At 33.9% G+C, this 124120-nt stretch overlaps 13 protein-coding genes across 15 annotated transcripts; 10 read left to right on the plus strand and 3 right to left on the minus strand.

Moving 5' to 3' along the window:
• The first annotated feature begins 10262 nt into the window (after positions 1 to 10262).
• LOC145629417 (uncharacterized) lies at positions 10263 to 15570 on the plus strand. Of its 2 annotated transcripts, none has more exons than XM_081682013.1 (4): positions 10263 to 10702; positions 13948 to 14397; positions 14477 to 14783; positions 14885 to 15570. In XM_081682013.1, the coding sequence occupies exons 1-4, from the start codon at positions 10298 to 10300 to the stop codon at positions 15016 to 15018; spliced, it is 1296 nt and encodes a 431-aa protein (XP_081538139.1). In that variant the 5' UTR covers positions 10263 to 10297; the 3' UTR covers positions 15019 to 15570. The 2 variants fall into 2 exon arrangements, with proteins under 2 accessions (XP_081538139.1, XP_081538140.1); XM_081682014.1 differs by lacking the exon at positions 10263 to 10702 and adding an exon at positions 11733 to 12434.
• Positions 15571 to 20809: 5239 nt separating this feature from the next.
• LOC145627397 (uncharacterized) lies at positions 20810 to 25154 on the plus strand. The gene is made up of 4 exons (XM_081679790.1): positions 20810 to 21345; positions 23334 to 23783; positions 24083 to 24401; positions 24535 to 25154. Exons 1-4 carry the CDS (start codon positions 20923 to 20925, stop codon positions 24666 to 24668), a joined length of 1326 nt encoding a protein of 441 aa, XP_081535916.1. The 5' UTR covers positions 20810 to 20922; the 3' UTR covers positions 24669 to 25154.
• Positions 25155 to 26218: 1064 nt separating this feature from the next.
• On the plus strand, positions 26219 to 29308 carry LOC145627398 (uncharacterized). Its single transcript, XM_081679791.1, has 4 exons — positions 26219 to 26677; positions 27032 to 27218; positions 27312 to 27428; positions 28590 to 29308. The coding sequence occupies exons 2-4, from the start codon at positions 27069 to 27071 to the stop codon at positions 29088 to 29090; spliced, it is 768 nt and encodes a 255-aa protein (XP_081535917.1). The 5' UTR covers positions 26219 to 26677; positions 27032 to 27068; the 3' UTR covers positions 29091 to 29308.
• A 7309-nt stretch (positions 29309 to 36617) lies between these two features.
• LOC145627399 (dihydroxy-acid dehydratase, chloroplastic-like) lies at positions 36618 to 42947 on the plus strand. The gene is made up of 15 exons (XM_081679792.1): positions 36618 to 36772; positions 37408 to 37971; positions 38531 to 38602; positions 38696 to 38743; positions 39118 to 39272; positions 39344 to 39538; positions 39613 to 39724; positions 39869 to 39938; positions 40043 to 40101; positions 40209 to 40332; positions 40494 to 40564; positions 40697 to 40798; positions 42132 to 42212; positions 42363 to 42521; positions 42606 to 42947. The coding sequence occupies exons 2-15, from the start codon at positions 37426 to 37428 to the stop codon at positions 42654 to 42656; spliced, it is 1845 nt and encodes a 614-aa protein (XP_081535918.1). The 5' UTR covers positions 36618 to 36772; positions 37408 to 37425; the 3' UTR covers positions 42657 to 42947.
• A 3580-nt stretch (positions 42948 to 46527) lies between these two features.
• On the minus strand, positions 46528 to 49806 carry LOC145627400 (GDSL esterase/lipase At4g26790-like). Its single transcript, XM_081679793.1, has 3 exons — positions 48649 to 49806; positions 47971 to 48460; positions 46528 to 47111 (listed from the first exon to the last, which is right to left on the minus strand). The coding sequence occupies exons 1-3, from the start codon at positions 49012 to 49014 to the stop codon at positions 46918 to 46920; spliced, it is 1050 nt and encodes a 349-aa protein (XP_081535919.1). The 5' UTR covers positions 49015 to 49806; the 3' UTR covers positions 46528 to 46917.
• Positions 49807 to 50375: 569 nt separating this feature from the next.
• On the plus strand, positions 50376 to 52708 carry LOC145627401 (photosystem I chlorophyll a/b-binding protein 5, chloroplastic-like). Its single transcript, XM_081679794.1, has 6 exons — positions 50376 to 50637; positions 51161 to 51293; positions 51530 to 51642; positions 51734 to 51835; positions 52205 to 52293; positions 52445 to 52708. The coding sequence occupies exons 1-6, from the start codon at positions 50432 to 50434 to the stop codon at positions 52582 to 52584; spliced, it is 783 nt and encodes a 260-aa protein (XP_081535920.1). The 5' UTR covers positions 50376 to 50431; the 3' UTR covers positions 52585 to 52708.
• A 584-nt stretch (positions 52709 to 53292) lies between these two features.
• On the plus strand, positions 53293 to 55833 carry LOC145629418 (chloroplast stem-loop binding protein of 41 kDa a, chloroplastic-like). The gene is made up of 6 exons (XM_081682015.1): positions 53293 to 53842; positions 54098 to 54219; positions 54380 to 54482; positions 54573 to 54711; positions 55038 to 55315; positions 55411 to 55833. Exons 1-6 carry the CDS (start codon positions 53414 to 53416, stop codon positions 55588 to 55590), a joined length of 1251 nt encoding a protein of 416 aa, XP_081538141.1. The 5' UTR covers positions 53293 to 53413; the 3' UTR covers positions 55591 to 55833.
• A 1362-nt stretch (positions 55834 to 57195) lies between these two features.
• Positions 57196 to 59156, plus strand: LOC145627402 (mitochondrial pyruvate carrier 3-like). The gene is made up of 5 exons (XM_081679795.1): positions 57196 to 57412; positions 57745 to 57843; positions 58082 to 58134; positions 58334 to 58407; positions 58757 to 59156. The coding sequence occupies exons 1-5, from the start codon at positions 57358 to 57360 to the stop codon at positions 58800 to 58802; spliced, it is 327 nt and encodes a 108-aa protein (XP_081535921.1). The 5' UTR covers positions 57196 to 57357; the 3' UTR covers positions 58803 to 59156.
• A 1629-nt stretch (positions 59157 to 60785) lies between these two features.
• LOC145627403 (EH domain-containing protein 1-like) lies at positions 60786 to 65715 on the plus strand. The gene is made up of 10 exons (XM_081679796.1): positions 60786 to 60994; positions 63210 to 63323; positions 63470 to 63572; positions 63674 to 63723; positions 63865 to 63993; positions 64081 to 64332; positions 64466 to 64545; positions 64720 to 64846; positions 65095 to 65238; positions 65347 to 65715. The coding sequence occupies exons 1-10, from the start codon at positions 60821 to 60823 to the stop codon at positions 65530 to 65532; spliced, it is 1359 nt and encodes a 452-aa protein (XP_081535922.1). The 5' UTR covers positions 60786 to 60820; the 3' UTR covers positions 65533 to 65715.
• A 134-nt stretch (positions 65716 to 65849) lies between these two features.
• On the minus strand, positions 65850 to 95307 carry LOC145629419 (nuclear pore complex protein NUP214-like). The gene is made up of 17 exons (XM_081682016.1): positions 94951 to 95307; positions 94650 to 94858; positions 92343 to 92508; positions 91091 to 91228; positions 88966 to 89090; positions 86503 to 86615; positions 84516 to 84649; positions 84060 to 84225; positions 82096 to 82975; positions 81114 to 81266; positions 78531 to 78588; positions 77998 to 78131; positions 73168 to 73292; positions 69510 to 69858; positions 68253 to 68427; positions 66282 to 68054; positions 65850 to 66203 (listed from the first exon to the last, which is right to left on the minus strand). The coding sequence occupies exons 1-17, from the start codon at positions 95168 to 95170 to the stop codon at positions 66091 to 66093; spliced, it is 5031 nt and encodes a 1676-aa protein (XP_081538142.1). The 5' UTR covers positions 95171 to 95307; the 3' UTR covers positions 65850 to 66090.
• A 1785-nt stretch (positions 95308 to 97092) lies between these two features.
• On the plus strand, positions 97093 to 102422 carry LOC145627404 (grpE protein homolog 2, mitochondrial-like). Of its 2 annotated transcripts, none has more exons than XM_081679797.1 (6): positions 97093 to 97331; positions 99988 to 100183; positions 100268 to 100464; positions 100559 to 100726; positions 101120 to 101248; positions 102004 to 102422. In XM_081679797.1, exons 1-6 carry the CDS (start codon positions 97176 to 97178, stop codon positions 102088 to 102090), a joined length of 933 nt encoding a protein of 310 aa, XP_081535923.1. In that variant the 5' UTR covers positions 97093 to 97175; the 3' UTR covers positions 102091 to 102422. The 2 variants fall into 2 exon arrangements, with proteins under 2 accessions (XP_081535923.1, XP_081535924.1); XM_081679798.1 differs by having other exon boundaries at positions 99988 to 100132.
• Positions 102423 to 104664: 2242 nt separating this feature from the next.
• Positions 104665 to 107733, minus strand: LOC145627405 (uncharacterized). The gene is made up of 3 exons (XM_081679799.1): positions 107250 to 107733; positions 105624 to 105788; positions 104665 to 105062 (listed from the first exon to the last, which is right to left on the minus strand). Exons 1-3 carry the CDS (start codon positions 107625 to 107627, stop codon positions 104943 to 104945), a joined length of 663 nt encoding a protein of 220 aa, XP_081535925.1. The 5' UTR covers positions 107628 to 107733; the 3' UTR covers positions 104665 to 104942.
• Positions 107734 to 108524: 791 nt separating this feature from the next.
• Positions 108525 to 114956, plus strand: LOC145629421 (trigger factor-like protein TIG, Chloroplastic). Its single transcript, XM_081682018.1, has 13 exons — positions 108525 to 108929; positions 109286 to 109369; positions 110375 to 110503; positions 110708 to 110796; positions 111147 to 111330; positions 112049 to 112139; positions 112587 to 112741; positions 112981 to 113073; positions 113161 to 113253; positions 113422 to 113502; positions 114111 to 114260; positions 114439 to 114534; positions 114631 to 114956. The coding sequence occupies exons 1-13, from the start codon at positions 108618 to 108620 to the stop codon at positions 114706 to 114708; spliced, it is 1635 nt and encodes a 544-aa protein (XP_081538144.1). The 5' UTR covers positions 108525 to 108617; the 3' UTR covers positions 114709 to 114956.
• The last annotated feature ends 9164 nt before the right edge of the window (positions 114957 to 124120 follow it).

Here is a 124120-nt window from a genome sequence, read left to right on the forward strand (position 1 = left end):
GATTTTCACGAGCAGCCACAGCATATTTGAAAAATACATGTATTTGTAAATGCATGTATTTTATACTAGCTACATGTTTTAGCAAAAATCTTTTACTTTTAGGGCCTGTTTACATTAGGTGAACTGAACTGATTGGAGCGGAATTAAACTGAACTGAAATGAATATTTTATGAAAGAGGAAATTAGGAACTAAACTGAAATGAACTGAATTAAGCTGAAATGAATAGACCGTTAGTCATTTAGGGCCTGTTCATATTTACTGAACTGAACTGAGCTGAACTGAACTGAACTGAACTGAACTGATTGGAGCTGAACTGAACTGAACTGAACTGATTGGAGCTGAACTGAACTGAACTGAACTGAACTGAACTGATTGGAGCTGATCTAAACTGAACTGAACTGAACTAAGCTGAAATGAATATTTTATGAGAGAGGGAAATTAAGAGCTGAACTGAACTGAACTGATTGAAGCTGAACTGAACTGAACTAATTGGAGCTGAACTGAACTGAACTGAACTGAAAATAAGTAAATATGAACAGGCCCTTAGACTTTTTTCTTTGCCCCCGTGCTCACACTTCAGCAATTATATACGATTTCCTTATGAAGTTACATACAAACCGTGTCCTCACAAGGTAAATGCATGGGCAATTATATACAGAGTAACACTCAGCATTGGCTACGATTTCCATATAAAGTTACATACAAACTAACTTGCATTATTATAGTATTATTACCACCTATTAAATATGTTGTTAAGACATTTCAATAGCCTTGCTTTTTAAACAATTAATTTGAATGTGAATAACATGTAAATAAGAATAACTTAAATTTAACCCGTCACAAAATCTATATTGTTAGAGAAAATCTATTTATTTGTAACTACCAAGGGGCAAAAGATCCAAAAACAAAACCTTATGTAAGCAATGCATTGTGATACTCAAGTAATTAAAGTAAGGGCACTAATAACGTGTTTTGGTGTTTTTATGCAATGTATTCTGAGTTTGTGATACACATACACATAACCACTTGATAATGTACATGTCTAGGTTGTGAGAATTTATAGGTTTTCTAAGTTGTAAATATATGTATTGAAGATGGAAAAAAGAAATTAACTAGGTGGTGAATTTGTTATGGTCTTAGTTGATATATCAATTCAACATGCTAGTGATATTCATTGTTCATGGAGAATTTGGAGGGGCATGTCGAAATACAAAATATGAAGTATCTTGGAGAGGTTTTAATTCTTTGAATTGGAGAGGGGAAAAACAGGAAAAGAAATGTAAGAATATGTTCTTTCTTATCTAAGGAAGAATATCAGTATTTTCAATTATACTTTCATGCTTTATAACACTTGACATATACATTTAAAATGTGTTATGTTAATATGATGTATCAAAATCATGGTTTGATTCCAAAAAGATACAAGTACATTGTTATTATGTTACTAGTAAACAATAGGGTTACATACATAATTTTATTTATTTATTAAAAAAAAAAAAAAAAACAGAGTTACATACTTGTTTGAACGGTTAATTATAAATGGGCATGTTCGGCAAAATATAGCTATGAAGGTAGCTGTTAGTTGTGAAGGTAGATGTTAGCTGTGTAGGTAGCTGTTGGTTGTGTAGGTAGCTTTTAACTGTCAACAAGTTGTAGCTGTGTAGGTAGCTGTATGAGTGTTCGGTAAAATAACGGTTGACTAGTTGTTACATATAAAAATCAATATTTTGTATTTAAACTACAAATTATATTTTCAACAGCTACCTCTCCTCAAAGCTACACCTACTTTCAAAAACTAATATTTTTAACTTTTCATAAAAGCTACCTTCACCACAAAAAATACCTACTTTTCAAAAATCAATATTTTGTATTTAAATTACTAATATATTGTTATAAACAATAGGATTTGTTTTCTTGAACATATTTTTTTATCCAACTTTCCTCAACTTATATACTTAAAGAATATACATACTTCGTACCTTTTTTTTTTTTTTTGATGGGAACTACATTGAATACCAAATTATTAATTTTAATATTTTCTTTTAAAAAAATATTAATTTTATATACAAAATAAGTTGAAAATCAAAGAATCATCTTTCTTTTCTTTCTTTCTTTTTTTTTTTTTTATTTATTTTTTATTTTTTTTTTTATTTTTAATATAAATTTTTACCTCCCACATGTAATTCCTTCTTATGATCAAAACAGTTTATAGCAATGACGAACCTAATAATGAAATTCATCAACTAGGCGAAGGACACACAAATTATTAAGTAATGAGCAAACTTGTCATTCAAAAACTTATTTTACTTTTATTAATTTCAACAAATAAAAACTATTAAAATAAATGTGTTTTCGTTATAAATGGTGCTTTCGTTATAAAATTAATTTCAACAGGCCCTCAGAGCATCAAGAATGGTGCTTTCTTTATAAATAAAACACACAATATTATATAATCCTTGACAATTGAATTCGCTTAAATAAAATTAAATCAATAAAAGTGGTCCAACCCAAACTTAGTTGCTCACATCTTGATTTGTGACCAAAGTAGGTTTAAATGTTTAATTAGGAAGACAAAGGAAGTTGGCAGAAACTTTGCTTAATAACTTTCCAATGTGTTACTCCTACTACTCTACAACTCTTAAGAAATTTGAAAGAGTTTTTTTTTTTTTTTTTTTTTTTTTAATTATTATTATTATTATTTACTTAGAGAGCTACAAGAACGGAGTTAGAATCGATCCCAGATTTTCCTAGAAAAATGAAAGCTCTAACAACTTGAGCTATCCCCTCACTCTCAAAGAAATAAAGAATTAAAAGCACATACTTGTATCATTGTATGTTTTTTTAGGATAGTCTTCTCTAAAAAATATACCATAACTTATTAGAAAAAAAAAAAAAAAAAAAAAAAGAACATGTACTATCTATGTACGGATCGATATCTTGATGAGCTTGCATAAAACGACCCAAAGAAGCAACGTAGTCTGTTGCTTTATTAACCTCTCTTGAAATATGACACTTGTATCATTGTATGTCGTACCTTGTATATGGTTAGAAACTTAAGGGCCTGTTCTCATACGATTATTTTCAGTTCAGTTCAGCTCAGTTCATTTTAGTTCAATTCAGCTCTTAATTTCCTTTTCTTATAAACTATTCATTTCAGTTTAGTTCAGCTGATTTCAATCTATTAGAACAGGCCCTTAGGGTATGTTCTAATTTATTAAAATGAGCTGAACTGAACTGAACTGAATAGAAATAAAATAAATTGTTTATGAGAGAAGGAAATTAGGAACCGAAATAAACTAAACTGAAATGAATCGAACAGAAATCTATACCTAGTATTTAAAAACTCTAACCACAAATTCATACTAAGCCACATGTCACCAATCACTCATATGCCACATGTCACCTCCCTTAATATTTCAATAGAGTAAAATAAATAATGTTTTAAGTCTTTATGCATTCCAAGACTTGCAAATTTAAGTAATAAGAAAATGAAGAGTTTCATTTCTACCATGATAAACTAAAGTTAAACTTATTACATAGACAATAAAATAATATTTTCATCTCCTAAACTTAAAATATAACTTAAATCAATAAGTTATTTCATACCACGCAATATCTATGTATATATATACCTAACTAAAATCCAAAACAACATCGACACATATAACACAAATATATATGCAATACATTTCAACAAAAATAACCAGCCCGTGCATCGAACGAGCTAAAATACTAGTTAAATAGAAAGAAACTACCCATAGAAGTTAGAACTATAGATATATTTACCCAAAAATTATCAGAAATTCATATTTCCATGAATTACACATATAAATAAATAGAGGGAGATGGAAAACGAGTGGATTGCACATCTAGCCAACTTTGACCTGCATATTGATAAAGTTGTTTTTTTAATTTTAAAATTAAATAATGTTATTTGGTTGGTTGAGCGAATGATGTATAGTTTTGAGAGGCTTCTGCCTCCCAAAAACTCCAATCTGGATGCCAAAGCTACACGCCTCCCAATACCGGCCTTTTATTTATTTACTCGTATTTTATTTTATTTGTCATTCAACTTTCAAATTTGGCTTTGGTTAATTATTCTTATTAGGCAATTTTTTATTATTTTTTATAAGTAAATCTTTCCCAATGTATTTCAAGCTTAATTTCCTTTATTTTTTACTCTATCCGTCCTTTTATTATATACCTATTTCTCATTTTACACGGGAATTAAGAAAGTTAAATATTCTTTAAAATTAATAATTTTTGGTGTTTAGAGAGCCACAAGGGCGGGGGTGAGAATCGTTCCCAAGATCTCTTGAAACCGAGAGAAAAGCTCTAACTAGTTGAGATATTTCTCACTCTCTTAAAATTAATAATCGAGATTACAAATATGCATATGGGGTTAGAGAGAGACACAGAAAAAAAAAATAAAAAAAAGTGATTAAGAATTAGGAGAGAGAAAGTATTGAAAACTAATGCTAAAGTACAAAAAAGAGAAAGGATGATAAATCTTCAAAAAAAAAATAAAGTACACTCTATAAATAAAAATATGAACTTAATTTTGATGATCCAAAAAAGAAATACATGCATATAATAAAAGGACGGAGGGAGTACGTAACTTCTTATTCAATGCTGTATTTTTTAGTCGAACTTCTAAATTAGTATTGTATACATGTATTCGTTCAAAAAATATTGTATACATGTATTCATCGTTTAGTAATTATTGTATACGTCAATAGTCGTACAAGACTTGTACTGGTTCAGCTTAATTTCAGTTCAGTTCAGCTCTAATCAGTTCAGTTCAGTTTAGTTCCTAATTTCCTTCTCTCATAAACAATTTTTTTTCAGCTCAGCTCAGTTCAGTTCAATTCAATTCACCTCCAATTAGTTCAGTTCAGTTATGTTATTTTCAATAAATAAAAACATACCCAAAATTTGCATCTCATAGCCTTGAAGTTGTGCGATCAAATCTCACTAGATTCACTTTGGGGTGGGGATTCTCTTATTCCTCCCCCTGACCCCCCACTTTTAAAGTACCTAACCCGCTAATTCAGGCTGGGAGGATTTGTAAGAGGTTTTAGCCTAGTAAGACCCTTCTCCTTACCAACAATATACGAAGTATATATATATTTAGATAAGATGGACTTTGTTTTCCTTACAGTTAGCGTTTATTTTTTTCAAGAGTAAATTCCAAATATTGCATTTAAGTTAACTTGATCTGAGAAATTAAGTAAAGATAAGTTAGGTTCAAGTGTTCAACCGTTCAAAGTAAAACTTATGGAGTAGTACTATATAAGGTGAAATGAATGCACTCGACTTATTGGGCTTATGGCTTGGTGAACATCAAACTAACATCTATCTTAATTAGTCTTATAAGATGAAACAAGTTAAAGTTGGCTTGATTAACTATCATTTGAATACTGAATTATAGTAGTAGGGATGATTGAAGGGGGAAAAAAAAATCTCATAAGAGTAGCGGCTGGAGTGTAAATTTTATTTAAAATGCTTTCGATTCATCCCCTAATAAAACTGTCATGATTTTTGACTCATTGAAAAATAGCAAAATAGACTATGCATGTAAATTTGCGCTTAAAACACAAGACAACACAAAATAAAAATTAAGAGCTTATCTGTATCTTCGTATAACATTATTTTGTCAAAATTTCATGAAATTAGATAAGGTCATAATTCAATTCAACATTCATTTGTCACAATTCCATGAAATTATGATTCTAGATTTTATTATCTTTCAAGAAAATAGCTTACATCATACTATCAAGTGTAGGATTTAAGTATTATACAATATTAGTTAAACTTGTTTACCAAAGTTGATGGGCATATATGTATAATTTAAAATTGATTGCTCAAAGTCAAAGGTTGATGAAACTTGATCTGACTTGCACTCTTGTAGCGATCTTGGCCAAATTGGACCATATAGAAGAACTGCCTTTGTTGATGAGAAGATGGAGGACACAAATGGAAACATTTTTTTAATTTTTGGTCTTATTAAAGTAGAAACTTTATTAGTTCGGTCCATAAATTTGATTAGGATTAAGTCTAATCATTAATAGTCTCATTTGTCCTCATTCTCAAATAATGTCCAATCATAAAGGAAGAAAAGCAACACACTCACCACCTCTACATTACTTATTCATTCATACATTAAATAGTAATTAGATATATTATATACATTCAATTATTCACAAGTTATTATTCATAGGTGTTGGATGATAAGATAGGACTACTACTCTACTAGGAATGAGTTTTATCAAGGACGATTTATTTTTTTATTTTTTTTAACACAGCAAAATCAAACTATTATTATAAACTACATCAAAACACTTAAATAAGCTAAACTAGCTCTTACAAACCAACATAAGCAATAACAAAAACTTCTTGTTTGAATGATCTCAGTTGCTTGAAACCAAATTCATTTCTCTTGGATCATACTTCTGAAGAGTCGTCGTAAAAACTAGTAGAGCAGTTGAGCGAAGGACGGAGTAATTTTTGTTTCTAGGCAACGATTTGATGACATGCTATAAACCCCCAAAACTTTGCATTAGGGGTATTTAGTGCGATTTATCAGTATTCATATAATAAAAATGTACAACATGCATATATGAAAGTTGAAGTCTGATCACAATTCTTTTTCTTACTAGGTAAAATTTCCGATTATTAAAATTCAATGGTAATCCTAACTTGTCTAAGAAAGCGTAGTAAAATGAAAGTTCACTTAAAACTAATTAAGTAAAATGAAAGTTCACTTAAAACTAATTAATTTAAGTACACTTAATGTTGATCGGATAATAGAGAAGAAAGTGTAGAATATGCTTCATGCATATGCATTAATGGATAATGTGGATCACATGATCCTCTCATTTTTGTGATTATTTCTATCACATGATTTTGCAGTTTTTGTTTACTCTTTTAAAAAAATTTATTCTAAACTTTATTTTATGTGTTAGATTGAGGAGAATGCTGATTTAGTTGCCCACTTGGATAAGGCTAGATAAGGTCATAAGGGATGTTTCTTTATTGTTTTTTGTTTGTTACGTTCTTACATATAAGTTTATTATTATATTCAATGGAGAAATAAAAATTAAAGAGCTTAGATAACAAATAAATAAAATAGTACTTCGTATAACTAAATTCATTTGTCGATACTTAACATCTCTCTTATCTTTGATAATTAGGTATGTTACATACATGGTATATACTTTATAAATTGGTTGAATATGAAAAAGAAATTATAGGTTGAAACATCATCACCATATGACTCCTCAAACATTACACATGAATGAAGTATAGATACTATTGAATTATTGATATTGATTCAATGATGAATAACTCTAATACGAGTTTACAAATTGAAATGTTATTTCAAAAATGTAAGCCCAATTGGTATTTACTAATATTTTTTTCCCCTTGATATTCCGTATAAAGTAAATTAAGATCTTGAGCTATTATTGGTAGATCAAAGGAGAGACAAACCAAAATTTTGAAAATGATACGTGTAAGGTTGATGTGACAAGTTGTTTAGAGCACGAAGTCGGATAATGTTGATTGTCTCAAGAAAGGGTCATTTAAACTAATGTTAGAATGTCATTAATGAGGAAGGCGAAGAAAATTAATAAGTGTATTTATGTTATGTAATCCCAACATATATCAATCAACAAATAAATGAGTAATTTGTTTCATATCCATGAATTCTCAACAACTAATTTTCAATCTATATCCGCTCTCAAATCCAAAAACTCTCCTATCCAAGTCTCATACGCAAATAAAGCTTTTAGGCCTATCAATTTAATAATCAGAGTAGAAATCGTAGAATGATGAAGGATTAAAATCTTGAAGGCTCCATACTTTTTTAAAAAATTTTGTTTGTGTAGAGATTTTTTTTTTTTTTTTTTTTTTGGACAAAGTGTAGAGAATGTTGCTAAGGAAACTAATGTAGGTGAAATTTGATTAGTGGAATCTTTCAACACTTTAAGCAACTAAATAAGCCGAAATCTACAAGTTCAACAATCAATATATTGCTCAAATGCTCAATCTATATAACGACACTTTTTGGTTTTTTTGGGCTTTACAATTCAATTGGCATTGCTGAATTCATCTGAATCTGATGGGCCTCTGTAGTTAGTCTGGTGGACTTTTTGTTTTTTTGGACTTATTGGGCTTGCCTTTTATAAGGTCATTATAAGGCTTAATGGGCCTGGGTATTATTACAGGTCTCAAGAGTTAGAACTATAAAATCATGGCCCCGAACCTTAATCCAGTTTAGTACAATTGCACAACTAATAAACTGTTCATATTTACTGAACTGAGCTGAACTGAACTGATTGGAGCTGAACTGAACTGAACTGATTGGAACTGAACTGAATTGAACTGAACAGAACTAAGCTGAAATGAATATTTTATGAGAGAGGGAAATTAAGAGCTGAACTGAACTGAACTGATTGGAGCTGAACTGAACTGAACTGATTGAAGCTGAACTGAACTGAACTGAACTGAAAATAAGTAAATATGAACAGGCCCTAAGTATTTTTCAAAGTATATTATATTTTTATTATTATTATTTATTTTTTTATTATTATTTTTTTTTTAACTTAACACAACTAAAGATTGAAAAATGATTGTTAACAATTTTATTTTACTTGAGAGGTATATTAAGGTTATCAAAATACATTAGACTTAAATTGCTCATCTCCAAAAATTGTCTAAAAATCCGTAATTTGCAAATTTAGGCAACTAAAAAAAAACAGAGGAATATATTAATAATCTCCTTTACATAGTATCAATTAGCTCTGATTAGATCTAAACAAAGATACATAAGTTTTGATAAATGAAATCTCGGTAAGAAAAATATAATGGCAGGACTCGTAGTACATGCATTATCTTCCTTAGTACCTTGTATTAGTTGTAAGTTGTAAATTATAATGCCATCCTTTGGAGAAGTCTTGTATAGCTTCGTACTTTTTCAATCTCATTTTTCACAACTCGATTGTACTTAGAAAAGGGCATTCAACTTTCACATAAAATGCTTGCTTGAATGTGTTGAAACTGTACTTTCCAAGTTTCCTACAATTATTATCGTTTCTCAAAATGAATTCATACACATCACGTTTCCAATTTTCCTTGAAATCTAGCTAACAGAAAAGGACATCCATTCTTATAAAATACTTGTGACAAAATTCACATTTGCTTCATTCTTTTCACACTCTTTAAACTTTCAACACCTTTTAGTCAAATATTATAACACTACTTCATCAAACAAATTCTAATACAACTTTTACATTCACAATTAAAAACCAAATTATACAATGTTTTACAAGGGGTCGAAACTAAACATACAACGAACAATTATATTTCCATACGAAAGAAATCATACAATAATGAACTAGCATTAGACAAGGTGATAAACTTTCAAATATTACTGAGATAAAGAGACCTTTAGATTCTAATGGTTTATCCCCAAAATAGTTTTTTTTTTTTTGTATGCTCTATTTCATCTTTAAAAATATGATGACTAGGAAGAAGATAATTAAATATATAAAACAACAAAAACCATGTGATTAGGCCTTGTATATATTGACCAAGCTTACCTTAAAACTTAATATGGCCAATACATACAATAAACTTGACTTTTCTAACAACTTTAACCTTTTTGTCTAATAAGGTTCTCACCCACCAAGGCATAAATGCCTATAAATAGTCATTAAATGAAGATTAAGATTTCAAAGTACATTTACATATTGTACTTGTACACTCACCATCAAGCGCTAACGTAGGTATCATAAGAGATTTCCTTAGAATAACAATCGATGTTAGCTTACAAACATCCTTGTTTGTACGTATAAGTTCGTTCTTAAAATCAAAGTATTCAATTATTATGTATAAATCTATTTTAAAAATTAATCGTAAAAAATTCATACGCAAAACATAGTGAAATAATTGGATCATATCGTGACAACTAAAACAACTTTGATTATTGATAGGGGAACAACTAACTAGTACCAATTACAAAATCTATTATAAGTAGTTTAGAATTTCTAATTAAACTATAGAGTAGTCGGCACTAACTAAAAGACAACCAAACAAGAACATAAAATCTAATTGCCAAATACACCAAAACTTTTGTGATCCACAATAAAACAAAGGGACCCATTTGTCGTATTAGTGGTCAAGATTTAATTTCACACTATCTATATTTCCCTTCTTTTCAATCATTGTTCTTATTAATCAACTTATCAAATATAAAAACACTTATCAAATTTTTATTTCCTACAAAATAAAAAAATGGCAGAAGATGAAGTTTTAATTTCCAAACACCAAAATAAATCATATAATCGTAGCTTATCTCATGCTAACGATGAATTATGTACTGTACGTTCTTATTTACGTTACATGTGCGTAGACCAATCAACTATATACAATATTATTCTTTCATGGACCGATTTCATCATATTTACTATCATTGTTCCTGCATTTTCCCATTTTTACTTGGGTTGTAAAGCTTGTGATGCTAAGCATCATCGGCCTTACGACGGTATCGTGCAGCTCTCGCTATCTAGCATCGCGACGTTGTCGTTTTTATGCTTGTCTAAGTTTGTGAGGAAGTTTGGTGTTCGGAGGTTCTTGTTCTTTGATAAGCTTGTTCATGAGAGCAACTCCGTTAGGAGTCACTATACTTCACAACTTGACGTATGTTTCTAATTCCTTTTATTTATTATTGCTTGGTTGCTTTTAGATGTTTTATTTAATTATGATTATTACTTTGAAATTAAATAGAGTTTTTATTTGACATTATTATTATTACTCGTCTTTTATTAGAGTGAGTTGATTGGTGGAGTTTATTAATTTAAAATTTATAAAATTATCAACTTTTTAACACGTTAAATTATCTGTTAGTTTTGCGCGGATATATATACGAGTTTCTAATTTGAGTGAAATTGGATTGTGTAAGGTGATCTTGTATTCTTGAACTTTAGTAGTACTATAATATAACAACATTACAAGTATGGTTTTGGTCTACATTTGTTAGATTGTGTTAGGTGAGGCTTGATTGTTGATTTAGGTGAATATTGTTGCTAGATTTGGTCCTTGCTACCTTATTGTTATTTGTTAATTGTTATGACTTTTGAGACCAATGATAAGGAGAAACATCATGAATTACGAAATTTATTAGAATTAGGATAAAAAATGAATTTTTTTTTTTTACTAATTAAGTTGATAAGAAATACGACGTACGTATTTTTAACTTATCCAAATGATCAATAGATGCTATATATAAAAAACTCATTAACTCATATGTAAAAATGAACAAATTAAAAAGGTTATAAGCACTAATCTCTCACGAAAATATCAACTAATTCTTATCTTCAATAGTTCATTTCATTAGTTAACTCCAATCAATCAATTTCATCTATGTTTTTTTAAGAAGAATTAAAGTATTTAAGTAATATTTTCCACTAAATGATTTATACTTTGAGGAAGACATTCATCTTTACCACCTATATTGTTTAAATAATGATATTTTTTTTATTGTATTTTTAGAATCTCGCATTACTTTCTACTTCCAGGTTATGACAACTATACCGATCACAATAGTATAAAAATAATACTTCCAACATTTTTCTATACTTTGCGGTTTACAACCGTATATATATCTATCTAAGAAATGGATGATCCATGTCCGTGGAAAGGATCTCGTCCTCATAAGAACAAGTTTCCCATGACCCTATATTTTGCTTTCAATTTACAAAGTATCTCATTCCAACACAACATGTGGCATCTATTGCGGATGAGATTGACAAAATTATGATTTCTTTATTAAATGATGAAAATGACAACATGCTAATGTGTTACATTAGAGTAATAGACCTACCTATATAAAACAAAACAAAAAAATAGCACAACTTATCACAACTTTATTCAATCTTCCCATCATATAAATTGTTTTCCAAACCCAAAAAACAGTACATAAAAATTGCAAGAAACCCAAAAAAAGAAAAAAAAAAAAACCCCAGAAAAAATGGAGGAAGAAGATTTAATACCCAGAAATGAGAAAAAGACTTATATTCGAGTATTATCTCATGCACAAGATGAATTGCAAAGTTATCGAATTTATCTACGTTGGATGTGCGTGGACCAATCAGATTGGTTGAATAGTATCATATCATGGTCTGTATTTTTGATATTTGCAATCATAGTCCCTGCATTTTCGTATTTTTACCTCACATGTCCTTCGTGTGATGACAAGCATAGACAACCATACGACGCCGTTGTGCAGCTCTCATTGTCAAGCATTGCAACGCTGTCGTTTTTGTGTCTTTCTCATTTTGTGAGGAAGTTTGGTGTCAGGAGGTTCTTGTTCTTTGATAAGCTTTACAATGACAGTGATTCTGTTAGGCATCATTATACTACCCAGCTCAATGTATGTTTCTAATTTTGGAGGGTTTTTTTTTTTTTATTAATTTTTGTTTGTGTTTTAGTATTTTTGATGATTTTTGAGGTGGGGTTTGATCATTGAATTACATGATTTGATGGGTGATTTTGGTTTTTTGGGTTAATTTTGGTGTTTTAATGGGATAATGATGTAGACGAGATTTGATCAGAGTTCGACATCCCAGGACTTTGACCAAATAACTAAGCTTTTGTGGTTTTTTTTGGGGTTTATTGATTTTGATTGAATTGGGTGATTTGTAGTTGAGTTCAAAGTTTTATGGTGTTTTAATCTTTTAAATTTGATGGGCTTTGAGTGGTAATTAATTGTTAATCTGGGTCAAATTTATTGCTTCATTTGATTCCTTGCTCTAGTTTTAATGGTTAATCTAGGTGAAATTTATTGCTTCATTTTTCTGTTTTGTGGCCTTGTGGATATTGTTCTTATTCTGAGTTTATGAGAAAGTCAGAGAATGGACCAATTGGCAATTGTTTAAGGAGTATATTGTTGCTGTAGTTTGGATTTTGCACATTACAAATTAATTAGAGTACATAGAAAGATATGCTTAAGTAAGTTTTACTCCTTGGATGAGATGTATTCTTCATAATAAATCAAAGATCTTTTATGTGAATGAGGAGTTTGGTATTAAGGAGGGACCAAGATTTTTGTTGTTGTCGTAGTGGCCGTAGTCGTGGTTGTCTTAGGTGACACTCCTGTAGTTTAAACCAAAGAAGATCCAAGTTTGATACTTGGAGGGTTTGGAAACCTCTTGTCATATATGCTTTGGAGGAAAAAGTTTAGCTGGAACGGGGTCAACTGTTAGTTTAACAATATGCTTGACATAAGAAAACAAATAAGGAGTACATCTTAACAAAACAGCAATCTACATACCTTTGATGGCCTAATATTTTGAGTAGCTATTTTTATTACTACAGGCATTTCATGCTAAATGCCTTGGATTGGGTATGACATTATTGAGTACTATAGTGGCATGTTTAGCTGACCACTAGATCATTGTGTTGCTTTTTGGCCTGGCTGTGTACCAAAGGAGATAGACCTAATGAGCGATGCATCATTGATGTTTGGAGACGATAGTTGTGTAATGCTCAACCTATTACTGCTTATCCTAGCATAACCATAAGACTTCTTTACATGTCCTACCATACCATAGATACGACTAGGAAGTTGGCATTTTGCACAATGGCGGCGGATTATTGCAGAAACCAGGAGTCATATCTTTTGCACCTTTCCAGGGCTCCAGCTACATGAATCCATGTGGCTGGAATGCCTAAATCATTTGGCCATTAAAACCCTGATCAATCAATTACGACTTTGTACTTCATGAACTAGGCCTGGTTGAGGATCCCAACAAATATTTCCAACTAGTCAAGTGAAATTTGTTATGGTCTTCACTATTTACAAACTTTCCACTGTAATGTCAATGTGAATTGATTAATGATAGTAGTAATGATGAATTAACTTCTTTTTTTTTTGGTTTATGCAGAGATCATTGAACATCCTGTGTATATTTGTTATCCCATGTTTTGTAGCTGAATGCGCATATAAAGTCTGGTGGTATGCTACTGGGGCCTCCCGAATTCCCTTCCTGGGTAATGTCATCTTGAGTGATGTTGTAGCCTGCTCATTGGAGCTAATCTCATGGATTTATCGGACCTTAGTCTTTTTCCTGGTCTGTGTCCTCTTCCGTCTGATATGCTACCTCCAGATATTGCGGCTCAAGGATTTTGCGTCTGTTTTTGAGGTAGATTCAGATGTGGCTTCTATTCTAATAGAGCACCTGAGGATCAGGAGGCACTTGAGGATCATAAGCCATCGTTACCGTGCATTTATTTTATTTTCCTTAATATTGATCACTCTGAGCCAGCTTACTTTCCTGGTGTTGACTACCAAACCTAATGCTGATATGAGCATATACAGGGCTGGGGAACTAGCAGTATGTCTCTTTTTTAATCATCTGAATACTAGTTAATGCTCTGAAACCACTTTATTTATTAATACTACTTCTGGTGCAGCTCTGTTCTGTGACTCTATTGGCAGGGTTGATGATAATACTGAGAAGTGCTACAAAGATCACGCATAAGGCACAGGCAATCACCGCTCTATCAGCCAAGTGGCATGTCTGTGCAACGATTGACTCCTTTGTCACTTCTGAGACTGAATTGCCAGGAGCAAACCATACTAATGCAGGTCTCTTTGATCCTAGGAGCTTAGATTCAGATGACGATGATGCAGGATCTGAGGAAGATGATGTCGATACTACCAAATTTCTCCCGGCTTATGCCTACAGCACGATCTCATTCCAGAAACGACATGCTCTTGGTAAGCTTATACTTGTGTTACTTACAAACAGAAATATTTATGATTGCTTATGTAGATAGATATTGAAGCTTATATATTGCACTCTTTTATCTGTATGGCAGTAACATATTTTGAGAGAAACCGAGCTGGAATTACATTGTATGGGTTTATGCTGGATAGAACTTGGCTCCAACTTATTTTTGGTGTTGAATTATCCTTAGTACTCTTCTTGCTCAAAAAGACCATTAATTTTTGATGAAGTAATCATATTATTTAGCAATTTGGTTCATAAGATCATATCGAACCCCTGCTTAATCTCCGTGAAGTTCTCCCTTTTTGTCATTTGGAGTGATGAGCCAGGAGTTGCAGCCTTGCAGGGCTGGAGAGAGAGAGAGAGAGAAAGAGAGAGAGAGTTTAAGGTGATGTAAGACTTGTTTCGTAGTCTTGGTTCGGTCTTCCTACAAAGAGGCATCATTGCAGTATAGTGAGCTTCACCATTTTGTTCAGTAATTTGTAATGTTCTTCCTGTTGTGAATTCTAAGATCCTTTATATTTTTTATAATCTTGTAATTAACATCTCCACTTTCTGTGATATATCATATATGTTTTTTTTGATGTCTTATGTGATACTGTAATCAGTGCAATTGTATAGCAGTATGGGCGTGTGTATTCCTGTAATATGGTCCGATCCTGTGCTGTATTCGTATGACTGTAAGGTCCTGTGTTGTAATCTTATGACCGCATGGTTCTGTCTCCTGTGTTGTAATCTTAATACTGAGAAAAATATAATGGAGCGTTTGTTTCTAAATTTTTGAACTTTAGCTTTAATCTTCTCAAGTTCTTGCTACATTAATTGAGTAAATGAAGGAAAGGCGATTGCCTGAAAAAAGCTTCAGCAAACAGCAGATATGCATTCAGTTGACATACCAGCTTGTACTCTTATTATGTAATGCTGGTAACATTCGACAGAAGTGTTGTTCAGTACGTAGTACGATATTTTTCACTTTGGGCTTAGCCTGCACGGACTTGTTTTTGGACACCTAATAGAGTAGATGGACACGTACTTATAAGCAACTAAGCAAGTCATCACCACTTCTTTATTCTTATCAGATGGGGCTTTGATTGCATACCCAGCTCATTACGAGGTTAATTGTACTCCTTCCGGCCTCATGAGTCGTGACCGAGCCTCACTCCTGTACCATGCTAGGATTGTTAATATAGTCCAATATGTGTGCATAACCTTAGTCAATTGCATACTGAGTACTTACGTAGCTAAGTTACACGGGATTGGAGACTATACTAACTACCTCTGTTTCAATTTATGCGCAACATTTGAATTATTTTTTGTGGGATATAAAAAATTAATCATTGTGCATACAATAAATTGAATCAGAGGTAGTAGAAAATTTCCCATTCTCCTGAATTTTCTGCAAATTGGCAAATAGAAGTCAGAATGTTGCCAAAAACAAAAGAAGCCGTAATGTTCAGTATTAGCCCATGTGCAAAGTCCGCAATGAGCATAGATTTTGCGACACTCCAGCTTTAGTCAATTGACCATTAGTTGTCCTTGGGCCGTCAATTTAATTTTAGCCAAACTAGTGCTTAAAATATTTTTTTTGATTGACATTTTACATTGACGGATTCAATTTTTGGCTTTCTTAGCTTTACAAATTTATAGGGAGAATTTGATCTACTATGTAGACTTCCACTCCTCAGTCCTCACCATGCAATTTTCTATTTAGGCGTAGTAAAGAAGTCATAACTTAAAAATATATACTTGCTCTATTTCTTATTATTTGCGATAAGAGAATTTTTATGTCTCGAATGATGTAAATAAAATAATAAGAATTAGAGGTATTATCTCTTATGTCAACCAAATGACTTGTATATTTCATCACACCGGTCATGTACGACCATCCTTCCAGCTCGTCTTCCATGACTCTTGCAACCCTCTTTCCTGTTCCACCCCCTAACCCCATCACTTCACAATTTCACAATACAACTCTCATTCTTCCTTATAAGTTATAACCTCTAAATCTCCAAGTCATTATAACGTCAAAGAATTTGTGGCTTTATGTTGAAAAAAGATTTTAAAAAAATACAAAACAAAAACAAAGACTAAAAAAATATAATCATTGGGCCAACTATTTGACTATATGTACTTGAAGTATTCTTAATCTCTGTAACTCTTTTTGGTAACCTTTAACCCTCAAATCATTATCTTATAATGTGGCAACTTATGACGTAAAGACAACGATTATTTTTTTTATTTTCTTATTTAGCTATTTCGGTTAGGCCCTGTTCATTTCACATTAAAAAAAAAATATTTAGTAAAAATAATTTCAATTCAGTAAAAATAAGTTAAGTTTAACAAAAATAATTTCAGTTCAGTAAAATTAATTTCAGTTCAGTAAAAATAAAGTGAAGTGAACTTAATTTTGTGCAATATATTGCTGTTTAAGAATCATTATTTATCCAAAAAAAAAAAAAAAAAATAATGTCAGCAAATTGGTTACATAATCACCAATATTTTGTAGTGATTTGTTGCTTTCGTTCTCTTAAGAAAACTGACATATTATCATAAAAAAAAAAAAAAAAAGAAAAGTGACATAAATTTTATTTTATAATATAAAGAATTGACAAATTTCACTCCTATAGGCTGTAGCTAATTTGTTGTAATCACCAAAAGAATATACTCGGTAATTCATTATGATGAAACAAAGAATTTAATTAACACGAATTCTAGATTAATAAAGTATTATTCAAATATAAAGTGTATAGGTCAACTATCTCATGATTCTAAGAGCAAGTCTTGACTGGTTGATTATGAATTGATTCTTCATTATTTATAAGTTTAATAACTTCTTGGGACCTATAAATTAAATACGTCTAGTATTTGATTACTTGATGTTGATAACCTAACACAATCTTGAAGGGTACCTACAATACATGACTCGGTTTTACTAATATTAATCTGATCCAATAATTAATGTGATTAATATTGATTGATTTATGACAATAAGTTAATCAACATTAATTTGCATATTACATGAATGATTGTAAATAATGAGAATTTGAGAAAAAACGGTGGTAGAAAATTTGGTAGCAAAAAATATCACTACATGCATAATGGTACCACTGTACCATTAAGGGAGAGGGAAAAAAAACCCCAAAATGCCCTTTTATGTGCATGTGAAACGCATAGGCCCTATACGCCTAAATGCAATTTCCTAAAGGCTAAAGCCGCATAAATAATTTTCCTATAGTTAATGAGGTGATAAAGTCGAAAGTTTTTTTTTTTTTTTTTTTTTTTTTTTTTTTTTTTTTTGACAACGAAATTATCATTATCTTTTAAGTATGAAGTTGACAACTTGTAACTTTGTAAGTTTGTAACAAATAAAACTAGGACGTAATTAAATAAATACTCTATAACCTCTCCATTTATACGACATATTACTCTACCACTCTATAAATGGAGGCTCGATAAGTGTCTTCACTTCATCAAATTCAAATCAAAGAAATTGAGTACTAGCACGTATATAGGTGAAGACTTGCCAATTATCAACAAATCGGCCGCAATCACATAAAAACCTACATAAAACATAATATATAAAAGTATTTTTTATTTTTTATTTTTTTTTATTTTTTTTGTGTTTGATACTACACTTTTAACAAATTAAATGCAAATCTTAATGTCATGTCACAATACTACGATCACAAGTGTCAACATACTTAAGGGCCAGCCTTAGCTTAGAATGTTTAATTAATAATTAGCTGTTTAAAAATCAATGTGAAGGTTGCAATTTTAGGATGTGGCACAATATTGTTGGCCATATAAGCACATTTGACGGGGATTGATTGTGCCAAGACACAATATTATTCTATTGTGAAAATAACATGATCGATGTTGGACCGTTGGCTAAGCTAATTGTGTACCAATAAAGTATTGGCTTATTTGATAAGGCTCTTATAATCCTAGAGGTATGAGGTTCGAATTCTACCAAGTAAGGGTATTTGGGGGTAGAGATTCCGTTACCCTCCCCTCTACTCCTAAGTGTTCGGCTCGTAAATAGTAGACCAAAAACACCGTGAGGGTTAAGGTCTGATCAGAGTTCTCATTACACGCCATTAAAAAAAATAGTTAATTGTGTGTCATGTATATTTCTTCTGTTCCTAAAAGTTCATTTGAATAATGTTGATCGCGCCAAATTATTATATTACTCAATATTCTTTTATGAAAATAACATGATATTGGATCGAATCGTACTTCCTTTGTCTTTAAAAGTTCTTTCTATTTTCTCGTCAAGAAAAAAAAAATTAAAAAAGATGCAAGAAGGATTTGGGAAAAAAAAAATTATAAACGGAGGAAGTACATTATTATTGGCCAAATTAAAAGTTTTTTTTTGTTGCATCACCATACTTTTGTAGTTAAATTAAATTTGTACACCGAAGTTGGTAAACAATTCAAAGGGATTTGTAGTATTTACAAAATATTATTAATGGACAAAGTGCCACAAATCAATTGGTTATACAGTACTACTAAACTCACATGGGAGTAAGGGACAAGTAGCTAGTGGTATATCAATTGAGTATGGGATTAAGTATTTAATTTTCTCTAATATATGGCTAATGATTTGGTTTAAGGTTGGTATTAATCAGGGAGATAGTAGGTCTGTAGGTGCGAGATCTGATCTAATTTATATGTCAATTATTACTTGCATGATAGGTGTAATGGAATAGTAGGTACAAAATTATGTCATTAATATTTGAAGGATGTATTTGGTCGTTTGATTGTACATGAAACGTTAAATATCCCTTGATTTGCAATTTCTAATACTCTTCAGTCTTCATATATGGAGTAGCAAAAATTAGTTGGATGATTGCAAAAGCTCGTAATTTTTAAGTAAAATACTACTTATATATAAAAAATTACTTTTTTTTTTTTTGAAATAATATAAAAGTTACCTTGATATAAATAAAAGTCATTTATCCTTTATTGATAAAAATTACTCAAAAAAGTCTAAAAGTTACCTCGATATTTAGTAGGTTGTAAAGTTTAAGTAATATAGAGGGTCGAGAATAACTTATGCAATATCTAAGGTCCTAGTTAAGATTTTCAAATTTCTTTTTAGGGATGTTTTAGGTTGGTAATTGAAAGAATTTTTCTTGATAATACATGAATTATTTACGTAGATAGTGTAATGAATTTTATTCTATAAATTATTTCCTGTCAAATTTAGGAGTATCGAAGCCACAAATATTGCAACCACAAATATCTATGAAGTAATTTATAATAGCAACAAAACTTACACTCATAAACCAAGGTTGTCTAAATCATAGGAATAGCTTTCAATTTGCCACCTTAACATTGGCAAACAATACTTGTGTTCAATGTTTTCTGTCCCTATTGTAAATGTGGATGAAACTCAAAGCCAATCATGTTAATAACTTTCAAAATTTTGTTGGTAGAAATTGTAGATTTACTAGAATTTGATGTAAATTTCCTTAAAATAATTAGGTGAAGATGTAACTCCAAGTTGTTAATTCTATTATTGTAAAAAAATAATTTCGAAAATAATTTCAATTTTACGTCAATTACATGTAATGAAGTAATAAGTGTTCTAATCACAATCTAAATTTATCACTTTGATTTTTATATTTTGAGTTTGTTACAAAAGAACAATCAAAACTAACTACTCCTTATGAAACTATTCCAATTCCAATCCATTGCTAGCTTGTAATTCAGAATATCACTTACAAAAAATTTCTACCATGGACCAAAAATTAGTATCGAGTTCCATATCATGGTCCTATACATATTCCTTATGTTACACTAACATGATACTCCATATTTATACAACGTCTTTATATTCTTGTAACATATCAATCTAATATACTCGGTACTCAATAATTGGTTAGGTATTGTATTTTATAATCTTATTATATGTTATAGTACTCGTATAACCAATCAGTGTTATTAAACTTTAAACTAAATACAGATTAACTTTTCTTACATATTCACGAGTCATCTTAATGCCGAAATTACAATACCACTTATCAAACAAGTCGTTACAGTACTAAACTATCCATATAAAAACCCCCTACACCCAAATAAACATTCTTACACCCTCTTCTCTTCTTACATCTTTCTCCCCCAAAAATGGGGGATGATGCAACCCCAACACATAGCTTATTACCAACATCTCGAAATCCCAGAAAATCATTCAATCGATTACTTTCGCACGCCCATGATGAATTGCACGGCTTTCGTTCTTACCTTCGATGGATGTGCGTTGATCAATCAAATATTTACACAGCAATTTTATCATGGTCTGTTTTTCTTATATTTGCAATTCTAGTCCCTGCATTTTCCCATTTTTACCTTGCTTGCCCTTCTTGCGACGCCACGCACGACCGCCCTTACGACACGGTCGTGCAGCTTTCTCTCTCCTCCGTTGCGACGCTTTCGTTTGTTTGTCTTACACAGTATGTAAGGAAGTATGGTCTTCGAAGGTTCTTGTTCTTTGATAAGCTTGTTGATGAGAGTGATTCTGTTAGACATCATTACACTACCCAGGTCTATGTATGTATTTTTTCCCTTAATTTTGTTGATGATTAATTGGTCAATTATGGATTTTTAATGGGTTTTTGTTTGATTAGTGAATTGGGTTTTTGATTGGTTGCATTGGGTATTTAGATTAATTTTGTTGGTTGATTTTATTCTCTGTTTATGGGTTTGTTGATTTTTTGATTGAATTGGGTGATTTTGTAATTAATTTGTGGAATAAATGTTCCATTTTGGGGTATTAATTGGTTTAAATTTGATTTGTGTCATGGGTTTTTGATTAATTTGGATTTTGGTTTATATTGTATGATTGCTTGATTTCATCCTCTGTTTCTGAGTTTGTTAAATTGTCAACTGAATTGGGGTAATTTTAATTTTAAATTACAAATTTTTCTTTGATTTAATGGATTTTTTTATACATTGAATGTGATGAATGACATGAATTATGATCAATTAGTTTGTGAATTGTTTTTTTTTGTTTTGAAATGTGGTTTGATTGTGACATGGGTAGGTGTTTCTAGATTTGATCCCCTGTTCTTGTATTTTTTATTTAATTTCATTTTTATGGAGTATATTATTTTATGGTATGATTCAATTTTTAGATGTCATAATAATTGATTTGGAGACTTTATGAGCTGGTATTTTCGGTGATTATAATTAATATTTGTGTGATAATTAGGGTTCTTAAAGTCTTAATAATTCTAATTGAATTACTGTGATAAAAATGATTTCTTTCTAAATTTGGATTTTCTTGATTCATTCATTAATGCGAGTCCCTTTCCAATTTATCCTTTCTTTTTTATGAAATGTGTTCGGATTGAATTATGCTTTAGTTCTTTTGATCTTTCGCTGTCCTCGAAATCGGTCAACTTAGTGTTTATTATCGGAATGTTGGTAATCCGAAGCAGAATGATTGCCTGAAATTTACCTTACTTCTGGAATTCTGGTTTGCTGATTGCTCAGTATGTTTAAGAAGTTGATGTTGTCGCTCTACTTTGGTGATTTATATTTAAGAGCAAGTCACGTGGGTTCTTGTTAGATTCGTCTTAATTTATTTATACTTTTCAACTTGTTAGATACTCGTATCATTTTCTTAAAATATTTATTGATCAGTAATTAAAAATACTAATGGTTGAATTTATGCATTTACAAACGTGAAAATAAGGAAATACTCGGTAATTGATAACAGTCGAGCTGTGATTCTTGTGAAGCTTGTTCTTTTGGTCAATATAAGGTTGGCTACCAGCCTGTCTTCTCAATACAGTTACCTTTCCTTCTCTCTTTCTTTCTTTAGGAGAAAATATGCTTTGTGTATGCTCTTTTGCGTGTGTCATGTGTTTTGGGATGTGTCTTGTTTTTATTAACCAAAATAGTTTACTAGTTTAGTATTTTGGCTTAATATAGGTGTAAAATTATTTGATAAAGAAATAAATCTTCCTGACCATAACTTATTGTTCCTTAGAGTATTCATTCACCATGCCGTACATAAATTGATCTCCATAATTACGGGATCAGATGAGTTAATTAAAAGTAAGATTTGGGACCGACAGTGATTAGCCTTTTTTAATACTCTACATTATTCCTTAGTTAATCTTGCGACATAAAGTAATGATATAGTACTAGTATCATCATCAACTAGAAGAATCTGGAAATATTATGGATCTTGTACTAGTGGGTTTATGTGATTACTATATTAGTTGGTCTTGTTTCTTATCCACCTCATAAAGCACTGCATTAACACTTAAGAGCTGTTCAACACGACTGATTAGGCCGAAATGGGTTGGGTTCATCACGATATGATTGGCTCTAGTCAAGCATACTATAGTGCAAACAATGTTTTCCTATAAAGTAGTATGAAATAGTACATGTAATGTACTTTTGTCATTGGAAATTAGGGGTGCTTCATGCTAAGTGGTAGGCCCTAGGAATTTTAAACATTGCAATAATCATGTAATTGTTAATTGAATGGTGATAATTGATTAACTTTTCTTCTCATGCTTATGCAGGGATCATTGAAGATATTATCTGTCTTTGTTCTCCCATGCTTTTTAGCCGAATGTGCCTACAAAATCTGGTGGTATGCTTCAGGGGCCTCCCAAATTCCATTCTTGGGTAACATCATTTTAAGTGACATTGTAGCATGCTCATTGGAGTTGATATCATGGCTTTATCGGACATTAGTCTTCTTCCTGGTCTGCATTCTCTTCCGTCTGATCTGCTACCTTCAGATCCTGCGGCTCAAGGACTTTGCCAACGTGTTCCAGGAAGATTCAGATGTCATGTCTGTTTTGATGGAGCACCTTCGGATTAGGAGGCACTTGAGGATCATAAGCCATCGTTATCGTTCATTTATCTTATTGGCATTGGTTTTAATCACTTCGAGCCAATTTGCTGCCTTGCTGTACACTACCAAAAACCATTCAAATATGAGCATCTTCAGAGCTGGAGAACTTGCAGTATGTCTCTCTTGTCATATTTCCTTTGTGATACTTAACTTTTTCAAAAAAATCTGTCTGAAACTACCTCATTAATTGTGCTAAAATACGAAAAAAATACCCTGAAGTTTCAACTTTGATTTAGCTAAGCATACACTAAGTAATGGTAACATGCTGGTATGCGCGATCCTGGCTATTATGAAAATTTTCTCAGAAAGTTTTGGTCTTAAAAATGTCAATTTACTTATAGAAAATACGGAGTAATAAAAGTGTAACAACAATATCTAATGAGAGTACTTTGTTCTCTTGGAATTGTGCAGCTATGCTCCATTACTCTATTGACTGGGATTGTAATAATACTACAAAGCGCCACAAAGATAACACACAAAGCTCAAGCAATCACCTCTCTTTCCGCAAAATGGCATGTGTGCGCGACAGTTGAGTCCTTTGGTACCACCTCTGAGACTGAAACACCCGTAGCCCAGACCAGTAGTGGAGGAAGCCCAGGTTTCTTTGATTCGAGGAGCAGTCATTCAGATGACGATGAGGCAGGGGATGAGGAGGATGATGTAGATAACACCAAGTTCCTCCCTGCTTATGCCTATAGCTCAATCGGTTTCCAGAAACGACAAGCTCTAGGTAAGAGTAATAATTACTTCATTTTAACTCAGTATAATCTCGAGTTTTATCTGTCTTCTGATAGTGATTAAATTTATCAGTCTGCAGTGTTAATAATTTACATACTGATATCTTTATCTTGGTAATCTTGCAGTGACATATTTTGAGAACAACAAAGCTGGAATTACAGTTTACGGATTTATGTTAGATAGGGCTTGGCTCCAACTCATTTTTGGTATCGAGTTATCTTTAGTACTTTGGCTACTCGGAAAAACAGTTGGTATTTAACAGACAAGAACATCCTCATCATTTGCGCGTAATATTATACACAAACTTTGCTTCTCTGACCTTATACAGTCCTTGATATCCTTACAAGATCAATTTCTTCTAGAGAAAGTGAACGAGTCAAGGGAGTCAGGGAGCTAGCATAAGGGCTGATTATACAGTCTCGGTTTGGACCTCATCATGCAAATAGATACTACTACGTATTGAAGTACAGTTAGTTTCACCATTTTGTGTACTTAATGCGATGATTCTTTTACAACGTCCATATGTATGTAGATTCTATAAATATGTTCATGTACTTTAGCTTGTTCACAGCATCTACGAGTCTACGACCTGTATTTGACTATCTTCATTTGGGGAGCTTATTGGCTTGTCTTCATGGCATTTGCTTATTTTTTTTATTTATTGGTGTAATTTATTTGGGAAGAGTGGTTATTTGTATGTTGTAATATTGAGTATCAGTAATAATATAATGCATCATATTTGTTCTTTCGTTTTTGCAACTTGGAGTTTCTCTCATGCTTTTGTTTTATCATTAGAGATAATCAGAGTTGATTTAAGAAGTGTAATTTCTGTCCAAGAAGAGATGATTAAAAAAAAAAAATTGTAGGGAATGGGAAGAGAGAGGTAGACATAGAACTAAACCTCTTAATCAATCTTACATGGACAGTATGGTGACAACTAGTTTTCACATTAACTCATATAAAGATTAAAAAAAAAAATTTAAACATTATTTATGGAAATAGCACCACTTAGAAGTACTCTTTGATCCTAAGAACAATTACTCTCTTCATAACAATATTTTTTGTTACCCTATATGATTAACCCATTCCCTCAAAAAAAAAAAAAAAGTATTTTTTTTTTGGTACAAAAAAAAAAAAAAAAAGTATTGCATATATATCAAAGTAAAAAAAACCTAAAACAAGATAAACCTTCCAAATTTATAGGAAAACTTCTAAGAATAATGACTATTATTATCCTTAACGCATAAACATTATTTTTACTTTCACGGATTTTTTTAGAAAAGAGATAGAGAGACATAAATATAGGGACCCATGTGATGAGGAGACAGATAGGGAGAAACGGGAAGAAATAGGGGTACACTTGGTGTACCAAAGAATATTGTACACAAGTCTCCTATTGATTGATAAAGAATCTTTTTATTTTATGGACCATACAACTTTTCATTTAAATTTCAAACTCATTTTCTGAAAAATTTGAAATTTGAATTTCAAATAAAACCCCAACCCTTCAAATACCCATTTTAATTAGTATATAATCCAAAAAAAAAAAAGGCTCTAATATTTTTTCTCTCTCCATCATTGATAGAGAGCAAATATAATTGAAGGCCAAGATTTTTGTACTACGTTTATCTTATTTGTAAACACACTACAAGAAATAGGTCATTTTGCGACGGAAACCTTGCAACGGACTACAATTCCGTCGCAAAAAGGGTTAATTTGCGAGGGAATAAATTCCGTCGCAACTTTGCGACGGAAACAAACTTTTGCGACGGAAATTCCGTCGCAAAGTTTGCGACGGAATTTATTCCCTCGCAAAAGTTTGTTTGCGACGGAAATAATCGTCGCAAAACAATATTAAAAAAAATATATATAAAAAAACATTTTGCGACGGATTCTGCGACGGAAATTCCGTCGCAAAAAGTTTTTAAATTTTTTTAAAAAAAACTGAAGTTTCGCTGAAGGAGAGAGAAAAAGAAAACGAAGAACAGAAAGAGGAAAGCGTAGAGAGAGATAGAGGAAAGCGTAGAGAGAGAAAGAAAATCCGGCCACTTCACCGCCGCTGTCGCCACCGGAACGACCGGAATCCGGCCACTCACACCTACTAACGCCCACCCCCTCCGTTCACTCCCACTCACGCGCACTCACGCCCACCCACGCCACCCCCTCCGTTCAAGCCCACTCACGCCCCTCCGTTCGCCGGCGGTGTGCAGCCACCACACCACCCTCCTTCCGGCAGCCGGATTTCCGCCACAACACCCTCAAATCCCGGTGAGTATTCCACTATCCCCCTTTGTTTTTGTTTTCAATTTAATTTTAATGTAAACCCTAACTTTTTCTAATTATGTTTTTTAATTTAATTTGTAACTAAATTTTATTATTTAATTACTTGTGTTTAGTGTAGTGTAGTTTAATTTATATTGCAATGTTAGAATTAGTTTAATTTTTAAGATATATTGCAATGTTAGAATTAGTTTAATGTATGTTAGTTTAGTTTAAAATATATGTTAGATTAGTTTATAATGTATGTTATTTTAGTTTAAAATATATGTTAGTTAGTTTATAATGTATGTTAGTTTAGTTTAAAATATATGTTAGATTAGTTTAAAATATATGTTAGATTAGTTTAAAGCCAGACTGGATCTCAAAAGACATCCACAAGATGATGATGGATATTCCCCAAGTGGATGACGTTTACAAGAAGAGGTCAGCACAGAACAGATTGAACCGACGATCTGGCTCTATGGATAATGAAATAGAACCGACCCATTTTCAAGGTTCCATCTCTGCGGTACAACATGCAAAAAAGCTGGTAAGTTGTTGTATAAAAAATTGAATGTACGTATTTATATGTGCTTAATTACATTTGTATCTAATAATACTGTTCACTTGTTCACATTGCAAGGCGGCAAAGAATCAAGGGAAGCTTCCATCAGCACCTGATCTCTTCTTGCATACACACTTCAAGGAGGTGCCCGGGAAAGGGAAGGTTCCTGCGAACAAAAGAGCGAAGGAAATTGCGGTAATAACTAGTTTTCGCCCATTTTCAAGCCACTTGTTTCCTATATTGCCACTTATGAACTATTTCAAGCCTCGAACTCAAGTAACTATGTTAGGTAGGTGTATTATGGTCAAAAATAAGCTCATTTGATAACAAATGTGAGAAATAGGCAAGTTAGAACCAAAAACGCCCCATTTTCGCCCATTTTTTTCTAGTTTTAGGACCTAGTGAACCTATATTGCCACTTATAAACAATTTCAAGCCTCAAACTCAAGTAACTATGTTAGTTAGGTGTATTAAGGTCAAAAATAGGTTCATTAGATAACAAATGTGAGAAATAGGCAAGTTAGAACCAAAAACGCCCCATTTTCACCCAATTTTCCTAGTTTTAGGACCTAGTGAACCTATATTGCCACTTATGAACTATTTCAAGCCTCGAACTCAAGTAACTATGTTATTTAGGTGTATTATGGTCAAAAATAAGCTCATTTGATAACAAATGTGAGAAATAGGCAAGTTAGAACCAAAAACGCCCCATTTTCGCCCATTTTTTCTAGTTTTAGGACCTAGTGAACCTATATTGCCACTTATAAACAATTTCAAGCCTCAAACTCAAGTAACTATGTTAGTTAGGTGTATTAAGGTCAAAAATAGGTTCATTAGATAACAAATGTGAGAAATAGGCAAGTTAGAACCAAAAACGCCCCATTTTCACCCAATTTTCCTAGTTTTAGGACCTAGTGAACCTATATTGCCACTTATGAACTATTTCAAGCCTCGAACTCAAGTAACTATGTTATTTAGGTGTATTATGGTCAAAAATAAGCTCATTTGATAACAAATGTGAGAAATAGGCAAGTTAGAACCAAAAACGCCCCATTTTCGCCCATTTTTTCTAGTTTTAGGACCTAGTGAACCTATATTGCCACTTATAAACAATTTCAAGCCTCAAACTCAAGTAACTATGTTAGTTAGGTGTATTAAGGTCAAAAATAGGTTCATTAGATAACAAATGTGAGAAATAGACAAGTTAGAACCAAAAACGCCCCATTTTCACCCAATTTTCCTAGTTTTAGGACCTAGTGAACCTATATTGCCACTTATGAACTATATCAAGCCTCAAACTATTGGTTCTCATTCTTTATTTTTATTTCTGCATTGTATATCCTTTGTTTGTTACAGGAGGCGTACCAACACAGACAGGAGGAATCAAGAACCCAGGGTTCCCAACTGTCTGAAAATGAAATTTTCTTTGAGGCGGCTGGTGGTCGTAATAAGAAGGGTCGTGTTAGAGGTCTTGGTGTTGGTGCTGACTTGTACTACGGCACATCTAGGGGACGAGGATCGGGTTCTTCCAGCCAATACGTACCGTCGGTCATAACTCAAATGCAGGAAAACTTCCACAAGGAGTTGAATGAGAGGGTGGAAGCAATTGAGAGCCAGATCGATAGCCGTGTGGCGGAACAGCTCGATGCTCGAGTGGAGGCTCGAGTGGCAGAACGGATGGCTGAAATCGAGAGGAAGAACAAGGAGTTCTTAGAGGAGTTAGCCAGTAGATTTACAGGATTGACCACTCCTTTCACTTGTTCTACGATTCAGCCTCAGATTCGAGACCCCAGTAACGACCCGGGTGGTGGTGGTGGTGGTGGTGGTGCAGGCCAAGGACAGCCAGCTTGTGTTTAGTTAGGTGTCATTTTTCGATTTTTGTATATGGATGACATTGTAGTTTTAAAAATTATATCATGTACCGTACTTGGTAGTTACGGCTACGTGTTGTATATATTTGAATTATGTTAGGGCGTGGACTTTTTGACTGAAATTATTTTAAATGCACGTATTTTATTAAACAGGATTGCATGAATACAGGTTCCAGGAAAACAAAACAAAATACAAAAAAATTAAACAGGATTGCAGGAATACAGGTTCCAGGAAAAAAAAACAAAATACAAAAAAAAAAAAAATTAAAATTACAATAACTTTGCGACGGAATTTAATTCCGTCGCAAAATGGAGTATTTTGCGACGGAAAATAATCCGTCGCAAAAAACTTCATTTTGCGACGGAATTAAATTCCGTCGCAAAATTTGTGACGGACTATTCCGTCGCAAAAGAATCCATTTTGCGACGGAAATACATTCCGTCGCAAAATTTGTGACGGAATATTCCGTCGCAAAATGATTCCTTTTGCTACGGAATTTTCGTCGCAAATGTTGTTTTCAGCTACAACTACCTTTCCGTCGCAAAATCCGTCGCAATTCGTTTTGCGACGGATATTCCGTCACAAAAGGACTGTTTGCTACGAAAGTTCGAGCGACGCCATGCCTGTGACGGAAATCCGTCGCAAAGTCACTTTGCGACGGAATTTTGCCATTTTGCGACGAATTATTTCCGTCGCAAAACGGCCCTTTTCTTGTAGTGACAGATTTCCGAATTCTTATTTGTTGAACAAGATTTCTGTATTTCTTATATGAAGACCAAGGTTTGCCGTTGCGGTGTTGTCCCATCTTTGATGTTGCTGGTGTTTTTCTACCGTCGTGCCGGCGTGTGGTGACCCATTGCCGTTGTTTATAATTAATACGATTAATTTGATGTTAATAATTTTTTATAAAAATATGAGCTTGTTAAATTATAATATTGTTGAACTTGTATAAATTTCGTTGAATTTGTTCATATTTCTTTGACTTTATTGTTGGAATTTGGTTGAATTTATTGCCGGAATTGTAATTGGACAAACCATTTCCGTCCAGGAAAAATAATTTCAAAATCAAAACAACCTAAGGTGAGAGATAAAAAAATTAATTGAAACTGATAATCGTAAGCTGTACTTTTATCTCTCAATCATAGTAAGGTGATCTATGTTTTCTTCTTTTTTAAAAAAAAAAAAATTTGTAACTTACCCATATTTCTATATTCCCCTCCTAAAAAACGTTGTAAATTCTATAATGAATTCATACATATCACATGTACGATGTACCCCGCCCCACTTAAACTTAACTCAATTATCTAATGAATATAAACCATGTTTATGGATATGATTCTATAAATACATGAATAACTACATAAAACAATCATTTTAGTGAATGTTTGATACTTTAAATACATTAATGATTACAAACAATACTTTAGGTTAGAGTTAATCAAACATATATAGCAAGTTACACTAACTAAGGGTATGTTTCGATTTACTGAAAACAACTGAACTGAATTGAACAGAGCTGAAATGAATTGTTTATGAGAGAAGAAAATTAGAAACTGAACTAAACTGATTGGAGTTGAACTGAACTGAACTGAAATTAAATGTAAATGGCAAGATACATTAACTATAGTAATGTTTTTTTGTTTTTTAAATTAAAGTTCTATTTCAAAATTTACTACAAACACATATAACGTAAAAATAATTACAATTTGACCTCCCTACCAATAAATAATCGTTACTATTTCATATTATAATAGGTTTAAAATTAACTCAGTTCAGTTTAGTGCAGTGTAGCTCCAATCAGTTCAGTACTATTCAATTCTGTTTAGTTCAGCTCAAATTAGTTCAGTCAAGTTTAGTTCTACTCCTATATAATTTCCTTATCTCATAAAATATTCATTTAAGCTCTATTCAGTTCAGCTCATCTCCAATTAGTTTAGTTCAGCTCCAATCACTTCAGTTCAGTCCAGTTCAGTAAATTTAAACAGGCCCTTAGACACAATTTTTTAAGACATGGAAATAGAAAAATATTATCGATCACGTAGTCAAATTCGATAATATGTAGAAGAAATCATTATAGAATTTATAAACGAAAGTGATACACTTAGAAACTTTTCCATTTGGAAAGTTGTACATCTAAAAAAAAAAAGAATTCTATGTAGATTTTTGTTAATACATATTATTAAGTTATATAACCATAACAAAGTTCAATACCATTATAATCTAACTACAACAAATTTAAATACCTTTATCATCCTATTATATTTAACACCCTAAACCCTTAATCCTAAACCCTTACTACAATAATTTGCACTAATAAAAGATCATATTATATTTAACGGTATCATACAGTATTTTAACGGTGTAATGAAATTCATTTGACATCCGCACACATGGTGTCATACATAAAAATATATATTTCATTCAAAACACGTGTTATACCCAGTACATGGTTGGTTTATAGAATTATTGTTTGCTACGTGATCCAAGTTCGAATCCAATCCAAAGCTATTTTCATAATTTTTTCATGACCATTTACTTTAGGCCTAAGCGCTATAAAAATTGAAGCCTTGAAAACAAATTCCCAAGGCATGTAATTTGAACGAGACAAATGTAATAATTCATATTAATTTACATTTTTTTTTATATAAAAATAATTTAATATATCATACTCGTATTTGCGGAATCATATAGTTTTAACTTTTAAGTTTGTTTCCTTAAAAGTAGGGTGTTGTATAAGTTTACATTATATGTAGAGACTGTTCCTCGCTGGCCAATTAATTGCCACAAATTTCATCTCCTTCAAATAATGTAATTATGATACTACAAAAAACATAAAAACCCTATTAAAAAATAAATACTTCGATTTTTTTTTTTTTTTAACGAAAACCTAGGGAGGTATATTAATTACAAGTAGTAGACAAATTGTCCACGAGTACATAGGGAGTAATATCTTCTGGACAATGATTGACCCATACTTATTCAACCTCGAATGTACTCTATCTAAATGATGAGCTACGAAATTACCTTATTGCTTTACATGAGACCAAGACCAACCCACAAAATCGAAAGACAAACACACCAAGAGAATATTGTCTAGGATATTATCAAGGTCAGTAAAGAAAATAGATGCTTTTGTCTAGCCTTGAAACAATAGCTTTGCAATCTTATTCCACTAGATTTTTTGTCACATTGTAGCGTACTAGCGTTTCCCAAGCCTTTGCCCAAATTCAATTGCCATTGCCTCTGCAATATCAGGTGGCTTGTAACCACGAAGCCTCTTGGAACCCGCAAACAACACTTATCCCCTGACATTGCTAGGTGTCTTCGCCATTGTTGCTGCCGTCGCTAATCCTCAAAAAAAAAAAAAAAAAAGCTCCAATTAATCTCAACTTCAATCTTTTCCACTTTTAATTGCAACAATATAAATTCTTTTTTTCTTATTGCAATTCTATCTTTATAAAATCAAAACCATGGCACCCTATATTAATAAACATTCAATTTAATCGAAAACTTAATCGACAAAAAATTACTTACCTATGATTTTTTCTTTAACAGAATTTCTTTCCCCTTCGTATAGTTGTTATATTCAAATTGTCATGTCAATCGAAATAATTTTGGGGAAGAAGATGAATGTTGCCTGAGATATTCATAAGAATTTTGGGAAAGTTAATTCTCTATTCCACATTAATTGTTTGCTGTAGTTGCTGCCCAATGAAAATAATACCGCCACAATCTGTATAAGCGGTAAATGGGTGAAATTATTCCCGCCCAAGCTTCCCTCTTTTCCCCTCTTCTATTTTTAATTTCCCTCTTAAGCTAGCTGATTTGGCATAATTTAATTGGTGGTGTACAAAAGAATATTGTACACTTAGTGTACCTCTAGCCTTTTACGAGAGAAACCATGTGTAGTTAACAAAATATTACTCCGATACTTGTTAAAATTTGTATGACTTTCTAAAATGATGATGGTCAATATTTAGAAAATGAAATACTTCTAAGATAATGAAAATTATACCCTACATCCTAGTGTAGGATGGTCTACCTACACCCCTGATGCTACGCCGTTTTGTAGCTTGCGGGGAGTACTCACGAGCTACTTCATGCTTCAATTCTTTCCTTTTTTTTTAATTTTTTTTTTTTAATTCCTTGTTTCTTATTATTCAAGCTATGTATATAAATGATTTTAAACCCAATATTTTCTCTCTCCTCAATTGATCAATTTCCATTTTTCTACCTACATTCTCTCTGGTTAATTCATCTTCTTCATTTGATTTTATACTAATTTTGCAGTTTATTTTTCCTACGATTTTGATAATTGTTGTTGATCATCAATGGCTGATTCTTCCTCTGCTAATTTCGATCGTGATTACGAAAGTGTGTTTCCGTCTTCTAGAGTTCGATTGATTGATTCGTTTATTCATCAACAATGTGAGTAATTACAATCATAATTTTGTAATTTTTATCATCAATACATTATTGTGTTATAATGCTCTGTTTATTTCAACTTAATTTATGTATTATTATTCTTTTCGTTGCTTCAATTTTCAAATTTTGATTATGATTATGATGAACGTTTTTGGATTGTTCATACTTTGTTATGAATATTTCGCTGCTTCAATTTATTTCATTGCTCTATGTTTGAAAATTGCGTGATTTTGTTTGTATGCTTTTAATTTTTTTTTATTTTTTTGGATCATTTTTATATTTTAAATTAATCAATTATGTGTTATCATTTGTACTTCTTAATTTTTTTATGTCATATATGATTATTTGTTTTTACCATTTTTTCTTGATAATATTATGTGTCAAAATTTTCCATATTGATCATGTGCAATTTTGCTATTGAACATTGTATTTGTTAATTATTGTTCATTTTTGAAACTTGTTATGTTCATTTATAATTGTATATTAAAACTTTGTGCAGTGAGAAAAAAAAACTGATATTTCATATCTTGCTAAGGTTTTGATCTTATCTGTTTATTTAAGTGTTTGAAATTGAACATTTATATATTTTAATATGATCATTTAACTTTTATTTGGAGGCGAAGGATTTAGTGTTTAAAGGATTTAATATGATCATTTTTTGAAACTTGTTATGTTCATTTATAATTGTATATCAAAACTTTGTGCACTGGGAAAAAAAGCTGATATTTCATATCTTGCTAAAGTTTTGTTTTTCTTATCTGTTTATTTAAGTGTTTGTAATTGAAGATTTATATATTTTAATATGATCATTTAATTTGTTTTGCAGTCGAAGGATTTAAATATTCCTATAAATAAAAGTGTTGTTGGTGTTTCTGCTGCTCAAGCTCAATGTAATGTTCCTATAAATAAAGGTGGTGTTGGTGTTAAAAATGATGATCAAGTTAATCCAAGAGTACTAGTGCGTCTACAAAATCTCAAACTAGATATTTTGTTCCACCCGTAGTTCTTGGCTTTGTTCCAACTTCAACTCAGGATTGTTCAAACTTCAATCCAGAAATGTTTAAACCCCATTCCAGAAATGTTCAATCGACAAATGTTTAAGTTATTCCTCCCACGGTTCCAATAAATGATAGGTGCTCTTATTCAAAGTTCTTCAAGTGTTAAACACATAAGAATTTGTTTCTATATAGTACCTTTTTTAGTATATTGTTTTTTTAAAATTCAACATATGTAAATGATTATTTATCAATTTGAAAATGAACAAAAGTAAAGAACCAACAACCAATTTATAAAACCTAAAAATTATATATTTTTTTTCATACAAATAAAGATTAAAATGAAATATCAATTACAATAATTTTTTTAACAAATAAAATCTATAAGTCTATTTTCCTCCAAAAAAAACATCTATAAAACTATATATAAGATATGATCATATACACATTCATTAATGAACATATACACTTTCATAAATGAACATATAACATGTACTATTCCTTTGCAAACTTCTTTGCTTATCTTCTATTTAACCTATATTTAGTGTTTTTCTTCAAATAGCATCAGTTCCGCATCCTTGCTTCCTAATTTGGTCCACCTATATAAATGAACAATATATCTTACATTATTGAACATTTATCACTTTTACACTATTTGGTTTCAAATCACAAATCTAACTCTCATTAAGTTTAGTAGTGAATGTTTCTATATGCTTCATAATGTATACTCCACAGTTTGTATAATCAGCGTTGTTAAGCCATTTTATCTTCTCCAAAACAACTACATATTCTTCAATTCCATGTGCAAATTTATATCAAATGTGTAACTTTGGACATCACTACAATATAGCTAGATTGGTTGTAAGATATTAGTTTTAATGCATACAAATGAACATTATCAATATTATACATGAGCATAATGTATAAAAGAAATGAACATTCGTTATTTAGGCATATAAATATATATGTAAACTGAAATGAACCAATATTAACATATATTTTAAAATGAACATTACTTTATATGTAAATGAACATTATGAATTTCATAAATGATCAAAAGATTTGATAGAATAAATAAGTCAGTTTCTCAACTCAAATGAATGATTATTTATGCATTTCATAAATGTGCATAACGTATCATAAAAATGAACATTATTTATTTAGGCATATAAAGTCAAATATAAACTCAAATAAATTCAAATATACAAATGAACATTTATAATTCTATATATGTTCATATATTAACTCGGAATCGTAGAAATGTTAACATCTATACCATAAGACTTTTTAATATCTTTTAAAAGTTCTAGATCTACAACTTGAGACTTTTGTTCGCTGTTTTTTTTTTAAAAATTTTTCTACTCTTGTTTAAATAGGTTTTTGAAATAATACTTACGCTTCTTCAGACTATACCTTGTTGTGTTCAACGAACAGGATTCTTCTCTGAATCATCATTCTCTTTATCTCTCTACTTCGAAATATATTTTTCGGTTCTGTAAAAAAAAAAAAAAAAAACACAAAACATAGTAGATTTTAATGATTTTTGCATAAAATAGTTCTAATCAAGTTAGATTATGTTTCTGAACATGTAATTTCAAAATGAAATACGTAGTAGAAAAAATAGGTTCATACAAAAAATTTTAGTAAAATTACTTACTCTTTCTGTGAATGTTGTTGTGATTGTTGAATTTCTTCGCAAATGTAGACATTTGAAGGAATTTAGCAATATTTTGAAGCAATTTCGTAGTATTTTGAAGCAATTTCGTAGTATTTTGAAGCAATTTTGGTTCATATTTTCTGGTTTTGATGAGAGAGAAAGTCTAGAGAAATGAAGAAGAAGGTTTTAGAGAGAATGGTGGGTAGTTACAATAGGTTAGTGGATTATGGGATGTGGGTAACATGATAAACGCATCGTTTAGAGGGGGGTATAGGTATCCCTACCTACACTAGGGTCTAGTGTATACCAATTACTAAGATAATTAGCATGGACTTCCCTATAAATCGGCATTCTAGTTTGGACTATGATACTCCGTAATAATCTCAAAAGAAAAGACTTGAAAGCCCAACAACCAAAAACTGATTCCACTTTCCACTCACTTTTAAATAATTGGTTGGATTACTCAATTCCAGTACTTGTGTTAAACCCCTCTCACTCTCTCTCTCCTCGCTTCTTTACGTCCGCCATTTTTCTCACCTAAAACTTTCATTTTTTGGGTTTATCTAAGGTCAGAGTTCAACAGTATTAAGGTAATTCCGAATTTTTATTTCAATTTGATTAATTTCCTTATTATAAGTTGTACTTAGCTTCATTTCAATGTATTATACGGAGTATCCTTAATTTTTTTGGCTGAAATCATCAAAGTTTTGATTTTTAAGCAATTTCTAGCATTACCCAGGTTAGATTTTAGGATGACATTTCTGTTTTCTTTTCAATTTGGACCCAATGAAAGCCTAGTTTTCTTAATTAAAGAATTTTATTTTTTTTTTAGCAATTTTTATCATATCCTAGAATAAAATTGCTATTTAATTTGTTTGTTTTAAATTTATGATGTAACCCTTTTGACTTTAACACCCATTTAATGTTGCTTATTGCTCTTTGATTGTTGTTGTTTCATGTGTGAATTCGTTCAACCTAGAGTAAATTGTTGTTCTTGGCATATTATTACCACCTACCAAACGAGCCGTTAGTTTTAGTCCAAATTCGAGCTAAGAAATTAATGGTTAATTAATTATAGTTTTTCAGGTGGAATATTTGTAGTAGTAAATGATAACGAAGTTTTATCATTGTTGTTTTTGTAATTTGGTTCTCATTGATAAATTTCTTGCCATAATTACAGTGTTTGTACCCATGTCTTTACCTAATTTTCTCTTGTGCTATACAGCTATAATAGTCAGCAAAGATGCAAGCTGCTCTTGTCGTTCCGAATGTGGGTTCAAACTTTGCTGCTCCCTGCATTTCAAAACGATTAGCTCCGAATGCTCGTAGCTATCGGCCTTTGAAATGTGTCTCTACACTCTCAAGTCCAGCAGCCGAACCACAGACAGTTGTTACATCAGAATCCACAGGGGGGAAGCTCAACAAGTACAGCTCTCGCATTACTGAACCTAAGTCTCAAGGTGCCTCGCAAGCTGTGCTTTATGGAGTGGGGTTGTCAGAAGATGATATGAGCAAACCTCAGATTGGTATTTCATCGGTTTGGTATGAAGGTAATACTTGCAATATGCACCTGTTAGAGCTAGCAGAAGCAGTGAAAGAGGGAGTCCAAGAGGCCGGGATGATTGGCTTTAGGTTCAACACTATTGGTGTTAGTGATGCTATCTCGATGGGTACTAGAGGCATGTGTTACAGTTTGCAATCACGGGATTTGATTGCTGACAGTATTGAGACGGTTATGTCTGCTCAATGGTATGATGGAAACATCTCTATCCCTGGATGTGATAAAAATGTAAGTATTGCTTCTTGTGGTCATCAACTTGTCTATGGTGATCGAGATTAGTATCTTCCTTTCATGCTGAGTTACATTATCAAGTGTATTGTCATCTGTGGGATTTAAAACATAAGGGTTGTTATAATGGATAACCTAAAAATTTTGAATAGTGACTTACTTTGAAGTTGTAATTTGTGAATAATTCATTCGTGTGTTGATTATTTGTTTCTGTGATGCATAAAATTGAAATTAGAGCACTTGATACATATATGTTGCTCAAAATTTTATGTAAATGAGAACCGATGAATCATTTTATTTGGTAATGTGACACATGAGATAAATGTTTAATGCAAAATGTTGACTCTCATTTGAATTTAAAATTTTGAAGGTGTTCAGTATCCAATTTCTAAAATTGGGTCCCTGTATCCTGTTGTTTGCTAAATATATTATTGCTTCTTTGAGGCTGAAACAAGTACTTTGTATTTATATAAAATGCTATCTCGAGTTTGGTTAAGTATGCTGTAGCCTGTAAGTTGGGCCACTGCCTATACGTTGTTGATGATTGTGCTGTTTACAGATGCCGGGTACAATCATGGCTATGGGACGCCTTAATAGGCCAGGCATCATGGTCTATGGTGGTACGATCAAGGTCAGGATTGGAGATTGGAAACTTTGTATTGCTCATCTTTCTTTGCCACTCTGTAAAACCATATTTTATTTATTATTTAATTTTGGTTTGCAGCCTGGTCATTTTCAAGGTAATACATTGGACATTGTTAATGCGTTCCAGGTATGTAGCTAATTTTCCTTGTGACCTTCGTTTCCTTGAATTTGAATTTTATCTTCTTTAGTAAATGTGCTGGATTTTAAGGATTCCTTGTCACCTTAATGCACAACTATCATGCTGTCAATTTATCTTTCCTTGTATTTCTACTTTGAATGAATGGCAGCGTTTTGCTAGAAATGCATGCTATAACTCTTTAACTCTACTACTTAAGCAGCTCATTTGAGATTTTCATGCTGTAGTATTATTTAGAATATGTTTGGGGGACTATTATTGATGATAAATGTTTTGTGTTAAATTTGTAATTTGTTGCTGAACTAAAGCAATTACCTTTAAGTGCATATGTGCAATTTTTCATTTTTTTTGTGACTCTTCTGTAGTGTTATGGGGAATTCGTTAGCGGGTCTATTAATGATGAACAAAGAATGAATGTCATCCGTAATTCCTGTCCTGGAGCAGGAGCTTGTGGTGGTATGTATACTGCAAATACCATGGCATCAGCTATCGAGGCCATGGGAATGTCTATTCCTTACAGGTATTGTATTTACGTTATAGAGTTGAGATTTTGTTCTTTCTTGAGTTATAATTCCCCCTTCTCTTTTTAAGCTCGTCAACACCAGCTGAAGACCCTTTGAAACTAGATGAATGCCGTCTTGCTGGAAAATATCTCCTTGAACTGCTTAAAATGGACTTAAAGCCACGAGACATAATAACTGAGAAATCTCTGCGGAATGCAATGGTTGTGGTGATGGCCCTTGGTGGGTCGACCAATGCTGTCTTGCATCTAATTGCTATTGCCAGGTGAGAGATGCTGCTGTGTAATTTCTGTAGCCTGCTTGAAATTGGTGCCTAATAGGCCTCTTGTGTCTTTGTAGGTCCGTTGGTGTAGACTTAACTCTTGATGACTTTCAGAAGATAAGCGATCAGGTTCCATTCCTTGCAGACCTTAAGCCAAGTGGAAAGTATGTCATGGAAGACTTACATAAGGTACATTTGAGCTCCCTTACCTTGACCAAACTTTAAATTTTGACTTTTGTAGCCAAATGATAATTTCCTTACTTGGGCTATTAGGTGAGCTTTTGTTTTGTTTTCAGTATTGTAGCTTATACTTCTTCTGATGGATCTTTATAGGTTGGTGGCACACCTGCAGTGATTCGCTACCTTCTTGAGCTAGGATTTCTAGATGGGGACTGCATCACTGGTAATTCTTCCTGCACCCTTGGACATGCTTTTGCTTCAAGTCATTTGCTTTTGTTAATCTTTTATCTTAAAAGTCATGACCTTTTGTGTTTCTTGTTTGTCTAGTTACCGGGAAAACATTGGCAGAGAATGCCAAACTCTTCCCAGCCTTGGCTGAAGGTCAGGTATGATGCATATCTTCCATGCTAGTATTCACTATTCGTGTAAAAACTTTTATTCTTTAGTTTTTCTTATTAATAAATTTATTAATCTGTTTGTTAATATGTTTCAGCAAATAATACGGTCATTGTCAAACCCCATTAAGGAAACGGGGCATATACAGATATTGTATGGTAATCTTGCTCCAGAGGGCTCTGTAGCAAAAATTACTGGAAAGGAAGGACTATATTTTTCTGGTAATTTCCCTTCTAGCCAAGCACTTTTTGGATTATTATAAATGTCACGGCCTTCTTATTTTAGAACTATGTGAAGTTGTGAACAAACAGGGTTTTCCTAATTTTTTTCTCACCAGATCTATTAATGCAACTGAGAAACTTCTTATCATATAAACTTTCAGGTCCAGCCCTTGTTTTTGAAGGAGAGGAAGCTATGATAACTGCTATTTCAGAAGACCCTCAGAGTTTCAAGGTACTTTTTGTGCAATAGTTGGTTCATTCACAGTGACTGAACGATCGAAATATTTCATATTTTTTTTTTTTGAGGGGATCGAAATATTTCATATGTATTTGCTGCTTACTTATTAATTTAAACATTTTTCAGGGTAAAGTAGTAGTCATTAGAGGAGAAGGGCCAAAAGGTGGACCTGGCATGCCTGAAATGTTGACACCTACTAGTGCTATAATGGGTGCAGGACTGGGGAAGGTATTTTGATCTGATCTGTATGCTTGCATTGTGCCTGAAATAATGTAATCTTGATCTCACTCTTCCCAACCTCCTTAGAAGCTTTGGTTTATTAATGTTAATGTTGGCATTCTGCTAGGCATAATCTCACTGTTTATTCTTTATCCTAAACGGACTCTCACAGCCTTTGGTTACCGGCATCAGCAAGTTTTATATCACTTTATTTCTGGGTCAGCTCATCATAACTGATAGTAGTGTAACCCTTCACATATCTTGTTAGATGTATATGATTTCATCCCAGATGCTCACCTGATTAATTAACATCATTGACATATACAAAATACACATGATATGATGACATCTTTTGTAAAAGAAGGAAGAGATTTTACTTTCCAATTTCCCTTTTAAACACTCACTTCATTGAGTATTCCTTTGATGGGAAATGAGGTTGGGATTCTTGGGAATGGGAAATGATTTCCTAACTTAACTTATTTCCCATGTTTATTAGAGAGGAATGGGAAATGATAGTGGAATTGCGAATGGGAAATGAAGACCTCATTTCTCACTGTATTATTACGCAAGGAGAGGCAGGTGTTGAGGATGGGAATTGGGAGAAGAGTAAATTGGCTTCATTGCTATATTAAGGGAAGAGGAGAAGAATATGTAACGATGTATTTAAAAATTGGTGTTTATTCCCTACTTTTTCTATCAATCCACCAGACAAGAAATTGTCAATTAATTTATGAATTCCCAAATATCAATTTCCAATCCCTATCCCACTCCCACTCTCTATTCCCCAATTCCCATCCCACATACCAATTGCCCTGTCAGGGTCAGTCCAACATTCATGTAGCTTCTGTGTCTACTACGTAGTTATTTTACTTACAAAAGTATGTATTTAATCTTTTGTGGCCTTTAGTACTTGTAATTCTCTATGTATTTGATAAAGGAAAATATAAAGTATATAGCAAGCACTACTGCTACCAGTTTTGAAGGAAAAGGGATTTTCGTATAAAATGCCAAAAGCTATGTTAACCTGACTCTTTGTTTTGCCTCAAGTACCCCTATTAGATCCTTCCTCTCTGAGACCTGAGTTGACACTTATTTCCGGACAGAGAACAGAAAACATGGATTTATTTTATTTTATTTTATTTTTTAATTAATTTATTTATTTATCTGAGTGACACTTGGACAGGTTCACGGTACTCGTGTCTAACACTAATACTCAGGTTTGAGTAATGTAATCCAAAAGAACAAAAGGGTGTACTATTGTTAGTATTGTATCTATATAGTTGAAAAATCAGATTTTTTCTTGAATCAATGCTTAACATTACCATGCTTTGGATTGTTGCAGGATGTGGCTCTACTTACTGATGGAAGGTTTTCAGGAGGCTCACATGGATTTGTTATCGGTCATGTTTGCCCTGAAGCACAAGTATGCACAATTCTTCATCTTTCAGCGTTTACTCTTTCTTTTAATAATATTTTCAACTTAGGCCTTGATGGGTGTGGTTTAATAACTGCAAAGTTCTAGATAAAACAATATGGAAGGATCTTGAACTATTCTACTTTTCGGAATGTTTAGGAGGGTGGACCAATAGGTCTGGTACAGAATGGAGACATCATCACGATTGACGTAGGGAAAAAGATCATGGATGTTCAGCTGACAGACAAGGAGATGGAGGAGCGAAAGAAAAAGTGGACTGCACCTGCATACAAAGCTAACAGGGGAGTACTGTACAAGGTATCATCTTGCATTTCCTTGTACCCTTCTAACAAAGTCCACACTCATGTAATTTTGCTGACAGTTGTGTTCCTTCATTTTCAGTATATCAAGAATGTGCAGTCAGCTTCAAGGGGCTGTGTAACTGATGAGTAGCCAGATGAGAAAGCACTGATTTAATCCAAAGCGAAAACAACTCGCATTCTTGATTCTAGTGTGGGATTTTGAAAATTCCCACAGATGTTTGTAGGCTTGAGCATTTTGTTTATCGGGTGTAGTTTTAGTGCTTGTAATCTAGTCTCTTGTGCGTTTTATGAGGTCTAGTATTCGTTGAACAGAAACGCTGAGCAACTCAGCATTTTGGAGGAGAAAGGGGTTATTGATTGAAATTATGCCTATGCTAAAGTTGCTGGGCAAAAATAAATTCACCGAAGTTTTTGCATGTTTTTAAGTCCAAGTTTTTGCATGTTCTATGTCCTAGTGCGTTTCTACTTCAACTTTCACCATTAGTTGAATACTAGTATCATTTATTCTTTAGAGCAACAGGGATGTTTAATAATCAAGGGGATAAGTTTATCAAAATTTGCAACATGTCTTGGAATTACAAGAGTAATAGTGTTTCTCTAGGCTTTCACTTACACCTCTGGCTTACCACATAATAAGCTCATGTTTGAAATTAAAATTGTCACGTCATGTTCTATTCACCAAATAAGTTTAGATAAGGGTTAACAAGGGATGTAAAGGTACATTCAAGTAAAGATGACATTGGGTTGGATCAGCCCAAGGCTTGGCATGGTCCATTACATGGCACGTTACTGCCACCTTTATTTGGGAGAAACACGATAAGGTGCGACATAATTTGGCATAAAAAAATGCGCTAGAATAAATGTAATTTTGCTTAGGCACGTAAGCCTTAGCAAGGTGCGACACGATGGTGTCTTGGCTTGGGCCGTACATACACAGGCCAAACATTTAAAAAGTTCGGCCTGAAACGACATGACACAAAACTCATGGACCGGGGTTACTAACCCCAAAGCACGTGGCCCTGACACGAGGCACAATTAGACACAGTCTAGAGCTATCTTGACGTTCAAGTGAGTTCCATAACGATTAAATAAATTCAATAAGTGGTAACTCGTAAGAGAAATCAAGTGAATAAACTGCTCCTAACAAATACTCGTATCACTCTAATTTAATTGTCACACCAATCTTTGAATTTTTTTTTTTTTTTTTTTTTTTTTTTTCAATTCAACTTTTACACGACAAATTGATATCAAATTATCAACCGCCCAACACAGAAAATCCAGCAGTACGGCAATAGCATTTCAACTGTCAGCAAGTTTGGAGAGAGGTTGCGCGCAAAACCCTTGCTAAAAACACATTCTCTCTTTGCCTGCTGTTCTTCCCAATCAGCGCCGCTCCAAATTTATTCCCCAGGTTTTTTCTTCTTTAGCCTTAATTTCTCTTTAAATTTAATTATTTATTTATAGTGAATGATACACTAAGTTACAACCGTTTTCTGAGCTTGTTGATCGATAAAATCAATTATCACTATCATGTTTGCAAGATTGAATACTAAATAGCAGTGATAAGGAGCATGCACAACAAGTGTTTGATAAAAGTCCCCTTTGAATTTGCTCTGTTTTTCTGAGTTACAACCTTGTTAAATGATGCACCTATCTGTCTTAAAACTTGGAATTTGACTAAAGGTGATATCTTTTTCTTTTTCCTTCAAATTAATTGAGTATAAGTACAAATTCTGAGATGGGTTTTCCATGTTAGTGACAGCAAGCTGAAAGATGAACTGTGGGGGTTTCAAGTTATTTTATGGAATTATAATTTTGGCGTATAGAGACCTACAAAGGAGATATTGTAGGCAAGATTTAATCCGAAGTCCCCGTATTATCTCCAAAACCTTACCAACTAAGCTAACTGACATCCAAATAACGGTAGAAAATATGATTAACTATAAGCTAAACTTATGGAGGAAATTCTGACTTGGAGTACTGGGGGATAACAAAATGATTGAGGACAATTAGGGTGTTTTCGCAGAAAGTCTTGATATTTGAACATCTAGAAGTCGCTACATGATATCTTTCTGGCATTTCTTAGAATTGAATATTCAGTGTATTTTATATGTCGAGGACCTCCAATTCTAAATTCTAGTTGTTTGTTTGGTTTGATTAAAAGAACTGTGTGTTATTATGTGGTATTTCACTCATGTGCTTCTTTTTTAAGGCCCTTAATTTGGAGGGGAAAAATTTACACCATATATGATACATCCACTTTCAAGCTGACATAGAAATTCATCCATATAAGCTGTGAATGAAATGTTATCCTGAAATTGGTCCAACCTTAGTTCCTAAATTTCATTCTATATTTTGCTAGTGCATGTTATATGAATTAGTTAGTGACAAAGAAGAAGTCCTCTCTTTTCCTTCCTTACTAAGCTCTATGAGGATGGATCAAAAGGTCCTAGTCTAGCCGTCTAGGCAATTCTTACTGCTTCTTGGTTGGACTTGTGCACTTGTAAGTTGTAACAATCATCTAGTAGTCTTTTGTATATCATTGTGATGTACTCTAGAAGTATATAATTTTAGTAGATTTATCGGCACCAAAAAAATGTTTTCTATTACATACTTGAAAAGTTGAAAGCATAGAAACAGAAGTTGATAATGCTGGTGATAATTATTAACATACTTTTATTTATGCCAGGAAGATTTAAAATGCTGCCACCTCGTTTGAAGAAAAGTGTCATAGACAATCCAAAAAAGCTTGCTAATTTGATTGATCTAGTAAATCTCCCATCAACTCTGCGGGAGTTTGTTGGTCAATCGCAGATTTCTCGCTTGGGGTGCTTCATGCGAGTTTGGTCTTACATCAAGACAAATAAACTCCAGGTTACACTAAATGGTTCCTCTTTAATATTTATTTCTGATGATCTAGGGGATTTGTTTTCACAAATTTAAATGTTTGCTGTTATCAGAATATTTTAAAATCATTTATGGTTAGATCCTGTTTAGTCAGAAGATATTATTTGTAAATAATTTAACATTTACAGTGTATTGCCTCACTTTCAGCTGCTTTTTCTGTGGAAGTTTAGCCTCAAAAATTTCTGTACTTATGTGGAGCAGATTTTAGGCTTTAGGCTTTAGACCCATGGAAATTAAATCCAAGCTTCTTCATTTTTATTTTTCATGGATATTTTATTGGAGCTAGCTAGACTATGTGGTTGGAACTTGGAAGTGATAAAAAAGAAATTCATATTGCCTTCTAGATATTCAATTAATAGTTTCTGCTATACTTTCAGTCCATTTGGTACAAGGTCATAGATTGAGGTGATTTCAATGAGTCTGTGTTTTGTTTTTTGTTTTTAACTTTACTGCTTTTCATTTCCAAGTATGCAACTTTACTGCTTTTCATTTCCAAGTATGTTATTTTCTTCATTAATTCTCATTCCCTACTCTAAAGGTATTACCAAATGGTAGTGAAAATTTAGGAAGAAAAACACATGCTTGGGAGTGGAGATACAGTATCATAAACATATCAATAGGACATTCCATGGAAAAGTATGCTCAAGTAATCATTACCTCTCATTTAACTTGTACCAAATATACAATTTGTATACTTTTAGTGTGACCTTGTCTCATACTCTCATGCTTTGGAACCTCTTTCATCTTACCTTATATATTAAGGAATCTTAGATATGTTGCCTAGTTTTATTCTGTTAAATGAACTGATGAAGGGAATAAATAGAAAGGAGGGGAGCAAATATGTAACAACAGTTCCTGTCCTCCAATTATCATAGTACATTTGATTCTTGACACATTGTTTGCCTTGATGCTGACAAGAAGTGTGTCTATGCAGGATCCACAAAACAAAAATTTTGTCATTTGTGATGATAAATTGAAGAGTATTTTGCTTGGAAAATCAAAGGTGGATTTAGCTGAGCTTCCTTCCTTGATCAAATTGCATTTTCCCAAGGAGCCGAAGTGATGTTCACCCTGCAGTTAAGGTTCATGCCATCCTTTGCTTATTGTTGCAATACTCTATCATAAGTAGGCTCTTGTTTTTCTGCTTTACATTCTGTTAACTGCATATGAAAGTTCTTGCGAACCTGCAATCAACATGAATATCTCATAAATCAATAGAATAAGTAGAACTTATTTAATCATTTTGCTTGTCAAAGTTGGGAAGCGTGGGAATGAAATAGGAGGCATCTCTCTCTTCATTTTTTTTTTCCAATAAGATTCTGTGTCAGGATCTTAGACAATGAATTAACAAGACTATGTACTCCAAGGAGTAAGGATTAAGGTGCCTGATGAAAATTGTGTTATACAGTCATACTATGATGTAATGTGGTATGCATATGATGCCTCATTGCATTGTAGGAGGGGATCATATACCTTGTTGTCAATTATAGAAACTTGGTTGACCATTTCTTCATCAGATGAGCAGCTACAAGACCATTTGTTCTTTCAGTGGGATGGAAAGCATCCCAAAATACATATTTATCAGCATCTCTACATGTGAATGGGTTGAGTTGATCACACATATAACCCATCTCAAGATATCCAGTGGCACAACATCCTACATCTGCATTGTCAAATCCTGAAAATAAGAAATTAAGCATCCATATGCATTAATTACTTGAATGTGCTGCCACAAATATAGATTACAAAAGGAAGAGTGAAAGGTTGTATTAAGTTGAGTTTTGCAGTTATAAAGTACTCCCTCTGTCCAAAAATGTAGTGCCTGTTTTATTTTGCATAATCTTCAAGACATACATTTGTCCATCAATGCCTTTAATTAAGTATTAATAGAAATTATAAACTTTATATTATAAAACTACAAATTGACATACATTTGTCCATTACATCTTTTTGTGCTTCGTATAGATTGATGAGAATTTTCAGTTAAATTTTTTGAAGTTTGACCATGAAAATTGTATTAGGCACTACAATATGGATGGAGAGTAGTAAGATAATTCTTTAGAATTGTAATAGCAAATAAATAATAACTACTCGTATTTGTATTCTCCTGTTAAAAATAAAATTTGTAATAAAACAGTTGTAAACAGAGTTACATTTTATTAACTCACTCCAAGAATTGACTTACAGTCTTACAGTATATATAAGGCCTGATAAGGGTATTTTCTTGCAAGTTTACTTAAAAAGAAAGGTTATAAATTCATGTTTGGTTTAAACTGAAAAGTAATTTTTGTATGTAAGTGCAAGATGTTTTCATGAAAAATGTGAGCCATGAAGCTTAAAATTTAATGCATTATGTTGTGCTGTATATGATTTTAAGGATTTAACTGCCCAATGGTTGAGTCTAAAGCCAGCTAGCAGTTGCAAAACGTTAGTTGAAAAGGTAAATAGCATGATGTTTCATGTGACTGGAAATGTTTGTTGCATTTCTTCACCCTTTTCAGGCTAGACCCTTTCAGTTTTAAGTGAAAATATCTTACCGAAAGAAGATGGATTTTGAATCATCTCTAAGAGAATGTCGTAAGGGTTTGATAACAATAGCTGTATCCCTTTCAGCTCTGTGTTTAGCCTGTCGACCAAATTTGCCAATTTCATATTAAATTCTCTAGCTACCTGGTTGTATTCTTCTATGCATTGACGCTTAAACATGATGTTTCTGGTTCTTTCCAATGGCAAACATCCCATTGGAGGTAGGCCACCCAGAGATATTCTACGAGCTCCAAGATTATATAGATCTTTGATGAAGTCACTAGCAATCCCAATGAGGAAGTTTTGGTACTCTTCAATACTAAATTCCAATCGTCTTTTATGGCGTGCATAGTAGTTCTCTAAGAAATCATTGGTTCCGATACTTATTAGGTATACTGCTTCTTCAAGAATTGTGTTAGCTCTGTCATCACCAAGATAGTCCCTCAGCTGCTGCTGGTATTGCTTATAATACTCCACTTCCTTCCATAGTGGGAGAACAGACTGCATGTTATAATTATGCACAATATGTTAGCTTTTTTTTATACATTCATCCTTATATAGGTACGACTTGAACTCTTGGAGCTAGAACACCAAATTTAAGCACATTAAGAAGGTTCAACACTTTATGAATCAAGAATTTGTAGCGATAGTAGAATGTTTGCATTTTCTTTGGAAGTTAGAAGACTTACTAGTGTATCAGACGTAGCATTATCATACCCTGTTCCTGCTGATGCAAAACAAACTCCTGTAGCAAAATCATCTATTTTGTAATTAGGATTCAAGAATGCAGGGACTACTGGTTTCAGCCCAAATGCCTCAGATATGAAATCTGATGGAAGACGACCATTGGAGAACCTCCCAGTGGGTTCGCCTCCGAAAAAATCACGACCATATGGCTCAAAGTTGCTCCTCAAAATTGTGGAGAGCTCATTGTTGTTCCCTGTATCAACAGAGGAATCCCCAAAGACAATGACCGCCGGAATTTCAGCATCAATGGCTAGGAAGTATTGTAGTAGTTTAACAAAGAGAAGCCAAAAGGTAGCCTTGTGTATCATGTGGGTTTAGTCCTATGTGCACTCTTTTCAATGTTAAAACGCTGGATCTGCTGGGGTTAGACTCTGCTTATTGAAAATTGAAATAGGCTAATGCTAAAAGAATTTCCCTGCTCTTTTTTTGTATTTTTATTTTTCTTTCCTTTGATGAAAAGATGGTAGAAGAAAAAGCCCAATAAGAGGGAATTCTTGAAATTTGTCGGTGTAGTTTGTTATTAGAGGGAATTGACTTATGTTGTGACTTGTGGTAGTTAAAAAGGAGTAGTTTTGCTTCCTGTTATTGTTTACAGATGGGTGCATTAGGTTCAGATTATATACTTTGACAGTTATACGAGCACGCGTCGTTGGAGTTATTATAACTGATCGATATAACCTATGACGCGGGAAATAATTGATACTCTGTATTTAATACTTCATATGTATTACCATTACTTAATAGCTAATCTTCCTCATGTATAACTTACCATGCTTTCATCATTATAATTTCTTGTTCTGCTAAATGCATGTACTGTCAATTGTGTATTGAAGAGCATTTATCTTTCATCAGAAAGAAGTTCTCTGATTACTGTCAGAAATGAGAAGTTCAGATACAGAAAGGTTGATAGAAGAAAAGGCAGTGGAAACTGTTATAGGCTAAGCTAAACTTTAACGGTTAAAACCCCTTTGTATGTCCTCATTGCTATCACAGTTCAAGAAATGCATGATAACCATTTGTATTTCCGTTTAACGTGCATTATTTTTGTGATTAAATGCACCTTCACATTTTCACTAAACTGTTACATTGTGGTCTTGTGGATACAGATGAGGACGAAGACGTTGGTGCTGGTGCATGCTGCTTCCATGTCTGCTGGTTAATGATTCGACGTCAGAGTGATCAATGACATGTATTTAATATATATAGCATAGTTGTTAGCGAATATGCAGCATATCATAAATTGAAGGTTCATACACTTTTTTGTTACATCTCTGGGATTTAAGCAACTCTTCTTTTGTTTAGGAAAATCTTTGAGTACACACATACTTCTTATATTCAAAATATAATAAGAGCAATCTTGTTAAAAGTTCGTATAAATGAATTTATTTCTCCAACATATTGTGTTTTTAAGTTGTGGTCGTAGCAAACTTGTGGGTTAACCATTATTAACATTATCGAATTGAAATTTCAATTAAATAGTAAAATGATTAACCAAAATTGTAGATACGGTCTCAATTTAACGATTTGTCAAGTTAAACTTCTAACGGGTAACCGAACCTGAATTTAGATTAAAAACCATAAGGGCGGGATAGGTTGCTCTTACGGTTACAATAGGATAAGTTGGGCCCATTATATATCTCATTGCCACCAAGTAAAATGTGAAGCATTTTTATGGCATATATTGCTCGAGTAGCTTGGCATTAAGCAAGGAAAATTGAAAAAATAATGGCAACTACTTCTGTAGCAAAAAACATTCTTAAACAACTACCTTGTAATTTTAGTACATCATCTTTCTTAACAAACAATTTGTACAAATCTTCTATAATATTAGCTACTCCTAATTATAGATTAACTAGGCAAGTTGTTCTTCAAGCTCAAGCACGCCCCACGTGGCTTCCTGGCCTTGACCCTCCATCTCACCTTGATGGAAGGTATGATTGTTTCTTTTCTTTTTTGACAAAAGATTGTTTCTTTTTATTTCTTAATAATTTTTTTGATTACTAAAATTTGCTTAATCAATCTCATAGTTGAACATTAGCTAATTTCTTGCATTATCATGTTATTAAGGATGAGTTCTCATCAACTTATTCCATAATCAGACTAGATAAAGATATCGACCAAATCAATTCGGAACAACCTTATATTATTCGGTTCATTTATTGCTTTAATTGTATAGATTAATGAACATTTAGACATTTGTATTCCGTAGGACACATTTAAAATGAATTTCGCAAGATCTCACTTAATACTTTATTTATTTTTCCCTGACAGTCTGATACATAATGCAAAAACACGGTAAGATTTTAGAGAAATAATTAAAAAAAAAAAAAAAATTAGACCAAATCTTAACAAAATTAATATCAAGCTAATAGTGCAATTTTTTTTTTATGGAATTTAAGTAGGTCGGTCCATTTGTATTTATAATTTTGAACTTATGGGCTTTGGTTTGCTTAGTTTGGCAGGAGATTTCGGGTTCGACCCACTTGGATTGGGAGAGGACCCGGATAGCTTAAAGTGGTATGTTCAGGCTGAATTGGTTCATGCCCGTTTTGCTATGGCTGGTATTGCTGGCATTCTTTTCACTGATGTAAGTACTTGAGCAATGTAGATGATGAGTAAAATTTGACAAATGAATTGTAATTTTCGTATTCTTTATATAACACAATTGTAAACTGTTGCACATAACCATTTTTTTTTGTTACTCGTATAGATTTTGTTAGGTTGATTGAGGCAAGTAAAATGAGACGAAGGGAATATTATTTTTTGAACTTGACTAGCTACAAGTCTTACACTAACACGTGAAGTCTATTCAACTCTATGTAGTTGCTTCGGACTACAGGGATCAGTAGATTGCCAGTGTGGTACGAGGCTGGTGCAACCAAATTCGACTTTGCTAGCACAAGAACTTTGTTGTTTATCCAATTAGTCTTAATGGGGTAAATTGTTTTGGCAAGATTACCAAGATTTTGCACTCTTCATTTGCTGTAATTTAACTTAAGTCCCTTACTAATTATAAACTATTGCCAGATTTGTGGAAACTAAAAGGTATATGGACTTTGTTAATCCTGGATCACAAGCTGATGGTCCTTTCTTTGGCATGGAATCAGCATTTGGGGGCTTAGAACCTGGGTAATTTTAATTATAATTATCTTTTTATATTTCATCTGTTATAAATTTGACTCTTTTTTTCGTTTTGAGGTGTTTTACTAAGTTTAATTTACATTTATTTAGTTCTATTTTTTGACTACCTTATAAGGACTAAGTTATATTATCATCCGTTATATATTATACCGTACCACTCTTATATTATTTAAATTATTTTTATAGACACATAGCAACTTACACACATTACTCACTTATTTATTTCCCAAACTATTTTAAAAAAACTTGTATACAAATGAGCAATATAGATGCACCAAAAAAATCAAAGTAACTTGTGAGTACAAATGTACAATTTTTCTGGTTTGGCTTAGATGATTTATATATTTGGAAAAACAGGTACCCAGGTGGGCCACTTTTAAACCCTCTTGGGCTAGCCAAAGATATAAAGAACGCTCATGATTGGAAGCTCAAAGAAATTAAAAATGGTAAGTTTTTGTTTGTTCATTATTATTTTAATTTTCCAAGATCAATGTTTCCTGTTTATTTTTTTTCTATAATACTAATATAAAAGCTTTTCAAAATTTGGACTTTATTTATAGATGTTGATGATTAAGTGTGAATTAAAATGTTTTTCAGGACGGTTGGCCATGATAGCTATGTTAGGCATATTTGTGCAAGCTTATGTAACACATACTGGTCCAATTGAGAATCTTGTGGAGCATCTCTCTGATCCATGGCATAAGACTATCATTCAGACACTCTCCTCCTCAACATAATTCATTCTTACATTATTTTTTTCTTCTGTGATTGAATATCTAAAGTTATTCAATGTGTAACATGATCAATATGAAGTAGACCACAAATTATCATTGTTCTATAAGAAATAATATCTACTCGTGAGATCTTGTTGGATTTGTTGCAATATTTACTTTACAATACCACCATTTTAAAATACTTGCATAAACGAATTTAGAGATATTTATGTTTTAAGACGTGTCTTAAAGACCGTGAAAAGTCAAATGTAGCAAATAAATAGGAACAAAGGGGTCAAATAGCATAATCTATATGATGTTTCGCATTTCGTTTAATTTACCAAGATAACTATACTAATGGAGTACAAGATATACTTGTACATGGAATGTAATAAAGGAAAAGGAAAACAATTGATCGCGCTTTTCTTTTGGATTGGTTTTGTCAAAAGAGACGTTGATGACACAATGAGTGCGTGTTGCATTTTGATATTAAAATTGTTAAGGACCAAACCCTACTTTTAACCTTTGTGTGGGAGGACCGGAGGGGGGTGGGGGGGGGGGGGGGGTTTATGGTCCAACCCGTTTCGAGCAAGCCAGTAGAACAAGAGCCCAGTACAACATACTTGTATTAAGATGACTCACTTGGTCATGAATAACTGGGATAAGTAGGCCCCTTATCCATCTCATTTCCTACCACATATATAGCCTCTCAAAAATTTTGATCCTGAATGAATTAAGATAGTCCTCCCATCTTCAATTCAAATAAAAAAGTTTACAACTCCTTAAAATAAAGTTGGTGTACTAGCTATCACAAGATCACCAACATCAGAAACTAGCTAAAACACTGAAAAAAATGGCAACTTTTGTTGCTGCTCTTTCATCCAATTCCCTAATCTCTTCCTCTTTACTTCAACAATCTTACATCAATGCTAACAATCCTTCTCAAACACTCCCACCATTTTCGCTTTCATCTTCCTGTTTTTCTTCCTCCAAATCTTCCTTTTTCTCCCCTCTAATGAGTCCCTCACTTTCATCAAATCGTGCTGTTTTTCCTCTGATGTTCAGAAACAGCAGCAATGTCTGCAGTAGCGGTTTCAGTGTTAATGCCAGTGCTTCAGATAAGAAAAGGGTGCTTATTGTTAACACCAATAGTGGTGGACATGCTGTTATTGGTTTCTACTTTGCTAAAGAGCTTCTGGGTGCCGGTCATCAAGTCACAGTCCTTACCGTTGGAGATGAAAGCTCTGACAAAATGAAAAAACCGCCTTTCACCCGCTTTTCTGTTAAGTTTCATTCCCTTGAATGTTTATCTTTTAGTTACTCTAATCAAATTACTGTCTGTTATATATAATGTGGTACATTTGGTTGTACATGTGCTGTGTTAGGCTTAGGCACACCTCACATACAACTGATACAAGTATACAACCCTGACTGTGGCATTTCGAGTTGATCATATTGATCAACTCGAAATGAAGTCTATTTAGAATTTGATAAAATTGATTGTGACACTTTCTATCCTTTATTTTGGTATGATTAGGAAATTACAAGTGCTGGAGGGAAAACGATATGGGGGAACCCGGCTGACATTGGGAGCGTAGTGGGAGGAGAAACCTTTGATGTGGTGCTCGATAATAACGGCAAGGACCTTGAAGCTGTGAGGTATTCATGTTGTAATATGCTTTATCAAAACTACTTCGGTCTATATTTATGACAAGGATCATGAACTCTTAGCTAATCATCTTGTCAAATAATTTTGATGAAAATGATGTTTGTGTTAATTATAACAAAATTACTGATAAAAATCAGCTGTAACATGTAGTCCTGTGATAGACTGGGCGAAAAGCTCTGGAGTGGAACAATTTTTGTTTATCAGCAGTGCTGGAATATATAATCCTACAGATGAGCCTCCTCATGTTGAAGGCGTAAGTTTGCATTTCAAGTCCATATAATATATTGTTGCTTACTTGTTTGTACAACAAATTGTTTATCTTAGTTTGATCATTCTGTTTTAGGATGCTGTTAAAGCTAGTGCCTCGCACGTTGCAGTAGAAGAGAGTATTGCTAAAACTTTCAGTAATTGGGCATCTTTCCGGCCTCAGTATATGATTGGATCAGGAAACAACAAGGATTGTGAAGAATGGTTCTTTGATCGTACGTTCATCATTACATTCTTTTGATTTTTGTTCATAATTTCATTCTGACAGACAATATTCTTAGGCTAAGTTCTGTTCACCTACTTTTTTTTTAGCCTGTTATCACCGCGTTTTACAGATTTGATTCTGATAGAGTACAAAACATATTCCTGAGCCTCAACTATCAGCTTAAGCTTTTGGTTGAGATGTCTTAAACAGATTCATTTGAAGATGATTATATAAATTGATTAATACTAATACTAAAACTAAAACTAAATGTCATAAAATGAAGATATTAACAGGCCTTATTCCTAATTGTATCTCATTTGATGTGTCTAATGTCAGGGATTGTTCGAGACAGGCCAATTCCTATCCCCGGTTCAGGAATGCAGCTGACTAACATCACTCATGTAAGGGACTTATCATCCATGCTTACTGCAGCAGTCGAAAACCCATCTGCAGCAAGCGGAAACATATTCAATTGTGTAAGTGATCGAGCAGTGACCCTTGATGGAATGGCCAAACTCTGTTCTCAAGCAGCTGGTCGCCCTGTCAAAATCGTGCATTATGATCCAAAGGCAATCGGAGTTGATGCCAAGAAAGCCTTCCCTTTCCGTAACATGGTAATTAACAGCTAACAGACATAACATTTCTGTTACATCTTTTTTTTTTCTAGTGTTGTAACTCAATTCTTGTGAATCTGTTGTCCTTTGTTCAGCACTTTTACGCGGAACCAAGAGCTGCTAAGGATATCCTCGGATGGCAGGCAACTACCTACCTTCCGGAAGATCTTAAGGAGCGGTATGAGGAGTATGTAAAGATTGGAAGAGACAAGAAAGATATGAAATTCGAGTTGGATGATAAGATACTCGAATCACTTAATGTATCAGTGGCATAATTCAAAGAGTCATCTATCTTGTAAGGAAACTAATGATGGAATTTTTGGCAATTTTTTCATGTATGAAATAACTTCAATCGATCTCCAAGATCTTGAGTGTCGTCGTAAAATTAAGATGAGCTTTAGGGAATTTCTAAGTCTTTCAGAGATGTACTAGATGTATTCTATAACATATTTATCAAAAAGCTAATTGTGCCTGATTAGCAAAAAATATTGGTGCTCAAGTTAGATTTTTTGCCAGAATTCCTTATCATTTTATTAGAATATGATTGTCATTTTTCTACTAGCTAATTGGTATTACTACGTATAAAAAACAATCCTTTACTATATGACAAATGAGTAAATGACTACTGATAACCAATGAGGTTTTAACCTACTGGTTAATTAAGAATGAAGGTTTGTGTATTATGCCAAGCTCACAAACCGGTTTAAATTTCTTCATTCACCCCCATTAGTAATTTATATTGCCCTATTGACTCATTTGGATGAAGAAAAAAAACTAATGACCATTGATATCAATTGATAAACTCTACTTTGTAATTGTCATCAACATCAGTAGTAAAAAGTGACAACATAAATAAATTGTTATCTATAGGTTAACATATACGGAGCTCAAAAGCATAAAATACATTTTCTAAATTGACATTACTATAGGAAAATATGAAAAAATTATGCACCATTCATTATGGATTTAACTTAATTCAACTATTTCAACTTTTAAGTCCTGTTATCTTTAGATTCAGTTCAGTTCATAACTTCCTTCTGTCATAAAATATTTAGCTCAGTTCGGTCAATCAGAACAGGCCCTTGGAGCTCCCTACTTATATGCAACCTAAATCATTTACTTGCACTTGTTATAGGATCATATCCATCTTTTTTATTCATCGGAATTTAATTACCTTATCCTCACAAATTAATAATGATGAAAATCTTTCTTCAAAAATTTAATGATGAAGATCTAAAAGAAAAATAATAAACACAGTCCTTAACGTTATGTATAAGAAGTTTAAAAAAAGAAATATTAAGGATAAATTAACATTGATTATAATGATTTGCGCGTATTTGTCATGAATTCCAACTTAATTCTTTTTCAAATAGTATATTTAATATAATGTGTATATAATCTATACATAGTTCTAACGGTTACATACATCATTACTGAGAAAAAAAAAAATGGGAGCTCATAGATGAAGGGTTCAATTCTCGTTACCTTCAACCTTTCCAATGGATAATTCCTAGATAAGATTTCCACGTTAAGACCTCTAAGTTTAGTAAATCTTCAAAACCAAAACTTAGGAACTTTGACGTCATGTTGTTTTTGGTAATAATGGTATACAATTCTTCACAATATTTATTCATTTTAATTTCTAATTTGCACTTAAAATATAGTCATACGTTAACTTAATACTTTAATTGGATAAGTTTTAGACTTTAGTCAAATCTTATCTCATAGTCAATTCTTAAAGCTTTACTACTTTCATTTACTTGCATTATTTTTTGACAACCATACTTCAACGAAATACAAATATCTTATTGTGAGAATCTTTTTCTTCTATATAAAGTATTAATAATAATTTTAATTTCTACTATTATTTTATATTAAAGATTACCTAAGTTCTTGGTGGCCAAACTTTACAAATAATAAATGCATAGCCATTAGCCACCCTTTCTTGATTTGATCCATTACAAAATAATTTTATAAAAATACCCAAAATAAAAAAATAAAAAATTAAAAAAATCTGTAAAATTGCTCTGCGCAAGAAAATCATGGCGTCTTCGAAATTTAAAGCTTTCTGGAATCATCCAGCCGGTCTCAAAACAAGTTTGTTTACCCCTCTATTTCACCTTCTTTAAAATCTCTAAATATTGCTCACTTTTTTTAGCATATAATTATGTAAATGCTTAATTTCTCGAGATAATTCTATGTAAAATGTTGTTATTGTTATTGCGCTGTATAATCAATAACGGTTAATATATAACTAGTTGTTGAATCATTTTTCAATTTTAATCTAATTGTTACTCTATATAATGAGTGTAAAATAATCTTTATAATTCTGTTTGAATTATTTGAATGAATTTTGGTTATTCTAGAATTTGGATTATAGTCCTTATAATTACTAATATTTGATCCATCAAATTAAATAAACAATACAGTTCACTTTTGGGCACCAACGTTCAAATGGGGTCTTAGCATCGCAAATGTCGCAGATTTTGCCAAGCCACCTGAGACGATTTCGTACCCTCAGCAAATTGGTTAGCCTATTTAACATTTATTTACGACTTGTTTGGATAGCAATGTGGTAGCAAAAGGGAAGGGAACGCGAGAGCATTACTCTCGACCCCTTTCCTTTCTAGTAAAAACCTCTCGTCCAAACACATTGTTAATGATATATTGATATTAAGTTGTCGTATATTTGGTCATATGTTTGGAATTTTAGTCCTATTTCAATAGTCTAAGGGTATGGCAGATCGTGTCGATTTTTGCTTACAGTCGTAGCAGCCTCAGGACTTATTTGGACGCGGTATGGCATGGTTATCACACCGGTAAGATCGTGTTTAGTATTTTCATATGATTTTCTAGTGGCCTTATTTGATACTCTCTCCGTCCCTTAATATAAAGCCTCTTTCTAGCATTTATTACTTACATAATAAAGAGAAAGAGGTTTTTAATATAGGGACGGGTGGAGTACTAATTTCTATATTCTTTACTCTTCTTATGTTAAGTTTTGTGTTTCAATTGCAGAGAAACTGGAATTTGTGTAGTGTAAATTTTGCAATGTCAATGACAGGGTTTTGTCAACTAACTAGGAAGATTGGGTAATTTTATGAATCATTACTCTATTTCTACTCATTTTTAGCATACTCAACCACAACCATTGTTATTTGGAGTTTACATACTTGTCCTCAAAATGTGAAATGTCTAGAACTCTCTCTGTCTTTAGATGTTAGGTCACATTTGATCAAGGGTCACTTTAAAGTTAGTGAATCGAAATAGCTTAGCATAATTATTATTCTTCACTTTTATAGAATGTCATTCGAGGCTGTAAAGACTAAAATAGAAATGTGGCCTATTATTTAGGGACAGATGGAGTATCTTTATATCCTTTTTTACTTGGATTTCGCAATTTTCAATATTGATAATCTTGATGCATTGGCATTTTGGCAGGTATGACATCTCTAATGAGAGAAAAACAAGTATTGTAAAGGAATAATTGATACAAAGTTACAAATCCTTGGTGTAAAGATCAACATCTCTAGTATACTTCATTTGATTCCTGCTCTTGACACTTCGATCAAATTCGAAAACTTAACTCAAAATTTCTAGTTGATGATTGTTATGCTACCAAATGGAGAAGCACCATTAGCATATATATCTAGTTGTATTTTCGCCAGAGAATCGGAAACTTTGGAATTGATATGAAAGTTTGTTAAGGAAGATTGTGTAAAGTTGTTACATTTGTAGTTATTACATTACAATTTACATAATTACATATCTTCTTCTAATGTATGTAATAGAATTGTAGAAACTTATGATATGATAAAGAATCTCAATTGCAAAGTTCGTACTAGAAATTGAGTAATGGTTGTCTATTAAGGGTTTGACAATTTGATTTATTCCAACACGACTTCCGATTGTAGTATCATGTTCCTCTTCCATTAAAAAACTAAATTACACAAATGCTGGTTTATTATCAACTGAAATTACATTATTAATGAAGTACTCTAATTTTAATGTGCCTCAAATTCATTGAGAAACTCTAATTTTTACTTTTAATGTGCCTCAAGTAGGTGTTTCATGTGTATACTACATTACAATTTAGTGAATTTACATATCTTCTTCTAATAACGTAGTAGTATTGTAGAAACTTATGATATGATAAAGAATCTCAAGTTTTTATATTAACGGAGTACATTTTTTAGACAAAGAAAAAAGAGTTAAAATGGTTATTTATGTTTTAATTGTATTATTCTATGACATTTATGGAAAAAAAAAAGGAATAAATCAAGGTGGTCTTTTTTTGTTATCCTTCAATTGTAAGAATGTTGGTAATAATACTTCTACGGTTTATATAGGCCATGTTTGGTAATTGGCTTTTTAATGGCTTTTTGGTTAGCTTTTGGCTTTTGGCTTTTTTAGATGGTCAAACAGCCAAAAAATGTGTTTGGTAATTGGCTTTTTAGTCAGTGAAAAAGTTGGCTTTTAAGCCAAAATGAAAAAGCTGGCTTTTAAGCTAAAATGAAAAAGCTGCTTTGAATAGCTTTTTTGTTGGCTTTTAGCTTGTTGGCCCACAAATTATCTAATAAACAGCCAACAACCAACAATTAATTTACCAAACACTTTTATAAATAGCCAGCTTAAACAGTCAATTTCAAAAGCCATTATAAACAGCCAAACATTCCAGCTGGTCAAACAAGCCAAGTGAACCACCCAATAGCCAACCGCCAACAGCCATTTCAGCCTAAACAAATAATTTCAGCTCAACCGTGAAGAAACAAGCCTAATTGTCTAATTTATAAGATCACTCTATCTAGTTATGGAGATTTTTTATTTCCTTGAAACAAAATCACAGTTTTAGGGTCTGTTCTAATTGACTGAAATGAGCTGAATATTTTATGAGAGCAAGAAATTAAGAACTGAACTGAAATATTTTTTTTTTTTTTTTTTTTTTTTGAAAAGTAAGGTACATTGAGGAGTTTAGGTACGTCTTCTCGCAAGACCGTGACCTAAACTATCAAGTAGCAAAAAACAAGAAAATTTACTATCTAAAAAAGGATCTATATCTTGATGAGTCGGAGTTGAGTAGCCGAGAGAGGCAACATAGTCTGCTGCCCGATTGCCTTCCCGATAGATGTGTCTTGCGTGAAAATTCGTAAAAGAATCCAAAATAGCCTTGACATCCGCCATAAGAAGCTGAAGTTTCCATGAACAACTGAAATGACCCTGCAAAATATTAATAACAGTAAGAGTATCGCCTTCAATAAAAGTATCAGAAATAATATGAAGAGAATATACCCTAGACTCTTAATTAGTTAGACTAGGTTCAATATTTTGTATGAACTTGTTCCCACAGTAATATGTTTGCCTAACCGTTTTCCTAACAAAAAAAAGTACGGTGTTTTTTTTTGTGCTTCTTTGTCAAGAAATCAGTAAACGGCACCGTTTTGTCAAGTGTAAAACTAAGAATAACAATTCCCCCACTTTCTCTTCCTTTGTTCAGATTCTGGGAAGATGGCGGCATCAATGTTTCTTCGAAGATCGCCATTAAAGCTCCTACCTCAATGTCGAAGCTTCTACTTTCTCTCTCCTCCTTCCTCTTCTTCTTCTGCTTCAACTTTCTACAATAATCAGCTTCTTCGTCTTTGCTCCAATGGCTTCCACTCTCTCTCCAACATTCCCGACGAGGTATCCTCTCCTTCTTCTGTTGAATTTTGGTTTTGTTTTTTATAGGGCTTTTATTTTCCTCAATTTCTCCATTGCAATTCAATTATACTTGTAAATTGTAATATTGACTCAGAGTTTTGATGTTCTGAACTTTAATTGAAGGAATGATATGGTTTTTATAATGTGAATTTCAATCGGGAAATTTGGATTGATTTTATACCTGATTTTGAGTACGAATTTAAAAATCATCCGATTTTTATTAATATTAAATAAAATAATAAATAAATATTTGGAAATATTCACAGGAAAAATGTTGGAACATATTATATAATTGAGCTTGTAATATGATTTGGTATATTTATGTTAAGTCTTTAATAAATTTCCAATATTTAGTAGTGTTAATCGAATAATAGAGATATACAAACTATGAATGGAGCTTGTAATATGATTGTGTATTAGCCTTGTTGAACAACCAAGAGTAATTGCATCTTCGTTGTATATGAATGGAGTTATCGTTCCGTTGTTCTAGACTTCTAGTATGAGTCTTGGTAAATTACGAATACGAATGTGGGAATTCGATACATCTACATTCATCTTCCCTACATTGTTCAACAAAGATTAGGAAAAAGGCTCATTGACATAGGGTTATTTTTACACCTTGTCATAAAGTTACTTTTTTTTTTTTTTTTTTTTTTTTTTTTTTTTTGCTTTTGACACAAGTATTTAAAATCAGTAACCCTCAAACATGCAACATATTTTGGGATGGATTAGTATGTATCAAATTATTAATGAGGTTGTTCTTTGAAAAGTTGTCCAAGTGAAGAGAACTTGGTTGCATGGGTTTATTGCTCGAGTAAAAGGCCTAATTTCAACTCTTTTGGTTATTGATAATTTCTAGTAATAGAAGCTACTTATGGCATTGATCAATGATAGTATAATATTAGTTGCATGTAGAAGCAGTTTATACATTGTCTGTTGGGGTAGTAGGGAAGAAAGAAGGCTTAAATATTTCAACTCGGAAAGTATTTGTGTGTCTTGACCATATTCATCAGCTATGAGGCCTATGACCCAAGGGTTGGTACTTGTAGTCCAATTCTCTAATCAACAATTTTTGTTTGAACTCAATTATGGGGAAGGTTAGCTCTATAGACTTAGTTGAGGTATACTTTATTTGATGCAAAAATTGTAGCTTTGGCCTGGAAGAACCTCAGGTGAAATCTCATATTTGAGTAATGTTCACAAGCTTTTACTGAATTAATAGTTGAGGTTGATGGAGCTAAATTAGCTGTGAATATGTTAAAGGAAGCAGAAACTTTGTTGGAGAAAGGCATAGGAATACCAAAAAAATGTTTACCTATGGAAGGATTTGTCCTTGTATAATGGGAGTATGGAATACTATATGCATGAAATGAACTATTGACTGATTGAGTGTGAGACAGGAATCAGTTAGTAAACAGAATATGCAGCATCCAAGGGCTTCGGATTTCTGAAGCAGATAAGAATAAAGCAAATTTGTTGATAATTGCAAGATATAGTTCAAAGTTTCTTGGAAAGAACTCATTAAATTTTAGAAAATGATGTTAACAGCAAATAAAAGATCATTTTTAAAAGAAGAGGCAGAAGTTCAAGGATACGAGGGGTAACTGGGTAAGGAATGACAAAGCTGTGCTCTGTAGTCCAACATTAGGTGAAAAGTATGTCAATGTGATGTATGTTAAGAAATTGGTTACTATTTGTCATTTCCTAGGAATTCTAGGATAAGCTCGGATACAATTAGGAAGCAGCTAATGTACTCTTCAAAAAACTCAAGTATAAAACTTCAGATTGTGGTATATTGTGAATTTTTAAAATAAAAATTTGTGCTTGACTCAGGCTTTCCTGTAATTAATGCTTGATGTCAGATTGTTAGTTAGAGAATGCTTATTAAGTAACCGGAAGCAAGGGCACGAAAAGGTGAAACTTTTTTTGATGCCTGGTCTAAGCAAGTACTCCGTAATTTCATATTTCAGATATGGAATTATGAAGTCAAAAATTTTGTCTCTATTGTTTAGAGCTGGATCAATCCTTTTCACTGCTCAGAACTTCTTGCATCTGTTTTTATCTTTTATGTTTGTGTTTTTTTAGCCATAGGGTCATTTTTGTCCTTTTTTTTTTCCTGCTTTTCAGTTAATGCTTGCATTTCTAATTATTAAATTGGACCAAGTTCCCTGATCATTTTTTTGGGTACACTTTTCAGGAACAATTGTCTACCATGACATCTATATATGATGGTCTAAAGAGGTTGTATGAACAAAAGCTGAAGCCATTAGAGCTTACTTATCAGTTTAACGATTTTGCATCACCCGTGTTAGTAAGGGACTAAAGGCACAAGATTTGCCAATTTTCTGTTTATTGACTCGTTCTCCTATGTTTGTAGTGATAAAGTCAGTTAATTACTTGTTCTCAAATGCCTATTTCATTATCTTACCATTTTCTCTTTCCCTTTCCGTGTCACAGACAGATAGCGATTTTGATGCAAAACCTATGGTCATGCTTCTTGGTCAGTATTCCACTGGGAAAACTACTTTCATCAAGCACTTGCTAAAAAGTTCTTATCCTGGTAGTTATATAATGCCTTTTCTCTCTCTTTTCTGTTGGTCTAATTCAAATTGTGGAGTGGTAATACCATTTCTGACAGACCTCCTTTACTGGTTATTGCAGGAGCACATGTCGGGCCAGAACCAACCACAGATAGATTTATTGTCATTATGGTAAAAGATTATTATCATTCTTATTCTTGTTGCAGAGCTCAAAGATTGAATTTCCTCCTGTTCTGTTTTGGTGGAGTAATTGCTGTTGTAGGTTTTTTTTTTTCTTTTTTTTCTTGGTTAATCTGATATAGATTTCTGCAGTCTGGCCCTGATGAAAGACGTATTCCGGGCAACACAATTTCTGTTCAAGAAGACATGCCGTACAAAGGTCTTACGACATTTGGGTCTGCGTTTTTGTCGAAATTTGAGTGTTCCCAGATGCCACATCCAGTGAGTTTGCCTGCAACATTTCTTAACATATACATCTTCAATATGTACAGTAGCAGGAAGTGAACTTTCTATTGTTTTATCTTAAAGCTTTTGGAGCATATGACTCTCATTGATACCCCTGGGGTATTATCAGGTGAGAAGCAACGAATAGAAAGGAGTTATGACTTCACTGGTGTGACATCTTGGTTTGCTGCCAAGTGTGACCTCATCTTACTCCTTTTTGATCCCCACAAACTTGATATTAGTGATGAATTCAAACGTGTGATTTCATCGCTACAAGGCCATGATGATAAGATACGTGTTGTTTTGAACAAGGCAGACCAAGTGGACACTCAGCAGGTGAATGGCAAGTTCAAATTCAAAATACAGTTTTAATTTTTTCTTCTTAGAAGTGCTCAGTGGGATTGCTATAAGTTGATTAATTAATTCTATTTTTTTTTTTCATCTCAATCCCTGTTTGGATATGCGGCAGTTGATGAGGATTTATGGGGCATTGATGTGGTCACTCGGGAAGGTTTTAAACACTCCTGAGGTTACTCGTGTTTACATTGGGTAAGCTTCATCCAGTTGAGCTTAATATGGGACTTGAATTATCTTGTCAAAATTGAACTGCTTATGAAATATGTTAGCTCTTTAAGCTCTTACAGCTTCTCGCATGTTTATGAGCCATAATGCTCAATTAATTTCATGAGGGTACATAATTTACTAATTTTGTCATGTATGCAGCTCTTTTAATGATGGGCCTTTAAATGAAGCAGTTGCTGGTCAAATGGTACGGGATCTTTTCTTAAAGGAACAGAATGATCTTCTTGCTGATCTAAAAGACATTCCAAAGAATGCTTGTAACCGAAGAGTAAGTCTGGCAGTCTGCTGAATTCATTTGACTAGGATTATGAATCAATTGCTATCAGTGTTATTTTTAGAAATGGCAATGTGATTTGCCATTAGGTTGCTAGCTCGTGTTGTGAACTTGTAGCAGGGATTGAACTCATTGAAGTTCCTAGAAATAAGCTGATACTTATTTTTTGTGTGTTGAACTCGTTGAAGTTCCAAGAAATACACACAAAATATCGGATACTTATGCTGTTGTTTGATCTCCAGGTTAACGAATTTGTGAAGCGTGCTAGGGCAGCAAAGATTCACGCTCTTATCATCAGTCATCTGAAGAAGGAGATGCCTGTTTTGATAGGCAAGGCCAAGGCGCAAGAGAGTCTTATTGAGAACTTGGAAGTTGAATTCAGAAAGGTTTTTTGCTTACCCATACTCTCTTCCTCTTTTTGTATGTATGATATCTGCAAATAGTTTATGCTATACCCTCTGTTAATCGAGATCTAAACTTTTTCTTCTGCTTAGATCCAAAGGGAGTACCACTTACCAGCAGGGGATTTTCCAAATGTGGAGCATTTTCAGGAAGTTCTCCGGGATTATAACATTGACAAATTTGAGAAGTTGAAACCGAAATTGATTCAAGCTGTTGATGAGATGTTAGGTTATGACATCCCAGAGCTTCTCAGGAATTTAAAAAGTTTAGACAATTAATGATTTATATTGTAACAAAGCTTGCCAGTTCAGGATAAAAGAAAATGTTACAAGCAAAACTAATCACCAATGTAACCTTGGAAATTTTGGTTGATTATGATGTATACGCCCTGTTTTTGTTGGGGAAATGTCATATTTGGGTAGTTTCACCCTTGCATATTGTGTTGTATGCTTGACTGATTATATCCTAGCGCAATAAAATACCCCTAAAGTGGTATACAAACTGGTTACTATTATGGTTGCAGCATCTAAAAAGATGTAGCTTAAAAATGTTTTTTTTTTTTTTTTTTTTTTTTTTTTGGTGGGGGGGGGGGGGGGGGGGTAGAGCAAGGGACATTAAAGAAAGTACATGTTAATTTGTTAATTGAATGACTGCTTGATATGCTTTGCTGGCAATAAGCACATTCACTTCTTCCAATTACATGCACCTTTTTTTAATCACTATAACAAAAGAGTAGGATCATAAAAAAGGTAACATCATCACGAGGAACTCTGAATATACACGGGCTCAGCCCCTCACAAGCTTCAGAGGCCTACTACTGTTTCCATTCTCGCTAACTATTTTCTCATTTGCGTAAATAACTCGGGCGGTGCAGATCTTCCTCCAACACTGCTACCAAACGCAGAAAACCCACTATTCCCTGGTTTACCAAAAGCGCCAAATCCACCAGCTGCAAAATACAAACAGAAATAATCAGCTAAAAAACTTTATGAGGTGCAAAGGCCAAAAGTATTCTCAGGAAACTTACCCCCACCCGCAGCACCAGCAAACCCACCTCCGCTTGGGGCTGCAGCTGCAAACCCTCCTCCACTTGGAGCAGCAGCCGCAAATCCTCCTCCGCTAGGAGCTGCAGCAGCAAACCCTCCTCCACTAGGAGCTGCAGCAGCAAATCCTCCTCCACTAGGGGCTGCAGCAGCAAATCCGCCCCCGCTAGTAGCTGCACTAGCAAAACCGCCACCAAAGCCACTGGCCACCGAACTAATGCCTGCAAATCCACCAGCTGTGGTTGTATTTTGAAAACCACCAGCTGGAGATTGAGGAACCCCAAAACCACTACCAGGTAAGCCAGCACCAAGTTGCCTTGATTGTCCAAATGAACCAAGAACCGACCCCAAAGCCTGTTGTCCTGAGCCAATCTGTGATGGCTGACCAAACCCACTTCCCGAGGAAACCTGCTGAAGTGGATTCGCAAAACCGAATGCACCAAAAGAAGCTCCTGTATTTGAGGGCTGTGAGGGTTGGGAAGCCTGCAGAGATTGAAAACTAAAAGATGCAGGACGAAACAACTCTCCAGAAGAAACATTTAGAGAAATTGAACTCGACATAGTTTGTGGTGCACTAGTAATTGGACCGCCAAATGGATTAGATTTGGGAGTTGTAGCATTGGGTGCTGATCCTAAGCCAAATCCAGCCAGGCTTCCTAGAGAAAGCTCTGAGGTTTGATTTGTCTCAGGTGCTACTTCCTCCATTTCATCTTCTTGGGCAACAGTAGCATCAATATCACCCTTTCCAACAGTTGTACCTCCAACTTCAGGAGATGTTGAGGCAAGTGCTTTTGGGACCTCAGCTGAAGCAACAGATGGTATCATATTCAAAAAATTTGAGCCGCCACTGGTTGAAGAGGCCAACTTTTCAGGAGACTGTGGAGTTGCAGCCAGACTATTAGCTGCACTTTCTTTGTTAGCAGCAACTTGAGGCCCTGCCGTTGAAATCTTTTCGGCTAAATTCAGAGAAGGTCCGGTAGAATCAGAATCTAACACTTCTGTACTTTTGGAAGGCGGAGTAATCGCAGGAGCTTCTTGTGGTGTAGAAACCGAAATTGATGATGTCGAAAATCGTGAAACCTCCTTAAAATGGCTAGAGATAGACGAGGATGAAGATGCTGCAAGAGAGGAAGATACAGAAAAGGCTGAAGAGGAGAATTGTAAGCCTTCCTTGTTATCTTTGGCCATCTCTGCATTGGTTGTAGATCCACCCACGGATGTAGTTGATAAGGTCTGCATACTCAGATTAGGTAATGAAGAGTTGACTGGTGGAAAGATTGATAAAGGTGAGGCTCCAACATCTTGCTTACTAATCGAAACAAAGCTTTGATCACCAACAGGCTTTGTTTCAGTCTCCTTTTTACCAAAAGTTGGTACTTCACCACCTTTTATTGAGAAGGAGAATGGTTGTGGATGATTCTTTTGGATGATTGATTCTTCTTTTCCAAACTGTAACAAAGAAGGCACTGTGTCAGCTGAAGAAGTACCAGACCTGTCAATATTCCCTATCTGAGACCCTGGTCTTTCAGCAGTGGAACGAATATTTCCTTTATTTGCATTTGGATCGACAAATGGTGATAATAATGATGAAGATGAAGAAATTTTTTGGGTAGCCTTAATACTATCTCCTTGATTAAACTGCCATCTGGGAGGTTGCTCAGTTTCAGCCTCTGACAGTCCAGGGATGCTTCCAGTCCACTTGAATTTGGATACGGCTGCTGTATCAGCGCTGAGTTTTTGTGATGTGTCATTGCGTCCTGTGAAATGTACAAGTTTTCAGATTGCAAATAATTTTCTTTGAGTTTGAAGGGAAGAGAGAGAGAGAGAGGAAGGGGGGGGGGGGGGGGGGGAAGGGGAAGGGGTTGAGTAGGGGTTGGGTTACGGAATCCTTTCAAGCAAACTTGTTTAACATGAATTTAACTAAAGAATACCAGTCTCTGATTATCTTTGCTTACCATTTCTATCTTGCACAGAAAGAACCTTGGAATGATTGGCTACTGACGCTTCCATTTTGCCAGGACTGGCAAATTGCTTATCCATTGAAGAAAACAAACCTCCAACCTTCTGTCGCTCATTCTGAACCACCATCCTTTTTACTGTGGTTTTAGCAGCCTCAAAGTTAACCCAATTCTGAAAAGAAGATTAATAAGGAACTAGAAAAAAAATATAGATAAGAAGGGAAAGCATACCACATGAAGCACCTAAATATGAATTAAAGTGGCTCCTTAATGGGGATGAACATATAACGATTATCCGCAGACATGAATTGTAATAACAGAAAATATTTTAGTAATCAAGCTGTCATTAGTATTCTTAACATATTAGAGCATAAATGAATGCCTGGCTTAGTTATTGTCATCAATATGAGATTTAGGAAAGAACAAAAAGGCAGCAGATGATAAAGAATAATCTAAGACTCCCAATTCAAGTTTGAACATTTGTAATAGTCCAGCACCATTATATATCGATTTCTTAAAAATTAAAAAAAATACTTAAACCTTGAGCAAACTGCATTAAGTTCCTTGTTTGCAACTTCTACTATGCAATGTAATAGTCTAGCATCAATACACAACAACAGAATCATTACTAATTAACTAAACAAAATCAGACCAAAAGCAGCCTCTTGCCACCTATGATTGTGAACACATAAAATGGCTAGTTGGCTACCCAACACCAGTAAATTTTCAATTGAAGGTCACAGCCTGTAATTTCAAGGTAAGAAAGAACATATTTAAAGATCCCATTTAGTCCTCTGGCAACAATAATGCCCATACAGGTCTTTTATTTCATGATACTCAGAATTTCTTATACAAGGTACATGGTTCCTCATTCATAATCATATCATACCAAGCAAAGGTTTGAAGAAATTCATTTACTGTTGACAATATCGCAATTTGCAAGCTTTCCCAGAACACTCATTTTAAAAGTTTAAATTTTTAATACCAATCACATGGAGAAACACTTGCCAAATAATCTTCAGAGATAAAACAATATCAGACTCGCCAACATTTGGACCATTCTCACATGGCCTCCTCACTTAGGGTGATAGACAAAATATAAATTAAACAAAAACAAGGCAGCATATTAAATATTCTAGAGTGTATTCAGGGTTGTACAAATATCATATTTCACATGGAAACTTCACAGGGCAGAATGTTGAAAGCTGTAGCATGTGGGAAAAGATAATAGAAACAGTTAAAGAAAATCTTTACCCTATCTAGTGAATCCCTCCTTCTCCTTGCAGTTTCAGGCTCAGGATTGCTTACACCCGTCAATTGGATCCTTTTAGAATCACTACGAGTTTCACTCGAGCACAAAACCAATGGATGTCTGTTTGAAGGAGAATTCATCACCTTTACTGTGCCAGGAGAACGAAGAGGACCATCAGGGTAAGGTATTCCAATAGACTCAAACACTTGCTGTTTCACAGTAGCTTGTTTTGTAGGAGGTGATTTCATGCTCAGTACAGCCATTTGTTTGGACAGAGAGTCAGAAAGTTGATTTGCAGCAGCTAGCTGTGAAATTGCCGCATTATGAATAGCGTGCAATGACTGGTTGTGCCTGCAGAATAATTGTCAAGTAAATATGACAGAAACCTTTTTAGGAGGGGAGAGGGAAGGGACTACAAACAGTCAAACAGAGAGTCAGATTGTAAAACAACGAATGCTGGGTCATCCATTAAACATGCCCCCAACAAGAAGGAGCTTCAAGGAATTGGAAACAGGTATTATTGAAACTACTGAAGTCTTCTGGATAAACTACAGAAACTACTTGTTAAAAACATGATTCATTGAAAGGACAATAAAAGAAATCCCAGAGACCCAGAGTTATATTATCATTCAACCATAGCTCCTAGAATAGACTTTGCCAACAACAAAAACAAACAGAAAAATTAAATCCCCAAGCTGTTCGGTGTTCGCTCTGACTGGTAGATCTAGTAAATCATTATTTCGGATGTCACTTCTCTCAGCATCTGAAATTAACAGTGATGAGATCTCATTGGGCATGATGCAGCATAGTTTCCTATTCCAACACTAGGACTTAAAAAGGCATGACGCTTCTATGTTAAACGAGTAAATGAATGAATCACCAATGTGTTATAGACCCGGTGTCTACCACCACTAAGCCAACAAGGAATACAGTAGCACACTAGCACTAGAGGACAAAAGCAATTAAGAAAGCACTAAGGAGAGGGGGGGCATGGGACTGATTCCTGATTTTGTATGGCAGCAGTAGAGGACAAGAACAATTAATATTAGGTTAATATTTTGTAATGTGGCTTTAGTATATAAAGTGTAGTAGTGAAGGCAGTAGGACATTATGTGAATTGTGGAGGAAATATGTTGAGAGTAGTAACCTCAAGTTACTAGGAGAGTGATAGCCTAAAGTTATCAAGAGAGAAATAGCCTCAAGCTATTAACCTATCCTTTGTAACCTTTCAGCCATTATCAATCAAAATCTAAAGCTTTCACCTTTATTAACACTTAGTATTCATATAATATTTTTAATCAGAAAATCAGTCTATTACACAAAGTGAGTTCTATAGACAACAAAACACATGCTCATCAAGCCAACATACAAATAAGACCAAGACAAAAGGACCCCATAAATTTGTGCTGTATAAGAACTCCATAAGTATCATAAAGTCCTGTCACAGGTCATAAACTCAGTCAAATTAGACATATTAACTGCGTCAGATGACCTCTTCTATGTTCTTTATTTTCCTTTTCCTTTCTTGATGGGCTATAAACATAAATCTCTCATTATTATAAGAAAGCAAAAAAAAATACATTAAAGGCCCACAGGCAGGAATCTAGCAAAAAACAGCTAAAAAAAAAGGAACCATGACACTAATTGCTTCCATAAGACTAAGACCACAAAAATGCTACCTTAGGTCATGTTCTCCTTTAGCTTCACTCTTCCTTTATTAAAGAGCATTATTTAAGCTTGACTTTACACGATTTAACTTCAATGTATCATTGCTCCCATGTTAGCCTGATATACAGATCCATTTTAGTTTTAACCCTGTCCTAGTACCCATGAAACAGCACATCCTAATCTCAGACCTCAAAATTACACAAATAATATAATGTTCATGTAAAGACTATAGACATTAAAAAATACTTCTGTTTGGGTTCATAAAAAGTCTTATTGTAGCACAAAACTCTCAAGCTACTTGCCCATTTCTTGTGCAAGCTTGCACTCTGATGATTGACTATTTTTATTAGCTTAAATGTTCCTCCAAAAACATTCAATACGTATATGTGCTGCTGATATAATCTTTGATACTTTTTCCAAATTCTAAGTTTATGTCAGTGCGTTTTTTTTTTAAATACATAGACAAAATTATCAAGTGACATGAACAATGTAGAAATCCAAAACTATTCTAGTTGACCAGAGGACCATGATATAAACCAACATCCATAGAAAAGCGTTTGCATCTCCACCACACATTCAAAAACTTCCAAAATGGACATATCTAGACCTCAATCTCTTTTCACCACCCTTTCCACAATTTCTGGATGAGACATGTTGCAATCAAGAAATTGAACATTCCAACCATCCACATCAAAAGCCCTATTCCCTCTGGGTTTTAGTTAAGTGTTATAGTTTGACTTTTTGCACTATCCACATATTACCTTGATTTTTCAACCAGTATATAAAATTAGAAGCAATATTATTGTGTAATATGTTATTAGAATAGTTACAATTTAATAATTTTTACTAATAGATATTGAAAGATATTAGTGGCCAAAATTGTATCTTAACATGCGTACCCAGTCAAGCTATAACACTTAATAATAAAACAATGGCAATATCATTTAAGAACCTACAGGCCGAATTGCTTATTACTCCAAATCACATATCAATCAATCAATACGAGTATTTCGTGATCCTATACCAATAACTTTTAAAAAAGAGCTGTACTTCAATCCAATTATTATATTCGTGTCACCATAACTTAATTTTAACTCCATAGCTCATCTCATTTTTGCTTTATTCAAAAACGTTTATACCAACTCAAGAAAATATGTAACATTGAACCAGCTATCATCAGCATTTATCACTAATGTAACTTGAAGTAAAAAAATAAAAAAAATAAAAAAATAAAAAAAACAAAATTATAAGATAATGCCAAGTCATCATATGCATTTACTAGTAGCACTATTAATCTTTTATTGTCAGAATATTTTCTTTTTCTTACATATTTCAATACAAATAACATATAAACATAAAATAACATTTTTTTTTTATTGATGTTATTTTTTCAAATACGAAAAAATGTGCAAAACAAACCATTATCTTACAAAAAAACTAGAGAATTTTCGTCACTTAATTAGTGAATGAATAACCCCAATGTCAATAAAGTTTCTTTCTTAGAATTTACTTAGCAAAAGAAACAATTGATGATAACACTAGTATCTAGTAAATACTCTGTTTATTCCATTTTAACAGACAATTAACTTTTTAAAAATTGTTCCACATTATCTGTCATATAAGATATCAAAGCCACAGAATTTGTTTTTTTAAGGTGTCAATAGAATATTACCAGACAGTTTTAAAAAAAAACGGTGCATCAAATAAAATATCTGAATTCGAAAGCAATTAATTGGGATCAGATAGTATATAGTAAAATCTTATGTTTCAAAGATGTTCTGCTTAAAGATCAATTAATTTCAGGTGAAGAAAACATAACCTTAATATGTAAGGATAAAAAAAAGGTCACACCCATCACAACTTTAAGCATAAGGCACACATCAAGCATCTGACTTTCTAAATATTTTTTAAAAAAATGCTCATATGTTACAACATCACGCAAGTGCAGACCCCACCACTGGAGGATGCTGGCTGGATGAAACAATTCAATACCTTGATGGCGCAGATCTGGAATGGAGAGCTCGAGAAACCAAGTTTGCCCCACTGCTTTCACCAAACAGGTTCAGCTCAAGATTATTGAAATGCCTTTCTAGTTCGATCATCCGATTAGTCAGATCCTGTACAAAAAAAAAAAAAAAGTTGATAGATGATCCACTTGTTAGAATACTTAGAATAACACTAATGACACATCGTAGTCTTGTATCCTCAGTCAATTTTAATCAATCAATCAATCAATCAAAGCCTTAATCCCAAAAGTGGGGTCGGCTAACATGAACCAAATTTGATTATTCCGTGTAGTCATCAACATAAATCTTTCTCCTCCATCCCTTACGATCCAAAACTTCATCCTCACGTAAATCCATGCACTTCATATCCTTCCTCACTCCTTCCAACCAAGTCATCTTTGGTCTCCCTCTTCCTCGTTTAATCCCTCCATGGTCCCACTCTTCCACTCTTCGCACCGGTGCACCCTCGGGTCTCCGTCTTACATGTCCAAACCAACGCAGACGATTTTCCCTTAGTTTATCTACAATGCCCGCCACACCTACTTTCTTGCGAATAACCTCATTTCTGATTCTATCTCTTAAAGTGTTTCCACACATCCACCTTAACATGCGCATTTCCGTAACCTCCATCTTATTAATATGCTCTTTCTTAGAAGCCCAACATTCTGTACCATAGAGCAACACTGGTCGTATGGCAGTCCTGTAGAATTTTCCCTTCAACTTTAAGGGAATGCTGCGGTCGCATAACACTCCCGTGGCCGCTCTCCATTTAAGCCACCCTGACTTAATCCTGTGAGTCACGTCTTGATCAATGTCACCATTCTTCTGGATGATCGACCCTAGGTACTTAAAACATTCACTCATGGTCAAATCCTTTCCATCCAAACTCACCACTTCATTGCGTGTCCCCCTCTGAGTGCCAAAACGACATACCAAATATTCAGTCTTACTCCGACTTAGCTTAAACCCTCTAGATTCCAACCTTTGCCTCCATTGCTCCAACTTGACATTAACCCCATCCTTAGTCTCATCCACCAAAACGATATCATCTGCGAACAGCATACACCATGGAACCTCATCTTGAATTGGTCTAGTTAATTCATCTAGAACCGTTGCAAAAAGAAAAGGGCTTAATGCAGACCCTTGATGCAATCCGATTGTAATAGGGAAATCTTTTGTCAACCCTCCGCATGTCCTCACATTTGTTGACACATCCCGATACATATCCTTAACTAGGTCTACATACCTTCGTGGGATACCTTTCTTCAACATTGCCCACCAAAGTATCTCTCTTGGCACCTTGTCATATGCCTTCTCTAAATCAATAAAGACCATATGAAGATCTTTCTTCTTTACCCTATAAAACTCCATCATTTGTCTTATCAAATGGATTGCCTCCATAGTAGATCTCCCAGGCATAAAACCAAATTGGTTATCTGAAATGCTTGTGCATGCCCTCAACCTTTGTTCAATCACCCTTTCCCACAACTTCATAGTATGGCTCATAAGCTTAATTCCTCGATAGTTAGAACAATCTTGAGCGTCTCCTTTGTTTTTATAAACCGGGACCAAGGTGCTCTTCCTCCAATCTTGTGGGATCCTTGTAGCCGTCCATATCTTGTTGAAAAGGTTTGTTAACCAATCAATACCAATCTTACCCAAACACCTCCACACCTCTATCGGTACCCCATCAGGGCCAACCGCCTTCTTAGGTTTCATCTTCCTCAGTGCAATCTCCACCTCTACTCTCCTAATCCTTCGCACATACTCCATGTTGATTTCTTCATCACTCATAGAGGTATCTCCTATCACAACTCCATTACTTCCATTAAATAATTCATCGAAGTACCCCTTCCACCTGTCCTTGATGCCCTCCTCTTGCACTAGGACCATTTGGTTCTTATCTTTGACACACTTCACCATGCCAATATCCTTCCTTGCCTCTTGTCTTCTCTTTGCCATCTTATAAATGATCCTTTCTCCCTCCTTGGAATCAAGCTTTTCATAAACCTCCTGATATGCCTTTTCTTTTGCTTGGCGAACAGCTGCCTTTGCCTTGCTCTTAGCCTCCTTATACGCTGCAAAGGTTTCATCACTCCTACATTTTCCTAAGGCTTGATAGCATTCCCTTTTTTGCTTAATTACTGCTTTCACCTCTTCATTCCACCACGAAGTATCTCTCTGTACCGAAGTTCTTCCCCTTACTTCCCCTAAGACCTCTTTGGCCACTCTTAGGAAACAGTTCTTCATTCGTAACCAAGTCATGTCCGGATCCACCTCTCCATCCCAATCCGCTTCTTCAATTACCTTTTCTGTAAAAACCTTAGCTTTTGCATCCCTTAGGGTCCACCATCTTATCCTTGGTTCTTCTTGTCTAACTTTTTTCTTCGCCTTCTCTTTCAGACGAATAGTCATTACCAATAGCCGGTGTTGGGTGACCACACTCTCCCCTGGGATAACCTTACAGTTTATGCAACTTTGTCTATCTATGCTCCTTGTGAGCAGGAAGTCTATTTGAGTTGCATTTGCTCCATTCCGAAAAGTTATCAAGTGTGAATCCCTCTTCTTAAACCAAGTATTAGCCAAAATTAAATCATATGATTGGGCAAAATCCATAATAGCTTCACCACCGGCGTCCCTCTGCCCATACCCAAAGCCTCCATGGACACTCTCATAGCCATCTCGGCTCGCCCCAACGTGCCCATTTAGATCCCCTCCAATATATAACTTCTCTGAGTGGTGGACACCCTGCACCACCTCGTCTAGGTCCTCCCAAAATTGTCGTTTCTCTTCTGCATCTAAACCCACTTGGGGAGCATAAGCACTGATAACATTCACAATCTCCTTGCCACATAGCAACTTCAGCCTTATCAACCTATCGTTCTTCCGATAGACCTCGATCACCTCTTTTGCCAACCTCTCATCGAGAACCACACCAACTCCGTTCCTAGCTCCACCATTCCTTGTTCTGTGGCTCGTTTCTTGCCCAACATACCATACCTTATACCCCAAAACCAAGCCTCGAGCTCCTTCTCCTGTCCATCTTGTCTCTTGGAGGCATCCATCTCCTCAGTCAATTTTAATGAAGCTATTAAATTCAGAGGCATCCATCCTTTATTTTGTTTTTAAACCTAAACTACATTTCATACAGAACCACAGGAGCTACAGCCACTCTTTATCATCTTCCGCATCACTACCACAGTACCAGCCTATCCTTATTCCTCATGATCACCACTGTCACACTCTATAACATAAACTCCCTTGTCTCCCTCTATCATCAAAAGCACAACAAAGAAGCACCTACAGTCGTATTCAAACTTCAGATCCGAAGTTTTAATACTCGAATTCAAATTCAACTATAAATTCCAATCTAGAGTGCCCAAAAGCAATGTTCTTGCAACACACCCACTCCCACCTCCTGTGACTATCACCTACAGCAGACGCCAGAGCAGGACAGCAACAGCAGGAATAGAGCACCACCAACAACAACAACCCTTGGCAGCAACAAGAGGAGCAGGGGACCGTTGAGCAACAGAGCAGACCAGCTACTTTTTCGTATTTGTTTGTAATGCACTAAACTAGAAAAAGGACAAGGAGAATACTTGTAACAATTAAGGCATTATTGCCACTTTTAGCTTATTAGTAGTAGTATAAATAGTGGCTGTCTAGGAAGAGGGAGGGGATCCAGAAATTATTTTGTGATAGACCCTTGGAGAGTCATGGCCTAAAGCCATGTTTATCTTTTGAAGCTTTCAAGCTAATCAAATTACAATCCGTCCTTCTAAACTATTGTTGACTACACGTATTCCGTTGCAGTTCTCCAAACAGATTTTCATAGCAGGAATTTGTATTTGAAGATCTGACGTAAAGGTCACTATCAAGATACATCAGTCCTCAGGCAAAATCCAATCATACATTAGTGTTGAAAATAATGCAGACAAGCAAAGGGATGATTGCAAAAGACTTCAAAGCCTAATGTTTAACAAAAAGATATTGGGTAATTCTATAACCCCTCCCCATCCAACAAAAAATTGAAGAAAATTAGGTGACCCCAAGTTTTGACACCCAGCTCCAATGCATTTCTATCACCTTCCCATAAGAACAACAAAAGCTGCATGATAGGTTTTACAATGGGTATATATATAGTCCTAGAGTACAACCTACTGCATGTTTTAGCTCAAATAAAGCTTTATTACCAGTTTTCTGTGGCATATAATCAAATATTCCTATGCCAAATGATCATTACCAGTTTTCTTCATGGCATGGTTTAGTAGAAGTCCTGACCAAATGCTGTTTCCAACAGGCTAGAAAATTGGAAACAAGGATGTACCTCAAGTTTCTATCATAAGATGTACATTTTATTTTTATTTTTTGAGGAATTATGATGTACCAACGGAAATTTCATATAATAGTTATCAGCTTCTCATGACATTTTAAAGCAAATATCCAGTGCTTCACCCTATGAAATTACAAACAATCAATAGGACACGATATTTATCAAATCCAGACACGCCATGCAAGTTATCTAAATCCCCAGGCTAGCCTGAAAATCGCTAAAAGCATCTTATGCAATTGAGTCTAACTAACCTGATGACTTTGCCATACGATTAATAGTACCAACAAAACTAAACCCAGATACTGCAAGAAAATAAGCTAGTGACTCGCTTCATTTACCCAGTCATACAATGTTCTTATAACAAGGATGAAAACCCGAGTTTGGCACCAACACTGAGTATTGTAGAGATCAATAATCCACTTGAGCAAGCATAACTGCAAAAACTCATGCTTTTGTAGCACAAAAAAAAAAAAATTGTACCTGACTCCGATTTAACACGTTTAGTCGCTTTTGATCGAGTTCTGAATTTAACTTTTGACGATTCCATAAATCCCAATATTGTCCATCAGTAGTCTGCCTCACGACACCTTCCATGTGTGTTTTCCTTGCCAAAACTGTAACACGATTGGAACAAAAAACCAGAGTAAAGGCCAATTAGTCAGGTCAGAAATTAAGGAGGCAAGTAAAACTGTTGATAGATTGGAAGATAGCATTTGAAAAAACACCAGAGTATCGCATTGCTGAGTAATTAAGAAAATAACAAATGCATTAATGTATTATGAATGTTAGACGTAATATTAGACAATTTAATGGAGCCTTTCTATTCATGGTAACTTCTGTTAAGGACAAGAAAACAGATCCTACGGATTTTGGATAAAGCAAGGGTGAAAGCCTCATCATAAAAGGAGCCCAGAAAATAACATAAATGAAGTAGGAACAATCACAAAAAAGCCAAAACAGGGAAAATCAAATGCAGAACCACAGCGAAATTGAACTTAGGTGCCAGTAAATACCTTGTACAGTCTTATCAAGAAGAAGTTGGATCTCTCTATGCTGTTCCTCTGTATGATTCTTCAGAAAATATAAGCAAATTATGATTAGTAAAAAGAGAGTGTGTTTTGTGTGTGTTTAATTAGCATCACATATACATACATACATATATATATATATATATATATATATATATATATATATATATATATATATATATATATATATATATATATATATAGGGGGAGGCTCTTGTGATAATTTTTCTTATGTGAGAACACTTTTTATGTTCTAAATTTTTACTCGTATGTTCTAAATTTTAAATCTGATGTTCTAAACTTTTTCCCAGGTGTTCTAAATTAGTACTCACATGTTCTAAACCATAATTTAGTTAAGTTAGATTTATAAATTTCGAATGACTTATTCCGAAATTTTAACTTATATGTTCTAAATTTTTAAACGTGCGTGTGTTATAAGATTTTTAGTTATATGTTCTAAATTCGAAAGCATATGTTCCAATTTTTACTCACATGTTCTATATTTTTACTTATATTTTCAATATTTTTACTCCCATTTTCTATATTTTATACCAAGTGTTCTAAATTATTTATTCACGTAATCTAAATTTTAAATAAGATGTTCTAAATTTTAATCTTATGTTCTAAATTTCATAAAGCAAATTTTTAAAATTTTACTCACATGTTCTAATTCTTGAATCAGATGTTCTAAATTATTGCTCGCACACATGTTCAAAATTATTAGACATATGTTCTAAATTATTAGTCATATGTTCTAAATTTAAATTTGAGTCGCATGTTCTAAATTTTTACTTGTATGTTCTAAATTTTCACTCACGTGTTCTAAATTATAGATCAGTTCTCATATAAGTATGAATTCTCACATATGAACCTATTCTCACCGGATCCCTCCCCTATAAAATAAAATAAAAAACATGTGGCTAGTAAGAAGTGCTAGGGATCAAATGGGAAGAAAACTAAATTGTGCAGAATTAACAACTCCTTTCTCACCAGATTTTAATATTTCACTCATGGAGTGAATAAAGTATCATATCAATGAGCGAAATAAGCAAGTGCATGGATGCCCTTTATAAAGTAATAAAATGGTTCAAGTAATAAGCGCCAAGTTTCCAATGCCTCTCAATACCCATGGTCAAAAAGAAAGTCTAGTTAGAGATTATCCAAAAAAAATACAACTATTAGCTGCAATCAATATCACTTGGAAGGAAAGACTTCTCCACATATATCCCCATTTCATGGAGGTTTGAATAAGCATCCCATAGCTGTCATCTGATTCCTTTGATCAGATATGAATTCTGAACATCAAACCAGATCATACAAGACACAATTTAACAGATCCAAAGTCTAGTGAACTTCCAGCTAGCCTACACAGCTGGAAGTAGGGTGGAGAATTATGGGGCAAAAGAAGATAGAACAGAACAGTACGAAGCAAGAGCAATGATTTGCATTATTGTTAAAATAGACACCCCAACACTCCATAGAGAAACTCAGAAATCACATGGGATCAGAATAGTTGATAATTGATAGAAAGGCAGAAAGAGGAAGGCTTACGGCGCAAAGGGAGATAATCAGACATCAATTGAGATTATAAATTAAATAATATAAAAAAAAAATAATAAAATAAAAATTATGCTGCTTCCATGCATGTTAACCTAAATTTGCTTTGTTCTACCCAATTTTGTGGGGCATCCCTCATCATTGGTCATATATTTTATAATTCTCAATACCATTTGAACTTCTTCAAGGTCCTGTAACTCAGGCTCACTTCAATGCTGGTCTGGCTAGGGCCTAGGGGTGTACTAGCAAGCCAAGGAAAAGAGAAAACCACAAGCAAAATGTACTACCATAGCACCACTAGGGCTTTAGTTACTAGCTTATTATAAGGGTGAGATTGGTAACAGTTGAGCCCATAACCCTTGAAAAGACTGCCCATATTATCTGAAGTCTTTGCTTCTTGATCCTTGATGATATTGGTTTATTTCATATCTTTGACAAAACCCTCATTGCCAGTAAGTATATCATGGTCAAATTCCTCAAAGGTATTACAAGGTAATATCATATACATCTTGACATACTCACATCCCGATAAACACCTATAGGTGGTGTATTGTTGTAGCTAAGCCAAATTCTTTTAAAGGAACATCTCAAATCTCTCCAGGTGTAGCGAGGAGTAGGGTTGAGTAATCTCCCCACCTTAACTCCCAAAGTCACAATATAGAATAAGTCAGGTATACCACATGCCTAGTTATCCTAGATCGCATAGAAGGCAAACCTTTGTAAGGTTGACCATTGCCACTTGGCTAGCAATATAGAGTAGGTCTAGTATACCATTGCCACTTGGCTAGCACTATAGATGAAGCCTATATAATAACCTACGATCCTATAGACACAGTTAAACATAACAGCTAGTGTAGTTCATGCCACTTGCAGTATCTAGCAATGAAAAGTGTACACAGGCACACAGCCTTAATTGTAAAGTGTAAACAATCAAAAACTGCAAAAAAACAGTAGCAATTAGCAAGAAACCACAGGCAATGCAAGACTGACTTAGTCTACATAATAAACTACCTGCCACACTCTGTTCCTTTCAGAGAGACCATTCATGCCTTCCTCCAGGATTTTTAGAGAATTTCTATGAGCAGCTGTGCAAATATCTTTGAAACCTCCCTCTTCTTCTATAGATTTGAGAAGTTTATCCAACTCCTTTGCCATATTTTGTACCTAGCAAGAATATAGAAATTATGTCAGAATCTCAGGTTCAGATTTCAGACTCAATAAACACACTCTAGAAATACCTGCACTTACATAAAAATTCATTCAAGCAAAACAAGTCTCCACTTTTTAAAGGAAATACAAAGGAATCAATCAGTGCATACCCAAAGTAACATCAACACCCTGCCAATGACTATGACTGTTATATAAGACTATAAGCTAAAAGTGGAGACCTGAAAATAATGGATAATATAAAAATATCAAGAAGAGATGAAGATATTCCATAACCCTTGAAATGCCAAATATTAAGTAATTGACAGTTTGGTGCAGAAACCTGCATAAAAACATTAGGAATGGAGCTCTGTAAAGCTGCTTTACAATGTTAACCAGCAGTGGTGGATTTGGGGAAGGCAGAATGACACCAATAAGAGAAAAAATATTAATCTCCATCCCTAAAAGATTGGTCCATTACCTTTTTTATTTATCCCGAAAAAAATTTCCAATTTCCTTTTTATTTAACATGGCTTCCCATAATCTCTTACTACACCATTTTCTACTCAGAGTGCAAATTCTACAAAAGGAAGGGAACATGTCCACTGATCAAAAACATTTTAAGCTATATCAAGAATTCACTTAAATCTGATGATCTACTCATAAGATACCTAGCCACTCCACCCTCTCTCTAATAAGTAAACTCAAGAACGGTCAAGGTAGGCCAAAGAGGAAGGAGATCATATGAAAAGATGGCTTTTAAGGCAGGGGAGCATGAAGCAAACACATACAATAAGCAAAACAAAAAGAAACCATATTGCAAAAGGAAAAGAAGCAAGGATCTTACATTGGAAAATTGCTTGGGTAAATTCTGCTCAGAGTTCAGCTGCCCAAGAGGAGAAGATTTCCCATCATTACCAAACATTGGAGGCACACTTTGACCAGTTAAATTCTGTAATTTGCTACTATCTTGTAGCAGCATTTTTGAGCCAGGAATATTAGATGGTAAGCCAGACATGCCACTGCTAGTTATTGATTTTTGACTGTGGTCCACACCTTTTGTTGAAGAAACAAATGAATCTGATGGACGAGAACTAGAGTTTCTAAACAAGCTTTCAGAACTATTTTCTATGTTTGTGGATGTAAAAGGGCTACCAGATAAAGTACTTTTGTCAAAACTTTGTGGTGAAAATAGAGATCTTGAATTCGGTACACCTGAGCTACCCAGAAAACTGCCTGAAGTTGTGGGAGTTAGGGTTCTATTCAACTCACCACGCTCAGTCTTCGAATTTTCAGTCACAACAGTATTTCCTGCAGCAGAACCTAAGCCATGCAAGCTCTTAAATGGTGACTGGTTTAAATTTCCCTCTTGAGCCAGCCCCAATTGTCCAAAAGGCTTAGAGTTGTTGACATCTGCCACCTGCTTCTGATGATTGCTTCCAGAAATTAGTTCCTTTCTAGTGTTCTGATCAAAATTAGTAATACCAAGAGTGTATGCCTTCTGCTCAGGTTGCTCTTGAACCTTGCTAACAGGAACATCAAGTGCAGAGCTAATTTTCTTTTTACCAGGTTCACATAATCCCAAATCAAAAACAGATTGTTTAGACCTTTCCTCCTCCGATTGAATAGGAGCTTTACTAACATTTGAAGGTTCAACAGCAGATATGCTTTGCGCATCAGATGAAGCAACAGATGAATCCTGACTTGAGTGTTGAGACCCTGCAATACTGCAAGAACAGGCAAAAGTGATTCAGAAAATGGACAAGTGGGCAACATTATTAAGATTAGTGAGAGCAATTCAACATGTATGGGACTGAGTGGTCTCTCACTCACAAGTATTTCCATTGGGACATTCTACTAGGACTTTACAAAGGATTCTTTCTATGATGTAAACTATAGTTTTCCAGCACTACTAATGGATTACTGATCTTTAACATGTACAGAGAATTGTGTTAATTATTAAATTTATAAATATATATATGGGGGAAGGCTCTCGTTAGAAGTTTAGAACCCCTCTGTTATGTAAGAACCCTTTCTTATGTGAGAACACTTTTAATGTTCTAAATTTTTACTCATACGTTCTAAATTTTAAATCTAATGTTCTAAACTTTGACTCTAGTGTTCTAAATTAAATCAGATACTCTAAATTATTACTCACATGTTCTAAAACTTAAATTAGTTAAATCAAATGTTATAAATCTTAAATGAGCTGTTCCAAAATTTTAACTTATACTTTTTAAATTTTAAATCGAGTGTTCTAAGACTTTTAATCAAATGCTCTAGATTTTAAAGCATAGGGGAGCTCTAAATTTTTACTCACATGTTCTATATTATAAATTAGGTGTTCTGAAATTTTATTCACATGTTCTAAATCTTAAATAAGATGTTCTAAAGTTTACTGATGTGTTCTAAATTTTATAAATCAAATTATCTAATTTTTACTCACATGTTCTAATTCTTAAATCAGATGTTCTAAATTATTACTCACACAAAAGTTCTAAATTATAACAGATATGTTCTAAATTTTAATTTGAATCACATGTTCTAAATATTTACTCGTATGTTCTAAGTTTTTACTTACATGTTCTAAATTTTAGATCAGTTCTCATATAAGTATGAATTCTTACATATAGACCTATTCTCATATATGAAATGATTTGGATCACAAGAAAGATTTACATTAAACCAGAGCTCGACTACACAAAATCCATTTTAGGTAGTTGTTGTAGCTGTGGGTTGTAGCAATATTAAACATAATACAGCAATTCATCAATCTCAACGACGTTCATTGGGAGGACGAAGCTTTTTTACCTTGCAACATTGTACATAACAAGCTTCCCTTCAAGCGTCAAACACACAAGAAGGCAATGCGGTGGAAGTTCTCTCTCCTCTTCAACTCCGATCTTGACTTTCACATTTTCATAAACTGAAGATTTGTCAGCACAAAGCCCAAGGACCAAGTTTTCATCCCCATTTTCTGAAAATTAAAAATAAAAACAGATAAGGATATGCTTCACTAGAGTTCATGGCTTCATGCCTTACCTCTAAAAACCGTGAAGATGTAAATATTTGCGAAATTCAAAGGAAATCAACAATCAATCCCATTCATCCAACCATTGAGTCCCAAAATGAAAAGTGTGAACATTTCATCTCGAAAATTCAAATCTTAGTATAAACCAATCCCATTCAACTACAAATTATGCCCCGAAATAAAAAAAAAAAAAAAAAAAGGAGCTAAGATCCACCAGTAGCACAAAAATAATGTACCTTGAAGTTCTATTCTTGGCAACCAACTATCTCTCTCAATGTCAACCACAGAAACTTGGTTGTCACCTTGCGACCAATCAAACAACATGATATGTTGATCAGTATTCTTCCTATTAGAAACAAAAGCAAGTTCACTGCAAAAGTCCAAACAAGATCTCATTAATGAACACAAGTGAACATGACATTCTAATCAATGCTACTACTATTAAATAATGTTAAACTTCCAGGTGAAAATCAAACAAATTCAGTATTTGCTGCATTGCTCAACCAGAGAGTATAATCATACAAAAACTAGTGGAAGGTACGTCCAATTTATGTACAACTTTTGTTATAGACTGATGATACCAAATCTCCACAAGAGAACACATTGAAGAGCAGGGATGTAACAAACCAAGGATCACATGTTCATGCTGTCAAAAAAATAACAACATAAACACTGGGAGAAATGTGAGCTGAGACTATTATAAGCAAAACTAGTTGAGAGCATACAAGTTACATGCCTTTATCAGTCAATTAATAATTAATGTCTCAACTCTCCTTCAGTTTACAATTACAACATCTTGTCCAAGACTCCAAGTATAGTGTGACAGGATTATTCATCCTATTGTTTTGGATACGTTTTCTTCTTTGGATGGATATGAGATCCGTACATTGCCTTAAACTAATAACCTCCTTAAAGAGCACTTGCGTTGTTGCCAAAGGGGCAAGGATTAATTTTTTAGCATTCTCGTGCTTTCCCTTCCTCGACCTCATTTTCCACTAACTTGACCCCCTTTTTTTTCCTCAATGTGGATCAAAGATTACCACACTGTAACTTTTAAAACATCCCCCCCGCCCCAAAAAATAGATAAATAAATAAATAAAATTGTGCCGCGTACACAGATTTTGTTTTACAGAACTAAGATTATTCTATAGATATAAAAATGATTCCGTAGACAAATAGTGGTTATTTAAAAATTATAAGAATTAAATAAGGTGAAAAAAAGGTTGAAGAAAATAATCTGTAAATAAAAATGAAAAGAAAACAAATTCTTGAGAGCAATGAAAGGATTGTGATTTTGTACAGAAATAAAAGAAGAAATTGTAAGGGGGGTGAATTGGATCTATATTTATAGCCATTAAAATTACCTTCTCCTCATATGCATAAAGCAAAACACAGATATCCAACAGTGGTTTTACCAAGACAAACTCGGACAACAAAGCCATGTGGCAAGGCATGAATGAGTGCAGCAATAGGTGTGTCCAGCATGCTACCCTCGTGAAGCGAGCATGCTTCAGCCAAGAAAACACGACATAACTTGAAAGAAGAATGAAGGAAGGCTAGGAAGCAACATGAAGTGTGCAGTTTTCGTCTTGCTACCAAGGAGACAAGGATATTGTTTTTGCATCATCACATGCCAACATGCCATTCTAAATTTCTTATAAGCAATATTTCACTATAGAAGCCATAGAAAAAATTTCATAAAGCTAAAATGAGCAAGATTCCTATAACTAAACCAGGCTTGAACACCTAAGTTTGAGGTGTAGGTTCACATTACTAGGTACATGGAAGACTAGCCAAATGACATAATTAATCATGAGGGTACCAGTTAATTAACCTTAATGGTACCAGTTATTTCCCTACTACCTACTTCTTCCATACTCAACTCAACCACAGTTCAATCCCAAGACTTCAAGGCCCCTAAATACGCAACTACACATGGTCCAATCACCTCCTATAACAGAACCTATATCTCAGCACCTCAATGCAATCTCTGATGTTCACTGGAGGCTAGCCAAGCAACAGATCTCTCTCAGCTTTATCAGTAATAGAATTTACTGCATACTGGCCCAAAAGAGCGGTTAGCTCTACTTCAACATCGTCAAGTCAGGTTCTTAATCACCTTATTGAATCAACAAACTTAATAAATTAATCTGCATAGGTCTACAAAGAAAATACTATTAAAACAATAAGCCATAAGAGAAATGAGTTCATAAGTGAAAGTACCAGTTTTCCAAATAATTCAAAAAAAGATGCGGCCCACAGCCATATGGCACAATATCATCAAGAATGCCAGTAAAAAGATCGCTAAAGTCCACTGAAACGAGCTTCGCAAAATCCTACAAGAATAATAAGGAGCTCACAACGTCAAAAGTAAGTACAGAAAAACAAGAAGGCTGTGTGGACAATACACTTAGCAAATAATAAAATCAAGCATTCTTTCTCATTAAAGGTATCAAAAGAATTCAATAGCAACCGACAAAAAAAATGAATATCCAAAATTTCCATTATCACTGTTGAAAACTGCAGTTCTGCAATACATCTTGGGAAGATGATTGAAGATATAAAAGTGATTCTGGAAGTAAGAAGCGATGCAAGCCAATTCCAAACAGTACAAAAAATAATTATCTGGACAATATTAAAGAAGACACAGAAATAATTTATTTTTAAAAAAAAAAAAAAAAAAAAAAAAAAAAAAAAAAAAAAAAAAAAAAAAAAACAATCACCCAGTAAGGATTAATGGGATCCTCCAAAACACCAAGAGGAAAATAGAAAACAGCAACTCAAAGAATGATGTTTTTATAAAGGTTTTTAATTTTATGAGATTCTAAACCAAAAACTCAAAGAACGGCGTCACTTTTTAATGACTTTTGAGCTCATTAATTTCCTAACTCCTTTTTGGGTGGATATTCAGAAATTGAGAGTCTAGAAGAACAGAATCAGTAATTCCTGAAACTAAAGAAATGCACCATAAAGGTGCTTTGAAGTGTATGTGTGACAAACCAAGCCTTGTATCATTGGATAAAGAAAAACTGTATTTGTCACAAGAAAGAACAGAACAGCATTCAGAGGACCATAAGTCTCTTCTAACAACCAAGAAATACAGAAAGACATATAAGATGTGTCAATCACATTGAACGTATCACATAATCATAGACAGGAAAACAATCCCAATTAGGGCACCACAATGAAGCAAGAAAAAACACTATCTGAAACAGACTCTCAAATAGAAGATCCTCCCTGGTATTCATTTCTATCGACAATAGGCAACAGCAAAGAATTACCATATAATGATACAAGGAAACCACCATAGAGCTTTCTCATTCTTATAGAACAGCATCAAAGCCTTAACTCTAAAACAGATGATATACCTAAGAGTTGCTTACATCACTCCTCCTCCACTCACCTCTTTCTAATGCAATATGATCACCAAGACTAAGTTGTTTCATGGCCCTACTTACCCAGTCATCCCTTCCGACTAGATCAATATTGGTTATCCTTGACACAGTTAATAGTTTTATTATTCCAAACGTCCATTACTCCATTCTATGAGCCATTGTCTCCAATGTTGTCATCAAACATGGAAACCCTCACTCCCCAAACAAAAGAATAAAGAGTAGCAATTACCTCAAAATGTATAAGTGCAATGCAAAAGAGGAGAAGATACCTGCCTACCTTTCCCATCCATCCTATAAATATGTTGCCAAAGAATTCAAGAGTTTCCCTTATACATGAGGCCTAAACCATCTTGTTTAGGATGACAAGTTTAGGATGACAAACCTAATTCAACACCATAAGATTATATTTACCTCACATAAACTTATTCATAGACGGTAACGACACCAGCAAATCAAGCCGAATGTTTTTTTGCTTGAGTTAGGTTTATACATTGGGCCTAGTCAATATATGCATATCCTATCTCCTCAAGACCCAGATAAATACTTCCATCTCATGGGAGTAGCTTATATTCTTTAGTGAGCCTCATAAAATTCTTGGTGCTATTCTAGATTGTATCTTTGTTACCTTTCTCATATATGTTATATTCATTACAAAGCGGATACCACAAAGACAAGTGTTTAAAAAAAAATGCTCCTCTTCTATCAGGAAGCCTCATAGAAACACTTACGTTGTTAGGGCCCAAAACTAGATTTTTTTTGGCTTTAAGGGTTCCCATCAAATACAACACTAAGATAAGTGAGCAGTAGAAACTGGTCACACACCTAGCAAAAGATGCAAAAGAAGTATGAGCAGGAAGTTCAGAATTAATCTCATTAACCAAGGACTTTCCTAAAGTTAAGGCAATACACCAATCAAAACATAGAAAAAGGATAAAGGCATCTATGAATTTATAAGTGAGAAACTAAAATAAACCCTTCATCCCCTCCTTAACCCTCTAAACTGTCCACAACCTATCTCTTAACAAGAAGATGACCAAGTGAATTAACTACCACGCTGATAATGAACAAACCATCTTGAAGCAACCCCCCCCCCCCCCCCTTCTTCCCCATAGACACAAGAGCACCCCCTAGATTGGTCATTGACTAAGACCCAAAATGTGACAAACACCCGTGACAAGTTCCCCTATAGATTTCTATGTATAACCCAGCTTCCTTGCTTATGGTGCATACGTGCATACAATAGATCATAATACTATGTTCCAAAAAACATGAAGTAAAGAGCTTGACTTACATCGATGATTTTTCCAGCTTTACTCGTGATGACTTGTACGAAGTAATTTTCCTCCTTGCCATCTTCAGTCTGCTGAAAACATCCCACCACGATACTGTCTGAGCGAATCCACTTGATGCTATCCACTGCCATGAAAACATCCAAGAATGTAAAAAAAAAAGTAGCTTAGTATCTCAAAACTCTCACATTGAATGAAACATTTGAATAATAATTCCAGCAAAGCCAGTTAGACTAGCTTATTGTACATTTGTACTAGTTGTCTGCATAAAAGTGTTAATATATAGATGTAAGTTGATAGCTACTTGGTTGTTTAAAATGACCAACAAGGAGATTAATACAATTTATTGTTAAGTATATTTGTTTTAAGTAATATGGATGTTGATCTAGCCATGTATTAAAATATTACTCATATTTAATCATTGGATTTTTTCACAATAAGATGCCATTCTTAAAAATGGTTCCAAATTTTTGAGGACTACCTAAACCTGTCAGACCCTACCCCAAGATACAGGTATGGGTCTTATTTTGTTAGACTCTATGGGTCCAGGTAGGGTATGGGTCTAGATGGCATAGGTAGGGTAAAGGTCTGGGTATAATGTTTTACCCACGGACCTAGAAGTACATAGACCGGCACAATATGTTAGACAAAGAAAAAAGTTTCAAAGTCAAATTAAAAAATATCAAAAAATTAATTGGTCACTCGTGTACTTTTTTTTTTTTTTAAATCTAGGGGGAAAAAAGTAGGTATATAGAACCCATATTGGACCCTACTAAACCCATTGGGTCCGGGTAATGATCTTAAAATTTCAGACCGTAAGGTTCTGAGGGTATGAGTATGGATAAAAAAATCCGGGTCCTAGTATTACTAGATCCTACCCATTTTCATCCCTACCCACGAGGAGAAGGCCACCTCAACACCAACTAAGTAACTAATTCACATGTCATCAGGAAGGAATAAAAGGAGGAAAAATTCTAGAAGTTCTTAGAGAATTTGCTATGCCTTAAACGTTTTAAATAAGGGCAGAATATGGATGCAAGAAATCATTGAGAAATATATTAGAGTTTCTTGGAGAGAACTTTTGCCTCTCGAAAGTAGGAAGGGCTAATTGACTACCTTGGGCCAATTCATATCTTTTGCTATCTATTTTTGCCTTGTTAATTCTGTCACCACTCTGATTTATACAATGCACATGTTTTAGCATCAAAATCTTCCACTACACATTAAAGGAAATTATAAAAAGTTAACAGCTAAAAATCACACATAGTGACGAATCTAACAAGATTCCACATGAATCATATTTTTTAATAATATATGGATAAGCAAAAAAATACTTTCACGGACTCCTAGGAAATTTTTGGAGTAGAGAGAGAGAAAGAGAGAAAAATAAAATAAAGAAGGCCCATGTGATATGAGAGAATTTATTAACTAGTAAGGAAAATGAAGCATCTAAATTGAAACTTTCATTTTTAGAAAGTGATGCATTTAAAAATGTCAATATGCAAGAGAATTCCAGCGAATTCATGCTCCTCCTCCAATCTACATAATAGAAACAACTTATTCTTGAATATTTGTGTACTTATTTCAATTCTTTAGGGTCGCTAATCAGTCCCATATTTCACTCTAATTTGAGAACATTTATGGGAAAGAATGTCAATTTGCAAGGATTTTTCAAACCTCTCTATGGAAAACACTATTTGAAACCTCTAGTTATCAAACACCAGAATCAGCTTTTTGGCTGGTCAAACAGCTAAGTTGGCCTCAAACAGCTAAAAGCTCATGAACTTATCCTAACCATACAGGACCGCAATTTACAGAATCACAAGGTTCAGATTTACAAGAGTTATCAACCATCCAGTAAGAGTGGAAAGAGAGGAAAAAAACAATATAGATTGATTTACACATACAATCACATATATACTGATCTGTAAAGTACTTCACTTCATAGCTCAAATACAAAACACTTTATCACCATCCATGCAGCCGGCAAGTGTTAGAAATCGTAGGCATCAAAAGCAAAAATTTTATAAATTGTACAGGGGACTTACAACCTTATATCAACTTATTAGAGTTAAATTGTCAGCATGGAGCATGGATAAGTCTACATCCGCGAAGGGCATTACATACCTTTGATGGTATCACTCTCGTCAGTCCATGTATCTGTTGGAAGTAGAACTTGTAAAATCTCTTCCAATTTTGAAGAATATATAGTAAGGTATTTTTTTCTCCCGACAGCAACAAAATTTCCATCAACACTCCTTCCAACTGTGTATGAATCAAGAAACAGCTCAATCAAGTATAATAGAAGTTACAATACAAATGCAGAGCATCTAGACTGAATATTGAAAGCATGAATGTGCTGACATCGGCCAGTCAAGAGATATACGTACTTCAAGACATGCACACTTATTATGTTGGTTAATAATCAAACAAATCATGAACTGAAAAATAACAGCTAGCATGAGCTCATTTGGAAGCAAAGAATCAGCAAAGTTGTGTACCAAGATAATTTCACCCTTGAAGATAAAAATACCTATATTTGTGGGTGATTGTGTATGTAAGAGAAAGTTAGTAAACATTATGCAAATCTGTACCAATACATTTATGTGTGAGCACGTATCAATATTTGTGTGGACACAAAACTACAAAACCATATATGAAAGAAATAAAGTATACAGAAGAACAAATATTGAGCCAAGCCTATATTCAACCATCTAAAGCAAAGTATAATAACATTAAAGTAAAACGTTTGACTCAAGAGTAAAATCCCAAACATAGCAACTCTTTAAACTCGAATATCTTAGCTTTTAATGACAGACACACAAATAGTCATCAAATAGCAACATTGACAACAATTTTTAAATCTCTTTGCTCTAAGATTGTCATACATATGTTATCGCTCACTTGATTTAAAAGTAGGGAGAGAGGAATAGATTTTTTAATAATATGTAATCAATTTGCACATTTGGCCATAGCATAGTTGTGAAAATGTCATTAATGACATTGGTTAGATATTGATCGTTCAATTTACATACATACATACATAGTACATACACTCTCTCTTTTACACACTTTCACACACTCTCTCTTCATTTCCTTTGTAGAATGAAAGAGTTTTGCTATTTAGAGAAGCAGATTGACCAGCAAAAAGAGTGTTTACTCCTTTTGATTGTTATCTTAGAAGCTCAATTAAGGATTGGTTTCAGAAGTTCTGCTTCTTAATCTAACTTTACAAAACACAAGAAATCAACAACAACTTTGTTTTTCTTTTTTTCAACATTTAGCGTCAAAACGTGATAAATCCATAAATTAAAACAAAGATATGCAATATTTGATTAAGTACATAATCCATTTATGTAATCAATTACCTAGCACTCACCAGCATCAACTTCATCCATCACATGTTTTAGACTCTTGTTTATAGCTCCATTAAATACTGTCCCACCAGAAGTAAGGACAATAAAGGAAGGATCAGTCTCATTGATCCAAAACATGTCCTTCACAGGGTTTGATTCGACAGAAGAGCAAAATGTAGGTCTTTTATCCTGCAAGTCAGTGTAAGTAGCTATACAACAATAATTCAAATGCCGCATAGACTTCTATATCAATATAATCCTAGTGCCTCTAGAGAGTCTCTTGCTTTAAACATATATGGGATCACATGTACCACACATGCAATTTCAACCTTACCCTCGCAATAACATTGGTATCTAAAATGCCACAACCATTTGCTACTTCACAATAAGTCAAGACAAGCTATGGAACCATCATGCTATATTAAAAAAATAATAATAATAAATAAAATTAAAAAAAAAAAATTTAAAAAAAAAACATATATTAAAGCATTTAAAAAAGATATATGATCAAAGTAGAAGTCCTCTATTCTCCTAAAAACTACACTGTGTGACACTGAAAAGGAATTTTTAGGATCAACATCCAACTGAAGCATAACTCCTAAGCTTAAGGTTTAGAGTACTTGTCAAATTTGGCAACTGCATCTTGATGGAACTTAATTACTGTCCTAGTGCATGTCCCTTGAGGTCTCAATGTCTTTTACTTTAATGATAAAGTGAAATTCTATTAAATACGACTGAAAAGGGTACATTGAAGGCTGGTTGTCCTCTTCAAGAAAATCAATAAAGAGTATTCCAATCACAAACTCACAATTAACATCATCTAAAGTGCCTAAGAAAGTGTCGCATAGTTCACACAGGATAACTTAGCCTGGAAGAAGAAGTGTTAGTTCCTGCATGTCCTAACCATTAATTCCATATAGTGAAGATAACTCTTCAAAGAAGATTTCTATAACAATATCCCCATAAAGAAAATCCCTACAAAGACCCAATTACCATCAGCACAACCTCCCTTCTCTTTAGGTTGCAAACAAAGTACCACCATAGACCCTTGTCCAAAAAGGACTGTCCTAAGCTTCTCCAAATTTTCAGCCCCACATTAATAAATTATCAAAGAGAAAAACTGTAAGGGAATGACAAGGATAAGTATAAATAAGGGTGAGGTACCCTGTCAAGCTTCAAGAAGGCCTATTCAGCCAGTCATATCTCCTAAAAGTTCTACATTATCCAAATCCCAAAAGCAAATCACCCTCTAACTCCTTAAGATTACTTCCTAAAGACCACCAAGATACTTGATCAAATTCCAAAAATAAGAAAATAAAAAATAAAAAGCAAACACAACAAGACACCAACAACAACAACAAAGCCAAGGTCTTATTATCAAACTTGATAAGATCAACTGCATAAACCAAAAATCTAACTTCAATGGTAATCCACAAAGATTCTCTTGCTCTATTCGCTTCTATCTAAAGATAGATGCCCTTGTAAACCCACCTTTTTAAAGGCATCATTAACTCCTAGACACAATAAGTACAGATACAGTATAATCCTCCCAAAAACACTGACTTCGATGAGGTATTATTATGTCTTGTCTGCTTAAAAACACCTTATCTCAAGAGCCTACATCACAGTAAACCCAATTTTAATTTCTGTAATTTTCCCTAACAAGTCATAAACCCCTAAGTCCTGTACAAAGACCTTCAAAGAGTCACAAAGTCCTCTTTTGTAATAGAATATAACCTTACCTTAACCAATCACTGCCCTAACACATCACCAAACCCAGGTGAGACCTCTTTTCGTCTCAAAACATCGAACACCTTGTTACCAACAAAAGCAGCACCCAAAATATACATCTGCTCACCACATAAGTATTCTACAATTAAGATAATCCCAGGGCAAGCACCACCAAGCCTATCCATGGGAGTTGTAGCCAGGATCAAAACACTTGTTAATATGTCTGGAAAATCTTCCTTTTCTTGCAAACAAAATACAGCAAGTCAGCAACTCCTCCCAAATTTACTTCAGCCTGTCAACTAAAATAAACAGCCCTAACCTCTCTATGATCCCGGAATACAACAACTTATAATGATATCCATTGCCTATAAACTTCACCTTATGTTACAAACTTTGTCACTGCTATAGAAGATATATTCCAAAAACATAGATACCAATGGGACTCCTCTAGCAACCCAACTCGAGTCAAACAATCGTAACAAATAATTAACAACGAATGAAGATCACTGACTTCCACTTCAATCATCTAATCAGCTAAATAAATTAAATAACTTCTATAATTCAATACATGACTACAAGCATAGGGCAGAAGGTTTTACCATATTGAGAAGCGAATCGACGAAAAAGAACTGAATCTCCCCCTCAACAACTGCCGAAATGACCGAACAATCAGTCGAAAGAGCCAGTATCGAAACCCTACCAATAAGAACATCAACAACACACAATTTCTGAACAGAAGGACCACTTCCTTTATCCTTAATCTCCTTGGCCGCCGCAATAACATCCTTAATCTTCGCAACACAAAATCCTGCTCAAATTATCAATCAATTACAACAAAAATTGACAAAATGAATTCTTCACAAAATCAAATAATAGTTGTTGATTAATTAACTCGTTTACCAGTAGAATGAGCAGCAAATATGAGACCAGAACTTTCAGAGATAACCAAGGGTTTTGCAGGAGGATTGTTTACATCGAAAATCGAACCGTCGGACATGATAGGAATAGAATCGCCGACTTTGCAGAAGAAATAGTCATTAGTTTCGATACGTTCGCCTTCAACTTGTTCTTCAATTTGTAAGGTTTTCTTGCTTGAATCGTTATCACTGATAACCGCCATTGTTGACGAGCTTGAGCTGAGGATTCTTCGACTTGGTGTTTTCGCAGGATAAATTGGGGGTTTTAGAGTGAAGTCCCTGGTTTAGGCGGGAATGAGGAATTAGTGAGAAGGAGAGTGAAGTTAATTTTGTTCAATGCTTCAAGGTTGCGTATTTGCGTTTGGTTATTGGGTGTGGCCTCCTAATGACCCTTCCTAGTGACAATAACTCATTACCCCGCCAACAAGGCCCATGACGAGGCACGATACAACATTATATGACGTACGGAGTAGTAGTATATAAGTTGGTACAATCGATGCACGATAAATATAATATGATACGGAGTAATAATGTGCACAAAAACTTTTGTATACATTCGCTTTACACTAATATTAGTGTACATCGAGCAGTATAGGGGTAACTTTAAGCCAATTTAGGGTAACTTTTTGCCTTTTTTTGGGTAACTTTGAACATAATATGATTTTTTTTATAAATCGAACAAGAAAAGTTTTATAAGGGTGATAAAATTACTTTTAATCACTAATAATTGAATTTTAGTCATTTAAAATGTGATTCTTTACTAATAAAACGTAGATTATTTTTATTTTTGTATTGGGTTACTTTTATACATATTAGGGTAACTTTTATTCATTTTAGGGGTAACTTTTGATCACTTTAAGAGAGATTTAAAATGGATGTACAATAATTATTGTACACCCGATTTTTTTAAAAGTTTGTGTAATGTGCATAGAATATTGATCATGTGTACTTGTATTTTTATTTTATTTTTTTGAAAAAATATGGCATAATCTACACGAAAAAAATAACATGACACGACACGACATGTTATTATGTGTGTCAACGGTGAGACCCACATTAGTCGAGTCATGGGTGTGGCTAGGTGCGTTTTTGATGGAAAATCAATCAAATGACCCAACATAATAGGCATGAGTGCATACACAAAGAATAAGAAAATAACTAAAATTTATGTTTGGGGAAGTAGGGCATAACATGGCTAACACGATGGGAGTGCGATTGTGCTTGGACCATTTCAACTTCGTAGGATCGTCTTAAACATTTTGGAGGCCCTGTTCTAAACTTAAAAATTAGGCTCTAGAAAAAAGAAATATTTCAATATTCAATATACTATGGGTATAAATCTAATAGGGTAGCCATATTTGAGAAGTTTTTTCGATTTAGTATTATGCCATAACTCTATTTATTGGTAATTTTAATGAGGAAAATTATATAAACAAATATTTTTAGGACTATAATGTGAAGACACTATTTGTAAGAGTTAACTCAAACTTTTTAAAAGGTAGGGATAGGGATTGTTGTACTAATTTTTATTTTGTTGTTTCCTTTTTCTTCTTGCTCGATCTTCTTCGTCTCCTTCTTCTTCCCCTTCATCCCGTAATTGTGCTTTCCTCCATCGAATTTACTCGTAAACTACCATTTTCACCACCATATTTTCAACAACGAACAAAAACCGACAAAGAATTGAGAAATGAATGGCATGGTTTAGCTCAAAGGAATAGAAATGTCGTCTTTCTCCATCGAAGCACCTTACCATCTTCAATTTATGCATTAAACTATTGATTTCTCTATTGAACTTCTTTTGTTCTTCATTGAACCTCTTCTATTTTTGCTTGAATTCATTGATATCTTAGAAAAAAATTTACCCCTTAAAAGATTTTTAGGTTCTATTTTCAGATTTAGCTTCATTCATGTTCATGTTCATGTTCATGTTCTTAATCCATTTGTCAAACCTTCTAAACCCTTCCAAAAACCCTCAAAATCACAACTCCCACGTATCCAAATCAAAATATTATCAACCAACTCCCAAAACGACGACCATTAAGCAACTTTACCCCATTCCGACGTCGTTTCGTACACCTCTTTAGCTTCTTCTCCAAGAACCTTGTTTAACCTTCAGACAATTTCTCCCTTCTCCCTCAATTCATCAACTTCCATTTCTTTCTCTCTCTACTTTCTCTCTCTAGATTTCTCCATCACAAAGCGCCGAAAATGTCGCTAACTAGGGTTTTGGGAAGAGCGTCGAGAACTACGCTTTCCCAATGTCGGGCCTACTTTCTCTCTCCTCCTCCTCCTCTTCATCAACACAATTCCCCTTTCTCTGTCCTATGCAATCGATTTCATTCTCTTTCCGACGTTTCTAGCAAGGTAATTGACCGTTATTTTTGATGATTTTTTGTCTTTTTTTTTTGTCAATTGTTTAAATTATTATCGGGGTTTATTTTGTTTAGCAGGGTTTTGCTTGGGTTTAAGAATTTAGCCTACATGATCTGAATTTCAGATTATTTTTGTTAATTTAATAAAAAAATTAGCTCATTTATGATATTTGTGTTCCAAATTGATTCTAAATGAACTGTAACAATGTTTTAAAAGATTAAGATTATTGTTTTAAAGTCCCCATTTTGACCATTTTGAAATTTTAGAATTGATATAATTTGAGAATCAGGTGTTTTTTTTTTGTAGAATTAGAGTATTTTTTATATTCTGACCTTTTTTTGGTTTCATTTTCGCTTGAAGTTTCTTTTTTGTTGCTCTATATTGTTGGGTTGCTAGGGAAGCTTAAGGCTTTACTTGTTATATGACTATTTGGAGCAAATTTTCGTGAAGTTTGGTCTCATTCTCATATCTAGAAATGTAAATTTTGATAGTTGTAATGTACTTCGTATTGTTTAGGATATGCTAATTGATTAAATAATCTCTTAATAGCTAATCGTTAACTAATACTCCATCCATCCCTCTTTAATAGGCTGTACTTGATTAGAGGTCATGTTGTTCTTTTGATATGTCATAAATGTTTTTGATAATATATACAATTGTTGAAAACAAGCAACTAAAGAATATCATGGATCAAGTCTTAAATAAAGTAAGAGAACTACTTTATATGAAAGTTTTCATAATTTATCCATAAGATATGCGACCTAATAATTTGGGACATCCCAAAATTAAAATGTGGCCTATTAAAGGGAGATGGAGGGAGTAATTATTAATGCACTAGGAAAAGTTGAAATATTAGGGTAAGTGATGAGAATTTAACTCCAGCTCTTTATCTTGCTCTTGTTGAGTGCTGGGGCTAGTTGGTTGTCAAACAATGATGCATATTAATCTGGCCTGTATTGTAGGCCGTAATATGATGGATTTTTGTGCATTTAGCAAGGGAAGTTTAGTGACATTGCCCATAGTAAACTTTACCCTCATGTTTTATTTGGATACTTATATTTCACCCCCATTACTACTTTAGAAGGGTTATTGAGTGGTGGTGACCTAAGGAAAGCAAGCTAAGAGAAAAGATATTGGAAAATTACCAAGAAAAAATTGTTGGGGGCAGAGTTGCATCACCACAAATGATGGCATTGAACTTCTCTTGCAATAGCACGTTAACCTTTACCATTACTTTTTTCCTCCTTTTTACCAAATGGCCATTACTGCTTTAGTGACCTGGAATTTTGGGATCCGATAATTTAGTTTTATTGACAAATTATTTTTCTTTCGCGTTGATGTTCAGCCTTTTATTGCTGCCTTATAGTGAATAATCTAGTGGAGTTGCTGAGGTGATGATTCTTTGGTCAAATTTGGATACTATTATCATGGATTTGGGAGTCTTAAGTTGCATAGAATGGAGCTTGTTTTGGGTTCTTACTAGCAAGGGGTAAACATAGTTATACATTAAGGTCATAAGGATACAATGCTTATAAGGAAATTGAAAATTTTCCTGCTTATTGGTGCCTAGATAACTATTTTGAAGATCATCCATTAGTATATTTCTTGGGTGTCGAGGGAAAATATTTCCCAGAAGGCAGTGAATCCAGTTGGGTTGCTGCGGTATTTCTTTTATGGCCACATTTGGTTTTAATTTTATAGATTTGTTAATACCTCTCTACATTCTTAGTTTCCATCTGCTTTACTTTTTGTTCTTCAATGTAAGTTTGTACGCCTTATGATAAGCATAATCATATAGGGGTCAGAATGACCTTTGTTCTCTTCCTTGCCCCCATGTCTTTTACGGCATTCAGTGTATTCCAGAAGATAGGTGCCTGTTTTGGATTTCTCATAGGGTTGACAGCTGGATATCTGCTAGACTTCGTAGGATTGAAAACTCACACACGAGTTATCACATGTTCTATGAGAGTGAATTTAGATTTTCCGCTTACAGTTGTCTTCAGTTATTTGCCAAAGTATTTTATACTCCCTTGTTATCTGTCAACAAACAGTTTTATATATTCAGCGTCAGACGTTTCCTTCTAGAGTGGAAGTTGTTATTTCTCTTGAAATATCTTACCCTGTTGACGCCTTACATAACCATTCATACATCCATAATATAACTGTAGATTGCATTGCATTTATGGGGAATTTTTTGTGGAGATGTGACTACTACCTGTGTCCCAGCCTTTCATGTTTCAAAATCTTGTATACTACTTCAGTTGCAATACATCCATTACTACTGTATTTAACTTGAGAGCTTTTACGTTTTTGGAATCTCTTGAAAGAGGATTTTCTAAATTATCATTAAAATCTGTGGCGGCTTGTAGAGTTGTATACTTGCAGATTGTGTTCTCATGATGTTTCCTGCCTTGATGAAAATTGGATTTTAGGTGTCAATTTATGATCGTAGTGCTACTGCTATCTGATTCAGGGAGTTGTACATGTGAAGTTTAAGCCTTTATGTCTGATATGGACCTCTCTAAATGCACATTGATGGTGAATTTTGCATGTTTACTTATGTTCTTTGAAATGCATGCTAATCTATATTTGGCTCTTTACATAAGTTTTAATTACGAAATAAAGCTATTTTGTATGTTTTTGTTAGGCATCTCCTTTGCATAATGGAATATGTAGTATTGTTGCTTTCCCTCATCGTGGAATGTCAACCTTTGCATCTCCTGAACAAGAGCAGGGGACACCTGCTGAGAAAAAAGGAGATAATGGTAGTGCTGATGGTGCAAAGCAATCAGGTGAGGGAATTAATGCAGACAGTGAGACTTCTGTACAAAGTCAAGAAACAGGTTCTACTTCAGATACACAACCTACGTCTCAGTCTGTCAAAAGACAGAGTTGAGGCACTAAAAGAACTGCCTTTTCTGATTCAGATTCCAAGGAAAACATGGATGACCTTTCCAAAGAAGATCTGGTAAAACTTGTGCTAGAGAAGGAGGAAACCTTAGAGAACAAACAAAAAGAGTTTGCTGAATTTAAAGACAAATTTCTTCGTAGTTATGCCGAATTAGAGAATATCATGGAAAGAACACGACGTGATGCAGAGAACTCAAAGAAATTTGCCGTGCAGGTTTGTGTCTATGATTTGGATGCTGGTCTCTATTTCATTTCCTTTAGTAGCACTTCTGAAATACTTTGTGGCACATGGTGTGCTTATACTGCAGAGTTTTGCAAAGAATCTACTGGATGTTGCTGACAACCTTGGCAGAGCAGCTTCTGTAACCAGAGAGAGTGCCAATAAAATTGATATCTCTCAGGATACTGTTGGAGCAATGCCACTTTTGAAAACCCTTCTGGAAGGTGTAGAAATGACTGAAAAGCAGCTTGCAGAGGTAATATTTCCAACATACACTTAGTTTATTTTAGTCACCTCCTAGTAATCTGAATTTTATTACGGAGTACATGATTTCTACCCCTCTCCTCCCCATCATCTTAGTTCGAATTTTAGCAGCGTACTTGTATTTTTTATATTGCTGACTTTGTACTACCTCGGTTAAATATTAGTTGCAACTTTGGGGTATTATTTGTGAGATATAAAATATTCTAAAGTTGCAACTAATATTTAACGGAGGTAGTAGAATTTACCGGTATCATGTTTATCCATTTGCCACGTTAAGTCTTAGTTAATCTGATCTAGATCAGATGATTGTGTGATTTTGATTAATTTAGGCGTCCACTTCACTTGCACATATTATATTCTTGCTAAGAGAGCATTATTCTTTCAGGTATTCAGAAAAGCTGGTGTTGAGAAATATGAATCTATCGATGAGCAATTTGATCCTAACAGGCATAATGCTGTGTTTCAAGTTCCTGACAATTCTAAGCCTCCTGGTACTGTTGCTGTTGTCCTCAAGGTAATTTCCAGTGCTCTGATCTAGATATAATGTAAGAACGTTAGTTGATGTGATGTAATTTCTTGGTTCTTAAAAAGTAATAAGCTTAGCTCATCTAGTCTTTTTACTCATGTATGTTTATCTTGCGTGCAATTATCTTCTCTATGTCACTTTTATGTGTTTACTCTTCTGGGATGTAGCTATTTTGAGGGTTTTTGCATGTGTTAGCCTGTGGTTGTCTTATGAAACTAGTTGATTATGGGCCTTAAAGGCATGCTGTGGTATTAGACATTATCTGATTGTGAAGCTGAATTAGTTTTGAGGTCAAGGTATTGTTGATATGTTTTTGGATCTTATTTTTTGGTATTATTGTTTTTTTACAATCCTTAAGGGAAGAGCCCTGCATAAATAGAAAAGAGTATTTGATCATATAGGCTTGTGCTATCTGAATTCTATGTATCCTTATTAAAAACATTGATGAATGGTGTTGTATGGTTTCTCTGCTAACCCTTTTTATGTCTTCTCACCTTGAAATGGCTTGCTATTCTTTCTTAGTTTCAGCGCCTCTAGTGGCCTTCTACTATATGGATTTGGCATAGGGGGTCAACTTTGATCTTGTCTTCAAAATAAGAAACATTTAGACTATAGAGCTTTCTTTTGAATATACTGAAATAGTTATATGTCATCAAGTCCTCAATTAGATGGCTTGAAGTGAGGTCCTGTTATAAAAAGTGGCCTTGATTATCTGAGAAGTAATTTAATTTCGGCATTTGCAGGTGGGCTACACTCTTAACGACAGGATCATACGACCAGCTGAAGTTGGTGTTACCATTGCTGTAGAAAATAGCGATGCCAGCTCTTGAAGCTCAAGATATCTCATCTGAGCGAGCCCCTCCATTATACTTGAGAATTTTGTCAAATCTTGCAATTGTCTAAATATTACAACACTTTTGGACACTAGGTTAGCATTGTTGCCTCCATGGTACTATTTTTTGTCTCCTCCCCTTGAAATTTGTTGCAATTACAACATAAATGAGCTTCAAAACAACATTTTAGCTCTACTTTGTATTTATGAACAGAAGTGATCACAGGTTAAGTTTACTGGTGGCCTCAGGAAAATTGTTATCGGCTGTAGCTTCAAGATGCCGAGTCAATCGGGTAATTATAAGCAAATACACAACCTAATTAAGGTCAACTGCAGTTGTATTTTAATAACTTATAGGGGGGAAATGGAACCAATTGGAGCAGAGCAATAGTAAATTGAAAATAAGATGGAAAAAACATTGTCTAAAACATCTCATATTCTCACCCATGAAACACAGATTGGCACCAAGTCAGACCAGAAGTCCAATGCCAGCATTGAAAAATGCAATTCAATTTTACTCTTACGTTATTTTGAATATTTGGTTGTATTAATTTAGTATTTTATTAGACGCTATACAGTGTCAAAAAAAATTAACATACTCCCTCCGTTCCTAAATGTTTTTTACGTTTTCATTTAGGGTGTTACTTTTTATTCTTTACGTTTAGTATCTTTCGTATTTTGGTCATAAATTTTGGACAAAATTATCCTTGTTTTTGAATTTTTTTTGCTCAAAAGTGCTATTGTACCTTTTTGTATTATTTTAATAGTTTTTCAACACTTTTTAATACTTTCTCTCTCATCTCTCCTCTAATTTCTTCACCCCACATGTTCAACATTGTATTTTCAATAAAATTGTACTTTCAATCATTGAAATATTTCAATATACCTCAAATTTACACAATTTCTTAATAACCGCGCTTAATTCCAAACGTAAAAAACATTAGGGAACGGAGGGAGTAATATATAAAAGGAAATTTTGTCAAAAACCTCCTTTTAAAAGCATGTTTTTGTCAAAAACCTTCTTATAATTTTTTTTTTTTTTTTTTTTTGTGAAATCATACCTTAATCAGCATTATTTTTACAAAATCATACCTTTAGACGGAAAACGGGGTTTTAGGCATTGACCACCCACGTGTTCAACGGATTCAACGGAAAACCACCCAAACCAACCAGTCCACCACCACCTCCTGCCAGCGTCTAGGGTTCCTTGTTCCCCCCCGCTGTCGACACTACCCCAGCCCCAACCCCACCGTCACCCAGAACCCCAAACCCCGTCGACGACCCTCCCTCTCCTTCCTCTTCCCACCGCAACCAGAACCCTCCTAACACGGTGGCTATCTCCGCGCAACCACATCACCGCCACCTGCTCCACCGCACCACCTATCTTCGCGCAAGCACAACAACATCAATCCCCAGCAGCCTCCATCTCCACCGCTGCAACACCGCACCAATTGCAACCCCAATTCGCACCAATTAAGCCCCAAAATCCCCAGCAGCCTCCATCTCCAACGCCAAGGGTATTGTCGCCGCGAAGGGAGTGGTTGGGCAGGTAGGTGGGGGTAGGCGAGTTGCGAGGGTCTGGTTGGCTCGAATTGGTGGCGATTGGAGGTGGTGCGTGCGATATTCAGTTCTGCAGCTATTGTTGGTGTCGATTGGTGGGGTTGTTGGTGTTTGCGTGGGTGTTGTGGGGGTGGGCGTGGTGGCTGGTCTTTGGTGGTGGGTTAATATTGGGAAAATTTTGGTGGTGGCTGGTCTTTGGTGGTGGGATAATTTTGGTGGTGGTTTTCCGTTAAACACGTTGGTGGTCAACGCCTGAAAAACGGGGTCAAACCCCGTTTTCTGTCATAAGGTATGATTTTGTAAAAAAAAATTTGATTAAGGTATGATTTCACAAAAAAAAAAAAAAAAAAAAAAAAAAATTATAAGGAGGTTTTTCACCAAAAAAAAAAAAAAAAAAAAAAAGCTTTTAAAAGGAGGTTTTTGACAAAATTTCCTTAAATAAAATTGTAAGTAGCTTTAACATTTGTAAAAAAAAATGACTGAGGTATTGTTTGGTTCACGTGAGAAGTACCTTCCTATGGGAATTCCTATTTCATAAGAAATTTTTTCCCTTATCAATTTCCTAGGAATTGAACTTATTTGGTTGGAGCTTTCCTAGGAAATTCCAATCACCAAAGGGGGGGCTTGGTGAGAAATTTCCCATGTCTTGTGGGAATTTGCATTTCCCTTAGAATTTCTAATTATTATGCTTTTCTCAGTTTTCTCCAACCAAACACAACCCCATGCCTATTTCCTAGGATACATAAACTCCAATATACAGCACATATTTGACTATTTGAGTAGCATTACCTATTAACAAAATATGTTATATTCTCTCATATTAACTTTTCAAGTCCCTGTGAGTACGAGAGATGGCTCTTCAAAGTTGAATAGGTTCATCTTCCCCCACCCCACAAAAACTCAGGTCATTGATACAATTACTTCAGCAATGCAAAGTCTGTTTATCTGTCTTCATTTTTGCTGTCTGCAATCAAATCTATCTCATCCCTGAATTAAAGTGTAGGACAATAGAGGATGAGTAAAGGGCTGAAGGATGTAATTGCCCAATATATGCACACTGAGAATTATCTTGTCAACACATTCCTACTACAAGGAATTTGTTATTACATTACATCTAAAGCAACTTAGAGTTGCACCAGGATTTACCAACCATCCTTGACAAGAGCATAGGATGTCATACTTACAAAGCCTTTACTACTACCTGGTTAACTACAGCCAGTAAATGGCATCAATCTACAAGATCCACAACGCCAAAGCCATTATTTCTGTACTATCTACAGGCGAAATCTTTCAATTAATAGCCCATAATCCTCTTTTTTGCAGACCTGATTGAGTATTTTTGTTCTCCAGGTGCAGACCAAGATTCAAGTGGCTTCTCCTTGTATAAATTAGATCACCGTCACTGGTTCCCTGCAAACAAATGAGCAAGGATTAAATACTGATCGATACAAAATTTTATTCATGCAAACATATTGACCTCCATATCAGCCATGGACTGTATACAGCATACCATTTCATCCCTGCACCTTTCTTCTTTTTTTCCCTTTTATCATCATAGAGTTACATAATGGATAACAAGGCTTTAGAGTTCAGACCATCTATTGAGTACTTGTGAGATGGAAGGGAGATAAGCTTCATACATGCGCCCACCAGACGTAAAATAACACACACACACTTTCACTTTTCAGACCATGATAAAAATGGCAAAGCCTGTTTGCGGAAGCAAAAAGTTCTTTTTGGTATATTTTAAACAAAGACAAAAAGAAAGATAAAAAAAAATTGTGAAGGATACTAGATGGGTTCAACTTGATCTATGGACACTAATACCTCACAACTAGCTAAGCTAAGGCTGCCTAGGACCTCGGATCATATCTGTCTACATCTATTCTCTTCATGGTTTCCCTTCCTGTAGACCATCAAAATAATAGTACTAGCTAAGGTAACTCTAGCACTAACTTATTACACTATTACCTGACGTACTCCCATGAGGTCAGTGTTGATATCCAGCAACCCATATATATCTTCACTGTCTACTACTGCCTTTTCTGCATACTGGTCAGTTTCTCCTGACTTAGCTTCATCGGCAACTCCTTTTGCAGTCAGCTTCTTCTTCTTCTTCTCCTCAAAGACAGTAATCTACAATTGAAAGACATGATTTATGTGACACATAACACGCATTCTAAAACTCAGCGATTATGTTAAATCACACATACAACAGACACGAAAGTGACTAGCACTAGCCTATTACAAAGTACCAAGGAAGTTGTGGACAGTCAGCTTGAACTAAAAGTAAAAGTAAAATAAAAATAGATTTTATAGCATATAATAAACATAAAATTTACAGAACTAAGATATTTAAAGATGAGTTCACTTGATCTAGATGTAAGAAGTATAATTAGAAAATCTTGGAATCACATATAGCAGCTGATAGTAGGCTCTACTTCCATTCAAAATTACCAAGGGAAAATTCATAATCATCAATGGGAATAGCAGCCTACTTATCACACATAGCATTCTAAATTTCCTTACTAGATTTATGGAAGCACATACATTACATTATTACAGCATATAGAACTCAAAGTTCTTTCAGTCAATTGAACATTGGAATTAAACTGAATTAAACCAGTAAAAACCAAGATATACCAACTTGTTTCCGTGTTAAAGATAACATATTTGGCATGAATATAGGAAAAGAAATTGAAAGGAAACATATACGAAGTGGAAAGGGTAATGTTAAGTGTTACCATTAAGATATGTTTAGTATACCTAAGGAAACAACTTTGTTACCATAGGGATGATAGGGGGTAACAAATTGGAGGTAAAGATTATATTCAAGAAATGAAGTGTGTTTAGTTGTTTACCCTACTTCTCAATTCTCATACCAAAACACTTGGTAATGGTAAGGACTAAGGATTAATTGATTCCATTTCCACCCCTTAAAAACACTATACCAAACATGCTGTAAACGAAAAAAGAAAAGGCATCATAATAAATCCCACAACACAGAAACACCAAGAATTTCGATAATCAACCTGTCAATAGTTCTCGATTATTCAACACTTCCCCAAATTAATGAATTATTAAAACATTCAAAAATTAATTACTAATAATCAGTACCTCAGTAAGCATACACATATTATATTACTATAGTAAGCACGTTAACAAAGATTAAGGTCACTTCATCGGATCAAACCCATCATCAAGAAGGGTCTAAACAAAATCATGATCATGCAAGCTGAAATTCATAACCAATCAAAAGAAAAAAAAAATGAACAATGAAAGTGTTCATCATTATAAGTAAAAGCAACCAAAATCCATGAAAGTGTTCATCTTTTTAACATTTAACAATAAATTCATCCAAAAACCCTAGCTTTCTACCTAAAACCTTACTATAAAAAAAAAAAAAAAGAAAAAAGGGGGAGAATTTAAATTTTTTGAAAACCCAGAAAAATTAAGAATAAAGGGTACATAACTACATATATATCAAATTTATTTCCTTTTCTAGCAAAGCATTGAATATAATTGAAATCATTCAACTACCCAAAAACCCTAATTTCAAAATTGGCCTAAACCAAAAGGGAAAATTAAAGGACCCACCGGAGTATACCGAAACTTGCGACGACAGATTTGATCGGAATTAGAATTCCCGTCGTCGGCGGCGGTGGCGGTGGTTTCTGAGGCGGCGGAGGGAGGACGAGAAAGTGGGGTCCATTTACAGAGAAGAAGAGGAGCATCAGATGGTTTGAGACCGTTGGATAGGAATAGTTTACGAGGTTTAGAAGGGGTGGAAGAGTGAGATGAAGACACGTGGACCCATTTCTTCTCCCACCTTCGAACGGGCCCACGAAAGGTGGCCGGAGAAGCGGAGGAAGAAGAAGAGTTGCCGTACAAATAGCGGGAAGCTCTTACAGGGCGCGAGTTAGAGTGAGAATGAGAGTGATTGTGTGTGTTTGAGGTTGTGGAGGGTCCCTCCATTGTTGTTGTTGTTGTGGTTTTTTACTAGTTTCACTGTTGTTTTTATCTTTGTTTTTTCTTCAGGGTTCAAATGGAGGGTTTTGCAATTTGATATGGTTTATTTAAGAGGTTTGATATTGTTGTTGAGGAATGAAGAGTAATTATATATACTCGTACTACTAAGTACAAAGTAGGACATAAAACAGGTAGACAGATTTACCCGAGTGAGGTTTTAGTTTTGAGAGAAGATGAGCATAATTGTAAACGTGTATCTTTCTTTAAAAATACAATAAATAAAGCTCGTGAGAGGAGCGGGGTGGGGAAGAGAGAGTGTAGATGAAATTCAATCTCAGAATCTGAAAGATAATTGTGTATTTCTAAAACGGAATAATTATTTATGTGTGTCCATAGGCATATTGCGTACGTAAGTAGCTTAGAAGGTTCTACATTAATATGATTACTCTAACAAATCAATTCAAAATCTTTTCATAATTAATTAATTAATTTAAAATTGAGAAAGTTTATAAATTTCCTTTAAGGGTTCAACATTTTTATATTTACTTTATTTTTATAACTTAACATGTGTCCAGTGTCCATGATTCCATGAATACATGTTAGACAAACCTTTTTTAAAAGATGAATTGTTATGCAAAAGTAGTACCCATATATGTGAATTGCTCTTTACTATCGTTATTACCTAATCAAGATTGTTCGGTGGAGATGGCAAGGGACTCTCATCATAAAATTACATTTGTTTAGGAGTAGGGGTGTTTCCTTACCTCTCCTCTATTCTCAAGTACTAACCTATATCATTACGCTTATTGACTTGTGAAAAGTGCTTAGTAACCTAGATTCCCTTGGAAAAATTACTACTGGTAAAGACTAAAGAGTAACACTAAAATGGAAATAGGAATATCCAAATATCATAGATGATAGACAGATTACATTTATCCAATCAAACAACTTCCTCCCTCTCTTCTTCACTCCACTGAAAAACAGTATAGCACAGCCATGTCTTTAGAACTTTGGAGCTCAGCAATTTCCATGAATCTTTCATTCCATACTCGTTCTTCTTCTTTCTCTTTCTTACCCACCAATAATTTCCACCCTCTTCACTTAACCAAATCCAACAACACCCTTTACAAATTCCTCCATTTTTCTCCTTCTTCCCGCCAATTCTCTGCCCTGCAACACCAATTTTCCAAAGCTCCAACCCATTTATCAGCTTCATCCTCTCCTACGTCTTCGACCGCGAATGCCGAAATGAAAGATAAGCTTCCTGCTGATCTTGACATCACAGAGATTCAGGAACCCAATTCTAGAGTAATTGTTCACCGTTTTGTTTTTAAATTTGTAATCTTTTTTGCACTATTGAGCATAATTTGATGATTTCTCAATTGGGTATTGGTTCATTTCTTGAAATTTTACTTAAAATCCAAATGGGTTATTCTCTTAATGTTGAATTATCATGTGGTTGTTGCTTAATTAGTTTACTTTTATTGGAAAATATAAATGGGTTATCTTTGTTTTCCCTATTTATGATTGAACTGTCTGTGATTTCAATTTTTCTATATATTTATACTAAGTATGAATTTTGTGTTGTGAGTTTAAAAAAAATCATGAAATTCAATTGAATTTTCCTCTATTCCCTCTAAATTTGATGTGTTTTCTCATGTCAGGTCAAGCTGACTGTAAGTGTTCCATCAGAAGTATGTGAAGATTGCTATGAAAAAGTTATGCGAGAGCTTTCGAAGCAGGCAAAGGTGCTCATCTCCACACTTTTCATTCCTATTAGAAAGTTTTTTTTTTTTTTTTTTTTTTTTTTTTTTTTTTTTTTTTTTTTTTTTTTTTTGTAACTAATAGCTCCTGTATTAAATTTAGTATATATGCATGACAATATGACATATACCTAATTTGTTTACTGATTGAATTAAATACCCCGTCCCACTTTTTATCGATCATATTCTATGTTGGAATCCCAAAATGATAGGCCACTTCATAACTGATTCTTATTTATCATGAATTTTCCCATATTACTTTCAAATATCTAAGGATTTGGCCCTTATCAGTTATCATCATAAGATTCAGTTAAAAAAACAATGTAACTATGGTACTTTTAGTGAATCCTTTAAAAATGACATTTAACCAAATATGGCTTATTAAAACGGGATGGAGGAAATATTATGCCTTTCTGAGGACCTGGATTCAAATTGAAGCTTGATGTGCTGATATGTGTTTGGATATCGTTCCCTTTTATAAATTTATGTGAGCCAGAAGATTGAGCTGCGGTTAGTTTACTAAGGGTTTTTGTCCACATATTTATGTTTTTGGATGAAGTTCACCTTTAATCCATGATGTTGTTGAATTCTTATGTATAGTACGACTCAGTAGAAGTTGGAACCAGTTTGCTTGGGAATTTTTTTGACTTTGGGTCACAATTGACTAATTCAGATGTCTCGATGAACAATTCTGCTTGCTTGATGTAAATTACTAAGCATATAATGCATCAACAGAATTTCCCAAACAATCTCTTTACAGTTATAGTACAAGGAGTGTTGACTTCTTTGGTAATCAAAACTCCATATACTGAATTTCCTTACCCAGCTCTAGGCAGGATTCTTGTAGAGGCATTGGAGAAATGGTATGGTATTGCCTTAATGATTGGTTGAGTTGGTTTTACTCACTTTCCTTCTGGACTTCTTGAAACTTAGTTCATGTATATCTTATGATTACTCGTATTCATACAAGTTATGATTTTATTTTCTTAGGTTCCTGGATTTCGACCTGGAAAGCAAGTTCCAGACAGTATTCTTATTAGCTATGCTGGGAAGCGAAATGTTGAAAGGGCTACTATTGAGTCTATACTCAAAAGGACCCTTCCTCATGCCTTGTCATCGGTATAATCCATTTCCTTTTGAATATATTGCAATAGAATTTTCTTATTTATGTGGAATGCCTTTAAACACCAATTTTTTTGCTTGATGAGTGCACCATTCTGCATTCATTGTTTAGCCTCACTATGCTTTATTGTGAAAATAATTGCTTTGATGAGATTACCGATTAATTTTCTTACTTTTTTTTTTGTTGGTCATCTGATAAAGGTAAATGAAATAGCTTTACAAGATTCCGTTAGAATCGTTACTTCCTTTGCAGAGTTGGAGAAGATGTATGCCTCATCAAATTCTTTGAAGTAAGTGATTTATATTATGTGAAAAATTATCTGTTGTATTCTGGTAACAATTGGATAAAAATATGTATCATGCACGTCAGACAACTTAAACACATATTACGCAAATTGGGAAGATGAAGCTATAACCTACTCATTGCACGAGCATCAAGGCTTCATTCATTTGAATATAAAATCGGTCTAAACACTTAATATATGATGGTTGAAAATTAAGCATGTGCGTTTTTATTGGGCTTAGCTGATTTGATAGTCTGATTACTAGTAAATATGGGGCCATCTTATCTTACAATTAAATTCATGTGTTTTGTTTTGTTGCCTGCATCTTGTATCATATTTTTGTGTAATTCATACAGGTTTGATATCGTCGTAGATGTGATGCCTGAAGTGAGATGGAATCCTGAAGATGGATACAAGAACTTAAAGATTGTTGTTGAAATAGATAATGAAATAACTGCTGAGGTAGCTTGCGAACGAGAGCTAAAACGTCGCCATAAAACATTAGGTCTAATGAGAATAGTGACTGATAGAGGGCTTCAGGTAACTGTTGAGAGTGGAAAAGTTATTATTTTATTTTTAAGCAAGCATATCTCAATTTACTATCATGAAAGAAATTTGATCAAAGCTTCATTTACGTAAATGAGATGCTAGAAGCTAGATATCATAACTCAATCGTGCACAGTTAGGCCATCATGGTCAAGCACTCTAGTCTGTGTTCTACTGTATAGTCCCTCTAATCCAAAGTATAGATTTTTTTTTTTTTTTTTTTTTTTTTTTTTGAAATTTCAACCCATAATAAGAAGTTAGATAGATTGTGTTCGAGTTGCATTAGTAGTGTGAAGTAGCATTTAATGTTGTTCTGATATCTTGGAACTAGTAATATTATGGATTGGCGAGAGAGTGTGTACAAAATAAGATCCAACTTTTTTGGTAACTCCATTTCAGGATAAAGTCAGGGTTTTACAATTTACTTTTTAGCCAGAAAGCAATTGTTCTTTTTTTTTTTTTTTCCAATCTATGAAATGCAGTGCGAGACTGAGAGAGTTTTCAAATGGATTTACTGATTCTTCTTTCTTCAGTGGTGCAAATGTCTAATGCTCTCTCTCTCTCTGAATTCCAGCATATGAGCTTTTAAAAAAAATTATCTACTATCTTTAAGTACTTCCCTGTAATCTTTTACTGATGCTATTTAATTGCTTATTTTTTCTTCTGCATACTGAAGTTGATATATATCTCGGTTATCATCGATTGTATGCAGGTTGGTGATGTTGTGGTAGTGGATATATCAGCAGCAACACTTGAGGAAGGTGGGAAAGGTTCTCAAAAGATTCCATCTGCCGAGAGCAAAGGTATTGCTTCTATGATCTTAGCCACTTTCTATGAAAAGTACATTATTGTGAACATCTCAGTTATCCTTTGGAATCTTTGGATTCTATGATCGACTTATCTTGAATTTGGACTGCACTTTTCGACAAAATATAACTGTAGACCCGTAAAATTTAATAAGGTAACGACTAAAAGTCAGGGACACAATTTCTTAAAAGCAATATTTCGTGAGAAAGTGGTTTTTTCAGAATTTGATGCAGCTTTCTGGCTACTTATGGGGAATTTTCACCCTTTAGAATAATATCATAATTTATGTGATGTGAGAAGTGTTAGGGCTTCATTTATGTGCTAAACTTTCAATATTTCATGCTTAAGATTTGTCATTCTCACTTTAAGTATTATCAGGTAATTTGCCAAGGGTAACGTGCATCAACTCTAAAGTCTTTAACTATTGATTTGTATGTTCTCAGGTTTCAACTTTGACACAGAAGATGCTGAAACTGTTCTTCCTGGTTTCCTTGATTCTATAATTGGAATCCGACAAGGTGAAACAAAATCCTTTCCACTTGTGTTTCCTGAATCGTGGAAACAAGAAGATCTTCGTGGAGTGCAAGCTCAATTCACAGTGAGTATTGTGCTTTTAGCAGAACCTCATGTTACGTAGGAAAATAAGAAGGGGAGAGCAAAAAACATACATTGGCGTATGCTGACTTCAAAAATGCATGATATGTTCTGTAAAATTTTGTATTTCACTACAGTAAAGAAAATGTTGTTTCTTCCTTGAATAGAATTTGCTGTTCAATTATGACATAATTGTTCTTATAAACAAAAAATAATTTAAGTACCCGAACATTTCATATCCAGGTAGAGTGTAAAGAACTATTTTACAGAGAGCTGCCACCGCTTGATGATTCCCTTGCTGAACAGCTTCTGCCAGGATGTTCAACATTGGAGGAGGTAAGCTGTTTAAGATGACTGTAGCTTGTGGTGGCTTTAGGAAGGAGATTAATATGTCATTATCTTACTTATGCTACATTTTTGCAGGTCAGAGAAGCATTGCTGCAGAGATGCCGAGAGCTGGAGAAAACAGCCAAGGAACAAGCAACAGATAATGCAATCCTAGACCAGATTCGTAAGGTATTGCTGTCTTTTCAATTCACCTGTGTCTTATTTTGGGTCATTGAAGAATTCAGAGTATACCTCAACAAAATAGTGTAAAACTGTAAATCATACGTTAGGGTGTCACAGCTTCTAAATTTTTTTTATTTTTATTTTTATTTATTTATTTTTATTTTATAAATACAGATGGTCGAAGTTGATATTCCTCAATCCTTGTATGAGGAAGAAGGCAGGCAGATGTTTGGATCAAAGCTTCTGGAAGTTCAGGTCAGCACTTACTATTTTCCTCCGTCCTAGTATGAGCGAGACTAGAATTTGCTCCTGAAAAGTATAATAAAAGGGAGGGAGATACGGAAATTCCAACGTGACTACTTGCCGAAGTAAATTGGATCACATTAAAGAAAAACCATAAATTGAGAGGCTTGCTTGGTTTGACATGCTACAGAGCTAGTCTCACTCCTCAAATATGTGGCTGGAGAGTAGGATAAAAAATGAACTTTAGAAGGTGATTTATAATAGGAACAAGTGGAAAATGGGATGTTTGGCTTGAATCATATTTGGATGATAAGTCATTTGGTTCAGTTTCAGGCCTAGGGACCGGGTCAAATACAGTTAGGTCAGATTTGGGCCTATTGTCAATTTACATTATTTTATAATGAGTATATCAATCGGTATTAGTTTTAAAAAGAATTGGGTCAAAATCAGTCACTTAATTACAAGTACGATTCAGGGCTGGGCGGCTGGCTCAGGCTAATTTGAGTTAGGCCAGTTTTGCCAGGTTCATTGGGAAATAGCCTATGGGTTTCCCACAATACATGATCCATCTGTCATTAATCCTAATGTTTTCTTTTTTCTGTTTCCATTTGATTTTATAGGCACAAATGAAGCTAACTGACGAGCAGTTGGCATCCTTGACAAATCCTAAGACTGTAAGTGAGTACATTGAACAAGAGAAGGAAAATATAATTCAGATCATAAAACAGAATCTGGCTGTAGGAGATATTTTCAAACGAGAAAATTTGCAGGTAAAGATCTTTTAGCTAAAGCATAGACGACAGTTTCATCTAATGTCCCCTTCTCTTATGCTAAAGCATCCAACTACACTTTCCTTGTTACCTCAGCGCATAATTCCTTATTCGCTGTTAAGGCATCAAAGGTAACTTTATAAAGAACCATACCACTTGCTGATGATACTGAATGCAGGTATCAACCGATGAAGTGGTCAAGGAGGTTGAAAACTCCATTGCAGAATTTAAGAAACATCAGCAAGACTACGATGAAGAACGTGTCAGAGGACAGGTTTACCCTTTTGTTTGCCCATAAAATTTTATTTCTTGTCTTACTCCTTTCTTCTTCAAGTGTGATGCTTCAATGTTTATATATTGAATTATTCAGGTTGAAGAGGTTCTGGAGGGAGCAAAAGTGCTCGAGTGGCTGAGAGAACATGCTGAAATTCAGTATATTATCAGGTGAAAAGCAGAAAACTATACTCAGAACTGGGATGAAAACCTGTTTTGTTGCTCATTCGATAATTAGGCTACTTCAGATGCTCTATAGTCTGTATATCAATGAGGCCGCGTTATTTGACACTGCATGGGGTGTGACCCAAATTTGAGTTAATTATAGAGATGTTTAGCCCGTGACTCAAAAATTTTGTAATTCGAGTGTTGGCATTTGAAGTATCAGTTTTATTGTATATAAGAAGTAGCTACTTAACTTCAGTTGTTTCTTTAGTAATCTTTTCTTTTCAGTCACATATTAATATTTTGGTAGCACATAATTACATAGAAAGACCAATATAAATGATCAGATGTTTGATAAAGAGAAGAAAAAGCCTTAAATGGGAGAGTGAGAGATAGCTCAAGTGGTTAGAGCTTTCCTCCCGATTTCAGGAGATCTTGAGATCGATTCTCAACCCTGCCCTTGTGGCTCTCTTAACACCAAAAAAAAGGCCTTAAATGAATTGAGTTGAGGATTGATATATCCTCCCCCTATCGTCTAGATGCAAGGGTTTGATTCTTGTGGGATACAATGACTGGGAACACTAGGTATGCAAGTCTAACTCAAGAGAGGACATGTTTGATGTAGCCTATATAATAGGAGTATTAAATACCGATCCAAAGAATTTTTGTAAGAGTTTTGTACTCCCTTCGCTTAGAGTCAACAACAATCGTGTATACTACTCGTATTTAAATTGTTATTGTACTCCGTAATATGACAATTTCTTATACAAATGACTTGCCAACCAATAAACTAATTTAAGTATATACTCCCTTAGTTCCTTCCTTTTGTGAAAAATTTACCTATTCTATGTTAAAGTGTTTTTATTTTATGATGTCAATTCAATTTTATACGTGTTTTGACTTTTGAGTAAGCACCTTTTACCATCTTACTACCGCACCCATATTTACTCTTGTTTATGCACCCTCTCACTAGTCACTCCCGCACCCATATTTACTCTTGTTTATGCACCATCTCTTACAATAGACACTTATTTTTTATATCTACCAACACTCCTAGAATCAAAAGTCAACAGTAAATGAGTATATAAAAAGAAAACGGGGAGAGGAGAGAGGTAACAACAGTAGTATATATACTGTACTTATGTAGTCATATTCTGCAAGGGAACAAATTTGGAACATGGCTCGTCCCAAGTCCCAACGATGGATCTTTCCGATCCCCTAATATACTTTGTCAAGCAGTTCGTAGTCTCTGTAACCCCAATCCCCCTTAATTTCTTGTATCAGTTTGGTAAAGAGAGTTAAGTATTCTCCTTGTAGTCTTGAGTCAGTTGAGAGCTAGCCTCCTTTTTGGATCGTTGAAAAAAAAAAAAAAAAAAAAAATCTACCACATTGCTACACATGATTACCAAAATCAATCCCTTAAAAAAAAAAAAAAAAAAAAAAAAAAAAAAAACCAAAATCAATATTGCACGTGCGTGAAACTGGAATGAGCATGTGTTTAGATTTAAGTTTTTTTAGCATCTCACTATGTGTGTGCATTAGTGCATATGTGTCAAATAACATTAATACTATACTAATCCAAAAATCATTACATTATCTACATGATTTGGACCATTAAAGCACAAGGTTTATTATCATTATTATAAATAGTTTCATGCAATAATTCTGTGCAATGAGGTAAAATAGTTTCATGCAATAATTTTGTGCAATTTAGTGCACAAGGTTATTATCATTATTATCAGTAGTTAGTACGGACAATGGGTAGAGGTAATAGCTCTCTTCTTCTTTAATCATAATTAGGTTAAGTCCCGTGCCATGCACGATAATTTTTAATACTTAATATTTTTCATTAGTTTAACACTATTATTTAATTCTTAAAAATTAAACCTAAAATAGGATGAAAGTTCTGTAATTACAAAAAACAATTTTAAAAATTTATCACATTAAAGAAAACAGAGACAATAATATATGCACGACTCATAAAAATAACTATGAATTACATTACAAAGTTATAAACTATTATTGCATATTATTGTATAAAAAAATAATATCTTTGTTTAAATGAGTACAAATAGAATATACTTATCAAATAGGAAATGAAATATTATTGCATAGTTTGTATTAAAAACTTCTCTAAGAAGCTTTGGCAAAAACAAAAAAAAAAAAAAAACTTTTGGAGGGAATATTTTTAACCAGAAAATGACATGTGTCATTCCTGGTTTCGAAAGTTATAGATTGTTAATTGGTTACAGAAAATGTAAAATCAAGTAACGTACTACTCTCGTTTTATTAATTTATTACTTGTAATTGTACTTTATCTTTTTACAATTGTCATTATTTGTCAATATAAAACTTTTGACTATGAAAAAAAAACCCTCAAAATGAAGTTTATGATAAGTGTCAATGCTTGAATTATTAAAAAAAAAAATATCTCAAAAGACAAAGGTATGTTTATTCCAATCTAATTTTGATTTTGAGTATTCTAAACAAGAATAATTAAATAAATAAACACGTAAAAAAAAATAAATAAATAAATAAAAACATTTAGTGCTAAAATGTTAATACTCAGTACCTATAAAAAGGAACATTAGTATATTAAAAATAACATGATTATCCAGAGAGATAGAGAGAGAATACAAACAATCCTGGGATCAATCAAGAAAATTGTTGAACAACCTTAGGGTCTTAAGAATCTCGAAATAATAATTTCCAGCACTTACGGGTAAATCATAAATTGAGTGATTATTTAGTTCAAACTTTATAATTCCTTTTCCCTCTTATAAAAATCTTTGATAATAATATATCTTATTTTTGTTTAATCCTTTGTTGACCCTCAACGAGCTAATATAGAGTGTAGCCGATCGGTATAAGTTTGCGGTTCAATACAATGGACGATTCAACACTCTTATAAATGAAGTTTGTATGGAGATAGGTCAAGTTCCGGACACAAACATTTTAGGAGGTATTGAAGGTATTGCAAGTGCAATTCTTACATTTCAAGGAGACTCATGCCTTAGAACAGAGGATTCATAAAAACTCGTACTTGTGCATGGTTTAGAACCAAACTCGTTGATCCGTGATGGATTTAATTTATGGTATTCTTGATGAAATTATTGATACATGTTAGTCATGCTATTGATTTGGAATTTGGTTTAATTAGATTATATTTCTGAATTTGTGAATGATAATTATGTTATCTGTTATGAACCAAGATTAGATTTAAGGTCAATATTCAATTTTTTAGAGTTAAAATAATTATAATTGAGCTTGTGTATAATTTTTGTAATAAAAATGAATATGTAGTACTTTAAAAATGAATATTTGGTACATTAAATATGAAAACTTAGTACATAAAAAATGAACATTTTTTAAACGATTTATTTTATCTTTATTTTCATCAATAATTATATACAATGAATTTGAACATATATGTATATATGAAATTTATTGTTCATATTTAATCTAATAAATGTTCGTACATTTTTCTTTCATCAAAAAAAAAAAGTTCATACATTTTTTTGACATGTTCTTTTTTAAACGTGCTCATTTATTATTATTATTATTATTATTATTAATTGTTTTTTTTAACGTGTTCATATATCTTTAATTCTTTTTCACTAAATATTCTTTTTATTGGGCATGGTCTTGCTATTTTATTATTTTATGATAATCATGTTAATTTTTAATATATTAAATATTCATTTTTTTTAACTTGGTATTTACTTTTTACTACTAAATGTTCACTTTTTTACTTTCATTTTTTGCTGTTATTTTATTTTTATTTTTTTTGAAGGATCATTTTTTGCTGTTATTAAATGTTCATTTAAGACTCATTGTTGCATTTGCAATTTTATTTTTTTTTTAAAAAAAAAAAAATCCAACTGGCAAATAGAGAATTATTGGGCTTAAAACATTACTTCTTGAAATAAATAAGCAAAGGGCCCATCTGACCCCTTAGAAGGGTGCATGTCATGTGGCCCATGCTTAAGAATTTTATCCATTATAATAATGAACTTCTATTACTATAATAATTCTATCCATTTTAATATTGATTTTCTTGTTACAAAATATATTCTATGTGGATGTTCATTATCATTTGTAACTCCCTAGTATTATGCCACCCATTGTAACCCCCATATGTAATTACCTCTATTGTAACCCCCGCTTAAATGGAATCTTAATTTCCATGAAGGTTACATACTTACATTATGTGTATATATATAGCATGGACAAATCAAAGGATAGACAAGACAATTACCATCTACATCTCTCTCTAATCTTCTCCCTTTTCCCCTTATTTTATAATACGTTATCAGCACCATTGCTTTAGTTATCGGTAATCGGAGAAAACATTAATCAAACAATATAACAAGGAGGATCATATTTGTTGGCTTGTTGCATCAACCTCAATTAACCGAGTTATTGACGAAATATACACTACTTCGTACACATTATTTTTTTTTTCCGTTGACTGAGGTAAGCTTCACTTTGTATTGATTAAGCTATTTTGTTCTAATAGCTTATTTGGTATGATTACAATTTGCTACTATTTTATCATGGATAAATATTGCATGAGTTGGTTACAATTATCATTATTTTATCATGCGTTGATTACAATCATGAAATTTTGGTTTTTTTTTTGTTTTGTTGTGCTAAATTACATCTTTTATTTGTTAATTATTTGGTATCACATGGGTTGAGATTTACTACCATATATTACGGTTAATTGTTTCGTTTATTGTTTTAATTTATTAATTTATTACCATGGTTCTTTTATTTTGTGTATTACGGTTTGCGACATACTTTGTTACGACATATCAATATATTTTTATAATAGTTGAGATATTTGATGCATAAAACTTAGATGTAGTATGTATGTCTTTGATCATATGTATATAATATAAAAGATATTAGAAAAATACTTTTTGATATGATCTGCTTAATTATAGCCAACGTATAATCCTCTTGATACTTTATTACTTTTGACTTTTGAATTTATTTTGCTTATAATTTTATTTTATTTGCATATTAGTAAATAGTTTGAGTGAGCATGAAATATTTAAATTTCGATTATACGAGTATTATGATTCATTAACTTGTCAGGTCATAGAATATGCTATATGACTATCTTATTCTTGCATATATGTCATTTACTGTGTGAATGTTGATAGAATCTATTTATACCAAACAACTATGAATTTTATATATATATATATATATATATTTTATAAGCTCTAATTTTGAATATTATTTTATATAGTGAAAATGTCAAACCTTGCCAAACTTGAATTCGTGGTCCTTGATATCACTGGAAAGAACTATTTATCATGGGTGTTAGATGCTGAAATACACCTAGATGCTAAAGGCCTTGGTGAAACCATTAAGGAGGGTAATAAAGCAACACTCCAAGATAAGGCAAAGGCCATGATATTCCTTCGCCATCACCTCCATGAAGGACTCAAAAATGAATATTTAACTGTGAAAGACCCACAAATCCTTTGGAGTAATCTAAAGGAAAGGTATGACCACCAAAAAACGGTGATACTACCTAGAGCTCGTTATGATTGGTTGAATTTGAGATTGCAAGATTTTAAATCTGTTAGTGAATATAACTCAGCTATGTTTAAAATCACTTCTAAGTTGCAGTTATGTGGAGAAAATATTACTGATTCAGAAATGCTTGAAAAGACATACTCCACTTTCCATGCAAATAATATTGTCCTGCAGACACAATATAGAGAAAAAGGTTTTTAAAAATATTCTGAATTAATATCTTGTCTTCTTGTGGCTGAGCAAAATAACGAGCTGTTAATGAAAAATCATGAATCACGTCCTACTGGCTCTACTCCATTCCCTGAAGCGAATGTGACAACCCATAACGGGAAAGAAACTAAAAACAGAGACCATTCCAACAGTAGTGGTCGAGGTAGAGGTCGTGGTCGCAGTCGTGGCCAATGGCGTGGTCGCGGTCGTGGGCGTGGTTTTAGTGGATATAGTAGAGGTCGTGGAGGTCATTACCCAAATTCACATTCCCACCAGAAGTGGGAACGTAGGGATGATAAAGAGAAAAGTGAGACCAACATATGTTACCGTTGTGGAGGAAAAGGTCATTGGTCTCGGGTTTGTAGAACTCCAAAGCATCTTGTTGAACTTTATCAACAATCATTGAAGAAAGGAAAGAAAGTGGAGGCAAACCTTGTTCTTGAAGATGGTGAAGGTGATTTTGATTTTGGCAATGCAAATCATTTTGATGTTGCTGATTTCCTTACTTCCCCAGAAGGGAATAATTTTGATTTTGGCAGTACAACTCATTTAGAATTTGGTGATTTCTTCAATGCCCCGGAAGGGAATAATTAAATTTATATTATTTTGTGTCAACTTTAAGTATTAGACTTTATCTAGTTATTTACTTATTTTAATTTCTATGGTTGTAATAAGGACTTTTGCTTTATGAATTTATGAACTATTTGGGTGTTTTTATTGATTTATTTATTTATCATCTTTATTTTTATGCTTAATATTTTGACATATATTTTATTTCATGAAGAACATGGATATTACTCAAGTTCAGTTTGCTATGAATGGTGAAGAATTATGTCTTGCTGACATTGCAACTACTCATACAATACTTAGAAATAAAAAATATTTCTCTCATTTGATGATGAAAAGGATTAATGTGAGTACCATATCGGGTAGTACAAATATCATTGAGGGCTCCGGAAGAGCCACTATAAAATTGCCTTTGGGAACTGAAATTAAAATAATTGATGCTTTATACTCCCCATTGTCTCAAAGAAATTTATTAAGTTTTAAGGATATTCGCAACAATGGTTATCATATTGAGACAATCAATGAAGAAAATAACGAATTCCTTCAAATCACAAATATAACTCAAGGCACAAAACATGTTTTGGAGAAACTCCCTACATTCTCCAGTGGTTTGTACTACACAAAAATCAATACTATTGAAACTCATGCTATAGTAAACCAGAAGTTTACTGATAATTTTGTTGTTTGGCATGACCGGTTAGGCCATTCCGGTTCAATAATGATGCGAAAAATAATTACGAATTCATGTGGACATTCTTTGAAGAGCCAGCAGATTCTTCATAATAATTTTTCATGTGCTGCTTGCTCAGAAGGCAAGTTGATAATTCGCCCATCACCAGCTAAAATTAATTTTGAATCAATTAGTTTTCTGGAACGTATACAAGGAGATATTTGTGGGCCCATACATCCCCCATGTGGACCATTTAGATATTTTATGGTTTTAATTGATGCATCAACTAGATGGTCACATGTGTCTTTGTTATCAACTCGTAACCTGGCGTTTGCGAGATTACTTGCCCAATTGATTAAGTTACGGGCACATTTTCCAGATACTCCCATTAAGACTATTCGGCTTGATAATGCTGGTGAATTTACATCTCAAGCTTTCAATGATTATTGCATGTCCATTGGGATAAATGTTGAACATCCTGTAGCTCATGTTCATACACAAAACGGTTTGGCAGAGTCATTAATTAAACGTATTCAGTTAATTGCTAGACCATTGCTTATGAAATCCAATCTCCCACTTTCTGCTTGGGGACATGCTATATTACATGCAGCAGCACTAATTCGCATTAGACCAACAAGTTATCATAAGTTCTCCCCATTACAATTGGTTTATGGTCAGGAACCAAATATTTCCCATCTAAGAATTTTTGGATGTGCGGTTTATGTTCCAATAGCTCCACCACAACGCTCTAAGATGGGTCCTCAAAGGAGGATGGGAATATATGTTGGGTTTGAATCCCCGTCAATAATTAAATATCTTGAGCCTACAACAGGGGATTTATTTACGGCTCGTTTTGCAGATTGTCATTTTAACGAGTCACTTTTCCCAACATTAGGGGGAGAAAAGAAAGAGCTGGAAAAAGAAATTAAATGGAATGAATTATCGTTATCTTATCTTGATCCTCGAACTAAACAATGTGAACTGGAAGTTCAAAAGATAATTCATTTACAAAGTTTAGCAAATCAATTGCCAGACTCGTTTGCTGACCCAAAAAGAGTGACCAAGTCACATATTCCAGCTGTAAATGCTCCATTTAAAATAGATGTCCCAGAAGGACAAAATAAATTTGCTAATGCGTCTAAACTACGTCAGAAACGTGGAAGACCAATAGGTTCCAAAGATAAGAATCCTCGGAAAAGAAAAGGAGCATTGATTGATGATGGTCAAATTGAAGAAACAATTTCCGAAGGATCTCCAGAAGAGAATTTAGACATGATACAGGAAGAAATTCAGGTACCTGATAATGAAGAAATTTCAACAAATTATATCATGTCTGGAATTACATGGAACCGAAATCAAATCGACGTCGATGATGTTTTTGCATGCAATGTAGCATTAGATGTTATGGATAATAATGAGGATCATGAACCAAAATCCATTGAAGAATGTAGACAAAGAAATGATTGGCCAAAATGGAAAGAAGCAATTGAATCAGAATTAAAATCTCTTGGAAAAAGAGAAGTATTCGGACCTGTAGTCCGTACACCTGAAGGTGTAAAACCAGTGGGATATAAATGGGTTTTTGTGCGAAAGAGAAATGAAAAGGGTGAAGTTGGAAGATATAAGGCACGCTTAGTTGCACAAGGATTCTCACAAAGACCTGGTATTGATTATGAGGAGACATATTCTCCTGTGGTGGATGCAACTACTTTTAGATTTTTGATTAGTCTGACAATAAGAGAAGGACTTGACTTACGTTTGATGGATGTAGTCACAGCTTATTTATATGGCCCACTGGATAATGACATTTACATGAAGCTCCCAGAAGGATTCAAACTGCCAGAAGCAGCAAAATCTAGTTCTCGAGAACATTTCTGTATTAAATTGAACAAATATCTTTATGGATTGAAACAATCTGGGCGTATGTGGTATAACCGTCTAAGTGAGTATTTGTCAAAGGAAGGTTATAAGAATGATCCTATCTGCCCATGTATTTTTGTAAAGAAATTTGGATCGGGATTTGTTATAATTGCAGTGTATGTTGATGATTTGAATATCATTGGAAGTCCTGAAGAGATTTCAGTGACTGTCAATTATTTAAAGAAAGAATTCGAAATGAAAGATCTTGGAAAGACAAAATTTTGCTTGGGGTTACAAATAGAGCACCTAGAGAATGAAAACCTTGTGCATCAATCAACATACATAGAAAAGGTTCTTAAAAGATTTTCTATGGATACAGCACATCCATTGAGCAGTCCTATGGTTGTAAGATCACTTGAAGTAGAGAAAGATCCATTCCGACCTCGGGAAAATGATGAAGAAATTCTGGGTCCTGAAGTACCATATCTTAGTGCAATTGGAGCACTAATGTACCTTGCAAGTCATACACAACCCGACATATCATTTTCAGTTAATTTATTAG

The sequence above is a fragment of the Chenopodium album genome, chromosome 4, assembly GCF_948465745.1.
Source record: "Chenopodium album chromosome 4, dcCheAlbu1.1, whole genome shotgun sequence".
NCBI lineage: Eukaryota > Viridiplantae > Streptophyta > Magnoliopsida > Caryophyllales > Amaranthaceae > Chenopodium > Chenopodium album.

Excerpts from the sequence above, each read along its gene's own strand:
- LOC145629421 (XM_081682018.1), top strand. The coding sequence starts at position 108,618 with ATGTCTTTAGAACTTTGGAGCTCAGCAATTTCCATGAATCTTTCATTC. Across the intron at positions 109,370-110,374 it reads AGCTTTCGAAGCAGGCAAAG|GTTCCTGGATTTCGACCTGG; the intron begins GTGCTCATCTCC and ends TTATTTTCTTAG. Across the intron at positions 112,140-112,586 it reads TCCATCTGCCGAGAGCAAAG|GTTTCAACTTTGACACAGAA; the intron begins GTATTGCTTCTA and ends GTATGTTCTCAG.
- LOC145627401 (XM_081679794.1), top strand. The coding sequence starts at position 50,432 with ATGGCAACTACTTCTGTAGCAAAAAACATTCTTAAACAACTACCTTGT. Across the intron at positions 51,294-51,529 it reads CTGGCATTCTTTTCACTGAT|TTGCTTCGGACTACAGGGAT; the intron begins GTAAGTACTTGA and ends AACTCTATGTAG. Across the intron at positions 51,643-51,733 it reads ATCCAATTAGTCTTAATGGG|ATTTGTGGAAACTAAAAGGT; the intron begins GTAAATTGTTTT and ends AACTATTGCCAG.
- LOC145627402 (XM_081679795.1), top strand. The coding sequence starts at position 57,358 with ATGGCGTCTTCGAAATTTAAAGCTTTCTGGAATCATCCAGCCGGTCTC. Across the intron at positions 57,413-57,744 it reads TCCAGCCGGTCTCAAAACAA|TTCACTTTTGGGCACCAACG; the intron begins GTTTGTTTACCC and ends TAAACAATACAG. Across the intron at positions 58,408-58,756 it reads CAACTAACTAGGAAGATTGG|GTATGACATCTCTAATGAGA; the intron begins GTAATTTTATGA and ends GCATTTTGGCAG.
- LOC145627405 (XM_081679799.1), bottom strand. The coding sequence starts at position 107,627 with ATGGAGGGACCCTCCACAACCTCAAACACACACAATCACTCTCATTCT. Across the intron at positions 105,789-107,249 it reads GCAAGTTTCGGTATACTCCG|ATTACTGTCTTTGAGGAGAA; the intron begins GTGGGTCCTTTA and ends TTTCAATTGTAG. Across the intron at positions 105,063-105,623 it reads ACCTCATGGGAGTACGTCAG|GGAACCAGTGACGGTGATCT; the intron begins GTAATAGTGTAA and ends ATTTGTTTGCAG.
- LOC145627400 (XM_081679793.1), bottom strand. The coding sequence starts at position 49,014 with ATGATACACAAGGCTACCTTTTGGCTTCTCTTTGTTAAACTACTACAA. Across the intron at positions 48,461-48,648 it reads ATGCTACGTCTGATACACTA|TCTGTTCTCCCACTATGGAA; the intron begins GTAAGTCTTCTA and ends TATAACATGCAG. Across the intron at positions 47,112-47,970 it reads TCAAAATCCATCTTCTTTCG|GATTTGACAATGCAGATGTA; the intron begins GTAAGATATTTT and ends TCTTATTTTCAG.
- LOC145627397 (XM_081679790.1), top strand. The coding sequence starts at position 20,923 with ATGGGGGATGATGCAACCCCAACACATAGCTTATTACCAACATCTCGA. Across the intron at positions 23,784-24,082 it reads TCAGAGCTGGAGAACTTGCA|CTATGCTCCATTACTCTATT; the intron begins GTATGTCTCTCT and ends GGAATTGTGCAG. Across the intron at positions 24,402-24,534 it reads CCAGAAACGACAAGCTCTAG|TGACATATTTTGAGAACAAC; the intron begins GTAAGAGTAATA and ends GTAATCTTGCAG.
- LOC145629417 (XM_081682013.1), top strand. The coding sequence starts at position 10,298 with ATGGCAGAAGATGAAGTTTTAATTTCCAAACACCAAAATAAATCATAT. Across the intron at positions 10,703-13,947 it reads ACTATACTTCACAACTTGAC|AGATCATTGAACATCCTGTG; the intron begins GTATGTTTCTAA and ends TGGTTTATGCAG. Across the intron at positions 14,784-14,884 it reads CCAGAAACGACATGCTCTTG|TAACATATTTTGAGAGAAAC; the intron begins GTAAGCTTATAC and ends TCTGTATGGCAG.
- LOC145627403 (XM_081679796.1), top strand. The coding sequence starts at position 60,821 with ATGGCGGCATCAATGTTTCTTCGAAGATCGCCATTAAAGCTCCTACCT. Across the intron at positions 63,573-63,673 it reads GCTAAAAAGTTCTTATCCTG|GAGCACATGTCGGGCCAGAA; the intron begins GTAGTTATATAA and ends TGGTTATTGCAG. Across the intron at positions 64,333-64,465 it reads ACCAAGTGGACACTCAGCAG|TTGATGAGGATTTATGGGGC; the intron begins GTGAATGGCAAG and ends GATATGCGGCAG.
- LOC145627404 (XM_081679797.1), top strand. The coding sequence starts at position 97,176 with ATGTCGCTAACTAGGGTTTTGGGAAGAGCGTCGAGAACTACGCTTTCC. Across the intron at positions 97,332-99,987 it reads TTTCCGACGTTTCTAGCAAG|GCATCTCCTTTGCATAATGG; the intron begins GTAATTGACCGT and ends TGTTTTTGTTAG. Across the intron at positions 100,727-101,119 it reads CTGAAAAGCAGCTTGCAGAG|GTATTCAGAAAAGCTGGTGT; the intron begins GTAATATTTCCA and ends TTATTCTTTCAG.
- LOC145627398 (XM_081679791.1), top strand. The coding sequence starts at position 27,069 with ATGATGATGGATATTCCCCAAGTGGATGACGTTTACAAGAAGAGGTCA. Across the intron at positions 27,219-27,311 it reads TACAACATGCAAAAAAGCTG|GCGGCAAAGAATCAAGGGAA; the intron begins GTAAGTTGTTGT and ends TCACATTGCAAG. Across the intron at positions 27,429-28,589 it reads AAAGAGCGAAGGAAATTGCG|GAGGCGTACCAACACAGACA; the intron begins GTAATAACTAGT and ends TGTTTGTTACAG.
- LOC145629418 (XM_081682015.1), top strand. The coding sequence starts at position 53,414 with ATGGCAACTTTTGTTGCTGCTCTTTCATCCAATTCCCTAATCTCTTCC. Across the intron at positions 53,843-54,097 it reads CGCCTTTCACCCGCTTTTCT|GAAATTACAAGTGCTGGAGG; the intron begins GTTAAGTTTCAT and ends TGGTATGATTAG. Across the intron at positions 54,220-54,379 it reads AAGGACCTTGAAGCTGTGAG|TCCTGTGATAGACTGGGCGA; the intron begins GTATTCATGTTG and ends TGTAACATGTAG.
- LOC145629419 (XM_081682016.1), bottom strand. The coding sequence starts at position 95,170 with ATGGCGGTTATCAGTGATAACGATTCAAGCAAGAAAACCTTACAAATT. Across the intron at positions 84,226-84,515 it reads GCCAAGAATAGAACTTCAAG|AAAATGGGGATGAAAACTTG; the intron begins GTACATTATTTT and ends TTTAATTTTCAG. Across the intron at positions 78,132-78,530 it reads TCTTGATAAGACTGTACAAG|TTTTGGCAAGGAAAACACAC; the intron begins GTATTTACTGGC and ends ATCGTGTTACAG.
- LOC145627399 (XM_081679792.1), top strand. The coding sequence starts at position 37,426 with ATGCAAGCTGCTCTTGTCGTTCCGAATGTGGGTTCAAACTTTGCTGCT. Across the intron at positions 37,972-38,530 it reads TCCCTGGATGTGATAAAAAT|ATGCCGGGTACAATCATGGC; the intron begins GTAAGTATTGCT and ends TGCTGTTTACAG. Across the intron at positions 39,273-39,343 it reads GGAATGTCTATTCCTTACAG|CTCGTCAACACCAGCTGAAG; the intron begins GTATTGTATTTA and ends TCTCTTTTTAAG.